Source organism: Spea bombifrons, chromosome 12, assembly GCF_027358695.1.
Source record: "Spea bombifrons isolate aSpeBom1 chromosome 12, aSpeBom1.2.pri, whole genome shotgun sequence".
Taxonomy (NCBI): domain Eukaryota; kingdom Metazoa; phylum Chordata; class Amphibia; order Anura; family Pelobatidae; genus Spea; species Spea bombifrons.
This window is the reverse complement of record NC_071098.1, coordinates 3,825,267-3,926,343: the sequence shown is the minus strand read 5'-3', so window position 1 is coordinate 3,926,343 and position 101,077 is coordinate 3,825,267. Positions and strand designations below refer to the sequence as shown.

Genomic DNA, 101,077 nt, shown 5'->3' with positions numbered 1-101,077 from the left:
AGGTACTAGGTCTTGGTAGATTCGACCTGCTTGGAGATGACGGTTCTTGAACCTTTGCAGAGCACGATAGTGGAGAGGCGCTGGGAAAATAGCTTGAATCGAAGCTGACAGCATTCCTATAATTCTTGCAATTTTTCTCAATGAGACTAAACCCTTTGATAGAACTGATCGAATTTCCTTCTTTATGAGGCTGAGTTTGGAGGTCGGAAGACTTAACGAAGCATGTATGGAGTTTACGGAAAACCTGAGAAACTCCAATTGGTGCTGAGGAATCAACACCGACTTCTCTTGGTTTATGACGAAACCCAAGCTGGTAAGAGTTTTGATGGTCCATTGAGTGTGAATTCGTCCCTGATGCTCGCTTTGAGACATGATGAGAATGTCGTCTAGGTAGATAATCAGCCGAATTCCTCTGCTTCTTAACAGGGAGATCACTGGTTTCATTAACTTTGTGAAACACCAAGGGGCTGATGTTAGGCCGAATGGTAGACATGTGAATTGGTATTTGACGTTCTTCCATTGAAACTGTAGGAATCTTTGGTGCGGCACATGTATAGGAACCGTCAGGTATGCATCCTGTAAGTCTATCTTCGTTAACCAATCTTCTGGAAGGATAAGGTCTCTTAGATTGTGAATACCTTCCATCTTGAAATGTTGATAGGTAACCCATCTGTTCAGATCTTTGAGGTTTATGACTGGACGGTAACCTGCATCTTTCTTTTTTACTAGAAAGAGATTGCTGAGAAAACCTGGGGAAGAAAACTGAACAGGAACAACAGCCGCTTTGTGCAATAAATTTTGAATTTCTAAGTCTATAGCTAGAATGTCTGATTTTTGGAAAGAAATAGGGGGAGGTGGGTAGGGTTGTACAGGAATTTCTATGAAATCTATAACATACCCCTTGACCGTCTGAAGTATCCAAGGATCCTGAGAAATCATAGACCATTGATGGAAAAAATGGAGTAGTCTGCCCCCCACTCTCTGAGGAAATAGAGAAAATTGAGGTCTTACCTGAAAAAGATCTAGGCTTTTGCCACCGTCTACCACCTCTCTGTCTCCAGGAAATCCCTCTAGATTGGAGAAATGTATTTCTCTCCCGTGGTTCTTGTTGATGTTGGGATTGCCTTTGAAACAGATTCCTCCATAATGTGATGTAATTGAGTGTCAGATAAATTAATCTCCTTATCACTGTTAGGTGAAAGGGGACAGGCATCCACATATGAGGAAACGGATTTTGAAGAATCCATTTAGAAAAGAATAGCTGTGCTGTCTGAAAAGCTACCTGCTAGAGGAAAAATCGCCGTCTAAAACAAATCTATACCACGCTGCTACGATATGAATTACCGCGTCAGAGCTGTGGGCGGGGAATTGCTAGTTGAGGTACTGAGCATGTGCGAAAAACTTCAGTCAGATAGACAAAACGGAAGAAAAATGGCGGTTTCCGAAGGAGAACAACCAGAGATAACGTACACATAAAGTGGAAAGTAAAAGGGGGTTAACGCAGTGAGTAAGCAAACAGACATTTAATAAAATGGAAACTAAAACAGAAATTATGAAGTAAATAACGTAGAATAATGAAAGAAACAATATATACCATAAATGGAATACATGAAATTCAGCATATATAGGTCGAAAAACAACCAAAATATGTATAATAGAAAATCACAGGTACTTATCTTTCTAGGGAGCAGCAAAGAAAGAGCATTTGGCAGTTACTCAGGGTCCTTATATATACTCTGCTGTTGTGCTATTGGTGTTTTCTGTTTTCTGTTAACTGTTTCAGTGCTGTAATATTTTCTTTGCTGCTATTTGGGAGTAGTAAAAAGAGATTTGCATAATATGAAGCCTCCTGTCTTGACATAAAATCTGCTTTTCTTTCAAAAACAAAACCCTAAGTGACCCCAAACCTTTGAACGGCCGTGTGTATATATATATATAAATATATAGCATGTTTCTTCCCCCTCTAAATATGTGCTACTAAATATATCTTGTTTTTGTCGTGGGAAATTTTGGGGCTTCTTATATTAATTCTCTCATGGTCAATCTCCCGTTTGGTCTCATCCAGTGGCGTACCTACCGGGGTCGCAGGGGTCGCGACTGCGACCGGGCCCCGGCGGCAGGGGGGCCCAAGCCAAGGGGCCGCACGAAATCGGGCCCCGGCGGCAGGGGGGCCCAAGCCAAGGGGCCGCCCGAAATCGGGACCCGGTGGAAGGGGGGCCCAAGCCAAGGGGCCGCCCGAAACCTTTTTACGTTTTTTTTTTTTTTTTTTTAATAAGGCAAGCCGTGCCACGGAGCTGGCAACGGCCACCTAGTGATTAGAGCAGTGTGAGGGGTGAAAGCTCCGCCCCCTCATGCTCAGACTGCAGGAGCACCGTAATGAGAGCAGCATGAGGGGTGAAAGCTCCGCCCCCTCACACAGACTGCTGGAGCTGGAGCACCAGATGTTGTCACTCACTGACATTCTGTTTAAAAATAATACAGCAGTCTACATCTATCAGGGCCCCAAAGTAGAAGTAGGTAGGTCAGTAAAATAATGTATTTAAAAAAAATAAAAAATTGTATGTGTGTATATGTCATTAAATTATTATTCAATTATTAATTAAATTATAAATATAAAAAGAAATCTATCTGTGTGTCTGTGGAGGGGGACAAACTGCATAAAGTTTTTTTTTAATTATTTTAAAAAATGGAGATTACTAGACTTCTTTTTATATAGATATATTTGTCTAGACACATATATAAACACTTATATATAGACACACGAGTTCAGCTCCCCAGTGTCACCTTTGTCCCCATCCAGCCAGGCACAGGATGGGCTGTTTGGGGACAAAGATGGCAAACCCTACGTGTGTTATCTGGGTGCTGGTCAGGTTCTATGTGGACAGTGTGGAGGCCAGGGCTGGTTTTGGGGTGTGCAACCTGTGATCTATGCCTGTAATTTAGTGGGTTTTATCTATACCTTTTAATGCAGAGTTTTTATGTGAATTCTAATTAATCTATACCTGCAATGCTGGGTTTGTGTGTTATTCTGTAGATCCATATCCGCTATGCTATGCTTCCATACATTATTTATGTATTCAAAGAAAAAGAGGCGCATGTACAAAAGGGGCCCTATGTACATGCGCCCCTTTTTCTTTGATTACGCCCTATGTACATGCGCCCCTTTTTCTTTGATTATGCCCTATGTACATGCGCTCCTTTTTCTTTGATTATGCCCTATGTACATGCGCTCCTTTTTCTTTGATTATGCCCTATGTATATGCGTCCCTTTTTCTTTGATTACGTCTGGTCTTGAACATCCTGAGGAGTGTTTTGTCGGGTTGCTGCAGTGCATTGCTAGGGGAGTCTTGTTTATTATTTTTAATTTTCACTTTTTAATTTGAACACATATCACGTGATAGGGTGATCTATATTTGTTTTTAAGCCTTATTTATGTATACCTGTAAATACAGGGTTTTTATGTCTTATTCAGTTGATCTATACATGAACGTACTGTTTACATGTGTTGTTTATTTGATCTATACACGAACTACAGGGAGTAAGAGGTATGGTTTAGTGAATGAGGGACAAGGGGACTCTGGGGATGATTAAGGGGGAGAGTACCATGGTCAGGGTCAGAAGGAGGAAAGACTGCACCCTAATGTTAGGCAATTTTTTTTACCCAGAGATAAAACGCCCTTTCTGAATTTGTAGTCACTTCAGTGGACAAAATATTCAATCTGCATATTTTATTAAAAATGATTAGTGGCACTAAATTGTGGCTTCAGATGTGACATGACTTTTTTAGTGTATCGATGTACTTCCAATCCCGTCACAAAAGATTCTATCTCATACATCTGCCGAGCTCTGATGTAATCTTTATCTAGCATACATGGATGGTGAGGAGTTAATATTCTGTCCATTCCCTGCTACTTATTTTGGCCTTTTAACACTTTTGGTTCCTGGGATTGTAATGTGGTATTCTGTTATTGTAAAAAGTTGAAAAATTTGACAAATATGATTCAATATGTAATTTGTTGGAAAAAAAATTGTTGTGTAAAAATCATGTTTTTTGGGGGGTGGGGGGGGCCCATAACAGATTCTCGCACCCGGGCCCTGAGGCTTCTAGTTACGCCCCTGGTCTCATCTCTTACATGCCATATAATGGGAACCCTGTGCTGGGTGGGATGGGGTAAGGGATGGGGGGTCTCTGGAGAAGCCCCACGGCTTGTAGTAGTGGGGCAATAAGGAAGAGCAACAGCCAGCTTGGTAATAGGGGGTTCTGAACACCACCATTAGTTGTTTTTTTTTATTGAGTATTTAATAATAATTTGTTGAAGCAGGTATAGTATGCTGGACACCAAATGGGTAATTTACACATAATTAATAAATATCATTTTTATAGATGATTAATATTTATATTTATTAACTGCGAATATTGTGCATCTTTATTGTTATTTCTAACTCCTCCTCATGGCAGCCAATACCAGGCCGGAAAGTTCAATTTGTTAACCAGCACACACAGTCCTATCGAGATACCTTCATGAAATTTGGTGTAAAAGTGTCTCCCCAATGTAGATTGTAATAAAATTTATAAAAAACTAATATTAACAGATACGAGAAATGAAACAAAGACACATTCAGCGATTCGTTTGTATTTTGTTTATTGAATTCCAAATGATTATCGATGATTTAATATTCAGTGTGATAGAAGAGGTTTGCATGAAGAGAGGAAGCTCAAAAAAGTAGCAAAACTTTTTGGATAATAGGAGCGAAAAATGAAAATGGCGGAATCACAAGACAGAAATGGTGGGGGTGAGACCCCCCCCCGAGATTTGATATTTAAACCCTTGTTTTCGGCAGAGACGTATAGATCTCCATAACGCCGTGGAGGCTGGACTTCCCATAAACCACACCGCGTATGTGAATAGATTGTTCGCAGGAGGCGAGGGGTCCAGATTAACCCCATCCAAATTCTCACACCGGCACTCAAGATATTAACCCCGCGTTTATCTTTACATTTAAGTATTAATGCAAACATTGCCTCTGTTCTATTTGTTTGTTTGTTTGTTTATGGTCTTGGAAGTGACAGTTCTCCTTTAATAGAAGCTCCTCCCACATTGGAACTAACCACACCCACTTCCTGCCTAAGGGGCCAATTAGAAGTAGAGCTGTGAAAACTTTAATGATTAATAGTCAGAATTAAGCGCGTGGAATGATAGAATTAACCTGAAATTTGTATCCCTGTGATTTGTCGTTACCGCAGAAAATTCCGTGCGTCTAGGGATATTTGATAAGCCTGACTTTCATGGCCGTGATGAACGCGTAGCTTTGTACATCTGTCTGCGGTTTGGGGACACTCAGCTTAGACTCAAACATCGTAACAGAAAAACCGGCTTCGGCTAAAGCGGTTTTCAGAACCGGTTCGGTCAGCAGGAAAATGTTAAACCTCTGCCCCCCGATATCGAGGAATGTTCCGTTGAGACCGGTGAAGAGTATCAGCTGACCGCCGAGTTTGATGAGCGCAGACATTTTTTTGAGATGCCGGATGAACCCCTCTCTGTCTGTGCTGGCCACCTCGTTCAGCCACATGCTGATCATACAGTCCGCCTTCGGCACCACGGACGGGTCCACGATGGTTTGCTTTCCGCGCTCGTATTTCAGGACCTTTTTTACGGCAGCCTTCACTTTCTTTTCTTTTTCCTCCCATTTATCCCTTAAAAAATACAGAAACGTGTTTTTTATCGGTACAATTAAAAAAAAAAAAAACACTTTTCTATCGCTGCCAAAAATTCCAGGGAATAAATTCATTTATCACAAATATTTGTAACTTTTCATTTTTTTCATCAGTGTAACCCATTGTACAGCTCTACGGAATATGATGGCGCTATATAAAATAATAATAATATATTCTAATAATTAGAATAATAACAATATTAATATCAACAACAATATAATAATAATAAAATTAATAATAAAAATAATAATAAAATTAATAATTGTAATAGAGATCTGTGGCAAAAGTTGGACGTTTTGTTGTCCTGAAGTTTTCCCAATCCTTGCACCTTTACAAAGGCTGACTGAACCAATCAGCAACAATCAGCAAATTAACTCTAGGGGAGAGATAACCCAATGGGGAGGAATAATCATATAGTCCTGAGAACAGAAATAAAACAAATCACATAAAACACATTCATTTGAATCGTTTTGATCGTTCTTTCTGTGCCTCTAGAGATATTAGCGGCTAGTTTTGCGGCTTAGAAATGTATGATCTATACAGGTTACCTGCTTCCTTCCAAATCTGCAATGTATTTTGACACCGAAGACCAATCAAAAGCCCCGCTGTCTCCTTTGAGCCACGCATTCACCTCCGCGACACATTGGTCAGTGGCTTTTAAAACAGAGATATCTGAGAACTGCTCGCCTATCGCCAAAATTTGGTAAACAACGGGTCCAAACGAGATGTCAACCAGACTGGTTCCAGTAATTTTACCTGCGGGGGGGGGGGGAAACACCTTAATTACAAAAAAAAAAATTTAAGATTACAGCAATAATTTACCAATATGTTCAAAACTGAATTTGAAGCTTTTTGCGGGGCTTTCATTTGATGATACTTTGTTACTAAACACATCGTTCCAGGTACTACCGAGTCCTCTAACCCTTCCCAGAAACAAGTATTTCATCGCTTCAAATGTGCTTCATTCAGGATACAGAAGCAAACGCTGATTGGTGGTTGTCGTATAAAACAAGAAAACTTCATAAAAGTGTTGTTTTATGAGATGAAACTTTCCGGAGGAAACAATAAAATGGAAGATCTGCTCAGGGTTATTTGCGCAACATACTAAAAAAGCGCAATTAATGTTTTTTGTCTAATTGGAACAGCACCTTTAATCCACTCTAAAAATTACAGAAAATGGATACACATTCTTTATTTTATTTATATCCTGAGGCATTTTGGGATATAGTGTGTGTGTGTGTATATATATATATATGTGTGTATATATATATGTGTGTATATATATATGTATGTATGTATATATATGTATGTATGTATGTATATATGTATGTATGTATATATATATATATGTATATGCACAGTGTGTGTGTGTGTGTTTATATATATATATATATATATATATATATATATATATATATATATATAGGGACCTGTTGCCAACTTTTACTTATCATATCCAAGAGTCACATTTTATTAATTATTTATAATTATTGATTATTGCTCAATATAATGCATTCACTTATACAGCATTTGCCCAAGCCCCCCCCATGTCTCTGGATTTTGCCCCAATGCCAGGGTCACGGGGCGAAAGGGCAGATTTTCAAAGTCATACACTCAGGAGCTGCCTCTTACATCGAATGATATCTGAGCATTCCCTATTGGTGCTGTTATCTCCGCTATAGCCACAGCTGAATTCCATGCTTGAATACAGGTGACTTCAGGGTACTGGTCTTAAGGACCCTAAGCGAAAAGATTTAGGAGTCCCCATCTGTAATGCTAGTGATAAAAATAACTATACATAGACGATATAAATCATAGCGATATATATATATATATATAGTATCCCTATCACTGCTCCCATATTCTATGAGCAGACCCCTTGGGCCATAGGCGGCTGCCTAATCAGTTTATATGATAAGTGCCACTTCTTTACCTCTAGGCATTCAAATATTCTATATAATAGGGGGATATAAAGAACCCTTCATGTTATTACCTCTTAAGACCCCCGCAGCCATGATGATCAACGTAAGATGTTATTTAGATAAGAAATAAGGTACAGTACCTGAGGCCACGGCATTGTGAAGTTTGTTGATTGGAAAGTACAAGAGGTCTTCTTTTATCGCTTGATCCGCGGAGGGAGAATAGAGGGTCTGCAGCAGCTGTTTAGCATTGAAGCCCTGATCGTAAATCGACATTGTGCCGGTTGGTCTGCTCTACCTTTCACACAAACTCCCGGTGAATGGGATGCGATTTATACGTCCGTGCATGTTTGACGACCTGGAGAATTTGAATTTCTTAACGTCAACATTCGCAGCATCACATGCCGATTTCTCACATTAACGAGTTAGACCTAAGGGCCCGGGTGGAATTTACCGGGATATACAAATGAAAAGTCAATTATGAAGGGATTTACCAAAAAGTCCCTATTTAATGAATAAAAATTAAATTTTTCTATATTTATTGACGTTGTCAGTAGGTTACCTACAATATACGCTAAGTAGGTTTTTTGATGAGAGGAATGGCTGTCGGGACCCCGCTGGTGTCTCTGATCGCCCCCCCCACTGGCTGATCGCTTGCATTGCAAGCAGCCATGCAATTCTATGGAGCCCTGCTTGCTGATCACAGTGTGATCAGCGCAGGGGAGATGGAAGAGGAGACGGTGAGATCCGATGTATCTTCCTCTGCCTAAAAAGGGAAAAAATTTCATATTTTTGAATGAAATAGAAACAGAACGATCTCTATCCATACTGCACGGATCACAGCGCAGCAAACAAAAAAAGCCCTGACATCCCATAGTCAAAAATTATTTTACTGAATCTGTTGTAACAACGCTACGGAGTCTGATGGCGCCATATAACTAAATATAACAGATCATTAATAATGGCGCGTCTGAATTCTATTACACGGGTTTAATACAACATTTTGAATGTTGAGGAAGCCTGATTAAGGCGAAACGCGTCTGCGTGCCGTTTTCATTATTATTTTGCTATACTTGGAAGTTGTCCGCTTGGAGAGAGAGACCCGAGAAAGAGACCTTAAATGAAGGAGTTTCGGAAGCCTATATAATTTCTTTGGCGGGTGGAACCTCTCAGTTTACGCCCAGAAAGTCAGAGCAAACTATAACGCTCTCATCAATGTGAGTGGGATACCGCATTCGAAATATCTGATACAAATTTATTGCCTTTACGGAAAACACTATGTTATTTTTTTTTTTTTTCTTGTATACATTGAAACACTGGGAGAAAAACCACAATTGAGAAATTGAAAAAAAGACAGAACACAGAAACGAAAAATATAAGTATTGTTTCTTTAATATATATTTTTTATAAAAGACTCGATTTTTTAGTGAGGGCTGGCCTTTTGGCTAGTGGGAGCCAAACGAGTCACATATCCCTTGGGGACTCAGTGATCCACTGTGGCCTTACATGGCCCGGTCACTTTCCTCATCTTCATTATTAGTGGAAAAGCATGATATCCAGCGATGTATTTAGGCCTAATTTATCAATCACTTTCTGCTGGGCGGCGCTTGGGATTTTTGTGGCAAAAAGGCTTCTGTGGAAAGGACGAGCGGGGCTCCAGCTCTAACTCCTGATCATGGACTCTGAGACATAATATCCCAGCGCTCTATTTCACTCACAGAGAGATCATGTGAGGAAGAGCGGGAAGCAGCGGCACTGCGGGGCCCTCCTATGTGCAGGGCCCGGGGTGGAAGCCCCACTTACCCCTGTCTAAGGGCAGCCCTGCTGTTTCTATACATATTATTGGGGCATTTAGGGCTGTAGAACCCTGCGATACCCTCATCCTCAGCAAACATTCTGGCCTCCTAGAAAAGAGAGGAGGGAAGAGGGGCAGATTTGAGGTAATCAAAGGGACTGACCAAACTAATCAGTGATACTTGGCATGTACGCTACACCTTTTCCAGTGGTTCTGTTGCAGGGACAACCAGTTAAAGCTTGGCGCTGATGCCAAATAATTGCACCCTGGCCCATGTTTATTATTAATAACACCGCGGGCTGTCATGCCTCAGAATGGTTTCGCCTCCGAGGTTTGGGGTAATTACCTTTTCTAAGTTAGCTCAGCGATGTTTGTCTAAACCTAGTTTGTTCTTCCATTGCTAATAAACTAAAGCAGAATAAATAGAAATGGTACACGAGCTGCGAAAAGGGCCCACCAGAAGTATCAGAGACGCATATACATATATATATATATATATATATATATATATATATATATATATACGGTATATAGTTAACTTTATCAACAATTCATTGTATATAACCCCGAAAAGGCATATTAAACGGTGAATTAAAGAAAAAAAGGAGCAATACAAATGCCCTAAGCTACACTACATTAACTCTTTTAGTGCTGCAGGGGTGATCAAGCATCAAAATCATAAAAGCAGTTCTATGGGGTCTTATGAATGCCTCAAACCCCCCCCGGGGTTAAATGTGCCATCAAAATCACAACTACCCCCTTAACTCAAATATTTAGGGCAAGGATGTGTAGGGGCCGTTATCACAGGACGGTGATCTATCCATTTCAGTGTCAGTGGATGGCGCAGATATTCCCTTTTGTTACTTTTGCATCAATCTTTTGTTACATATATATAATAATCACAGACGGATTATTTGATTCAATCTTTCTCAAAGTGACCTCATACCCTACAGTCTCACAGTCAGTACTTATGTCTGACCAGCAGGTGGAGCCAAAAATGCAGAAAACCTAATGCAACAAAATCAGTATAAAAAATAAAAAAATTAACTACCAAATGCCGAAAGGAACAAAAAAGAAAAAAATATAGCATAAAGGATTCCCTTTTGTTCTTCAGAGTTTATGCATCCTACATACTGCAGGGCAGGTCAGCAACATTTAAAATAGATTTTCCCTCCATTCCCCAAAAATATTACTGTGAAAATAAGTGTGCAATCTCAAAAATCAGGTAAAAATGTGGCGATTATTTGCTAATTTGCTACCATTTTCACAATTAAAATGAATGAGAGCACATATTGCGCATGAGCACCATGACCTTGTAGGACCCCTGCTCCGCTACACTCACTGCACCAACACTGGAGCTGACCAGAGGTAAGTATATCATCTGTCTGCAGATATGCATAGACTACGTAGTTAAAGGAAATGTGACCTTTAACAAGCAGCATCCCACTTATCGTATTAATCATTACATCTGCAGGGGTCTGCGCCAAAAGATCAGGAGCCAATGTCCAAACTCCATCGATACTTATATTGTGTCGCTTAATCCTGCGCGGTATATCACACAAAATGTCTTTCACAGACGGGGAGATTTATCAGTCCAATTTTGACCCGGCTGCGTACCTTGCTTCTTTTTGCAGTTTTGGGACAGGGAGAGACAGCATATTAAAGTTCCGGCTTCAGAAATGCTTTGAGACGTTTGGACCTGGTAGGTAAACGGGGCAGAGCCGGACTTAAAAGATAAAAAATACAGTTTAATGTATCGAAGTTTTAATTTATTGAGAGGGTGGTAGATAAGGGGAACAGTCTACCAGCAGAAGTTAATACAGTGTGGGAATGTAAACATGGGATTAGGAATACGGCTCTTGAATCTAAAACTAGGCCAACGACCGATTAAGGTTTAAATTTTTATACAGCAGGAAAAATGGGCAGACTAGACGGGCGCCGATCTGCCGGCAGATTCTAGGTTTATATGTTTTGTACTAAAAAATAATAATAAAAAAAAACTTTAAGGTGTAAAACTTTTGTGGAGACTGAAGGACACATCTTTTGTCTTCATACAAATGAGGGCTCTACCTGGGGAAGAAGGTGCGTGAATTGTTTGTCACTGGCAGGGCAGGGTTGTTTATTGTGACTGATAATACAAGAACAATAGGGTTTTGGGTTACAAAAAACTTTTCAGGGTAACTGTGAAGCTAATCTGAAATTATAGGTCATGATTACTTATTTCCTATTAATAATAATAATCTGTATATATTTATACATATATTATATATATTTTTTTTTAACCCAGGGGGGATAGGCGGTGACGTCCTGATTGACATTGGAACAGGACCCTCCATCTACCAGCTTCTGTCTGCCTGCGAAGCCTTTAGATCTATCATTGCAACAGATTTCACCGACAAGAACCGTCAGGAACTTGAAAAATGGTTACGAAAAGATCCCGGAGCATATGATTGGTCGGAGTTTTCTAAGGCTGTTTGCGAGCTAGAAGGCGACAAGTGAATGGAATATATATGTTATTATTCACTAGTTTGATAAGAATCCATCCAACCTTTAGAAATTCTAAATTGTAAACTAATACTTTCTTTCTTTTTTTGTATTATGTTAACAACCAGAAAAGCATGGAATGAAAAAGAGGAGAAGCTAAGAGCAGCCATTAAGAAAGTCCTCAAATGCGATGTGACCAAGAGTAATCCACTGGATCCAGCATCGATCCCTCCTGCCGACGGGGTGATTTCCGCGTTATGCCTGGAAACAGCTTGCCAAGATCTCAGCTCTTATCAAACCGCGCTGAGGAACATCGGCTCCTTATTGAGGCCAGGAGGACATCTGGTGCTGATCGGGGTCCTGGGGGATTCGTTCTACAAGGTTGGTCAACAGAGGTTCTCCTGCCTGCCCCTCGATGAGCAGAAAGTCCAGAACGCCGTTGTGGATGCTGGTTTCACCGTTAAAAAAATGGAAGTCTTCATTATACCCGATGCGGCTTCACATGCCGACATTACGGATAGCTACGGGAATTTTTTTTTGGTGGCGAAAAAAGAAGCAGATAAATAAACGTGCTACAATGTAATTTCAGGCATAATCAGGTAACTTCTGGTTTTGCTCTAGAATGTTCTAGAATCTTCACAAGGATACTTTTCTATCTCAAATCAGGGCCGGCCCCATAATATAAAGAGAATTTCGATTTTGGGAGAAAAAGTATTGAGATCAGTATTATTAATCACTAATGAAACACCAACACGATCTGCTGTCATGAAGTGATATCCCTGAGCTAATATTTACTCACGCTGACACCTGATAATCTTGTGACTATGAAGATGTCTTTTTTTCATTAAATGGAACCTATTCATTGTCATTCTGATTAAATTTCTAAGCAAACTCACAACACTTTTAGACAGGGGTGTCCAACCTGCAGCCCTCCAGCTGCTGTAGGACTGCATCTCCCACAATGCTCTTTCAGCTAAGGGGCTGGCTGAGGAGTATGGGAGATGTAGTCCTGCAGCAGCTGGAGGGCCGCCCAACATTCAAGAAACATCTCAAAACTCACTTCTCCAGAGAAGCCGCACCATCTTAGCTGCTAGAACTTTCCTGTCACTGATACGACCACCACACTACCTCTCACCCTTTCTCTGTGCCTTATGTTTGTCACCCCATTCCCTCAAGATTGTAAGCTTCTGAGCCGAGTCTCTCCACCTAATGTATCGGTTTGTCTTAGTCTGTCAATTCTCGTCTTGTCATACCCCTTGAATATATGTATTGTATTAAGCGGTGCGTAAATTGTTGGCACTATATAAATAAAAGATAATAATCAATAATAATAATAATAATTATAATCAGATCAAAATCAAAGTTTCTTGATTAAGAAATATTTCTCTCCTTCAGCATAACCCCCAGTGTTGTATACAGTAATATAACCCCCAGTGCTGTATACAGTAATATAACCCCCCAGCGCTGTATACAGTAATATAACCCCCAGTGCTGTATACAGTAATATAACCCCCAGCGCTGTATACAGTAATAGCCCCCCCAGCGCTGTATACAGTAATATAACCCCCAGCGCTGTATACAGTAATATAACCCCCAGTGTTGTATACAGTAATATAACCCCCAGTGCTGTATACAGTAATATAACCCCCCAGCGCTGTATACAGTAATATAACCCCCAGTGCTGTATACAGTAATATAACCCCCAGTGCTGTATACAGTAATATAACCCCCCAGCGCTGTATACAGTAATATAACCCCCAGCGCTGTATACAGTAATATAACCCCCAGCACTGTATACAGTAATAACCCCCAGCGCTGTATATAGTAATAACCCCAGCACTGTATACAGTAATAACCCCCCAGCGCTGTATACAGTAATAACCCCCAGCACTTTATCCAGTAATATAACCCCAGAGATGTATACAGTAATATAACCCCCAGCAAGGTATACAGTAATATAACCCCCAGAGATGTATTCAGTAATAACCCCCAGAGATGTATACAGTAATATAACCCCCCAGCGCTGTATACAGTAATATAACCCCCAGCGCTGTATACAGTAATATAACCCCCAGCGCTGTATACAGTAATATAACCCCCAGTGTTGTATACAGTAATATAACCCCCAGTGCTGTATACAGTAATATAACCCCCCAGCGCTGTATACAGTAATATAACCCCCAGTGCTGTATACAGTAATATAACCCCCAGTGCTGTATACAGTAATATAACCCCCCAGCGCTGTATACAGTAATATAACCCCCAGCGCTGTATACAGTAATATAACCCCCAGCACTGTATACAGTAATAACCCCCAGCGCTGTATATAGTAATAACCCCAGCACTGTATACAGTAATAACCCCCCAGCGCTGTATACAGTAATAACCCCCAGCACTTTATCCAGTAATATAACCCCAGAGATGTATACAGTAATATAACCCCCAGCAAGGTATACAGTAATATAACCCCCAGAGATGTATTCAGTAATAACCCCCAGAGATGTATACAGTAATATAACCCCCCAGCGCTGTATACAGTAATATAACCCCCAGCGCTGTATTGTTAATGTGTTGGTCTACCTTAAGTCCTGTCATGTAACCTGGAACAGGATGTAGTTGCTGGACAGAAAAAGGGGGTGGTTGAGAAAAAGACTCTGGTTTAGCTCCTTAATGGCTTCTCAGTATTTTATGTCAAGTCAACACATGGACCCAGAAATGGGACGCACAGAATAATGGCAAACAGCAGCAGCACAAAAACATTTCTCCTGTGGATTCACGACAGAAGCCTTGGGTGGGCTGGATCTTCTAGGGTCTGCCCGAGGGGAGGCCCACTGAAGTCTTTAGGCCCCATACACCTCTTAAAGTGCCATGGTCACTATAACAACCTTGGGCTCTCTGACGCTGTTCCCAGCCCTAAGGCCAGAGGACCAAGCTTTCCCTCTCTCACAGGAACTCACTTAATCTTAGCCAAAAGGCTGAGAAGCGATGAAACACAAGGCCTACCAAAGCTGAGGGGGTATATATACATGTATGTATACATGCATCAAGGACGGAGAGGTTAGGAGTGATGAAAAGGGCCACAAACCATCTGAATGGGTCAGGTCTATGGTGGTGGTAGAAAAGAAAAACACAGGAACATCAGAATATGCATTGACCCACATGATGTAAACAAGGTAATAATGAGAGAACGCTACAGATTACCTACTCTAGATGACACAAACTTGTTGGGGCATCCGTGTTCAGTTTACTAGACGCCCAGTGTGGGTATTGGCAACTGTGTGTAGACGAGATTAGCAGTCACCTCACTTCAGAGATGTCATGAGAAAAATCTGAAACTAAACCCAGTTCAGATTGACATTGGGGAGATAAACTACATTTACAAGAAGGTTTGAAACCTGATCCCGACAAAATACAAGCAATAACTGAAATGGAAACACCAACCTCCAGAAACAGCATCAGGTATTTATCACAGGGCTTAGCTCAGCAAGCAGCACTCCTACGAGCTCTGCTACAGAAGACTGCATGCTGGTCTTGGGACACAAATACGCAAAAGAGAAAATAAAGGCAACAAATAGTACGCAGCCTGTGCCAAGGTTGACATTTTTGTGGTTTTGAAACAAATTCACCAAGGACACCTGGGCATTGCTCTGTGCCAAGGACGGGCACCTGAATAGGTGTACTGGCCTAACATAGACTCCGAGAGGTTTGTGAAAGTTTGTGATACCGGCAGTGACAGAACACAAAAAGAACCACTCGTCCCTTGGAGTATCCCTTCTCGTGCATGACAGTCTAGCCACGGATACTTTCCATAATGAAGAGAATATCAAGCATAAACATTTCTGCAAAGAAACTTCTGCCGTAGTGTTTTACATATGAGCGCGTAGCAGCTCAACGAGACAAAACATTTCTAAACAAAAGCAATATTACGACAAAACAGCCAAACCTCTCACATCACTTACCTTAGGACAAGTCGTGAGACACAGGATCAATGGAAAGACATGGGACCCTCCACGTATCTTATGAGTATCTGAATCCCCAAGGTCGTATTTTATGGAGAATCAAACAGATGTCATCTACGCCCTGACTTTTCAAGTTCTACTACGCATAATTCAAATGAAACTCCCAGCACACCTGCCCTCAAAGGCAAGCTTGACCCACATGCTCCCTGCAACACCGAACCAAATAATGCTGACAGCACCATGGACGTCTCACGTGTATATGCTGTGGTTCCAATTGGAGAGGGTTCTCCCAATAAGCCTTTTTGCCTGAAGGCACACCTAATCCAGTTATAGCTGTAATGGCCTAACACAGGGCTTGACAAATTTGTTGTGAATCTAGGCGGCAGCTAAAAAAGTTAGGAGCCAGGATTTTTTTTTAAAACCAACAGTTGGTCAGGAGTGATCTGATCATCATCAGCCCACTTACTAAACTCACAGCGTTTGACCTGGAAGCACCCTGAACTTTTTTTTTTTAAACTCTTTCAATGCTGATGTTCCATTGGAGCACAGCATTGACTGATATTTAGTCCCCACAAGCTTGTGGGGACAAATGTTAACCCCTGCAATGCCACGAATGTGTCATACACAATTGTGGCATTGAAGGGGTTAACGCTGCACTGTCGCTCTCATGGAGCGATCAGGCAGCAGGGGAGGGTTGGGGCTGGTGTCCACACTCATGGGGAGACCAAAGAACCCTCTCCCCCTGTCCTTGAAGCTGCCTCTGGCAGCTGGGACGCAATTGCTGGTCTATAGACCAGCCATTGCAGGGGGGAGTCTCTGATGACTGCTGTAGGCTTCCATGCCTACAGGAATCATCAAAGGGCTTATGGGGGCTCGTTTTTGCTGTTGCTGGCCTGCCTGGGCTTCCAGGCAGACCACCAGCAGCAGAGCCCCTTACAAAATGGGAATTAACCCCTAAATGCAGCGATCGCAGCACTGAAGGGGTTAACGCTGCACTTTCACTCTCATGGAGCGATCAGGCAGCAGGGAGATGTTGTGTCAGGTCCCCACACTTGTGTGGGGACCCAATCAACATTCAACCACCTTCCCTGAAGCTGCCTGTGGCAGCTGAAAACGCGATTGCTGGTTTTCCTGCAATCGCGTTTTCAGCCTACAGGATCACTCCGTGGGAGTGATTTCAGGCTCGAGGGCGGGCTCTGAGTGGCTGTGCTGTCTGCCCAGACTCCTGGGCAGACAGCAGCAGCAGAACCCCCACGTGGCAATTTTTTGTGCCTGTAACAGGCTGACAAACACCTAGGCGCCAGGACAAAATTCTCTTTCGCCATGGCGACCTGGCGTCTGGGATTTGTCGAGCCCTGGCCTAACATAGACTCTGACATTGAGAGGTTCGTGAAAGTTTATGATACCGGCAGTGAATTTTAAAGACAGGACACAAAAGAACCACTCGTCCCTTGGAGTATCCCTTCTTGAGCATGGCAAAGACTAGCCACGGATATTTTCCATAATGAACGAGAACAACTACCTGATCATTCTTGACTATTAAAGGAAATACATTGAAATAGTACAACTAAACGATCTGAAATCATCCACTATCATACTCGCCTTCAAATCAATACTCGCCAGGCATGTGAAGAACCCCTCTCAGACAATGGTCCACAATATTCAAGCACTGAGTTTCAATCCTTCCCGTGGAAATGTTGCATCAAGCATAAACCCGTTAGTCCATATCTCCAAGAGACTAATGGCCTGGCTGAAAAATATGTAGGCATAGCCAACTCCATTCTAATGAAAGCACACTCACCTGGGCAAGATGAGCATTTGGGTCTTGGGTCTATTATGCCCCACGACTTGAAGGTTTTGTGTTCTCCTGCACAGCTACTTATGGGCAGAGCACTGAGAACCACAGTGCCCATTTCTCCAAAGAAACTTCTGCCGTAGTGTTTTACATATGAGCGCGTAGCAGCTCAACGAGACAAAACATTTCTAAACATAAGCAATATTACGACAAAACAGCCAAACCTCTCACATCACTTATCTTAGGACAAGTTGTGAGACACAGGATCAATGGAAAGACATGGGACCCTCCACGTATCTTATGAGTATCTGAATCCCCAAGGTCGTATTTTATGGAGAATCAAACAGATGTCATCTACGCCCTGACTTTTCAAGTTCTACTACGCATAATTCAAATGAAACTCCCAGCACACCTGCCCTCAAAGGCAAGCTTGACCCACATGCTCCCTGCAACACCGAACCAAATAATGCTGACAGCACCATGGACGTCTCACGTGTATATGCTGTGGTTCCAATTGGAGAGGGTTCTCCCAATAAGCCTTTTTGCCTGAAGGCACACCTAATCCAGTTATAGCTGTAATGGCCTAACACAGGGCTTGACAAATTTGTTGTGAATCTAGGCGGCAGCTAAAAAAGTTAGGAGCCAGGATTTTTTTTTAAAACCAACAGTTGGTCAGGAGTGATCTGATCATCATCAGCCCACTTACTAAACTCACAGCGTTTGACCTGGAAGCACCCTGAACTTTTTTTTTTAAACTCTTTCAATGCTGATGTTCCATTGGAGCACAGCATTGACTGATATTTAGTCCCCACAAGCTTGTGGGGACAAATGTTAACCCCTGCAATGCCACGAATGTGTCATACACAATTGTGGCATTGAAGGGGTTAACGCTGCACTGTCGCTCTCATGGAGCGATCAGGCAGCAGGGGAGGGTTGGGGCTGGTGTCCACACTCATGGGGAGACCAAAGAACCCTCTCCCCCTGTCCTTGAAGCTGCCTCTGGCAGCTGGGACGCAATTGCTGGTCTATAGACCAGCCATTGCAGGGGGGAGTCTCTGATGACTGCTGTAGGCTTCCATGCCTACAGGAATCATCAAAGGGCTTATGGGGGCTCGTTTTTGCTGTTGCTGGCCTGCCTGGGCTTCCAGGCAGACCACCAGCAGCAGAGCCCCTTACAAAATGGGAATTAACCCCTAAATGCAGCGATCGCAGCACTGAAGGGGTTAACGCTGCACTTTCACTCTCATGGAGCGATCAGGCAGCAGGGAGATGTTGTGTCAGGTCCCCACACTTGTGTGGGGACCCAATCAACATTCAACCACCTTCCCTGAAGCTGCCTGTGGCAGCTGAAAACGCGATTGCTGGTTTTCCTGCAATCGCGTTTTCAGCCTACAGGATCACTCCGTGGGAGTGATTTCAGGCTCGAGGGCGGGCTCTGAGTGGCTGTGCTGTCTGCCCAGACTCCTGGGCAGACAGCAGCAGCAGAACCCCCACGTGGCAATTTTTTGTGCCTATAACAGGCTGACAAACACCTAGGCGCCAGGACAAAATTCTCTTTCGCCATGGCGACCTGGCGTCTGGGATTTGTCGAGCCCTGGCCTAACATAGACTCTGACATTGAGAGGTTCGTGAAAGTTTATGATACCGGCAGTGAATTTTAAAGACAGGACACAAAAGAACCACTCGTCCCTTGGAGTATCCCTTCTTGAGCATGGCAAAGACTAGCCACGGATATTTTCCATAATGAACGAGAACAACTACCTGATCATTCTTGACTATTAAAGGAAATACATTGAAATAGTACAACTAAACGATCTGAAATCATCCACTATCATACTCGCCTTCAAATCAATACTCGCCAGGCATGTGAAGAACCCCTCTCAGACAATGGTCCACAATATTCAAGCACTGAGTTTCAATCCTTCCCGTGGAAATGTTGCATCAAGCATAAACCCGTTAGTCCATATCTCCAAGAGACTAATGGCCTGGCTGAAAAATATGTAGGCATAGCCAACTCCATTCTAATGAAAGCACACTCACCTGGGCAAGATGAGCATTTGGGTCTTGGGTCTATTATGCCCCACGACTTGAAGGTTTTGTGTTCTCCTGCACAGCTACTTATGGGCAGAGCACTGAGAACCACAGTGCCCATTTCTCCAAAGAAACTTCTGCCGTAGTGTTTTACATATGAGCGCGTAGCAGCTCAACGAGACAAAACATTTCTAAACATAAGCAATATTACGACAAAACAGCCAAACCTCTCACATCACTTATCTTAGGACAAGTTGTGAGACACAGGATCAATGGAAAGACATGGGACCCTCCACGTATCTTATGAGTATCTGAATCCCCAAGGTCGTATTTTATGGAGAATCAAACAGATGTCATCTACGCCCTGACTTTTCAAGTTCTACTACGCATAATTCAAATGAAACTCCCAGCACACCTGCCCTCAAAGGCAAGCTCGACCCACATGCTCCCTGCAACACCGAACCAAATAATGCTGACAGCACCATGGACGTCTCACGTGTACGTGCTGTGGTTCCAACTGGAGAGGGTTCTCCCAATAATCCTTTTTGACTGAAGGGACACCTAATCCAGTTATGGTCTTAAACTGTAACCAAAAATATGGGACGACTTTGTTTCACATTAAATGTGTAAATGCACCAGTATCAGATCTGAGGCTGGAAAAAATACAAGACAAACAACTAGAAAAACGATGTTGAGTCATGCGCAATGGCTGACCAGGGATACACAAGAAACAACCACCAGAACTACAGGCATTCTGGCCTGTGAGAAACAAGTTGTCAAATAACAACGGCGTTATCTTTGTGGCTGAACGTATCCTCATTCCTAAAAGTCAACAGAAAATTGTCTTATATTCGTCTTATATTCAGGCTTTTTCTTTTTTTTCTAAATTAATATTCAGATTTTGGGGGTCGTCTTATAATTTAACAAATAATACGGTATTTAAATTATATTCCAGAATTTGCTGGTCTTTACAGAAAGTCTCATAAGTCTTTCATAAAGGTCTTCATATAATAAAGTTTAAATGCCATGTCATAAACATACTATTCATCATTGTGTAAGAAATTTCGACCTTCTTACAGCGTTATTCTTTTAGGGAATGCGTGACGAATAAAGCACAAATACAAGCGTATAGAAAAATGTATATTGATATTGCATTAGGTTACTGTTACAGGTTGTAAAACATATAACATACATAAAACATTTGATAAAAAAACAAAAGGGATACTCAAGCACATTCTTGGGAAACCTCTCTCAGCTCACGGGCTTCTTCCGAACGGCATTTTGCGCAGCTTCGTTCTGAGTCTCCTGACCCAGCACTTCTGTTCACTGCGCTCTCTTTTGGGTTTTGGAAAAAATGCGAAAAAACAACATTTTTTCCCCCAATTCTTCCATGTTTTTCCAGACTTTGCTATCTCTAGTTTTTAACGCAGGAGAAACAGGCAAACCAGACAGGCAGATTTTATGTTTCTTAAAAGTCACCTAGATGGCCCCATCTTGTGGACATTCTTTTATTAATTTGTATTCCTTAACTTAATGCTCTCATTTTATTATTATTATTGCTTATTGTTTTATATAGCGCCATCAAATTCCGTAGCGCTGTACAATGGGTGGACAGAACAAAACAAGTAGTATGTAACCTAACAATTTGACTTACAGAGACAACAGGTGAGGAGGGCCCGGCTCAAAGGAGCTTATAGTCTAGAGGGATTTAGGGTGTATTACACAATAGGTAAAAGTAAATATTTTTGAAGGAATAAAGGCACGAAGAAAGATGGATAGGCGGGGGGAGTTTTGTTTTTAAGTTAATGTTTGCATCTTGTTAAATATCGGTGGTGTATGAAGTTCAAAGGCTAAGAAAAAGTTGTCGTTTCTCCATGCAGTTCACATTGTAAAGCAGCCATGGCTTCCGCTATCACATTTTACAAGAGGTTAAGAAAAACTATAAATAAAGAATAGCCGCTGAAGCTCGCTGGGAGCGTAACAGTGGTCATGTACAGAGATTAGGCCAAGAGCAGTGTAGACATTTATAAGAGTCGTGTTACGCATCTGTCTTTATACGAGTGATAAAGATACAGAGGTAGAGTGAAGGCGATACTTTGGGGCGTTTTGTGATAGTTTAGAAAATGCTTAGTTTTAACTCCTTAATGTCCCTCTATGCACATACTATAAGAACAAAATTGTGTCAATGAACACTGAGGAGAAGAGTAGAGACCCAGGGGGATCTGTCCAAACCCTGAGGCTTATTTATATCTGTCAGGTTTTTCTGCACAGAGATCCCTACGTTAGGGGACAATGTATGGTGGTCTTTTTTGTTCACTATGATGAAAGATTGTCTAAAAGACCCCAGACTAGGACTTCATGTGGTGGTTATGCATGCAGGGAGCGCTCGTGGCCGACCATGGCTCTCCAGCCCATAGAAAGAAGAAACGGACCAGGAGACTCAGGAAAGCAGGAGCGCTAAACAGGTACCAAAGCATCTCAATGAGAAATCTGGCTCCGGGGACGAAAATGGACCTCGGGGTCATAAAGGGTATCTGAAGTATGGCTAACAAATTCACAACACCCTTTGATCAATCATCTAAGTGGAGAAAGGGTTAATGATGAAGACTGAGATGGTATCTTAAAGTTTCAAAAACAAAACTCACTGAAAGATTGTGAAAACTTTCTTAGGCGTTCTGGAAGCTCAAAACAAAGCACTAGTTAACTTTTAACTCGGTACGAAAATAGGACTTGGAATGTTGCTGTTTTTGTTGAGATGTCCGCTCTCCGGTTAGTTCTGGTTGGTGGTGGGAAAGAGTTCACTGGACGAGTCTCCGGGATTCGGGCGACTTTATAAGCGACAGTAAAAAGCTAATGGCCAGGAGAAGTTCCTTCAACGTGAGATCTTTAGATTAGGTGGGGTTGGTCACTAACCGGATTTCTTAACAAGACGGGGAACATTGTATCAGTCCGATCTTGTACACAATAACTTTACGCCGGAGAAGTCCTTCAGCAATCATTTTTATATAGAAAAATAACTTTACATCTGAATACAAATATATAACATTAACCCAAAACGGCTGGAACTTCTCAACGTCAAAATACATTTTTTTGCATGATTGTTCTTTACATTCTAAATAGAAAAACCCAAGAGAAGGAGGAGGAACTCTTTCAGTAGGACAACAACTCGGATTTCAGTTGAAACAAAAAGAGTTAAAAAAAAAATAACCAATAAGAGGAACAAAGAAAAAATAATGTTAGATTCCCGTTGCCGGGTTTGAGACTTCGATCGCGGATTAGAATTTGGTGATCAGTTTTTTGGGGGGTCGCTCTTTTCCGCCGCCGGGTCTTTGTCTCTGATGCATTCTAAGGGTTTTCTGGGGAATTCTGTTTTTTCCAGGTCGATGGCGGTGTTTTCGTCACGGGAATTTGTCGGTGGAATGGCAGCTTTGCTTAGTTTCTTCTTGCTCTGCCAGCGGTAGGCGACGATGGTCAACATGACCGCGGCATCGAAAACCAACTCGGCCATCTCGGCTACGGAAAGTACGGAAGAACCAAACCACAGACTCCATTGGCTTCCCATGTTGGCCAGCAGCAAAGTCACCTAAGACGAAAACAAAGAAAGTTTACACAAATCCCTAAATTCCTGTTATAGTCTCATGATTCAATGCATCCAGGGGTTTACGTATGATGTCATACCCTGGCGCTTTTTTGTCTACGGAGTCTAAAGCAGTCTATGGAGGCTGTGCTGATCCATAGCATAAATGAAATCATCTTTAAATCTGGTCATGAGCCGATCACTGTGGCGACGCGAAGCTCGTAATTTTATGCTTATATTTTAATATTCTATATTAGCAGACATTTTTTTGGGTGGAAGTAAGACGTTAAAAACCCCTTTTTAGTTTCTTTTCTGTTTATGTCACTCCGGTCCGATGAAACTTACAGGCATAGCTGGGACTTCGTCAAAAGATCGATGAATTGGACCTTGGAAATACAGGTTAATTTTTGAGACATCACTTCTGCAAATAAAAGCGATAAAATAGAACATTTTCATAAAAATAGAATATATTTCTTTAAAATGACTCCCTGCCCACTTCCCCTCCGACCATGGACCACCCAACTGGCCCTGCCACTCACTAATAACCTCTACCACATCTGCTGGGAGGCTGTGCCATTTTTCTACCACCCTCTCAGTAAAGTAAAAAAAAGGAATATTTCACAAATAGACGAAACCAGCTTAATTTAATCTCTTTTATTATTGTTTTCTCACTTTTTGTAGACTTTTCTTGTAAAATATTTACGTGATAATTTAGTATTTAGTATGTATTATAGCGAATACCATTCACACCAAAAGATTGTGTTAGGAGTTAATTTCACAAACCAGCTACAAAAGATGTTTGCGCTGAAGGAAACGGTGTGAAAAAAAGGATAATTGGCACTATTCAGGCTACCGGATGACGGCTCACCGGCTGCTGGTGCTGTTATATCCATTTTGCCACGATAATAACGGGATGACCCAGTTCTGTGATAAAAAAGAATAAATAAAATGGTTTTATAACCCGGTTGTTGACGATAAGGTCACCATTCAAACTTTTTATACAGAATCTCCAATTAAGGGAAAAAAAAACAAAAATAACTACAAGTTTGGAACGTCTAGATATTCTATATTCTGAGGATATACTTTTCATTTCTCATTGAATAAAATTCCATGGTATTGGTTCCCCTAATGCTAGAAAAGAGAAAAATATTATAAAATCGTTAAAAAAAAATGAACAATTAATTAATAATTTTTTATCATGTGTATTTGTAATATTTTAAATAAAATTTGCACCTACTCTGGAATTGGATGCCGGCCACTTCGCAGTCCCTGCTGTCAGCTGGTATATCGTCTCTCTGTCGGGGTAGAAAGTTATTACGGATTATGATGACATAATAACTCAGGTTACTATTAGTATCACCTATTCTGTATGGCACTCAATACTCATGTTATTTAACCCATTAACACCTGGAATGATTGTATTACAAATGATTTGGCGTAAAAGATTCTGCAGATCAGGGCTGCAGAATCAGACCAAATCAGAAATTTATCCCTATGCCGGGTAAACACGTGTAGGAAAAGCACCAGCTTCCTTTTTAGGGCTGTGCATGGAAACGTTACATTATTATATGAGAATATTGTGATTATTAGTAAATGATCCTATAATGATCAGATACTCTGCACTTACCTGCATGGCTTTGGGCACTTGGAGAAACAGCTGAGCCTGTGATCTACGAACTTATCATACAGTCTGTAGAAGCAGTGCCCTGGAACATAAAAAGCACACGTAGTTATAAAAGGTTTCGGGCGATTATTACGTTCTATTCCAGAATAAGTCATTTTTAATACATTCTTCTCACGCATTTTTTGGGGGTCCTTTCTATTGATTAGTTATGAAAGTATTTGATTGTTTGCTGACATAATCAATCTAAAATCAATAATATGATTTTTTTGTTAGATCCATGCAAAGAATTAGAATGTTCATGTTTTGAAGAGATGATAGATTTTATGGAAAGTATTTTTTTTATGTTTCTTACCCCAGCCTGGGTACTTGTTATAGTTGCAGTATTCTGCGCCGGGAGGAAGGGGATACAAATAATAGCCGCATCCGCATAAGTCAATCATTTTGTATTGAAAGCAGGAATGTAAGCAGGACTGGAACAGAAGACACATATGGGGTATTTATAAAAGATGGGAATTTAATAAAATCTTACGTCTGCTGGTCGCAATTGTCACTAAACCTCTTTGATGTGGCTTAGTCACTCTCTCCCAGCCCGAGAACCATTGAAGTTCTGCCCAGCTGATCTCAGTTCCATCCGAACACTGAATCGATAAAGCTAAGCTTTCCATACCCTGCGACTTTCTGCCGGAACTTGGCAAACAAAGCCATTACTGGATCAATGTTTTTTTGTGCACACAGAACACAGATCTTCAGGTTTTAATCCATCAAGACCTCATCAATTATTATTATCTAACTGGCTTTGGATTATATCTAAAACCTATAACCTCTTAGATGTCCCTGGTCTAGTACCTCTTTGAGACCCAGATCCCTGATTCCCTCTTTCCTCCCCTGATGCCCCTCTTTCCTCCCCTGATGCCCCTCTTTCCTCCCCTGATGCCCCTCTTTTCCAAGAGGTCAGAATGTTTGCTGGGTATGAGAGTATCGCAGGGTTCTACAGCCCTAAAAGCCCCGATAATGTGTATAGAAACAGCAGGAAACGGCTTTATGCATTAAATTGTGTAAATAAATTATTTTATTCTGACATTTGTTATCCAAGTCCCTAGATTGCCTCGTGTTTTGTCCTAGGTGGCCTCACCTGCAGCGTGTAAGAAGTGTTGTAGAGGAGATTGAAGCCCACGGTACTTCCATCAGTTGTACAATCGCTATACACACCATCCAACCGATTCACCTGATCCTGTGAAAAAATAAAGGCTTTGATAAAATGTATAAAGCGGCCCAAAAATGTAAATGGGTTACATGGACCACGAAATGCAAAAAACAACATGGGGCTTCCACATAGCTCTATCCAGACTGAGTCAAAAATGACATCATAGGGTCGAGTCCATAGATGAATGGTGACCGAGTCCCAAATACCAAGGAGGCTCGGCAACGGAGCAACAAGCGTGTCCGAGATAATAGATACTTGCCCCCTTGAGAATGATATTCAGACATACCTGTTTAATATTAATGGAGGTCTCTTTTCCTGGCCAGATATCAAACCCTTCGTGTTCCACCAGCGGAGGCTGATGAGGGTTATGTATCATAATTCTGGCTCCCGCCGAGGTCGACAGGAGAGGCATGTTATCATTCTGATCGGTTTTCACGGTCAAGGTTAGCCCTGGAAATAAAGAATTTTAAAATGAAAAACAAAATAACGCAACCCAGCCATTTTTTGCCAGTATTAAAGGTTGAATAAATAAAGTGAGATGTTACTTCTTATAAGGTTCTCATGGATATTGGTTTTCAAATCAGCCAAATAACTTTAAAAATATTGTTTAATTATTTTTGTTAAATATATTTTTACTTTTTTTTCAGCCATGTCATGTCTAAATACTAGTGATTAAAGTGGATCTTAATAAAACCCCTTCTATTGATTATTGCTTTTAGAGGGACCTTCATGGTTGGGTGAATAGTCAACGAGAGGCCATCAGCTGTACGCTGTATCTTCCCCGTTACCGACCTGTTGAGCCCACCAAGAATGAGGCAAAGAGTCCAAATTTCCATAAGAACATCACTTTTAATCATAATTCTTGTGGCGCCTAAAAACCTCATAAGCTTCCTCAAAACGAGTCCCATTTTTGACCTCCGGTGGTTCTTTAAGCCCGGAGTCACTTCCTCGTCTCCTGATTACAGAAGCCGAGGAAACCCTGAATTTGTGAAATCTCATCTTACCGGACTGCTTGCCGGCCTGGGATTCTCTCGAAACGTTACCCGCTCCCAGGTTACTGATGGTGAAACAGTTTCCGTAGATCGGGTGATGGAAGTGAGTGTGGTTTCTGCAGGGAAGAATGTAATGGTAATTAGGGTTTGTAACAAATTAATCACGTGTGTGCGTCTCAGCGCTGTCCCATCTCTACATACAAAGCGGGTCGTACACATTTATATGTTATACTGAGTGAGTGATTGGGCTGAGGCTCAGTTGAGTGGAAGCCAACAACTCAAGTCAAATTCACATGAACATGGGGTAGACATACGGCTCCTGAATCTAAGACGAGACCAACAACTGATTAAGGTTTGAGTCGTTACAGCAGGAGAAACGGGCGACTATACGGGGGCCAGATGGGGCCGATCTGCCGGCAGAGTCTATGTTTCTAAGTAACAGACAAGGCTTTTTTTGGCAACTCTCTATAACGATCACCAGCAATTGAGTTGACCTTAGTGAATAGACGAGTTTCTCTTTTTCAGGCAGTTCAGATAACTCGGTCGATGTCACGCAACTCAACGGCCAAGACCCCAACTAAGCGAGATATTGAACTTAACTGGACGGAATATCTTATATCTATGTATATATTATATAGAAGTAAGATAGTAGATATTGGATAAAACCATAGAGCAGATCAGTAGATCGCTTTGCTTTTACAAGATACTCTATTACCTGCTGCCAGCGGATTGCTCCGTATCAACCTCATCAACGATGCAGACGTATCTGGCTTTATTTTTAGCCGTGGGTTAGTAATTGGCTATTACACATGATGAGTATTTGGCTCGGTAATACGGCCGGTATCTCCTGCCGCGGATACAGTTTCCTGATCTATATTTTATATTTAATGTGAGTCATTGAGATTGAGATTTATGAGCCCTTGCTATTTCTGCTCTGGATTTGCATATGTTTTACATGGACTTCTCCTTGTGTCATTGTAACATGTCATAAAAGCATGCCGAAGCCCAAATCATGCCTCATAAACCCATTACACGCTGCAAACCTGTTCATGGGGGTTAGGACCAGAATATGAAGAACGCCGGCTGTATTTTGAACGATGATCTTTTCAGAACGTTGGGGACATATTTGTTCCTGTCTATAACTCACGGCAAAAGGAAGCATCTGATCTGAGTTTCCCAGCTGTGACGTCGCTTGTAAACCACAAGGGTTTTAATCGACTCTCAAAATAAAAATATACGCTGATAACGTAATGCACTTTACTGAGAGGGTAGTGGATAAGTAGAACAGTCTCCCAGCAGAGGTGGTAGAGGCTAATACAGTGAGGGGATTTAAACATGCATGGGATAGACATACGGCTCCTGAATCTAAGACGAGCCCGGCTCACAGGAGCTTACGATCTATGATTTCTCTTTTTTAGAAGTACAATAGCGAAAGCAGAAGCCGTCGGAGAGACTCGTCTAATGGATTCTGCAATCGCTCCGAAGGACTCTTTGTTCGTGTTTAATTGGGTCACAGGTCGGCTCATGAATATTTGATTCCTCGCAGTTGTCTTCAAACTTTAACCCCTTCAGGACTGATGGTTTTTAGTACCCTTAAGGACCAGAGCTTTTTCTTTTTTTTGGCCTTTTTATTAATCGTTGGTATGATGGGTGCTAGTATGTAAAAAAAGTCTACTAAAAAAAAAATAAAAAAAATTGGAATTTTTTTTTTACATAGTAGGTGCCACTGATGAACAATGACCCGTTTATCTTGGGTGGCATTCCCTGATTATAGACATATCCTATATATATATTTATGTTCCAGAGGGCTATATCCATCCCTTACTTAGTACCCTATAGAATACCTGCCAACAGTGCCGAATTTCCCAAGAGCAATCATGTATTCTTTATGTAACACTGAGCGCCGTTACACACAGTTGGTTGGCAAGAAGCCGGTGATGCTGACGGGCTGATTCCATAGACACCGGTGCATCCTACAGAGCTTAATTGTGAAACGCCTAATTGTGTCTTCAATTTTTATTATTTTTTTTTTATTTTTTTTATTAAAAATGCTCAAAATTTGTCAACAGTTTGCTGCGTCTTATGAATTTGATGGCTGGTATATTGGTGAATCATACCTTTCATCGCAGGGCATCCCGCCGTGATCACACGCTAAGATAAAATTCTTCATAATTTCTTCTTTCTTGATCGGTAACAGAAGTGGAATTCTGGACATAATGTTCATAAAATGGAATTTATACCACTCGTGGAAAGCATCAACTCCCGACCAGAACGATCTGTAGTAACAATCTCCACCAGAGGAATTACACTGAAACACAGAATTACACGCTCACTAGTCTGGAAAACAACGCTTTCTTAACTATAGAATGGCTCAGTCTTAATCACCCACTCAGACTCTCTGGCTAATGAAAGTCTATGGGGGAGGGACTTCAATAGCACTGCCATAAAGCATCAGCTCAGTGTGGTATTTGAGCAGGAAAGTCACCCAAAATATCACATGACTGATAAGTAATTTGGTATTATTTTAAGAGCAGCGGATAAATAGGTTTGAATCAGCTGAGCTGCGTGGAGAAGAGATTAGGATGTATCGTTCCTCCTCTGACACAGATTTCTCAGCACCGCTCCCTCCTGTCGGATATCACACAAAGCCATGGTCTCACCCATCTAATCCCTACTTAGTAGAAGGGAGCAGTCCCATAGAAATCCATCTAGAACATTCTGCAACCTCTGATAGAGACAGAATGTTACTTTTACGGAACGGAACCCTTGGGGGTTCTTAGGAATCTTCATGTGCTTTGGAACTGCCGATGATCAGAAAGTCTTCCGTCTACTATCGCTATGGCATCGCGAGCTCCATATTATCCATAATATTAAATAATGTACAAAAACATTAACCCCGTGTCTACTTACCAGCTGAAATCCCACTCTGGATTTACTCTGTCCCGAGACCCCTGGGTCCTGACCATTTTCCTGGAGCTTCACCAGTCTGATCCCGGAGTTTAACTGGAAGCTTCCATCGCTTTGGTTTTCCATATTTTCCAAAAGCTCTTCAAGGTCCACGGTCTCCTGGTCGCGCTCTTTTGCCGCGGATGCGTTATACCCGTACAGAGAATAAAGCGTCCTTTCTGCCATGCGATCCAACTGCTTGATGTATTTATTAACCTGATCAAACCTGAAAAAAACAGATAGATGCTTTTATCGGCCTCTTCCACATCTACAAATACTTATGTTCCAGAACGTCTAATGTTTTTGCCGGCAGATCGGCCCCCATTCGGCCCCCGTCTTGTCGCCCGTTTCTCCTGCTGTAAAGACTCAAACCTTAATCAGTCGTTGGTCTCGTCTTAGATTCAGGAGCAGTATGTCTATCCCATGCATGTTTAATACCCTCACTGTATTACCCTCTAACACCTCTGCTGGGAGGCTGTTCCACTTATCTACCGCCCTCTCAGTAAAGTAAAACTTCCTTACAGTCCATCTATGAAATAACATTTTATTAACATGAATCACTTGAGCTTAAACAAAGAACCATATTTAAAAATATTATAATAATATTTGGATAGACTGCGTGGATCTTCCTTCAAATACTATATTTCTGTGTTTACGCAGACGCGCATTCAAGAGATTAATGGACCGTAAACGTAGTCGCTAAACTTATAATTAGATTTCATAATCAAGATTAAGGGGACTGATCATGTGAAACGCGGACAGCTTCTTGGTTAATACATTTTTTTCTGAATCAATTAAATCTATTCCAGAATTCTCCATTCCTTGCTTGTTGTTCCGGAACCCAAAGATTCTATTTTTAGGCTACTTTTAGGTATTATTCTTTTTTTTTGGGGGGTGGTGGGAATGTTCTTCATCTCCCGGGATAACGGGACTGGCTCGGTGCCTACCTGTAAGGGTTAAGATTGCAGATTGTCACAGCTGGGTATGTATTAATGGTCGAGTCCAAGTTAATGGTCATACTGGTGGGATAGGACCAGTACTGACCGGTCATCAATCCAAACTGCCAGTACATCATTCCAAAGGAGAAGAAGAAGAGGACAACCCAAAACGAGGTCTTCATCTTGTTCCGCTTGGAGCAGGTCAGTCTGATCGTGCCGTGGATGGTCGTGTTGTTACAAAAGAACTCGAACATCTCGTTAAACGAGTCGTAGAACTCGATCCAACCTTCTTCAGCCTCCTCTTTTCCTGAGGACTCCATAATAACCAGGATCTTACGACAAAAACACACAGAAGAGCGTCAATATTTTTGTGACTTCACAATCCCAAACTTTTTATCTCATTCATGATGTTGTTGACGATTTTGTTGTCGATTTTGTTGTTCTGGTTGCCTATATACCATTCATACCCATTGTGCAGCGCTACTGAATTTGATGGCGCTATCTAAAACAATAAATAATACCACACTGAGCTGATGCTTTATGGCAATGCTAATGAAGTCCGTTCCTCTATAGACATTTATTAGTTAGAGTGCCCAGTGATTAAGACTGAGCCATTCCATTGTTTACCACAGGCAGTATGATTAGGAGTCAGGGTGTTTATCTGCATAAGCTTCATTTTCAGTATCTTTCTCTCGGATTGTTCAATATTGGTGTTTCTTCACATAAAACAATTATTATTGGATTCTTGTATTTGGAGGACATTGATGTTAGGTGTCAGAGCACATTTTATGCGTTTCTAGCTGTTTTAATTAATCATAATATGCATTTCCATCGATTAACCTGTAAATGTATCTCTACGTCACTTTAGCTACAGAATATTACATTTTATATTTAATTGTACTTTGGTAATTAGGGTCAACTATTACAAATGGCACGATAAGTCAGCACCAATATTATTCACATACACATTAAAACTCGCACACATACTTACACACTAACATACCTCCGCACACACTAATATACCTCCACCCGCACTCACACTAACATACCTCCACACACATTCACTAACATATTATCCACACATTAACATACCTCCGCAGACACACACTAACATATTTCTGCACACACACACACACACACATACTGACACACACACACACATACTGACACACACACACACTTCCACACACACTTACATAATTATGTCTGTTCATTTCCAGTTTTCGCCTAATGAATTAGTCACACATATCATTGTCAGGTTAGTAAAACAACTATATAAAGCAATAACTATGTATAGATTAATTGCATGATGCCGTATAAAACTAATTAGAGTAACATTTAGAGAGATGGCGTAATTCTGTAACTCTAAAAAAAAAAAGGGAACTCCAACCGCTTTTGTTATTACATTTATCTGATTAAAAACACATTTTCAAAAATATTGCTCTCTTTTCTTTAACAGTTGTAGCTTTTGTCCCATAATATAATGTTTTCGGGCAGCTGCATATCAGCCGTTTGTATGATTCTCGCTCTGTTATCTGAGCCCCGATCTACTAAACAAACACCCCGACTTATCATACTGCCTGTGGGGAACAATAGAATGCCTCAGTCTTAATCACCCAACCGGACACTCTGACTAATGCAAGTCTATGGAGGAACGGACTTCATAAGCATTGCCATTAAAATCAGTTTGCTCTTTGAAATTAATTTTAGATATACAGTATTACTGAATAGTGTAGTTTTTCATATATACCAATGTATTATAATATATAATATATAATTTATATACCAATAAATTATAATAATGATCGAGTGGAATCAATGTACTATTTCTCAATTCTTCACATATACATCCGAATAACTAATGGGGTGTAGAGAAAAAATAGAGCTAAAAATATATGGGGAGGATGCCCTGTATTATTATTATTATTATTATTATTAATAAAGCGCCTACCAAAAAAGTACCAAAAAAGTAATGACAAAGTCATCTTTGATGACATTCTTTTCCCTCCTCTATATAAACTTTTAAGTTGCAATGAAGCATATTAATCAAAATTATATATTTAAGGGTTCTTAACCTGTGGCACAAGTGTAGTCCTTCTTTTAACATTTCAGGCTGCTGCTGCCCCTTTAATCACAATAAAAAAATATATTTGTGCAGCGCTAATGTGATAAATACCAGCAAAATGATCATATTCAATGAAAATAGGTGTTTCAGTAAGTGGTGGTTTATTTACAAACCAGATTAGTAAATTAGATCACAGATCGTAACAATAAAAAATAATGATATAAAAATAAATAAATAAATAATAATAATAATATAACCAATAGAAAAGAGAACATTTATTTTATATGAATAAAATGTATTTTAAGCTTTGTCTTGAATAAAATACATGGTAGTCTGATATAAGGAACGTCTAGTAAAAATAAAGGGCACTTAATAAAACTGTCATAAAAATGCTATAATTTTTAAATATGAAGTTACTTTCACATCTTTCTTTATTATGACAATAACGATCAATATAAGCATTTTTTTTAATAATAAATGAAAATAGGTGTCTTGTGGCGTTGGGTCTAAATTGGCATATTATATTAGAATAGAAGACATGACAATAAACAATAAAAACTAAGAATTTTAAATATAAAGATTTTTTTTTGCTTTGAGAGAAATCAAACAAATACAAAATATTAATATCTTAGAAATAAAAAATACAATCATTTTATAAATATGTAAAAAAATCAAAGAATCCTCGTAGCAGAATCTGTGTAATAAAATAGATAACAGATAAGGCAGAGTAACGTTCTCCTACCTCCGGCAGAGGCTGCAGAATGTCAGGCTGCTGCGATTATTCACCTTTATAAAGTCGGCCGGGTTGGAAAGCACTGAGAGAGCGGAGGAAGTGACTCCGGCGTGTGACCGCAGGCACAGATATATATATATACAGGGTGACCCGCCGCTGACAGGTGTAACCAAGATGTGACTTTTGCACCGATTACATCCCAGCGATAAGGATTTTTAACAACGTTAAGCAGAATGCGGATTTAGAATCTCCTACTGGGATCAATGATTTATAATTAAAAAAAACAATAATACTTTGCATGCGGCGTTTCCTATGCTAATATTTTAAAATTAAAGCTATTTGCGCAACATAATTACATCATTGCACATATATCATGTAGAGACAGTTTCTAGTAATGTGACCTAGATAGATAGATAGATAGATAGATAGATAGATAGATATAGATAGATAGATAGATAGATAGATAGATAGATAGATATAGATAGATAGATAGATAGATAGATAGATAGATATAGATATAGATAGATAGAGATAGATAGATAGATAGATAGATAGATAGATAGATGATAGAAAGATAGATAGATGATAGATAGATAGATAGATAGATAGATAGATAGATAGATAGATATAGATAGATAGATATAGATAGATAGATAGATAGATAGATAGATAGATAGATAGATAGATAGATAGATAGATGATAGAAAGATAGATAGATGATAGATAGATAGATAGATAGATAGATAGATAGATAGATATAGATAGATAGATAGATATAGATAGATAGATAGATAGATAGATATAGATAGATAGATAGATATAGATAGATAGATAGATAGATAGATGATAGATAGATAGATAGATAGATAGATAGATAGATAGATAGATAGATATAGATAGATAGATAGAGATAGATAGATAGAGATAGATAGATAGATGGATAGAGATAGATAGATAGATAGATAGATAGATAGATAGATAGATAGATAGATAGATAGATAGAGATAGATAGATAGAGATAGATAGATAGATGGATAGAGATAGATAGATAGATAGATAGATAGATAGATAGATAGAGATAGATAGATAGATAGATAGATAGATAGATAGATACACTATATGGACAAAAGTATTCCGACACCTGGCCATTATACCATTATACAGGGACTTTTATGACATCACACTGTAAATACATAGACATTAGACAGAGTCCTGACCTCAACCCCATCGAACACCTTTGGGATGAACCGGAACTGAGTTTGTGAGCCAGACCTTCTTGTCCAACATAGGCGTCATCATAATGTCTTTGTATCTAGATTGTGATGTCATCAAAGTCTGTGTTGGTGTAACATTCAGGTGTCCCAATACTTTTGTTCATATAGTGTATGTAGATGGATGAATAGATAGATAGATAGATAGATAGATAGATAGATAGATAAATGATAGATTTGCCTTATGAAGGGCCAACGCCAATGAGCTTCTCCTGCAAGAAAGACTGGCCCTGTGTAATATATAACTAACTGGTTTAACTGGGCATTACGCATGGTCAGCTATGATCTTCTTGCAGAAGATGCTCACTGATGCTCACCTGAGTGACCCTCATGACGTGTAATGTTTCAATTGACTCGGCCCTGGCCAAAACAGGCATTCCTCATCTGCTTGGTGCAAAAGAACAGTGAGACTCAGCGACCATCACCGGCAAAACTGCCTTTAGTGATATCGCACAATCACTGATACATTTATATCATCAAACCTTCATTGTATTTCAACAGATTAATATACTGCTCGATACATTAAACATGTAAATAGGATCAGATGCATGCAGAAATGGTCTAGTATGTTAATGAGATGTTGGTAGCTAAATAGAACAGCCTCCCAGCAGAAGTGGTAGAGGGTAATACAGTGAGGGTATTAAACATGCATGGGATAGACATACGGATCCTGAATCTAAGACGAGACCAACGACTGATTAAGGTTTGAGTCTTTACAGCAGGATAAACGGGCGACTAGATGGACAGAATGGGGCCGGCATGCTGTAGGTTTCTATGTATGATGCCAACACTATCATTGAATCCACCTACACACGCCTACACACGCCTACACACGCTAAGTCCACATATTTACTAAAATAATAAAACAGCGCTTACATATTGGCTCATACGAATATGAGTAATTATCACACACGTCATTAAGCATTCCTACGAAGAAGAGCTTACTGAAGTATTGCGATATATAAAGATGTCATATGCAAATCCATATTTCTCCGGAATTTGTGATTAATAACTCATTCAGTCTGCCTGATGAAGATTAAACTTCGCTCTAAGATGGGGTATGAGAAGGAAATCTGTCTTCCATGGGGTCACATCGAGAAAGCAGCGTGCAAATTCAAACGCGCCCGCTGCTTTCTCAGACTCTCAGATGCTCCTGAAAACATGAGCCTCTCGGAAAGAGCGTCTTACTGGAACGGCTCGAGGAACATAGCAGCCTTATTCGACTTATATAGCGCCATCATATTCCGCAGCGCTGTACAGATGTAAACCTTTAACTGATTCTGATGTAGGTAAGGCGTGAAAAGGTTTATGGGACTACAACGGAATAAATATATTACTAGCAATTAAAGCTAAATATTTGCATTCCTGTTATCTATAAAGGATATTTTGGTTTATTAGTCATTCTTTTCAAAGAATCCCTTTGTGTTCCAGCCGTAGGATCGTAGAAATAAATCCGTCGCCATTTTTAAAAAATATTTTTGATTGCAGGCAGAATGTTTCCCGCAAAGCGCTCTGTTTCCGTGGCGACGCTTAAACGCATGTACCTGCAACCATTTAAAAAGCACAAGCAACTTTTCTTGTCACGTTCAGCCTACTTTATGATATTTGTCGAAGCTTTTTTTATGTGGCGATGTTCTTGATGTCATAAAGGAATCCTCCGTCTGGATTCCAAACCGGCCCGTTGTGGTTTGAGGCGCAACCTTTCTCAATAAATCTTTCTCAATAATACCTGAAAGAGAAAAACAGGGAGCAATGCGATTAACCCCTTCACACACCCCAAAAAAATTAAAAAATGAGCCACTTTTGTCTACGCTTGGTCTCCTTTTATTATTTAATCCAAGCATTCAGATTAAACCTTTTTTTTAGAGAACAGAAATATAAAGACTGGGATATTTCACACCGAGGAGGATTTTTTTTTGATCACCCCTAACGAACGGTTCAAATCTAGACACATTAAAAATGGTTGTAATTTTTTGTGTTTTCCACTCACTGACCCACTAAATACATATTATACGCGTTTTACTTAAAAATTATTTTATTTACTTAATTTGACTTAATTTTGCTATGCTATTGTATGTTAGTATGGTGTGTTATTGTATGTTAGTGTGTATAAGTATGTTAGTATGGTGTGTTATTGTATGTTAGTGTGTGTAAGTATGTTAGTATGGTATGTTATTGTATGTTAGTGTGTGTAAGTATGTTAGCATGGTATGTTATTGTATGTTAGTGTGTATAAGTATGTTAGTATGCTGTGTTATTGTATGTTAGTGTGTATAAGTATGTTAGTATGCTGTGTTACTGTATGTTAGTGTGTAAGTATGTTAGTATGGTATGTTATTGTATGTTAGTGTGTGTAAGTGTGTTAGTATGGTATGTTATTGTATGTTAGTGTGTATAAGTATGTTAGTATGCTGTGTTACTGTATGTTAGTGTGTGTAAGTATGTTAGTATGGTGTGTTATTGTATGTTAGTGTGTATAAGTATGTTAGTATGCTGTCTTCCTGTATGTTAGTGTGTGTAAGTATGTTAGTATGCTGTGTTACTGTTTGTTAGTGTGTGTAAGTATGTTAGTATGGTATGTTATTGTATGTTAGTGTGTGTAAGTATGTTAGTATGGTATGTTATTGTATGTTAGTGTGTATAAGTATGTTAGTATGCTGTGTTACTGTTTGTTAGTGTGTGTAAGTATGTTAGTATGCTGTGTTACTGTATGTTAGTGTGTGTAAGTATGTTAGTATTGTGTGTTATTGTATGTTGGTGTGTGTAAGTATGTTAGTATGCTGTGTTACTGTATGTTAGTGTGTGTATGTTAGTATGGTATGTTACTGTTTGTTAGTGTGTGTAAGTATGTTAGTATGGTATGTTATTGTATGTTAGTGTGTGTGGATGTAAGTGTATGTTTTGCAGCATGCGTGTTAATGTATGGTGTAACAGTGTGTGTATACGGTGTAAGAGCGATTTTGCGTGAGATTGAGTTTTAGTTATGGGGGTAGGTGGGTTGCCAAAAAAAGTCCTACACTTAGAGACCAGTAACCCCGGGCCCATCTCTGGTTTTTATTGGTTTAACACAGGAAAAGACCTGTTATAACGTACGCTTTAGGATGTCTCCTCTCCCGGTGGAACGGGATTATGTGACATTAGCTGCCCAAACCTACCCCCGTATCTCAAAATGATCTACAAAGCACAACGTGTGCACGTCTACGCCGGGCAAGGAGTGAACGCACCGTATATATTCTGTACCGTATATATTACTAAGCAACCTGATCTGTGTGTCGCCTCGCCTACCCGCTTTACTTAAAAAAGGGTCAAGCCTACAGCTAGTGACATAAAACTGTAATGGAGAACACTTAATAAAGTCACACTTCGGAGTCACTTTAATGACTGTAATCAGCACGGTGAATGAGGACCATTTCAGGGAGCTGTGACCTCACTCCGGACGCTCAAACATCAAAAGACTTGATGATAATGTAGATTAATTACAGCAGAGGCAGTTTGTGCCCCACAGCAATCCGTAGCTTCCATGGTAACTGACGCTTTCCCCTCTCGTGCCTCAGCACAAGGAAACCGGAAGCGGAAGTCGCGGTGTCCGGGGCGGCCATATTGGAAGCGGGGGAGGAAGAGGCAAGCGAGGAGTGAGAAAGAAGGGCAGACCTAAGCCGGGCTAAGAGGTGAGGGGGCTGGCGGGAGGTGGCAGGCTGTGTCCTCGGAGGGTACGGGGGTGGACCGGCTGCCCTGCTGAATATGTCCGAAATATGCTGAGGAAGGAGGAGAGCCCGAGGCCGGTGAGCTGGGCCCACGCAGGATTCAGGCAATGGAGCCTGGGGCTTGGCTTCCGTGACATGCCAGTCTGGAGCGTGTGCCACGAAGCCGGTGGCCCCGGGGAGCCCCAGCGTAGGGGCGGCTTCTGTGACAGGAGCTTCAAACGTGTCTGTTTTCAGGAAGTGTATTCACGTCCACTGCTTCCTGTGTAACCCGGCCAGGGCGGAATGGGTTAATGGTCAGGTGATATAGTTTGACAGCAGATCTAGAACAGGGTTCCTGATCGCAAACCCGGTTCTAGAAGCGACTCCTGGGGTTTCCAAGACGTTTACTCTGTGATTGTGTGAATATATCTCACGTTTATCGCTCGAGCTTTTATTGTTTTAGGGCTGCGCTCGCTAACCGGTTATCCACACACACAACCTGTCACCGGGAAGATAATTACTATTCCACCCTCTGTCCTGATTCCTCGCCCACAGTCTGGGCGTCTTCTAAGACACATTTAAAAGCGAGCAGTCAGATGCCTGGCGTAATAATCTGACAGCAAAGTGCACTGAGAATCCAGGAAAACGCAAGCCCCCGAATGTTTCTCCACCGCCCTGACAATGTATATTTCATTAGGCCATCTGCTGACAGACCTCCAAGTAAGAGGGAATAAAGGTGGCCCTTATTAATAAACCAGGGGTCTTTCCTCGCAGGAAATGCGTCTGGCTTAACGCATCTCTCTGCACATGATATACTTTAATATGCATTTTTCTATAACGGGGGGTCCGAGACATTAAACTGTCCCCTTTAGCTTTATGTGAGCTACTGAATACCCCTCGGCAAGCACACGGTACCGTCCGCCGGGCCCTCCTCACCTGTTGGTTCTGTAAGGCTAATTATTATGTCCTGTTTACCCATTGTACATCGCTACAGAATATGATGGTGCTATATAAACCAATAAATAAGCCATCTCGCTTTACGACACTGGAGCTTGCGATCTAATCGGTCGTTAAACCGCACGAGTGTCAGGAAGACTTTGGTTTACGATTTCATTTTCTATTTCAGATGAGCGGCAACAGCAGTAAGAGAGCTCCGACGACGGCAACGCAGAGGCTGAAGCAGGACTACCTGCGGATCAAGAAAGACCCGGTGCCTTACATCTGCGCGGAGCCGCTGCCTTCCAACATCCTGGAATGGTGAGTGTCCGTGCCCGCGGGACGGTACGAGCCAACAGTCCTGTGTCCACAGGCTGGTACATGACAACAGTCCCGTGACTCACTCATACCAGAGCTGCGTGTCTCTATCTATCTGTCTGCGTTCCTTATCTGAATCCACATTTATTCCGTTCCGGTGTTTTTCTCTTCCCGTGTTCCTCTCTGTTTGACCCGGTGTTACTCTCCACACTACGAGTTAAATGAGGCCATGAATATGAATCGTACGAACGGACTAAAATTCTCCTTTTTCCTTCTGAAGCCGCGTTCTTTGGTGAGGTTTGTGCATTAATCAGAAATAAATGGCGTCTGTAATTGAGCTGAAACACTTTGAGTCTCAGCTTTTACTCCGCATTAGGAAGGTGCAAACTCGGCATGCTTCAGCTTCCTGCATCTCATCCAATAACTCGCTGTTTAGTGAATAAATCCCGGAATCGCTGACATGCAGTCATTCCCAACGCGTTTACCCCTGGCTCCCCCAGAATTAAACATGCATGGGATAGGCATACGGCTCCTGAATCTAAGACGAGACCAACGACTGATTAAGGTTTGAGTCTTTACAGCAGGAGAAACAGGAGACTAGATGGGGGCCGAATGGGGCCGATATCAGTGCAGAGGGTTACAGGCCCTTATCTACCATACGTGTCGGACTGTCTTGTAATAATGTCCCGTGTGCCACCTCTGTGCTCCGTGTACTTTTATGTTGTAACGGGACAGATGGTGAAGATTATTCCCCCTGGACGTTTTTTTCTCTATTGGTCTATTTTTACTATAAAACAACACTTTATTGCTTAATTGTTTCCAGCCGCCTGTAACGCTCACTTTTACTGCATAAAGGGCAGCGGATCATCACGTGCACGGAGCTCACACGTGGAGCAAACAAAGCAGAAGGCCGTGTGCGGAAGACGTGTTTACCCAGCGGCGAGAAGCCGTCCCATTGCTCTATTCATAGCGTCCCCGATCTGGCTCCGGCCGCTGTCGGTCTCTTCCAGTTTTTATTTATTTCTCTAGTAACTGCCAGCGTCTGCTCTTTGCCCCAATGTTTGGGAACAACTGTCTTGTTTTTCTTGTTCAGTCACTATACCTCATTCAGACCAGCCGAGCAGAACTCGAGCGAGAGAGCGCGCGCGGTCGGCGCATGTTCCGCATGGACGGGAATGCGTGACTTATAGGGATGTCATCGTAAATTGGATTAATTTATAATTAATAATGTGAATGTTGACCGTATGCAGGAAGAATTTTATAAAGCGTATTATAAGACATAATGGAACGGGGCGTGATTCCCAAACATGGGGCTTCTTGGATGAGTATTCAGCTCAGTCGGCGGAGGGTTTTGAATATATAATCTACGGACGATGATGTCAGCCGCGCGAGGTTATCGGACTTCTAGGCATGCCCTGTAATGGCTAACTTATACCTTTAATACAGAAAGGGGAGTGCACCCTGAAAACTGTATACATTCAGATTCAGGGGCACGTTCCAGATCAGCGCACACCCAGCTTAACTATCGGGGATTCCGCCCTAAACTTAGGGTCGAGCACCCCACCTACCACACAGGAGCCTCATTAACCCCCCTAAGGACAATGGGTTGTCCTTGGACCCATTAAAAATAATGCATGAAGGGGTTAATGGTGTCCCAAGAGGGCTTTAAATAGCTTGAGAGTCTCTTTTGGGTTAAAATGCGGTGCAGTCCCACTGATCCAGCTCCTTGGGAAGCAATAAAAACGTAGGGCTCGGCGGAACTTTGACGTCCTGGGGGGTGAAGCAATACATGGCCATATAGAGTGACGAAATCCCTATAGTTATGCCTCTGATGGGGGCTTTTAAGCGGAATTATTACTTTAAATATACTTTTGGCATTTAACCGCCTTCTATTTTTTTCTTTTATGACAAAGTCCCCTCTGGCCGTGCGATCGTCACGTTATTCCTCTAGGCCTCTGTTTGCCGTTCAAATCTTTGTTCATTTAATTAGGTTCATAAAATCCAGATTTTGCCCAATATCTTAATATAACGTTCACGATGATAAACGTTTTGTTTAGCGCTGGGCTTCCAGCCACCCATTTAAATATTAATAAAACAAGACACACGGCCTCTGGCAGAATGTAAATCTTGTCTTAAAGATGCAAACATTGAGTTTTTTCTCTCATTTTCTGTCTTTAAGTCGCACGTCGAGAAGGCAGCCGCGTTGCGTTGTCGGAAGCCGCCGTGTTTGAATGTATTTCCCTTAAATAGTTCATATTTTTGTGTTACGGAGCTGTTTGTTTCGTCGGCTATTAAAGTGCAATGATTGTAGAAAGAAAAGAAAAAAGATAATAATAAGAAAAGAAAAATAATTTAATGAAAACGAATAGAAGTCGGTCGTAGTTTGTCTGTAAATAATAAGGACTGGCTGGGTCACTATACAGCGAATTCATTTAGTTCACGTTAAATGTCTGGTTCGTCGGTTTCTTTATTACTCAATGACTTCTTGAGGAAATAGAGGCCGGTTTCTTGAAGCAATCGATTCGTTCTTATAGACCGAGCAAAACTACGCCACCCCTGAACACGCGTTACAGACCGCCAGTGAATATAACAATAAATAAAATAAAAAATATTGGCTCTGTTTTCCTTGTGAATGGGCAGTGCATTGAGTAATTTTGTTGCTGACATCAGAAAACTATTTATTTATTATTTTGTTTTTAATGTATTTTAGGCATTACGTGGTCCGAGGGCCCGAGATGACCCCTTATGAAGGTAAGCTGCTGATCTCAACCGGCTTCCTCCTCCTTCAAACTGTAAGTCCTGTACATTTTAAACGCATGTGAAGGGCTATCGACGCATCAGCCCTACGGACTACAACTCCTCTGCCGCACCGCGGATCACCGGAGTTGTAGTCCAGTCCAAAGGTGAAGTCGGTTGCTTTACAGTGATTTAAAAAAAAAACAAAAAAACATTTTTACACCTATATATTTATGTAGCACCAGCAGGTATACTCGGTGCCATACACATGATATTGTGAATTATACAGGATGCCATGAGTATATAAAACAGAGGGTGCAGGGGGTATTAGCGGTGACGCTGAAGAAAAGATTACAATCTAAATAACATTTATTTCTTATCTGACGTGTGTATCTGAGAGCTGCGATGTGAATTATACTGTGTGTGTGTGTGTGTATATATATATATATATATATATGTATATATGTATATATGTCTGTGTGTGTATATATATATATATATATATATATATATATATATATATATATATATATATATATGTATATGTATGTAATATATATTAGTGTTTTATGACGGGTAAACGTTCTGATTTGTTTTTGCTTTCTAGGTGGTTATTATCACGGAAAACTCATATTTCCCAGAGAATTCCCCTTCAAGCCGCCCAGTATTTATATGATCACCCCTAACGGACGGTTCAAGTGTAACACACGGTATGGAGTCCAGCGAAGGGGTTTTTGTGCTGCTAACTGTACCTTTTCAAATACTCATTCGGCGGGTTCTACATTACATTACCTGTCTGTTTACAATACTTTCTACTTACTAAAAGACGTAGTAGGGAAGCGCTGGGATGCCGCTAGTGTTCAGGTGGCCATCGGTGCCGGTGGACTGTATTTAGGGACTGGGTTTATGTTTCGTTAGTCTTTTCACTAATTACCTTTTTCATTACTAGATGAGACCCCATATCATTAGCTAGAGCCGGCAAGCTCCTGGTTACTGAACTTTTCATCCACTGTACCAGAAGTACAAGCTTTAGTGTTAGAAAGTGTCGTTTTTGAACGTAATAGCGGAGGGTTCATTAGTCTGCAGACCTCAGATTTAGTTGAGACCTCATACAATAACATTGAGATATCCAATTCTTAGTGAGTCTGCCCCAAATTGTAGATTTCAAAGTATACAATTACATTTTATTGAAGAAAAAAAACACAGGAAATCTAATTTATTTTTCCCTCCTCAAATACAGCCTCTGCCTCTCCATCACAGACTTCCACCCAGACACATGGAACCCAGCGTGGTCTGTCTCTACGATACTAACAGGTCTTCTTAGTTTTATGGTGGAAAAAGGACCAACACTGGGCAGTATAGAAACCTCAGACTTTACAGTAAGTGTCAATGCAAGCTATATACATTATATGTTACACGTTATACGCGTGTGTCCAGAGTGCATGCGTGTGAAGAACACACCGTAAAGGAAATTAGAACGTTGAGAGAACCCAGGAATCTAGCGTTGTAGTGAGTGATTTGTAAAGAACGTCTGTTTTTATGGTGATAATTTATTTGGGGAAAAGGGAAGCTTGGTTCATAGAGACTACTTCAATTCTTGGTGGCTGAGATCGTCGTGTCTTCATACCCTATTTAAATCAGACTCCCTTAATCAAGCCGTTTAATTGTGCAATAAATTAATCTTGCTATTAATGAGTAATAGGACTATATGTTCTGTAGGTTAAAACTATAAGTTAAGGTTTTTTTTGTCTGGGTCCACTTACTTTGGTTAGCAATGTGTGGCTTATCATTGGACGTCTGGGGGAAAAAAAAGTCATTTTTAAAATGTTTGTCTTTCTTATCATTATTATTATTTTTACCCATCACAGAAACGTCAGCTGGCAGCACAAAGTTTAGCGTTTAACCTGAAGGATAAGGTGTTCTGCGAGCTGTTTCCAGAGGTAGTAGAGGTAAGAATACTTTCCGATCTGCAAACTTTTTTTTTTGTTAGCCTTAACATTGATAAAAAGCCTAATAACGCGTAGAATAATTACATATTACAAACCCACCTTCTGTGTATACGATGGGAGCAGCCGTCGTAACTTCCTGTTCTAACCGGAAAATAACGTTTATTCACGTTTTGGTATTTTTTTATTGTAACAAAAATAAAACCTATCTTAAAACCACTTTTATTCTGTTTAAAATATTATTTAAAGTATATATTTAATCTTCCTCTACAATTTTTTCCCATTTCCAGGAAATCAAACAGAAACAGCGAGCGCAGGAAGAGCTCAGCTCCCGGCCTCCGACTCTCCCTCTCCCCGATGTGGTGCCGGACACAGACGCTCACCTCGGCCAGAACGGCGGCGCCCTGCTAAACGGTCACGTGCCGTTAGCAGCCGCCAATCACCCCGGCCTGCAGCAGCCGAACCGTAACCACGGACTTTTGGGGGGAGCGTTGGCCAACGTCTTCGTTATAGTAGGGTTTGCAGCCTTTGCCTACACAGTGAAGTATGTACTGAGAAGCATAGCTCAAGAATGAAACGTCATCTGGACCCCCCCCCCACCCCGAGAATCAGAGACCAAAACAGCGCTAATCGGGAATAATAATGGAACCGCTAGGAGACACTGGACTCATTCAGCGCCGTGTACTGGTTGTTACTATTTGTGCTACTCTCGTGCAGGTGAACTGTCAGTTGGCTCATGGGTTTATCGTTTTTTAGAACAGGAGACGATCGGTCGCGGGTTGTTTCGTGGCGGCAAACAATATAACAGAGACCCGTTCTGGGTTTACCGCGTTCTCTTTTGTTGTTCTCAGTGGCTGCCAGATGTCTACCATCTACTTTAGTATATAAAAAAAAAAGAAGCAAAACCCTCGATCTTATACAAAAACCACAGCTGACGGCGGCAGAGTCTGTCGATCGGATTTCCAAGAACACAGAAGGGGAAGTTGGAGTCGGTCCGGGTTCCACCGCCTGCTTTGAGACGACGATCGAGGAGGAGGCAGCTGCTCCGTGAACATGAAACCTCTGCTCGTGTTACCTCTCTTTACCGGCCACAAAGCAGAGCCCCGTTTTACGGCAGCCCGTTCAGTGATTATAAATCCTATTTAATAATGTACATGTGTTTTGTGTGTTTCTTTTTAAGACGAGATGTAAGTTTTAGGTATGATAGCGAAGGTGGCATCACTATATATATATATCTCACTTAATTTATATCCTAATAAAATTGGATATTAAACTATTATGGTGACTTGGAACGTGCGACAAACCGTGTTGAGATGACCTAGAAACGCAGAAGATTTGTTATCGGATGAGATCGCTGCAACAAAGGTCCTGACGCTTGTCTTTAGACGCTCGGGGGCCGGAATGTGCTGCGGTTGGTCTTTCCGTCTTTAGACGTTGGGGGCCGAATGTGCCGTGGTTGCTCTTGCCGTTACATGGCTGATGCTTTTCGCTTGGATGACGAGGTGCGGATACCGGCTGGAACGTATCTGCTAATCTATCAGACCTAAGGGAGGCTGGGTAACGTGTTTTACTCCGAAATATCGGACGCGGAGCGACTGCACGTTTTTAAATGTAATTGCTATTCATGTTTAGTTGTGTAATTTATAAATACGCCGCGTTTTCAGTCTGGCATAAATCTCAAACCATTCGCGTTATTTGCAGACACTCGAACGGCATGTACCTCTCAGCACTCACGCTTATAGAAGTGCACTCACACAACCGAACACTCGCATGCACTCACGCAGTGTCATTCGCCAGCCTCTTGTCTTCATTTCCTTTATCTCTCCGTTTCATGGTGGCGCCCGGCCCGGGGCTGAAATAATTTCCCCGAATCCCCCTGTTCTGTGCAGCCGTTGCGCTCCCGTCAAGGTGAAACAGACCTACAGGCAGGGTTGGGGGGCCGTTGCTCGGACAGCTGAGTGCATGGAGCCAGAGGAGGTGGGCTGCGGGGGGAGTGCTTTAGACAGTATAGGCTGTGTGTAAATCCCACCATTGTGATGAAACACTTTTTCGGTAAACTCAAAACTCAATGATGACTGAAGCCTCAAGCTGGTTGTAAAATTAACAATTTTATTATTTTGCAAAAAATCCTCAGAATCATGGGTGAGAATGAACCTGCGCAGGGTAACGAAGTAATAGACCGGACTGCGATGTATCAAGCTCACTCATCAGAGTGATTTCAGCCCCTACGCTCTCTCCTCTAACACGTCATCTGCTTTTCTTATTGCTATTCTCCCATGCGCAGGATCCCGCTGGTAAATATTTATTAAAGCTTCGATGGACAAGATCGAGTTCCTTGAACGTTGTTTCTAAACCACTTTACGTAGCGGATGGACCAGAAGGACTGGCGGCTGCAACGGATATTACCAAAAATTTAAATGGAAAAGAGAAAAAAAACTCCCCGTGTGCATTTGCCCCTCTCCCCATCCCCTGTTTCAGACAAACGTACCCTAAAATGTGACATTTACTCCCAGTCGGCTCCAGCAGAGCAGTAGCTTTGCTAACGTCACTACTTGTGCATGTGCAATAAGGGCTCCCATTAGCTTCAATAGGAGCCCTAGCCTGCCACTAATTGGCTGCTTCAAGCTAATCGGTGGTGATCATCTTTGGACCGCAGATGAGGGCTGCTTCAGCTCTGTAGCTGCAGCTTCTCCCTTATGTAAGTACCTGTTTTTTTATCCCAGAGATTGCATGGAATTCCTGTGTTTTAAGTTTAAGGTAAGGGTTGATTTTATATCACGTTCATACCTAGGACGTACATTATCTCAGTTTACCGCTATGTTTTATAATATGACCAAGCCGCACATTCATGGCGCGCCTATACTTTATTATGAAACAAAATTATAGAATTTTATTCAGCTTGTACTCTGCTTTCTGTCCACTGGGTGGCGCTAGAACACCAGAGAAATAAATCAGCGCAAAAGAGGTCTTTAGGAGGAAAAAAAAGAGAATTCCCAATTAATTTGATTAAAGTTTTATTTTTAGCAATTGTGTTCTTCACAGAGCTCAGTAACTGTAAATAGTTTATATCTGTGGCGCTGCACAAAGTACGATTAATCCATGCTAGAGGCCGGTGCGGGTGACACGTTATCACGCAGCGCTGTATTAAAGTAACGGGACGTCCAATATTCGTAAGCAGAAAAGGCTTAATGCGTGCTGGCAGGAACAGATAGTAACAATAATAACTGTCAGCGTATTCGATGGATCAAGGTCTTATGATAGAATGATCCTAAACTATGGTTCTGTAAGTCGAAATTGTTCTGTGATGCCCTCGTTGTGTCCTGTATGTCCATTGTGCAGCGCCGCCGAATATGGTGGTGCTATATGAATCGATGAGTAATATGAGACCATATGACTGCGGTATCACAGAGAAGATTTTTGTGTTCTAAACCGACTATTAAAAATTCACCGCTCATAATAACAAAGCGGAAGCCTTTAACACAATTACACGCGCTTTAAACACAATAACACTAGATAAGGAAGGGGCTAAAAGTCAGGAAACTTGACCCAAAAAATGATCATATGTTAAGAATTTAATAGCAACTTCCATCTGCTTTAAAATAGAGAAATTGAACTAAAAGAACCCGCGAGCTTCCTTCTATTTCGGTGAAAGCGTTCCGTTACTTTGTATCGGAATCACTTCTTTAACGTGGGATCCCAGGCATAACCGTCCTTCCCGTCATTAAGTTAGATATAAAGAATAAGAATCCCGATTCGGCGTATCCAGCCGCACACGCACATTCACATGCGCTGCGAAGGAAGGCGAGAGGAGACAGAAAGCCCGAGCTATAAGAATGTCAGTCTTTGCCATGGACTGCGGATCTGTCAGGACTGTTTAGCTGCCGTCTGACAGATTGTCCTATTTATGTGTCATCAACCGTACTTTTAACAAATTCGGGGCTTGTCTACAACTAACCTAGAAGGGGGGCTGAAGTGGCAGCAGGCGCCAAAGAAGGTTAAATATTATTAACAAATAAAGGCACATACTTTTAATGGAATGCGAGGAAGAGAGGGAGGTGGGGAGAGATGGAGGGGATCCCAACGCGGGCTCCTTAACTCTTTGAGTCTGTCCAGGGATGTGAGCCGAGGACTCCTAAACCCGATATCTTTCCATCAAGCGTTGTCTCCAGCCAAGATTTACGAGGAGACAGTTCCTGGACTGTCGTAAGATCCATCTTTGACAAGACCTGTTTTTTTTTTTCGGAGAAAGAGGTTTTTCTCTGGGGCCGGAATTTCTAGAGAGGGTTTAACGGGATCCTTGGAGCGCGGAGGCGCTGCTGGGTTCATACCGCGTGGCGTTCCTCTTATTACATCTCTTTAAAAGAAATAGCATTTTATGGAACAGAGAGATTATATTTAACATTTTTATAAAATAAATCCAAAAAAGGACAAAATGCACAGTTTTTAACCTGGACTTAACAATGAAAATCAGGAAATGTGAGATTTATGATATGCTAAGATAACAGTAGCAGGCAGGCCGCCTGATGTGCCGGGCGAGACGTTCCAAGTTCATTGGGTTCCGGAGTCATCGCAATCGGCCAGCGTGGCGTTCCGCCGGTGAGGGAAGTTGGCAAGACGCAAACTGCAGGAGCAGAATAAAGCAGAGAAAGAGAAAAGAATAATGTTTTTAAAAAATACGGTAATATTTTCACCGCTTACCCATCATGGGCTAAAACTTTGTAAGTTTAATATCTGTGGGGTTCTGGGTTCTGAGGGTGAGGAGACCCCGGAAGGCTTTCCTCTTTTCCATTGAAGAGGTGAAGAGATGCCCCTTGGTGATTTTTCTCCCCATAAATGATTATCTTGAGTCCAGCCGTTGGGAAAAAAAACCTCATATTGTAAGAAGCGGTGACAAACACTGTAAAGATCAAGAAGAACGGATATGGACGGGCAGGCAGAGTGTTAATATCATGATGTCATAGGCAGAGGAGAGTATGATGATATGGAGGATGACCGGAGTGATGTAGTGGAAAGGAATCTCACGATGACGACACCGGAGAGAGATACTGATGATAGAACACGGAAGTTATTAACAAATATTATATTATGGCATCTGGGATGAGAATAATGGGGAAAAATGATTTGGAGGAAAGAGGAAAATGTGTGAAATGAAATATTTAAGGGGAAAAAAATGAAATGATTTATTATTATTATTATTATTATTGTAATAGATTGTAAGCTCCTGTGAGCCGGGCCCTCCTTACCTGTTGTTCTGTAAGTCAAATTATTATGAAATATACTGCTTGATGTGTCCTGTGTACCCATTGTACAGCGCTACGGAATATGATGGCGCTATATAAAAACAATAAATAATAATATTATGTTGACACTATCAGTCCTAATAATACTACTACTAATAATAATAAGTCGCCCCATTTATCAGCGTTGTCTGGATTACGCTTGGCTTCTGCGATCACGTTTCTGTTTGAAGGCAGAATAGATTTACAAGCGTTTTTTAGTAATCAACTTTTTTTATGGAATATATAAAATTTACAGTTTTATTGGAGAAAAATAATTTCTTGCGCCTTCTTTTCCTTTGCTGAGAGGGTTGTAGATAAGTGGAACAGCTTCCCGGCAGAAGTGGTAGAGGGTAATACAGCGAGGGAATATAAACGTGTATGGGATAGGCATGTGGGCCAAATGTTTCTTATCTACTGTGAAATTCTGTTTCTATATTCACTGTGGAAGAAATTATGCTTTTTGCTCCCTTCTAGTCATAATGTGTGGGTTGTACGGGGTTAAAGGGGATAACCTGGCATTTTCTGCCACAGAGGAACCATTTCTGCTGCAAAAATAAAGAAAATTAACATCACAATATTCACAATGAAATAATCTGTTCATAATAAGATAATTCCTTCTTACATTTTTTGTTTAGATCAGAGAATTCCAAATAAGTAACAGGAGTCGTAACCGATAACGTCAATCAAAACATAATTACAAAAGGGTTTTCTAACGACCAATTAACCTTTTAAACACTGGAACACAGGAGTGATGGGAGTGATAAAGGGCCATTGGAACACAGGAGTGATGGGAGTGATAAAGGGCCATTGGAACACAAGAGTGATGGGAGTGATAAAGGGCCATTGGAACACAAGAGTGATGGGAGTGATAAAGGGCCATTGGAACACAGGAGTGATGGGAGTGATAAAGGGCCATTGGAACATAGGAGTGATGGGAGTGATAACGTTGTGATGGGAGTGATGGGAGTGATAAAGGGCCTCTGTACGCCTATGAAGATATTCAATTAAAAATCTACATAGTAATTTACAACCTTAACCCCGTCTGCGCTGGATTTCTGATCCATTCCATGTGACCCCAAACTTTTGAACCCTCCCGTATATATAGTTTCAAAAAGTTTTAATCCTGTGATTACAGATGAGTTTTGTTTTTTTTACTTGTCTTTTTCATATCACGTTACTTCCCTTAGGTTTTGGAAGAAAGAAAATATAAAGGGGCTTACGGGTCATTAAAAGCGATTAACATCTCTACGGGGAGGGCTGATCTGCTTATCAATTCTTCCTTAATGGGTCTGTTAAAAAAAAAAAAAAGAGGTTTGACAGATGAGCAAAAAGAGGCCCCTCCTTTCCCAAGACGACTTACTAAGGGCTGTTACAGCAAAGTATATATTTGGAGAAAAGAAGCAGCGTGGAAAGCAACAGCAGGAGAGACTTCAGGGAAAGGAAGAATAAACCGGAACAAAAAGAAACAAATATCACCAGACATGAATGAAATGACGGCACGTGAAGTCATTTAATTCAAAACATTACATCCGAGCGGATTATAAGACTTTGCTTCGCGTTCTTTTTTGGAATCTTCGGGATCATCTGAACATTCTATACTTTTAAAAAGTGATTTCTGTGATCTCTGTGACCTCGTTGAAGAACGGAATTGTTGCAGGTGCCATAGAACCCCCCCCAAGAAAAGAACAAATCACACGCTCAGAGATTTTATTCAGAAAAGAGGGGATTCCATTGTTTTTCGGCTTCTGAATTAATATTGATCTCTAATATGGAGCGGCCATCAAGTGGAATCTGAGATTGTAAAAGTAAGTGAAGACTGCAAGGAACTGGAGGACAACTCTGGATACAACCGGTTTGTTACCATAAAGAAAGATGTTGTGTACCGGACAGAATTATTGTTAGAATGCGTTCTTCGCATCAACGTGGACCGAGTTTTAATGATCTTCGCGGAGAGAGGTGCTGACCTGATGGATATGAGTGCTGGAAGATATGAGTGCTGGAAGATGTGAGCTGAGAAGCTCCTCTGATGCCTCAGACCCTACAGGTTGCATAGTCCAGTGAGTTTTAATTCATTTCACAAAGTCAATGGCAGACAATTTGCTTTCGACGTGTCTGCTTATGTGTAACAAGACCCGGTGGAATTAAGTAGATTTACGCTTTATTCTTGACCTCTCTTGTCTTGACAATCTCTTATCTACACTCAAGGATCAACTTCCACTTGTTTCCTCCGTGTTCAGCATCTTCCAGGAGCGCTTGGGGCTTTCGAAAGGATCTAAAGGATATATTCTCCCCCGGACACAATGAGGTGTTGCATATGGCTCCTGGTGGCCACAGTTCTGTGCCAGCAACTTACGGTCTTTCGAGTCCTGGCATCTAAGAAAGAACGCAAGAAGGCAAAGGAGTCTCAGCAGTTCACTGAGCCTTTTAACGTCACTTTGTCCAACAGCGAGGAGTTTGATGATTTTGAGAAGGTAAGTCCTCCCCAATCTATCCAACTTTTCTTACAGGATCAGCAGATGACCCAACGTTCTCATACCAAGTGTGGAGGGAGGTATAGTCCTCTACTACCAGACAGTACCCCTCATTGATGTTCCTTTCCTCGTTAAAAGTCCAGGAAACAATGTCAGATTACCTGTACGGTCCCGTCTGCCATCTCTCTATTACCTAAACCTCTTCCTAAATTCCCACCGACCTCTTTAGTACCAAAGGGGCCTCCAGAACACAAAATAAAGATGAATGAATACGTTTCGAAGAATGTTAGAGATTCCTATACCGGCCGCATGAGTCCTGACAGCCAGCCACGTAACCTCCATCAGAGATTCTAAAGTGGAACGAAGTGTTTGGCTGACGATCATTCATTATTATCCAATTTACGATTATTTTACAAACCTCAAGTATAACGAAGAGGTTTAACCAAAATGCCTTTGATTTAAACTATAAATCCCCACGTTTCCCCAAATCCGGTGAAAACAGTGAGTTATTTTGGGAATGAGATGTATGGGTCATGAATGTGTCACCTTTTATACAAAGTATCGCAGGTTGCGTGACTTGGCCCCCCGTTCAGTAGAGTTTTGGGGTCTATAAGGAATTGAATAAGGTTTAAGGGAGAAATGCTTCTAACCAAAGCAGGGGTTCGAGAACACGCGAGCCTCATTTGAAGTTGGTAGGGGAAAGATGGAGCCATAAAGGTGAAAGAACGCTTTGACAGAATGAGTAGTAGATGCTTGGAACGTCCTCCCATGGATGAGTGCTTGGGAAGTGTGTGGGGCTGAGCAGAATAACAAACACCTACGAGCTGCCCCGGGATTCTATGGGGAGTCACAACGTATCTTATTTTCATCAGAAAATGGGATGAATTGTAAGACAGGAACACAATAACTTCTAATGTTCTAATGAATGAATGAAGGAGTTAAAATGTTACAAATCTATGTGTCTTTCCTCTTATAACGACTACCTCCTTTGTTACTGTTTCCATACTTTTGTTCCAAATCATTTAAAACAACAATAATGGATTCACACTACACCATGCAGGCTTAGCGTTACATTCATACACACACACATTTCATATTATATCACATTATCTCCCTAACACTCTGCTCATAATAGTTTGAAAGCACTTCTGACTCGTCTCCGTCCCATCGATGGAAGTTTATCAGAGGGAGATGCAATTTGTCTTTTTCTTATTAATTTGAAAATTGAAATTGCTGAGATTTTCCTTTTTTGTTTATAAACAATAAAACGAATGTTTCGGGTCGGCTGTGGCTCGCACCGCATTATATGAGGGCTGGGAATGGATTTACCCCCCCTACTTAAAAAATGACCATCATTGACTGTTGGTAATGGTCTTTAGATGAGACAGTAAGATATAAAATTGATTGCAGTTATTGTAGGGTATCTATGGATTCCCGGTGTGCCATTAAGCAGATCTGTCACTATTCTACACTTTACGGTTTTATCCACTAAATAATCCCATCTCAGTGGGACCTTCTTCATTTAAACCCACTGTACATCGCTGTGGAATATGATGGTGCTATATCAATGAATATATAACAATAATAATAACGCTAACATGTTAGAACACGCAATATATATATAAAAAAACCTCATGTGTATACCTTGAGAGCAGCCAGGATCTGCATGATTATTCCTCCCCGTTAAGTTACCTCTTCCCTGTTGTTATTTTGCTGATTGTTGCTGATTGGTTCAGGCAGTCTTTGAAAATGTGGGGAGAAGGGAGTGAACTTTAGGATATTGATTGTACGATAGGACTTGTGAGGGTGACACAATAGGATTTGGCTAAACGGAATGATTATTGCCCCCCCTCTTCTATGTTCCTCAGAGGGCAGCAGAGGCCATCAAGTTCCCCAGGGGGGGTCGCGGAGCGCAGCGGGCAGATTTGGTGCTGGTCTCTCAACCCCCCCCCCACCATTAAGAAGAAACAGAAATAATGCGACACAAATCGTTGCGGATCCTCATTCAGTAAATACGCTCCCCGTTCATTCAGTAGCTTTTACCACAAAACTAATCTTAGCAGTTGCTGGAGGGCAACAAAAATTTCTCCATATGTTTGGGTTCTTTATTTTCAGCAGCGTTCAGAATGGATCATCGTAACCCTTTGTGTACCAGAGGGGCGTCCAACTGCAACAATGTCTGCTTTGATTTAATATAAAACCAAATCTAAATAATTTAACCCGCTTGGAAGTTCCCTTTTTGCAGAATGTTTAGTCTTTTTAGTGAAGTTGTCTGGAAATTTGAATGCTCCACGCGCTTAATGACTGAATAAATGTATATCACAGAAAACGGTCCGGATGCAGACGGTAAGACATCTCAGCTCTACCCGTATAGACTTTACCTGTCCTGATATCCACTACTTGCTAGGTAAGCCCATTAAGGTATAATGTGTGATAGATGTGAGGGAGTGAGGTGTCATGTGTGATAGATGTGAGGGAGTGAGGTGTCATGTGTGATAGGTGTGAGGGAGTGAGGTGTGATAGGTGTGAAGAGAATGAGGTGTGATGATAGAGGTCTGTCAGAATAGCGCTTCACAAACTTACAGAAAAGTCTTCATAAAGCCCCAGCCGTGCCTAAAACCCACCCCTAAAGCAAAAGTGCCCCTTATAACACTTTATATGTTGGGAGGCAGGGAACCCCGATCCATAGAGGAGCTCCTGCTGCGGGTCTGTTGTCTGCGGGTCTGTTGTCTGCGGGTCTGTTTGTAACTTTGTATCAACACGTTGTGGGAAAGAAGACAGTCAATTAGCACCAAAATCCGAGAAGATTTGTCCAAATCAAGACAAATCTTACAAAATAGTGTTTTTACCCGCAGGATGGATTAGAGCGTCGCAAACAAACACAAGCATTGGATTTGTAGAGCTTCCCCGTCATACAAATGCATTTAAGAATCCAGGTTACAGGGTTACATCGGGCCTTTGGGTACATCGCAGATATCCGGAATATGTTGCAGGGAATTACGTTGATGCGTTCGTTACAGAGAGTCACAGAAGCGCTAACCGCGCCGATTGACAGCAAGAAAAGGTTCTTTTTGGAATTCCCAGAGGGAATCCTGGGGGCCGCGTTGTAGGGATTAATAAACTGAGTGAAAATACGGTGATTTCCAGGAAAGGTCCTTATTGATGTTTTTGAGGGTCTGACACATGCGAGGTGTCCCCGGTGACCCGTATTCAGTCATTGTGTCAGCATCACCCCCCGGGTGCGGGACTTCGGGGCGCACGTCGCGGTTCCTCCTTCTTAATCGGCTCTGCAGTTAACCTGAGTTTCAATCTCCCGAAGCTCTGGCAGCCGCACAGCCCCCGAACTGGCAGCCCTGTCTTGATGCCTTGGCTCTGAGCTGCCAACAAAGTCCTGGGGCTGCTCCTGCATTCCGTAGTAATTAAATAGTAACCGAGCGGGGGAGCCGTGTCCAGCAGTCATTCCCAACGGCAACCGATCAGCCCCGGACACCACATAATTCATACCTTCTAAAAGATTCATATGGCTGTAATTACTGTATACAGTAATAACCCCCCAGCGCTGTATACAGTAATATAACCCCCAGCGCTGTATACAGTAATATAACCCCCCAGCGCTGTATACAGTAATCTAACCCCCCAGCGCTGTATACAGTAATATAACCCCCAGCGCTGTATACAGTAATATAACCCTCAGCGCTGTATACAGTAATATAACCCCCAGCGCTGTATACAGTAATATAACCCCCCAGCGCTGTATACAGTAATATAACCCCCCAGCGCTGTATACAGTAATATAACCCCCAGCACTGTATACAGTAATATAACCCCCAGCGCTGTATACAGTAATAACCCCCCAGCGCTGTATACAGTAATATAACCCCCCAGCGCTGTATACAGTAATATAACCCCCAGCGCTGTATACAGTAATATAACCCCCAGCGCTGTATACAGTAATATAACCCCCCAGCGCTGTATACAGTAATCTAACCCCCCCAGCGCTGTATACAGTAATATAACCCCCAGCGCTGTATACAGTAATATAACCCCCAGCGCTGTATACAGTAATATAACCCTCAGCGCTGTATACAGTAATATAACCCCCAGCGCTGTATACAGTAATATAACCCCCAGCGCTGTATACAGTAATATAACCCCCAGTGCTGTATACAGTAATATAACCCCCAGCGCTGTATACAGTAATATAACCCCCAGCACTGTATACAGTAATATAACCCCCAGCGCTGTATACAGTAATATAACCCCCCAGCGCTGTATACAGTAATATAACCCCCAGCGCTGTATACAGTAATATAACCCCCCAGCACTGTATACAGTAATATAACCCCCAGCGCTGTATACAGTAATATAACCCCCAGCGCTGTATACAGTAATATAACCCCAGCACTGTATACAGTAATATAACCCCCCAGCGCTGTATACAGTAATATAACTCCCCCAGCGCTGTACAGTAATATAACCCCCAGCACTGTATACAATAATATAACCCCAGCGCTGTATACAGTAATATAACCCCCCAGCGCGGTATACAGTAATATAACCCCCAGCACTGTATACAGTAATATAACCCCCCAGCACTGTATACAGTAATATAACCCCCAGCGCTGTATACAGTAATATAACCCCCAGCGCTGTATACAGTAATATAACCCCCCAGCACTGTATACAGTAATATAACCCCCAGCGCTGTATACAGTAATATAACCCCCAGCGCTGTATGGCGGTTCCATTTTAGAGGCGCTGTTACGTTTATAGCGAAGTAATCACTGAAACCTTTATGGTGTTTTTTTTTCCAGTTTGTACGACACCGACCTATAGGAGCTGGCCATTGTGTCACATGACTATTGAGCATCCCCTGAAAAATGATGAATGAGGCAAAATCCTAAATGATCAGTTATTATTCTTAATGAAGAATTTGAGCATCCAGCAGTCCTTGGAATGATGTCGCCGATGTTGCATTTAGTTAAAGTGTTAAATCTTCATACCAGTGATTGAAACATAAATATTGGGGAGATGGGGAGGCAGTCCCAGACCTGCAAGGTGCAGACGAAACAAAAGATCCTTATTACATGAGTTGCGTAAGCCTGGTCTTGGCCCTTCTATCTTTTATTGCTTTACTTAGAAGAAATTATTGTTCATTTCTTCATTATTAGAAATAAAATAGAGATTTTACAAGCATAGACGTCTTGCCCAAGAACCATTATCCTCGTTGCAGCGTTTTATTGCTTCCTGTTTGAAGTGTGGCCGACAAATTCCATACCACACCCTCGATTTACTAATGGCGAAAGCACACTCCGGCAGAAACCCGAGACTGCTAACCTCCCAACGCTTTAACCTCTCCAGGGCCACTCATACTCCTCTTCTGGACAGGGGCAACAATGAGCTGCTCTTCTTGGGTGGTCAGAGGAGCAGCTTCCTTGACTACCTCTTCTGGTCAAATAGGCATCTGTCCTGGGCCAATCAGATGATAAGTTCCTCTTCTGGTCCATATAATCAACTTTTCCTGGGCCAATGAGACAACTTCTTCTAAGGTGGTCAGATGGACGATGTTCATGGGCCAATAATCTAGTGACCACCTCTTCTGGACTTGCGCCTTCTCTGGGCTAGCCAGATAACGAGCTTCTCTTCCATAATGGTCATATCAGCATCTTTCCTTGGCCAATAAGATAATGGCGGTCTCTTCTGCACGCGTCAGATAAGCGCCTTTTCTGGGCCAATCAGATTATGAATTCATCTTCAATGCCAGCCAGATGGGTGCCTTTCCCGGGGCCAATCAGATAATGACCACCTCTTCTGCAAAGGTGAGATGTGAACCTTCTCCTGGGCCAATCAGATTCTAATCAGATCTTCTAAAATGGTCAGATGGGTGCCTTCTCTGGGCCAATCAGATAATGACCACCTCTTCTGGGCCAGTTGGATTTTTTATATGAATGCTTCACGTATGGGGTCTCCCATTGTATTAAATTCAACACCAACCTTGTGTTTGATAATTTTTTTAAGGTTCCGAAAGCATCTACACCCCATTTCAGAAGATATTCTCTTAATTAGAATCTAAAAAAAAGAGTGTTTTAGGATTATTCCCGCAGCTCTGGGGCTAGGTAACGCTCCATTCTCCAGCCATCTCCTCTCTATAAAAAAACCCCGGACTGTTCAAGTATTTCCTTTCTGGGTCTGTTTTCATTAACAGTTTTTTTTGGATTTTTTTTTTTTTTTACATCCAAGACCAAATTCATGATTTTAATTTCAGACACTTCATTTCTCCTTGGACCTCAGATAACTTCCCTCGCTCCGTCTACCACCTTGGCAGGTCTCGAGTGTCGCGCGATGTTAAGGAAAGCAAATTGGACAGGCAAGCATCTCTTGGATCACGGAAGTCAGGTGGAAGGGGAGCTAATGAATCGGCTAAATGGAACATGTATTTTTAACTTTTCATACTTTCAACTTTAATAAATATACAAATACATCTTGAGCGTTCTGCCAAGAGTTCCAGGCAGACTTTCCAGAGTCATATTATTTAACCTCTTAATGATATATATATATATAAATATTCTAACACACTACAACACAGCCAGATTCAACAGTGCATAGAATGATCTACATATACTATTACATATACATATACTATTACATATACATATACTATTACATATACATATATAACATATGTAATAATATATATATTATTATAGGAATATTAGGATCGTATATTTGTAACCAAGTGGATCATAGTTAGTTCCGCTTGCAGGCGATATGTTGATGGCGTGGTGACCCGGGGTCTAAGCCCCATATGTGTTAGGACATAGGTTGGTGGTATTTATTGTTTTATATAGCGCCATCAAATTCCGTAGCGCTGTACAATGGGGTTTGATAGGAAATGGGGTCTTGCGTTGACCTATAAGCAACTGCTTAGGACCCTGCGATCCACGAGCCCTCCATTGGAAGATGAAGAGAAGAAGTATCTACACAAACCTGTGAATTTGGGTTATATATGAAGCAATTGCATTTTTTAAAGATGGGACAGCTCTAGCCTTCTTTTGTCCTCTTCAAAGACAGCAAAGAGATTTATTGTAGACACCCCAGATACCCCTAAATACCACAGGCTTTGTTTTCTGGTTATGGGTAGGATGGGAGAAGAGCGTCAATCACCTTGGCCAGAGCACCTATAATAAGGTAACCAGCTGTGTTGGTCCCCAGTTTGTCCTCCGTCGTCTTCTTTGGAACCCTCTTAAGCCTTAAAGCTTCCAAGTATCTTTTTTTCTTATTTTAGACACTGTTAATGTATTCATTGTGTTTTAAGGGTTCTTTGATCACCGTTGGGAAGATTGTTGAAGGAAAGCAATCACATCGCTTGTTCTTCCCCCCGTTACAGATCTCTGAGACTCCCGATCCGGAAATTACAGATCCTCGTAAAACCTGGATCAGGTTTATACACCGGACCGAAGAAGGGGCGAACGCCAAAAAGAAATGCAAAGGGAAGGACAAAAAATTAGTAAGTGGAAAATATGATCTACCAATCCACCATAACGTTATATTATCTATCTATGATTGATGGAACTGGAGTGCGATCTAGGTCGGCGGCCCTCAATCTTATTGGAATATTAGATATTTTATAGAATGACGGGGAGCGGTCTTAAACATTTTATTAATAGTGGTCTTAGAATTATGTGTTATTATTATTAATGGGAGCAGTGTATGGTGGGCATTATCTCTTTTACCGCGTTCCGCTGTTAAAGTCGCCAAATCTTTGGACAGCAGTTTGGTCCCCAAGCGAAATGACATAAGAAGATATATAATATATTATAAATATATATATATATATAATATTATATATATAAAATAATATATATATATATATGATAAAAAGTGGAGACTTTTAAACATTGTATTTAAGCTACAAATTATGGATTCGTATAACTGGTCATGGTGATCCATGCCACTGCCCTAGAATCATTCTTGAGTATAGTAATTCAATTTTTTTGCAGAAAAATATTTTTCCCAGTAATTTATTTTTATTTTGCAAAAAATAATTTTGCCCAAGTACTCTGTTTTTATTTTGCAGATTTTTTTCCCAGTAATTATTTTTTATTTTGCAGAAAAATATTTTTTCCAGTATAGTTATTTATTTTGCAGAAAAAAAGTTTTTTTTCCATGATTATCTTCCTGCATTATTAATGCTCCATATTCCATAACTATAATATTCTGGGACGGCAAACTCCTGCTTTTCAAATTGTTTAACTCTTTAAGAGCAACCATTTTTTCTTAGCTACCTAGCAATTTCCCATGCTGGTGTGGGCTGGCTGGGAGTGATGGGTATAGACTGTCTGCCCGTCTTTTAGGGTAACGCGGGTCATTGGTCTCTGTGGCTGTCAGTATAATCGGGATGTGTATGGGCTGTCACTGCTCACCGAGCTGTCATTGTCTCGTTATTGTGACTGATCAGGCTTTATCTTTTCATCACTCCGCTGTAAATCATGCCCTTGGGCTTGACTGTTCACAGACGCCTAATGTATGTTATTCAGACTCTCCACTACGTCTGATTGTATCTGATTATCTTACTATCTTTGTTGCTTCTCAGCGTGGCCCCTTGGGGCTTCCAGGCCCACCGGGCCCTCAAGGGCCCCCAGGACCCCCTGGAATGCCAGGAGCTGAGGTTACCCATGAAGTCTTGCTGCAAGAGTTCAAACAAATGTTGAAAGGTATGTTCAGCGGCCATGGCGCCGTGACATAGGTAGCCTGTGCTAAACCGATAATGTTATACATTATAGTCTTATTACCATTTTTTTACGGCTTCCATAAGTAGATCACATTTCTCCAATGATAATAGTTTCACTAAACCAGGTTTTGATTGCGCACTGGCATCGGGAATGTCATTTTAACTTGTTTTAATTGTAGTGGTGAGCAGCCAATGGGAGATGCAATCTCTACAACGTCTGTCTCCCATTGGTTACAAAGTGTTCGAATCAGATCTTCAACATCCACAAAGATACTTTGTTTGCAAGCTGCCCTATGATACACCAGGGTCAGGCATAACTGCTATATTTTCCCCACAGAGGCTACAGAGCGTCGTTTAATGTCTGGGGACCTTCCAGAGCCCCCCAGTGATATCCCACCCATAGTACTACCCATCGAGGACCTCTCTCCGTACAAACGGGTGGATGAGGCGTTTCATTGCAGACTGAAGGGTCCAGTCATGGTGGACAAGAAGACTTTGGTGGAACTTCAGAACTTCCAGACGGTGAGAAAAAAGGAAGACATGACCTAACGCGAAAAAAGGGATGATTATTCTAGATTCAAAACATGTTTTCTAGGTTTTCCTCGATGAATAGTTTGCTGGAAAACCCAATGACTTTGTTCTGTCTTTCCTAACTACATCATGACTGATAATTGAAGGCGTTAGATAACCTACCACCTATTCTGTAATAAGAACTCAAGTGCTGTCCTAGCTAAGGTGTCAAAGAAATAGCCAAGGACAAGGACAATGTAATAAAGTATCAGTACTCTACAGAAGTTGTCGTACTTACAGCCTTCCAGTGGAAGTATAACAGTTAGTTGAAGAATGTATAGAACGTCATTGAGTCATCATCATCAACAAAAAAACATTAAATGTCTAATTCTGTTCTTTTTCAAATCCAGCCGGCATCCAAAGGCTCTTTCTTAAGAGGTTCTGGGCTGAATCTGGCGACCGGACGCTTCACGGCTTCCATTCCTGGGATTTATCAGTTTTCCGCTCACGTTCACATAGGTGAGTGATAGAAATCTCCACCTGGTCTATTTATCCCGGCTTCATATTTATAATTTAATTCTACGAGGGCTCGTACTTTACTTGTTTCTCCCTTTTTTCTTGCAGACCATAGTGAGATGAAAAGCAAGGGCCAGCTGCGTCCTCGAGACAACGTGCGAGTCCTGATATGCATCGAGTCCCTGTGTCACAGATACACGTGAGTCGCCACATGTCACCAAGGTTCCGTCGTCATGTAACAACAATCCCGGCACTTTATTTGTTGCCAAAAGAGATATATCCTTCTTTAGTTCCCAAAATGCAGACAGGTGCTACTATTAAGAGGTGCGGAAATACATCATGAGCTTGTCCCATCTACTACTGGGGTTATAACTGGTGGAGGAATCAGGACGAGGGGGCAAGATGTCTTTTCTGTGTTTTTCTCAAAAAAATAACCTTAACTTTTTAAAAATGACTTAAAAACTATTTAAAAATGCATTATTACACCACGTGGACTTACTCTAATGTTCTTACATTCTAATAATTATTATACATTTTTTATAAGCAACAGATCCTTTATATTTAGGTTTACCGCACATACATACTCGCTAAATTGTGGGGTTTTTTGTCACTATTGTAAAAAAAAGTAATTCCACTGTATTTTAAACTCATAAAGTCCTGGGCCATCTACACTGCCCAAAAAATGCTATCCTGGGAAGATCCCAACAGTTGCTTTTTGGTACAAAAGTGTTTTTACAGAAAATTTGGAACAAAGACTGACATTTTTATGAAAATACACCGATTTCCGTACAAGAGGCTCAATTATAGCGTTTGAGCTCGGGCTAAAAATGTGCATTGACATCTGGATAAGTTCTCTGCGTTCCCGCTTGGCAGTCAAGCGGTTAATGGCTATTGTAAGTAGCTATTTTTTCGTTTTTTTTTTTTTTGCTTTTTTACATTTTTTTTACATTTAAAATAATTATAACAGTGAATTTACAGGAAGAGCAAAAAAATGTGAAAAACAATAGCAAGTGCCAAATGTCTTTTCAACGTATCCTTGTGCTTACCTTCCCAAGATTACCCCCCCAGGCTTTGCCCCTCCTCGTGTTCCTTGGCAGGTACGCCGAGACGGAATCAGGTTTTTGCCCTAGTAGCGAGAGTCTCGCTGTCGTCAGTCTTATCTCATGCGTTAAAAATGTTCCATTCACGTACAACTCTGCCCACCAGCTCTGGCACCGAATATTTCCCAGCACAAGTTGCTCGCTGCATCGGTTTCCAGTAAACTTTTTTTTTTTTTTATTGTTCTGAAGGAACATAGTGATACTGAGTCTCAAGAGCTTTACAATTCCTAAGAACCTTGGTGAATTAAATAAACCTTCGCTGTCTGTTGGTAAAGAATGGGATACATTATTTGGATAGATATACTGGTTGGATTGGGTTTGCATGAGTTGACCCGACACGCTGATGTCCCATGGGCTGACTGTGGTTGACTGAGGTTGACTAGGTGGCGCGTTAAAGCAAGAGACCACCAAATGACGTTAGTGCGGCCACCTGCTGGATAAGTGGTGCCATCAGCTGGTTGGCCGTACAGTGCGGTACCCGATCTGCCACTTGAGGGGTAGATTGGGTGAGCATTGGGCGCTCTTGGCCAGCGGACCATTGGCCATTGGCCCAGTGTTCTAGATGACCAGTCTGGTTCTGGTTTCAAGATTTAGTTCAACTAGACAAAGAACATGAAACTTGGATTCTTAAAAACAAAATTTTCCCCTAAAATTGGTGACTTTTGGCGTGGCCGCTCTTTGACCTTCCACCTCTCGTTCCAAATCTCCCTTCATTAGTGGTGGTAGGACATGTTATTTTTTTTACGCCCTGAAAGCCAGAGCATGCGCAGAGTCTTGGTCACTTGCTGTACGTCTCTGTTATCCCGAGTAACATTAGTGGACTTTTTGGGATGATGATGATCATGATAACCCAAGCCAAACCAGCCTTCATTGGTCCCATTATCTTAATTTGCCAAATTTGCCATTATTCAGTGCTTTATTTATTTATTTATTTATTTATTTATTTAATCATAAATATCCATTTAATTATGAGGCAATACAATGTTCTTCAGGGCCATTAAGTGCAAAGTAATAATTATAAATAAAATAATTGCCCATCAGCGATCTTATTATACTCGTAAAGATGACTGATTCCAGGAGCTTTATGGGTTTGCCTTCCATAGCTGAGATTCCATGAAAATGTAAAAATGGCTTAGAAAGAATATTGTTGGCTTGATTGTTAATTGTTGATTGTTAACCATTTGCCAACGACGCTGGTCCTTAAAAGCCAACATCTAGGATGCTTCTCAGTTACACGCAAGCTACATTTGAGGAGGTCTTCTTATAAACTAACATAACTGAAGTCCTATGTCCCATATTCTCTGCCTATTGTGCTGATATGACGTATACAGGCAGCAGGGCTCGCGGGTCTGGAATTTCAGCTTTAAGAGAACAAATAGGAGGGGAATCCACGGGGATATCAGAAAGTAAGCAGAGAGTCACAGGATACCTTGTTTTTCTCCACCTGATGTTATCCAGTGCTATGGAAGAATGATATTATTCTTTGTAACGCGGTCGGAACGTGGAAGTGTGATTGGAACGCCTACCAAAGAATGTAATGATTTAAAACTACTGTCATAGGATCCGTGTCGTTCACAATGAATGTCCCCGGCAGGAGGCCGGGATCTTGGCAGCAATCTGCGGTATTTTGACTCCTTGAAAGAGCGCCGCGCTATGAGTCAAACAAAGTCTTATCAACATCTCTACTGTATGGGTAATGAAAAGCAGAGCACTATATAAACCGAGAGCAAAAAAAACCTATGACATCATTAAGATGGTTCTGATATATTAGAGACACAAATGGTTACTATAGGAACAGAGTCGGTTATTTATAGCAGGGTCATCCCAGGCTGAAAATCCGGTTTCTTTTATGGACAGGACGGCAATATTTCAAATTACGCCTGATATACAAGACTGGCTTGGTCATGGACTGGAACATTCAACATACATGTAAAAACTTTTCAGTGAATGGCCTATTTGTAGTTTATTTATAACGTGAAAGACACGTAGAATTCAAACCATTGGACCCATCAAGTCTGATGTTTGCAAACTGTGTGCGACCTTTAATCTTTGGTAAAAAGATATTTCTTCGGATGAGAAGCCTTTAAAACAACCACTAACTTCTCCAAACTCCACTCACACCAGATAATTAAAGTCAGAGTAGAACCTTGCTATCTTTTTAATGTTGAAAATGAAGTAAAGCCTTAATACTAGACGTCAATGACCATGAATGGTCCAGATATTCCCATAAAAAGTTTCCCATGAATCTTGGGCTGCTGGTGGCATCGGACAATGGGTTTGAGAACCAAAGAGAAAAGGTGGTTCTACCCCTTCGCCATTTAAAAGTTTTATAATATTATATTATAATATATATATATATTATTGGGATAAAACGTTAGCAGGGCCTGAAGGTCTCACTCAGCACCATCAAAAACGATAAACGATAAAGAACTTCACAGCGCATGATACATGTTAGTCGAGAGTGTTAAAGATGGAATGTTCCATCGTTTCATTGTAGCTATATTTGGTTTTCTGATTACATAACCTGTGTAAGAATCCGGCGATACCCCACACGCGCATGAGTTTATACATGTCAAAGAGGACATGTTTCTTATCGAAGGTATCCTATCTCTGGAATTTACATGGATGTGTTTCGCACGTGGTGAGTGTATTTCTGCAGGACTGCATTCTTTAATGACATCATTACTCCTCTTGTAGCTATCATCGTGCTGATCTCCATCTTCTTTGAGTTTCACAGTTGATAGGCAGCAGGGGTTGAGTGGTCACCGTGTCATCATCAGCAAAGAATCCGAGGTGGAAGGATTCAAGTCAGGGCTGGCTCTCCCCTGGCACAGAACGTTGCACGCTGCTAGCATGCTGGCTGTGCGATGAACGTCGTTTTAAAAGCCCCAGGGAGCTTATAGTGAATGATGTGAAATGATTAGAATTAACTCTTTCATCGGTGAAAATCTGTACGACAGTGCACCATTTTGTATGCCTTCCATTGAAAGCTCCAAGGACAAGAGTTCCGCTGTGACCTTTTGTGTTTTATATTTTTTATAGGTCCCTGGAAGTCATTGCTGGCTTGGAAAGTAACAGCAAAATATTCACCGTCCATGTCCAAGGCTTGTTACAGTTGCAGGTACGTTGCAGAATATTTTAGTCATTTATTTGTTTCCCAACAAAGATAATTCTAGAATTAATTTATAAAAATCAGCAACTGAGATGCCAGATTTATCTGTTTGGGTAGAAACATTAGATTGTTTTTCTGATTTAAATTTTTTTTTTTATTATTACTGATTAACACTCCCAACAGTATGGTAGCCAAGTAACAGACTAAATAATCCCCGCATCCTATCCCGCTTGGCTGTTGTAATCAGGGCCGGCCCAAGGCAAAATGCCGCCTGGGGCGAATTTTAAAATGCGCCCCCCCCCTTATCTACCCTTCCTCTCCCTCTGTCCCTGCCGCCCCCCCCATATTATCTACCCCCCCGTACTTACCTTTCAGCGCTCCTGCGGCGAGACTCCCTGTTCGGTCTCGGTGCCGGCTTGTAATGCTGAGCGCCGGAAATCTTCCGGCACTCAGCATTACAAGCCGGCACCGAGACCGAACAGGGAGACTCGCCGCAGAGGAGAGGGGCGCCGAGTGGGTACTGACAGCTTGGTAAGCGAAAACCACTCGGCGCCCCTTTCTCTCTCTTTCGCTTTAATGAAAAAAAAAAAGGGGCTTGGGGCGGCGAAGTGCCGCCCCTTCAAAAGTGCCGCCTGGAGCAGTTGCCCCACTCGGCTCCATTGTCGGGCCGGCCCTGGTTGTAATTCATCAATGGGCCCTTTTAACACAAGCTCGTAATTTTACTGGGTGCCGTCAAAAGAAATGTTGCTGGCTACAGCTTCAAGGTAGACCTGCCACTTTTTCGACAGGTCAGTAATATATGTGTTTGTGTCAGAAACCCACCTTTTGTGTGTATATCATCACAAGAGCAGTCATCCTAACTTCCCGTTCTAGGGATCTGCATGATTATTCCTCCCCATAAAGTTATGTCTCTCCCATTGTGAAGTTGCTGATTGTTGTTGATTGGTTCAGGCAGCCTTGTAAAGGTTCGGGGGAGGAGAAGGGAGAGAACATTAATGGAAGTTAAATCAAATCTAAGGCCATAAAGTTCCTTATGTTCAATTAAAAAATTCTCCGTGTTGTTTACATTAATTGAAAAACAAAAAGAAAAAAAAGGTAGTTTTGATGAATATGATCATTGCATGATATCTAATAATAGCTTTTTGGAAATTATAGCTATTTTCAAATGCGTTGAGCACATCTGACCTGGGCCTGAGGTCGATCTCACCTACTCCCTGGCATTCTATTCTTCTAAACGTTTTGATTTTTAGTTTTTCCCGAAACATTCTATTTTTTTTTTACTGAAATATGAAATATTTTTATTGTGCATGGAATATCATTTAAAATATTTCTGTTCTCTTCCGTTATTTTAACTTTATCTTGAACGACATTTTCCCAGAACCCACCCCAGTGGGGGTATTTCGTTATTGGCAGAACTCTGTACACGAGATCGAACGAGATGATTCCACCAGTGTCTGTTTCAAACCATTTTTTTTTTTTTTTTTTCTCTTTTCATTGAAAATCTTGGAATCATTAAAGCCCATAAAGCTTTGCTTTCCTCGGTTACTTTTCTGGAACATTAGCAGCTGTCTCGGTGAGACAGCTAAAAATTACTATTATTGTATTTGGACTGAACGCGCGTCGTTTTTCTTGCTTCTGCCGCGGCATTTTTCTTGTCGATGAGCAGCTTTTAAAATAGCCCTGATGGGTTTTGATTTGCTTCTTAAGCCTCAGTTCCAAGAATATTGCACCGGGAAATGTTATTGTAGCGACAGTTTATGAAAGCAATGAACCGTGTGCGTACGCCATATGCAAATACCATTTCAGACGTGTTCATTCAATACACGGGAGGTGCGTGCAATGAGTGATTTCATAAACCGAGGGTTTATCTCTTTATAATCCAAAGATTTTTTTTTCCTCTTTCTGTTTCAGTCTGGACAATACACATCTATATTTGTGGATAACAGCGCCGGGGCTCCCATCATGGTTCAGAATGGGTCGGACTTCATGGGAATTCTAATGGGAATTTAACCGAGCCTCTGGAGAGGACGAGATACTGTCTCCTCTAGAACACCGTTTAGCGGACCTGCCTTTGGGTGGAAGACGCTTGCCGTGTTGTTCATCTTCTAGGATCTGCTGTTTTTCTGACCCGCTTGCTGACGTGACCACGTGGAAAGACCCAACGCAGATGCCTTTCCTGCTACTGTCTCTGCCGCTTGTAAGCCACGGACTGCCAGAGGCCTGAGATGCATTTTAATTGTATTATTAAGCAATGAATTGCCGTTCCCCGTTAATTATGATATTTTAATATCTATATGAGAGACAATGTAAAGAAATTCTAATGCCTGGGATGAAGTGCCCTTATCCTATACCTTAATTAAAGTCCATGATTTGAGAAGAAGGAACAAGACTGAGGAACTCTTGGACAGCTTATTATGTCTTAATTTGAAAGACTGTATCAGTGCCTTAGCGTGCCACCTATGTCGGGCTCTATCTATAAGTGGGGACAGAATACACGCGGAGCCCGGCGTGTCTGCCCAATGGCCACTGAAGGACGCCACGTTGTCACGGGACGGAGACACGCATTACTGCTGAGTTCTCTAACGGACATTTTTCCTCCATTGATTGTAAACTCTCTTGGTTACCAGCCTTTGTCCTTTTATTTTTATCTTATAAAAGTCATGCATAAAATGGCTATATGTTAAATAAACAGTGTTTCCACATTCCTCCAGCACGGTGAAAGAGTCTTGGGTTTATGCATTCATTAGGTTTGATGGTACGCCTTGCAAAAAAAGATGTGATCCTTTCAACTTGCTTTTCCCTTTTTGACACCAGTGATTCCCAACGGTGAAGATTTCCGGCTGTCACAGAACTACAATTCCCATGATATCTTTAGACTTACAGCTCACATCTCTTCTACTATCGGGGCGGTTATTGTTCGTGGTACAGTTTGACTCAATAGTAGCCAGTACTCATTACACAAATAGCTACAAAATTATCTTATAAAATTTAAGTGGAAAATGTGGGACTTGTGTGTTTGATTAAATAGATTATGTTGAAACACATAAAAATAGTAACAATAAAGTGTTTACTGTTGTTTCTAATTTCTATTTCATTGTCCATAAATCACCTTTCGCATATTAATAAGGGCCGTGGTCATCAGAGCAGAAAAACATTCATGGCCGACATGTATTGTGGACGGGTCGGTGGGTATTGAACTCAACCTCAATGCCCTTATAAGGACTGACTTTTGTAAATGTTTAGACGTTCAACTTCCTGTTTATGCTCCTCCTACTTCCTCTAGCATTCTGTTTTTCAATCCACCATTAGCACCTCTGCTTGTTGGGGTCCTAATAATCAAAGAGTTTTGTTTCAAAAGCTACATAAAATATTGTTTTTGTGTCTTTTTTTATAGTTTCAATTTTCATCCTGGGAAATTTTAAGATGTTTTAGTCTTAATTTAGGAAATAAACTCACCAACCTCATTTCTAAACACATTTTAGACTGTAACAGTCTACGTATCGGCTTACGCCAGGAGATGGGAAGATTTTGAACATATATGGACAGTTTTTTGGAAGAGAGAGAGGCGTTTGCCAACATCTTTCTAGTAAAAATTCATTTTCAGGTCCAGCTCCTACTAACCTAACTCGAGGATAAGTAAACACAGACAATTATGCAAATTACGCTTAAGAACTTCCATACAAGCTGGCAATGGAAATATATAAGTGATTCTGATTTAATATAAATATTATATATTTATTAGCGACAGTAACACCCAAATCCTAAAAGGGGTTAAATAGATTATATATATATATATATATATATACATATATATACACTGTGTCTCCGCATTCAGCCGCGATAACATTTCTGCAGACTGAGGTGTGTTATTTGTAATGCAGTACGGGGTTAGCCATAAATGGCAACATGTCCAGAATTTGGTTACAGTAATTACTTTTTTTTTTCAAATAGAAACCTTTTGTTTCCTTTTTTTAGTTTAACTGCCTTTCATCTGCATTCCATTTTGGACAACTACAGTATTTCGATGATTTCTGTAAAAACTCAGATGAAGGAGAAAAGATATTTACAGGGTTTAACCCCCAGCGCTGTATACAGTAATATAACCCCTGGCGCTGTATACAGTAATATAACCCCCAGCGCTGTATACAGTAATATAACCCCCCAGCGCTGTATACAGTAATATAACCCCCAGTGCTGTATACAGTAATATAACCCCCCAGCGCTGTATACAGTAATATAACCCCCGGCGCTGTATACAGTAATAACCCCCAGCGCTGTCTACAGTAATATACCCCCAGCACTGTATACAGTAATATAACCCCCAGCGCTGTATACAGTAATATAACCCCAGCGCTGTATACAGTAATATAACACCAGCGCTGTATACAGTAATAACCCCCAGTACTGTATACAGTAATATACCCCCCAGCGCTGTATACAGTAATATAACCCCCAGCACTGTATACAGTAATATAACCCCCAGCGCTGTATACAGTAATATAACCCCCAGCACTGTATACAGTAATATAACCCCCAGCGCTGTATACAGTAATATAACCCCCAGCGCTGTATACAGTAATATAACCCCCAGCGCTGTATACAGTAATATAACCCCAGCGCTGTATACAGTAATAACCCCCAGTACTGTATACAGTAATATACCCCCCAGCGCTGTATACAGTAATATAACCCCCAGCGCTGTATACAGTAATATAACCCCCCCAGCGCTGTATACAGTAATATAACCCCCAGCGCTGTATACAGTAATATAACCCCCAGCGCTGTATACAGTAATATACCCCCCAGCGCTGTATACAGTAATATTGGTCGCCATTGACAGAAACCTAGTTTGCTCAATAAATTAAATAATGAGTTTATGTTTAACTCCGCAACAAATGGTAATAAAGCAAGAATTTTAGGCTCTGGATGATGGCCAGGGCTCCGTTCCCAAAATTAGGAGAGATAACCGCTGCTCACCATCACCTGCACAGGGAGGACAAAATCAGGTATCGGCGTCTGATAACCAGATAACCGGGCAATTTGTTGGTCTAACTCAATGAAAAATGGTACTTGCCTCTGGCTCAGTCGAGTTATAACGCTCTTTCCTTCCCCCCCCCCCAAATGTTAGGACGTTGTATGTTGAGAGCCAAGGGGCGATTGTGTTTTGTTAGCCTTAAATACATCACAGGTGCATAGAGTCTATGCTAATCAGTTTTAACGGGAAAACAGTCAAGATGGCATTTTTTAGGGCGACTCTAGATTTTATTCCGTATACAAGGCAGACCTGCCAACCATCAACCTGTAAGAAGGTTCTGTCCTCTTGCATTAAGGGCCAGCAGTGCAGAGAAGACAGAGCCACTCTTCACTGACCTTAAATTTTGTTTTTAGGTTGAGTAAATAGCGTTGGTGTCTCCAAGCAGACAGACACCAGGGGTATTTATATCAGATGACTTGCGCTACCTCCTGGCATTCATAGATGTTCTACTGGTGCTTAGAAAATGATTTTACTTTTATAAATAGGAAAATCTATTAATCAAGGTCTGGCGCTTGGGGGTCGAGGGACGGGGGACCTCTCGGAGACCAGTGATGACAGGGCGTTAAACACCAGAAATGTATTAGCAATTTGTGTTTCAGTTTAAAAAATGCAGGGAGAAAGCACATTCTGTGCATCAGGGTGGGATATTGTAGACAGAGATAATGTGTGTTCTCCAACAGCTTTGAAATGTGCTCCATTTCTTTGAATGGTCATTCTGGGGCTTATTCTATGACTTATGGGGGTTCTAATGTACCAAAAGCCCCCCAACAATCATATAATTTATAGAATGCTGCTGTATGTATGAGGATTATGGCTGCAGGGCTGCAAACTCTTTGCTACTGGCAGGGTGCTCAGAATCGGCACTAAGTTTTATAATGCCGGCTGAAGATTGGGAGTTGAAATCCAACACCAGTTGGCCAGCCAAAGACCAGCAGCCCTACCCTAGGAATGGACTCAATCTATTCCAACTGCCTTCAATCTCCTTCTTCCTCTCAATATGTATTTGATACAAAATACAAAAATATCCACGGCTTCTCCCCGCTATGTGCAGGCTCAGTCCTGCTTCAGATACTGTGAGGTATTTAAAGACCCATCAAAGCATGTTGTAATCCGGCATTAGTCTGCTTTCTTCACAGAGATCTAAACCAGGATTATTATTCTCAGGCAAGGAATGTATTTAACTTACCAGCTGCCAAAGAGAAGAGGAACGAATGGTGGATCTCAATAGGAACGCCGGTATCGAAATCCCAATACCAGCGAGTGAGCCGAGAGATTTAAGGCTTTGCTGCCAACCGATGCCGGATGTCTAAACCAAAGACTCTTAAAGGGAAATTAAATGTCTGTGATGCAAAGGAGGGCTTTAAAGGAAAGGTATATGAATAAAAAATGACTTTTTAGGAAGCTGTGAGCAGTCGTTTGTAGACAGGGTCAGAATGGCAATGATGGGATGGAGCTGGCACATAAATAGCTGTTAGCCGCACCAACATCACCAGGACTTAAAGTGCCAGGGCCGCTTGGGCATAGTCAGTCCCTAAAGGCGTTCTTTTACAGCAAAAGATGATATACTGAACTCTTGGGACACCTAAAGTTGGGCAACTATGGACAGATGTGCTGTGGGCTATAAAGCCTTTGTACGTTGGCATATGACGCCGTTCTTTTAATGGGCTAACGCATACTGATTTAGTACGTCAGGGTAACTTCCAGATATGAATTCTGCTCCCAGGAAGATCTTAGAAAGAGATATGGACGGGTATTATCATGAGCTGAGATCCTCACAACATAAAATGTTCCCAGCGACTCCTTTCTTGGGTTTGATCTGTGGGGTTCCAAACGTTAGTGTTGTTTCATCCTGTAACAAACATCTTCCTGATTCAATATGGCTGAGCGTCTGAATCAAATGTTCCAAACCAAACCATCCTTTTCTGAGAATTTGTCCACATCGCAACCAACCTCGAGCGTTAACAAAATAAACTCATAAGCGTTGTGCTTGCCTGGCTGAGAGCAAAACGTCTATGGATTTTTTATATAACTGGACAACTTTTCATCATGTCCCAGGACAAGACCCAACTGGCAGTGGATATGAAGAACAGCAGTAATGTTCCTGCTGGATCGCTTAAGGTTCCGTTTAAAAACAAAGTCTCAGATAAAGTGATATAGGTGATATAATTTTGGGAGTGTGTTCCCTTCTCTGGTTATAAAACACCTTGACTGTATCCATCAGGAGGTGTGATTCACGCCGCGCATAAATATTTCAAGTTATGTATCATACGGAAGCGTATCTAATCTACGTTGGCATGGCTTCCTCCAGCTTTGGGTAGAAAAAGGTTTATTCGGAAGGGGAGAAGCGTGCCAGAGAAGCAGGAGCGGCCGATTGTGTTTTCCAGTAACTCAATTAGTACGAACCATAAGAACTGAGTATTATTCAAGAAGCGAGGGAGAGAATAAAACATGTTTTTCTTAGTCCTGGCCTATGGCAGCTCAGAAAAACAGTGGAAGAAGTGAAAGTTCTGAAAAACACATTGTAACACTAGAACATTTATGATCATAAGCCGAATACCTTGAGCAGTAGGTGCGGGGTGATCCACCTCTTCAAACAATATTTTACGGCCAGGCCAAGTTGTTAAAAGCGTTTAAGAAAAGCTTCAACTAATTGTTAATGGCGAGCTGGTAAACTCATTTTGATTCGTGTTTTTTTCACTTTTTGGGATAATTTCAGGGCAACTGTTACCATCACAGCTATTAGCATTTCTGCATTTATTGATTTATAACTATCTATAGCGCATGCTTTGTGTTGGAGATATTTAGGTTCATTATCATGGAAGATGAGATCGGTGGCAGTCTATGGCAGAACCAGCATTATCTAATCATTTCCCTAACCTCAAGTCCTCTACCTTCTCCTCTTCCACCCTTTCAAAGGCTGCCTGAACCAATCAGCAACAATCAGTAACTTAATAATGGGGATTCTGACAATAGGAAAATTAAAAAAAAACTCTCCTTTTGGTTAGTCTTTTGCTTAATATTTTTATGGTTCACCATTTCATTGCATGGCAGCAGACAAGAATCCAGGAGAAATCGATCAGAGCACAGAATATTTTTCTCTAATGCTACTTTTATTTCAATGCTATAAAGAACGGTTTACCAGGTAACATTCTAAAATTGGGGCAATCACCATGGAAACCAAACAAATGTTCCTGCTGATGGTATCCATCCATCACTGTGTTCTAGAACTGGTTTTGATAAATATGGCCCAATTAATCTGTAAATGCTCAGGTTGCCCCAAGCTGCCTTTCCTGGTGCAAAGAACCTTTTTGGCTCTACGCTCTCCTGTCTAATAAGCTGGCATCTTCTCTCCCACTCATGAGCTCGTACTAGTTTGGACCTGCCATATTCCTCTATGATTTTTTTTTTTTAAAGTAATTAATGCGAAGTAAACAGAATCCGCAAAGAATGGGATTAGTTAACCCCTTAAGGACAATGGGCGGTTCCTAAACCCATTGAAAACAATGCATTTTGAGCCCGTACATGTACGGGCTTTGTCATTAAGGGGTTAATAAATGGTGTTTTGTTTTTTTTTAATCACATGGCAACACCCAAGATAGATTCAAGGAGATTGCATTCCTGCTAGAAGAAATCAAGTATTCTGTGTAATTTAAGCAAACCAAACTATATCTCAAATCTTAAAAAAAAAAATGGTTTACATTTCTAGTGCAAAAATTACTTTTTTATTCCAAAGTATTCAAATACTAACATAATTTTTTGTTGTTGTCTTACAGACATGGAACGGACTAGTAGACAATAACTAGAAAGTAGAATGAGTGTCCACTGAACAGGGCCAGACTGGGGATCTTATGCTCACGTAGCATGTGGCTGGAGTGCACGCTGCAGCACCTGATCACCTGAGCAGGTGAGTATGGAGTGCCCTCGGTCAGCGGACGACCGGTCATTTGCTAGTGTGCCAGATGGCCAGTCCACCCCTGCCATTGAATCACGAGGGCATCGGGCATTCCCTGTTTCCTTTGGAAAGAAGACAGGTAAAAGGTGTCCACAAGGCATCCACGTTACACAAAAGGTCCTTATTTTGGGGGATATTTCTGTTTCATTGGAAAGTTTATGTTTTTACGAATCTACCGGTGTGTTCCCTGTGTAGCCAAAACAGAAATGTCCTTTTCTGGCAGGAGACGAAATACAGAAAGTTAAATAACTTTAAATGTACGTTTTTGTGAAACAGGATCGTTGTCCAAACTTGAACCTGTACTAAGGGCTTCTTCTCCATCGTCAGCAGCACAGATTAACACCACTTAACCCGCCATTACCCTCCGCACGATCCAAAACAAAAACACAGCCGTGCACAGATACTGGCGCTCTGGCTAATTGTCCATGTATGATTATGACAGTATGGGTGATATATATTGCCTGTGTTGAAAGCCCCTTATTTTGAGGAGCGTTTAAGAAAAAAAGGATAGGGGGTTATTTTGGGAGATGAAAGTGTTGCCATTCTGTGTTAATCTGCATTTACAAACACGCGCCTTTTTCTTGGGTACGGAACACCTGACCTGCGGAAACCTTGATAATAAATGAGTGTTTAATTTTCATGGAAAAAGGAAAAGCAGATCTGTTGATGGACTAATTATTTATATATACACACGGTGGAGAGTCACGGTAGGGGTAACGAGCCCGGAATTAGTTGCATTGAGTTTAAGCCACCACCCATACTGAAATTATCACCCAGGTGCGTACTTTTTTGATACGGGTCATGGAGAGGAGATTTAATCTTTTGTGAGATTGATGATACTTTTTGTATGAGATACATTCAATATGAATAAACTGTGCAAAATCGAATACTAGAAGACACAGGCTTCCGCCCTACACCATAGTTGAGGACCCCACGCTCCCACCCCAACAAAATTGATTTTAGGACAAGACATTGGATGGAACTCGGTGAATCTTGTTTAAAAAATGGACTTCAACCACATTCCGTTTCAGAACGAGGGAGCGCGCAAGACAACCTAACTGCCAGAAAATTTCCCATTTAGAAATCTATGACGGTTTATGAGCAGTTTTATAGCACTGTAGTACTGAAGAGGTGTCCCGGTTAATAAAATTCTGTGTAAATATAAGTTTGAATGAATCTTCCATATGTCAACGAAGTCTTTTGACAGAATTACGCATTAGACAAATAGGGGCAGAAGGGGGCAGAATTGGTCACTGGAGAAATGCGTTGCTTTTTGGTAGCACAAAAGTCTGATTTTCACCAGGGTCAAACCAGGTTGATGGAATTTCCTTTAAGGTACAGGCTTCCAGGAGCAACATCTGAAGATCATCAATGTCTTCTTGTGAGCACAGAGCCCGAGCTTGGAATGCATAGGACATCGGTGTCATTACAAACCTTGTTTCATCAACCAAGTGGTTCATCGCTTCCTTCTTGGGATATTGTACCTTTTCTTTATCAAAATGGCTTCTGCTGATATGTTTTACTTTTAATTCAATACATTTTCATTGGACTTTCTCACATAAGACGGAGTGAGGGTCATATATGCCGTTAGCTAAAAACAGTTGGAAAAAAAAATCAGTGATTCATCCACTACATAAATCCATGTTCAATGGTCCAGGTAACTTGAATGTCCTCTGCCTGATGCGTGTCTCCACAATTATGACCATGAACAGATCATAAAACTTGTAGATACGGCTCCTCAATCTAGACCAAGGACTGATTAAGGTTTGAGTCTTTACAGCAGGAGACATGGGTGACTAAATGGGGCCGACAGATTCTATTTAATACCAGGGTTAAAAAATGTAGATATGGTTGCCTAGAGATGCTCTTCACTCTCGTCAAGTGTCTTGCGATGAATGTGCAAACCAGTTATCGAGCTGAAGCTCGGTTGATGCCACCAACTCAACTCAAACTCATGTGAGCATAGGATAGACATACGGCTCCTGAATCTAAGACGAGACCAACGACTGATTAATGTTTGAGTCTTTACAGCAGGAGAAACGGACGACTAGACGGGGGCCGAATGGGGCCGATCTGCCGGCAGGTTCTATATATTGCTATTTAATATCATTAATATATTAATGTGTTTATTCGAGTTCCTTTCTTTGGCCATTGCGGGTAAAACTGAAATATACCGCGGCTGCTGTTTAAATCATCGGGTGGGGTCAGTTGACATCACTGAGTTGGATTGACAGGTCATATTATTGTATCTCCTTCACAAAGCTGGAGGCGAAGGTTCCATCTTAAGAACATTGAAGTGTTTTGTTAGTTTTGACTCCATGTAAACACGTTTCTGACAAGTTAAGACAGAAGAGTTTTTCCTGGATTTCTCATCATTAAAACTACATGACAGCAGGAAATCTTTCACTTTTTCAACTCCAGTGAGTGTCAGGAATAAATGATATACGTGGTTATCCAAAGCTCAAGGTAGATCCGCTCCCACCCCTCTATCCATGTTACATTTTTAAATGAGAAAACAGTTTTTAGGTTATATATTTTATGTAACCCGATATATGATGTGCGTTTTGGAACCATAGTCAGCTTTTCTTCCTGTTCCCAGTGCCAATAAGTAAACAAGTTCGAATAATTTAAAAACCGAGGCGTAATATCAGTAACCGATCGGGGAGAAGACGTCTGGGAGATGTTTTGAACACTCCTGAAAACGCCTGTAAATTCCTTGGTTAATGAAGATATCTCACTGGCGAACAACAACATAATCTGTTAAGCAATTATGAAGAATGTTCAAGTGATCCAAAACGTGTGGATTTCATCAACATAATGGTTAGAACACACAGGAGTCCGGTTATGGTCACAGGTTTTCAAGGAAAATGGAGCTTTAGTGATTATTGACATGGAGAATACCCAGTGAATAACATAATCTGAATAATTTTCTAGGGTCGATGAGAATCTATACAAAAAGTGACGGAAGAATATGATATTCTAAATGTAAAATTAACCGTGCCGAAGGAAACATGTATCGGACAAGACAAAATGTCCATTGACGACTATAATATCATCAATTCACGGATTTGCAGATTAGAGCCAAATTTTGCTCGCCTAAGAAGGAAAAAAATGAAATGGAGTTTAGTGTTTTTTTAAAGAAAAGGACTTTTAACCAATTACCCCCTTTTTGCTATATTTCGCTCATGGGTTACTAAAGTCCATCAATTAGTTGATCAACTTCTTTGATGGCCTCCAGGCTGGTGGATAACATTTAATGATAAAATTTGTAACAAAATAATGAATTTTATATCATGAATGATGAACCCAACAAATTTAACGCTCAAAGAATGGCTGTAGGACACATACCCTGAAAGACACACCTGGACGAAAGATATTGTTACATTACAGGGCTTCAACGTGTTGTCGGCAAATTGTCCTACAGAGATCGTCCACTGAGCCTCAGCAGATGGTTCGAGAGCCACAGTCTCCGAGTACAGCATTTAATTACATTAATCTATATTGTATCATAACTTAAATACATCACATGTGTACAGGAGATGTGCACGCTACGTGGTATCCACGGTGAGCATGAGACTTGGGCGAGGCGGGAGCAATGAATTGGATCCCGTGGATATTTTACTTGGCTCCAAAAAAACACGAGCGCTCGGAATGTAAATTGTCTCCTCTATGGAATCTCGGCTTCGCTGCCAGAACTCACCTGATACCATCTCTGTCTGGCACCGAAGAAGCAGGTGGTTTATCAAGTGACCCGGGGCACGTAGGCACTCTATGTGTATACATATACCTGGCATGGGCAAGGATGCTGAGCTAATTGTCTCTCCTGTTATACGTGGATCTTAGTCCTGTTCTCTGATCGATTCCAAAGATTAGTAAATCCATGCCAGGTCCTCCAACATGGAACTTCATTAGTCAATCTATCCTTCCCAGGAGATTAAGACCCGCGCATTCTATTATTTTGTAGAATGTGGTCAGACAAGGACCCGATACCTTCATCTACCAGACGGAGATATAAAAACTGCGCGAATGCATGAATCACGACAAAAGCACCGAGTTCCGTGGAAATTTGTTCTGTTTTTAAGCTGCAAATCTCAATGAAAAAATAAAATAAAGTGGACGCACAGCTTTAAGCGACGATATATATCATTATATAATGTTGTTCTTCGCTCAAAGCTCCAAACGTCTATCCATTCTTCATCCGCGTTTATTTATCTCCATTGGATACAAACGAAATATTTTTAAAAGCTCTCCAGCCTCTACCATTACTCAGCAGCAGGCATGAGATGGCGGTGATGTCATCGCAGTAAAATGCGAACAATAATGGGATTTGGGGCAAAGATACCTGTGAAAGTATGTGTGCAGCACACACTAAACGCCGAGGGTCGCGAGCCAAGTACGTATGTGTAAAAACAAAAAAAAAACAGAAAAATGTTGGGTTTTTTTTTGCTGGCTTTGGCAACCGGAGTGATGAATGTGGTGACAGGCCAGCGGCGTAGCTTATACTCCGCTGTAAGTCCTTGGCCCCTTCCAGTTAACCCAGCCAGTTTTAAAAAAAAATCTCCAGTTTATTTTCTGATAATAATAATATTAAAAAGAAATTCTACGGTTGCATTATCTGAGTGTTACCGTGGCTACTGGTGTCAAGAGATGCATCCCGGCACGGAGCTCGGAAAGTGATTTAACACCATAGGAATGTTTTAATTAATCTAAAAGAAATACTTCTTCCTCCTGTTTTTACTCCGAGACAGTTTGGAAGCCTAATTAGAATTAGGTAGGAACCCATATGGAGATTGCAGTTTAGTTTATTACGACTGCGAGTTCCACTCGGGTTACTGGAATACGGTCCTGCGGAAATATACCCGCACCTTTACCTGCGCTGCAGAATAGGTCGCTCGATTAAAAAATAATATTATTATAATAAAGCACTAATGGGCACATGCTGCCATTTAAAGTGGATCTCCCACCAATTTGTTTTATTAATATTATCAAAAATGATTAAAAATAAGTTTTCAAAAATATTGCACTTGCTTATTTTTTTAAAACAGTTGTAGTTTTTGTTCCATAATATATTTTTTTTAGGCTGCTGCATATCAGCTCTGTTATCTGAACCTGATCTACTAGACAAACCCCCGACTCCTTATCATACCGCCTGTGGGAAACAGTAGAATGGCTCAGTCTTAATCATTCACTTGACATCCTGACTAATCAAGGTCTGCAGAGGAACGGACTTCATTAGCATTGCATAAAGCATCAGCGCAGTGTGGTGTTTGAGCCGGGAAAGTAACCCAATTGTGTCTCATTGTGTGCGTGAGCATGAATGTGTCATTGTATGTGTGCATGAATGTGTAATTGTGTGTGTGCATGGATGTGTAATTGTGTGTGTGCATGGATGTGTAATTGTGTGTGTATGAATGTATGTGTTACTGAGTATGAGTAATAATAATAAAATATTTTTTAATCAAAATCTGCCATGTTGAATTGGTGTTAAAGTTATCTTTTCACACCCACTCGTAGAAAATCAGCATGATGCTCAACTAGCCCCAACTTGCCAATTACAGCCATTAATTACGCTGAAGAACACAAAATACCAGCCACAGGCTCTGTGTATTCTGTCTGGAGGGTGTGCGCACCTATATTTTACATATATTAACATATTAATGCATATCTGCTCATTAATGCAGCCAGCCATTTCAGATCGTGGCCGCAGACCTTTTCAATTACTGGTTTAATGTGTCTTTCGGATGGCAGGCGTACGTGCGTATCCCACTCCATGCCTAATTTTGAAAGAGGTCACAAAAACGACTAACATTATTTCAGAAGAAAAGAGAACTAGTTTATGAGAACCTTCACGACGTCCGTGCCAAACACTCTTGCCACGAGCTACTTAAATAAAAAAAAACACGGTGATGTCAATTGCAAATTTAATGGCATGTTCCTCTGAAATTATTATAGGGATAAAAAAGAATTCCTCAGGGTTCCGGCACATGACAAATGCCCAGTCTCCGAGCATTAACGAGAGATGGATTGTGGGTCTGTTTCAGTACTTAGCTTTTGTGGTCCTTGTTGTTAACAAGAAAAAAAATGAACTATTAGCGTAGTTCAAAAATTACAAGTATTCAAAGAAACGTTCTCTGCTTAAAAGTATGGGGGTAACCATAAGATTGCTGCCGGCTGCTTTAGACACAATATTGCGGTGTCCATGTAGTATCCGCTCACGGGTAGATCACTTGGGGCATTCAATATTCCCTGTCTCCTAAGTTTTTTAAACCAGTTGTAGTTTTTGCCCCATAATATAATGTTTTCAGGCAGCTGCCTATTAGACATTTGTATGAGTTCTCGCTGTTCCCTGAACACCCCGACTTCTTATCATACTGATTGTGGGAAACAATAGAATGGCTGAGTCTTAATCACACAGCCAGACACTCTGACTAATGAAAGTCAATGGAGTAACGGACTTCATTAGCATTGCCATAAAGCATCAGCTCAGTGTGGTGTCTGAGAAGGAAAAGTAACCCAAAAGATCACTTTCCTCCTGGCAGTGTTTGACCCCTCCCTCTTACTCTCAGCCTATTTAAAGGTGTCTGGGACTAGCCCCTCCCATATGCACATCTAGTCACACCCCATGTGCTGCTAGCCCTGCCCCCTCATAATTCCTCTCCCCAGAGAGGGTGACTATGGAGGCTGTGCTCTCCCTTTTAACCTCCCCATTGAACAGTAGCGGCCAGACTCCCTGGTACGCAGCTGCTGCCCTTTTGGATCATCTACTGTATGCTTAGGGCTAGTAGCCCAGTCATTGCGACTACCACCCCCGGCCCTTTCCCCCTCCAGGATTTGCCTGTGGGGGGGGCAGTTATCTCTGTTATCTATTAACTCACAAACTAACTGTCAGGGTGAAAGGTTGTTACATCATAACTCCCACTCTAGGTTTCTATTTTAGTTGCTTTGTTTAGCGCTTCCATGGAATGGTAAGAAAAATATTAACTTAATTCAATATTCTAATTGATTCAAGGCTCCTTTGTTCCCGCAGTAATACGCGGACTGCGAGATAAATGGGTTTGAGGTAAACTGGGATTGGCATTTTTAGTGCAAGAATAAAAAGAATTAGACCATGAAATTTCGAAACCATAAAAGGTTTGTCTTGTGATATTTGAGATGGTCTCCCAAATGTCTGGCCGATGTCTGTCTCTTCTCTAATGTAGTTTTGCTGTAATAATACACAACTCTTACCCAAGAACAAAATCAACACTGTAACTAAATATACAAAAAATGCAAATTAACATTTTTTAAAATCCACAACCGCAGTATATTTCCCAACGTGGGGGGAGAATAGTTTGTCTGCGAACCGTCACGGGTCACTCGCTACCAGCAATTGGGAATATTATACCTTCCTACCAAAAAAAATGAGTTACATCACGATAAACAATATCAAATAGAAGACTTTTTTGCTCAATCTAACCTGTCCTAGATCTTCAAGTAAATCGTAGATTTCTATCTTAGAAGGAAATCCGCCCGAACCGATCTAATCACATATTTATTAAGAAATATTAACAATCGCAAGTATGTGTGCTGGCATTTAGCTGTATTCCGTAATGATTATTGGGAATATAAATGTATTTTTCAAATAATCTTAGGTTTATAACAATTTCGGCTCGTAGAATATTCAGCAATTCTTACTTTTTGTAATGACGTTCTCCAACGTCCATCCAATGCGGGGAAAATAAGCATTAAAGTGAAGAAATAAGACCCTTGGAGAACAATAGGGTTATGTGAAAAGAGCCATTGCGGTGGAGCCTGGTGAATTACGCAATCGTTAGGAACATTCCATGTGTTACCATGGTGATTACACCACTTTCACCACTGGATTGCTGACCCCAATAGATAGAGAATTATATGAACTATCTGCCCAAGTTCACCTTGCTGTACAGGTGGCTCAGGTTTTCTGACATCCAGGACCGGACTGGTGAAGACGGGCGGCCAGGTCCTCTATACCTAACGCATCGGTTCATCTTAGTCTGTAATTTCTAGTTCTGTGAGATCCTTTGAATGTAGGGACTGTAAGAAGCGCTGCGGGAATTGTTGGCGCTATAGAAATAAAAGTAATAATAATAATGCTTCAGCAGTTAGAGTTTTGTGTTATTTTGCTATTTTTGCAACAATATGTGGATTGTGTAAGAACTTTCATGGCGTTCGCGGGTATTTATCTATACTTTGTACGGTATTTGCATTATTACATCACACACTGCATCACACGTGATGCAATCAATGCTATGTTCCAGAGAGCTTTCCAAGTTGCGGAAAGAAGCTTCGCCAATAAGCACGGGTCGATCGGTTCTCACGTGACACATAGAATTACATTTTAAAGTTACTATTTGTGCAACATTTTGCAACAAACATTAACCACCAGGACAATAACCAACATATTAAAATATGGCCGAGGGTTCTTAAGGACTAAGTGCAGATTTAGGACTCCCCTCTATTGTGCTTTCCTTCTCTAGACTAAAAGTAGATTGGCGGCCAGCTGACTCTTTTGTCACCGCCCGTCTGCCACGCATGTCCAGGTCCCCGTGTCCCTTTAAGGTCCCCGGCGAGAACGCTGAGCCAAGTCTGTTGCATCCTCTCAATGCTCCGCAGGCGCCAGGCTTGACAGTGTTGTGACGGGTCTAGGGAGTGAATGCTGACAGCGAGACGGTCGGTGGCTGAGTGACAGCTCTGGCCGGAGGCCAGGAACACGTAGCCCTTTTCAGAGGCTGCGAATGACAAAACTCGCGTTTGGAGAGCACCAAAGGGGGAAGCGTTCCAGGCGCAGCGACTGCCCTGAGAATCCGAGTGGGGTCTGATTACTCCTGCTTCTCTCACGCTGCTTGCATATTCATTTTCCATCAGATGTCAAACCAGAGAGCTCAGCGCTCTTTTTGTGTATCTTTTACGTATAAATACCGGGCACGGGGCTTTTGGGGAGACGTACAACACAAAATCACAGCTGTTAAGATGCAGCGAGCCGAAGCGTTTTGGTGAATTAGTTAAAACATTCCTTGATTTGATTTAGGAGTTGGGATTTTGGCAAATCAAAAAAAAACAAAAAATAAATAAAAATTGACATTGGATTGCGTCTCTATCTATACTGTGCTATACGTATGCCATGGGATCACGACATTCCCCAAAACACATAGGGAATATTCCTATCATGCCCAGTTGGCCCTCATGGACCCATCATGTTTTATGTATTAATTATTATCCATTGTATGATATGACATGGAATTACATTGTACGCACCTGTCATGTATGTATATATATATATATATATATATATATACACATTAGCCTCTACCATTTCTGGGAGGCTGTTCCACTTATCTACCACCCTCCGAATAAATGACAACTTCCTTATATTCATTACTGACAGCACTGATAATATCAAGTGTGACAGAGATTTCGAGGAGGATTCCAGTACCTTTTAACAAGAAAGGTAAATGAATGGCTTTAAACGTATTGTAAACTGAGGTATGTTGTTGATCCGAGATTTTTCTTGCATTAAGGTTTTGTATTTTTTCCCCCTTTTCGAAGCAAACTGAGTGATTCTGCGTTGAGGTCTTTTGCCCTCTTTTCAGCAGGATTTTGTGGGATAGGACCTTTTAAATCCCAGATACAATATAACTACCTCTACGTTAATTGAAGACCCTTACATTTGAACCTGTAACCGATGAAAGCGTTTGACCCACCGTAGGTTTCCGTGTCACGGGGGGGAGGGGAGACAAATGAATCTATGAATGCTTGGAGAAGCAGCGTTTTAAGCTGCCCATTCTCCATTGTATACAGGCAGAGTTGGCATCATTTACTTGTAATTTATGATTTAATTTATATTTTTGCAGAAATGTTGGGCTTTGGCACCAAGACGCATGTTGAGTGCATCCATTTCTCAACACGTCGCTTGGCTGAGTGCTTTCCTGGCAGACTCATAAATCCATATAACTAGTTCCCAATCTAACTGGTATTGTAAATATAAACCTTTTTTTAAGTGTATACTAAAAAGGGTAACTAGTGCCTGAATTTGGTTAACCCTTTTAATAGCAAACCGGGAATGGGTTATCGTACTTGTACTAGCAAATACTAGGGGGATTCACCTTTTTCTCGAACCCCCTTATCCTTGATACCCTGAACCCCACGGACCCCTCCAAACCCGTCCGGTAGGTGAAATGCTAATTGTAACCTTCTAAGAGGATAACACTATTCATTCACTCAGTCCATTTACCCAAATGTAATCGTTAATTACATCTAACTCGGGAAGTAACCCACCCATCATGTCAAAGATTCATTTAGGGCAACAGAGACATTTAAATGTTTGGACAGATGTGACGTCCAATGCAACTGTTGAGCTGCTTTTTGAGTGGTAGATAAGTGGAACAGCCTCCCAGCAGAGGTGGTAGAGGGTAATACAGTGAGGTATTAAACATGCATGGGATAGACATACGGCTCCGGACTCTAAGACGAGACCGACGACTGATTAAGGTTTGAGTCTTTACAGCAGAATAGAGGGGCGACTTGACGGGGGCCGAATGGGGCCGATGGATTCTATGTTTCTGCGTACGGTTGGTTCCGTGTTTAATCTTCTTTTATGATAACTCCACTTTCCTGGTTGTGTTACAAAGATTGTTTTCATACGACACAGCATGGGACCCTCCTGCTCTCCAACGTTTTTTTTACGAGACCTTAATGATGAATTGCTCCAAAAATACTCAAAGAATGAATGAACGAGGCTAAAAAAGAAAGATGACATCAATGGAGTGGAGGAAAAGCAACGTTTCTCTCCCGGCCACGGCCCCCCTTTCTCTGCCGCGAATCTCCCGGAGTCTGCGAAGCGGCTTTCATACACTCAAGGCGCCAAATCATTTGACCCAGGTTATCCTGAGAAGCAGGGGTCTTTTCTGCTTGACTGAGCTGGCTGGAGCCAAAGGCTCCCCTCCCATTCTCCGGCTGTCATTCCAGGTAATAATCAAAAGGTCTTATCTGTAACCTATTACGGAATTATTCTAGTTGTCTGGGCTCCGGGGTCACACTGCCGGGGCACTCATGCAGTTAACCCGCGAAGAGCGAAGAGACAATGTCTGTTAACACCCCTACAACTATTACTTTCCAGACAATGGTCACAGGCATTTCGTGGGGCCGGCAGCTCGGACGTATTTCAACACGCTGCGCGGGTATCACCGAGACGGCAGACATGTATGTGCGCCTCGCGGACTTCATAATCACGAGCGAGTTTCCAAACGTTAAAGGCGGATTTAGGTGATTTCCACCTCCTTTTGCAGCGAGAACGTTCATGCGCTACAATAGACAATGGGAATATCTTGTGAAGCAATAAAAAACCCACCGAACGTTAAATCACAAAAGACATCGGAATATTTATTGGATTTTAATGGGAAACAGAACAGGGAGGCTACTTCCCCAAAAGTGATATTATTATTAATGGCCGATAAATATCAACATTCCTCGTCGGTTACCAAATAAACAGCAGGAGTTGTACGGTTTCAGCAAGTTTTGGTTATTTCAGATGACAAATATTTAATCGCTTTAGTTTTTCAAAATTATCAACAAGAAAAAATGTCGGAAATGACATCAAAATAAGGAAATAGCCTCCATTTACAGTGAAACGTTCCACCTGATGTAGCTACATCGGTCTGTGCCGAGCGAGACCGCAATATCATTTAAGATTCTTAAAGCTTATTTCTGTTTGTTGAATTATTTGAAGGACTCAAAGTACAAAAAATTAAACAAATTAAAAAAAAAATACACACATTGATCCAAAATCCCATAATTCCTGAATCTCATTGTTATTTTTTTCATGAATGTGTGTATATTTACATTTACGACATTCTGCAAAATAACTGTGTTGAGTATTGTATATTATTGTATAAATATTGTACGAACTGTAATTTAAAATAAAAAAGAGAGAGAGAAAGAGAAAAGTGCAGTGAAAGAGGAATCCCAGCACGTTCGGTCAGAGTTACCAAATCAAAACTGGTTAGTAAAGCGAAGGAGATGGAACTTCTTACCCTTCGACCCCTGATTCTGCCAATTGGACCCACAAACAATTGAAACAGATTCATAGTACAGAGTACAACATGCTAAGAAATTAGGATGAGTGGATTGCTCTTTGGTAATATTTTCTGATTTGTTTCTACATTTGTCATAGCACTGCTAGATTATTATTATTATTAGATTATTAGATTGTAAGTTCCTGTGGGAACAGAGCCCTTCATTCCTCTTGTATCTGTATGTCAATCGCTGTATTGTACTTGTCGTTATCTGTATCATTTTCTTCTTTGTCGGCGCTTTATAAATAAAGTATAATAATAATATTACTATTACTATTATTATTGTTATTATTATATATATTTTATTGTTATTGTCTTGTAAAGTTGTATCGCTATACCTTTTTTTTTATTTTTTTTTGAGAAACCCGCTACATATGTGTATGCCACAGTGTAGCCATCTTAACGTTGGATCTGGATAATTATCCAGATAATAATCTTATATTTAAATTAAATGCCTCCGATTAATTGATTACGAAACAAAAGTACAGGTTATCAGCTCCAAATCCTTCAGCCTGTTATGAAAGCAATAAGAACCATTATCACCAACCATTAAAAATCACATTCTGTTACTTATAAGCCATTAAAACATAATTATTGCTTACGGCGCCACCTATTGCCAGGTTGGGGTAGTGCATCTCAGTTCTGGAAATAACAATTCGGTGACACCAAATGACCCTTAGCAGAGAAGGAATTTACGTGATTGTGACACACAGACTGTGTTTAGAGCTAAGGTCTTTTCTGTGTTGTGCTTGGCACTGGCGTCATCTGATTAATGAGGCTTTTTTTTTAAGGGGTCTCCAAAAAGAGCAAATATGTTTGTTTATTCTTTTGATTGTTGTGCGTACGGTAAAGAGTTAAAGGCATAACATTTAAATAAATAGCCATGAAATTTATGCAGATATAAAATGTAAGCGTATTCATTACAGTAAAATTACGGGGTCTGGCATAGCTTTAAAAACACATTTATTGGTTCATTAAATTGCCAGAAGTATATTACCCTTGCCTGCCAGAGTCATAGTAGACTATAAGGATCCGTCTGTCAGAGACAGAGGTGAATGTTTAAAAAACTCTCTTCGTTTGCGGAAAATCAGAAATGGGTCTGAATTAGCTGAACTCTCTATTTCCTGCATAATCCAGTTTCATTTTTTCCAAAGGCAAAATGTATTTGTGGTGCTGATTTCAAATCAAGCCCGTGAAAAGGTTCATGCTTTACTGCGGAGGACAAATGAAATAATGTATAGCTAACGTACATATTTTTTAAAATAAAAGACAAAAATACGGTAGCGACATTACTTATATTTTGGTGTTTCTTGTGATATTTTTCTTATTAATCATTTAATGTAGGATCAAAGAAAGGCTGATAAGCACAAGATAAGTCTATGCTTGAGCTAAGCTCATATATAAAAGAGAAAATGTTAAATAAAAATAAATATATATATATATATATATATATATACTATATTATTGGGATAATACATTTACTGTTATGAATCTACAAGTCTCTGCATTTGCATGACTATTTGTACATTAGATGTATTAGAACAGCCAGAATAAAAGTGTTTATTTCCCAGTAATAATAATAATAATAATAATAATAATGTCACATGCACAAGGACAAGAGTGTCTAGGCATTTATGGCTTTATAAAAATGGTGTCTCATACTATAGGGCATCCATATGCGGGTGGCACACAAAAATGGGACATTGAGGATCTCCGTTGGTGATTAATTCCTACATTATTTATAGTTATTATTTGCTATGGAATGAAAGAGAAAGTACATTTGCCCACTGGGCACGGAAGCTGGTGCATGCTGGGTAATGGACCTACTTGCACCAAGGGCCAAAAGAATACATTCACGGTAATAATGATATCCATTAAAAAGAACCAGCCACTTCGCCAAGCACTCACTTTAAATGTCAGTTGATACAAACAACGTAAGACAATAAATATACCCAGAAGTAAAGGAAGAAACTGTGAGAAGTGATGGTTTAATGGGCACACGGATAATTATATGTAAAGAGGGTATGTCAGAACTTACTTAACCCTTTAAATATTGTATTGGCAGACCTAAAGCCAAAGTCAAGATTACACAGTTCAGGTTTGGAAGGTTGGTGACCGACAACTACATTTAATTACCCCCCCCCTTTGGCAGTAACCCTGCGTCTTATGTTGGCTTTCCATAAAGGTTCATTAACGAAAACATCTACAAATCAACAATGATACACGAACAATACGCCTACGCCGGCCCGGTTTAAACAGGAGTTAATTACAATTCTCTGTAGGAATGGTGCAATAACAGTAAATAATTTGACGAAGCTCTTTAATTATTGTTGTTTCAGCCGAAAAAGTCCAATCATTTGCTAAATAAAAAAATTCAGCGGAAAAGAAAATGTGCATATCATCGTCCATCAGACTGTACGCTCCTATCATATATTTTTTAGGTTTTATGATTATTATATATTGTATAGCCAACGTGTGATAAGGAGATGTTGGATGGGTGTTATGGACGTCATTGTGTTAGGTGGGGGTTTTGCTAAATCCGATTGCTTCGCCATCTCCCATGTATGTCAAAGATCAAAGCTCTTGCAACAAAATAAGTCTTCTTACATTTGTTTATTCTTAGACCCACACTAACTTTCTACCCCCTTGTCCCTCTTCCAAACCCTTCTGTCCCTCACCCTACTGATCTGTCTCTGTGGTCTTTCCTGACCCTGTCTTTATCCCTCTCCTGGATCCTTATTGTCCTTGTCTATAACTCTCTGTATCTCAAGGTCCCCATCTATAACTTCTCCATTCCTCACCATTCCTGAGCACAACTCTCGGCTCCTCACCATCCCTGCCTATAACTCCCTGACATTATTTTCGTCCCAGAGCCTTGTGTCCCCCATTGATGTCCCTCTCCCCGTCTCTATCTCTGTTCTCTTCATTATTATTATTTATTGTTTTATATAGCGCCATCATATTCCGTAGCTCTGGTTAAGTCTTTTAAGCAGGAGTTGAATGTAGAGCGCTTATGGTGGTCTTCTGTGCAGAGAACTGGAAGAGGCTTCCGAAAAGCTTATCTACCTTCACATCTTTTTCTATCAATTTCAATTAAAGAATCTACTGTATTTACCTAAAATTATAGTAACAGCGCTTCTCCACGCATTTAGTTTATTGAGTTTACAGAAAAACAAAAGACTCTGTACAAAAGTCTGGCATGGGATCCTATGCCCCGTTCCTGTCTGTACTAGATCATGATGTACAGCACAGTACATACCGGCACTAGTCAAGACAACAACAGTGACGGGGGGGGGGGTGCGAATGTATTCACTATGTACGTTAGAAACTGGGGAATTCCATGATGCCTTTCTTCACCTGCCCTAATTATGTCATTAAGTTGAAATTAGTGAAAGTACCTAGTAGGGGATGGAAGGGAGGCGCCTGCGAGCCTTCATGCCAGAAGATTACAGGGGAAACGCAGACAGTGCTCTCTGTGCCTCTCCAAAAGTAGCGATCCTAATCAGAGGGGGGTCATTAAGTCCTTCTAGTTAATCCCTTCAGAATCTGCTCGTCCCGCCGACCTCCTCTGTCCTTCTCACTATTCTAATGAATCCAAAGGATAAGAGGGACGGTATATTTCAGATGAGTCTGTATTTGCTTGCGATGTAGACGTTGGGTGTACGGTCTCCGAGGAACCATTGCTGCCTCCAGGTAAACAGCTTTCCACTCAACCTCCCATGGGGATTTCCAAAAATCCATTTAACCCCCACTAAGGAGGAAAAAGGGGCCAATCGAAAGACACCTTTAGCCGTCGGATGCAAACCTAACCCGTGCAAACAGATAGGGTTGTATTATGGTAACAAGCACTTTTTTTTTCTTGGCTAAACAAGCAGCCGCTGACACTAAACGAAAGTTTCCTAGGATTCGGAAAGTTAACGAAGAGCAAAATCTAAGCGTGGATAATTAGCTGATTTAGGCTGATTCAGGACCCCGGGGCTTTTTGGCGTAGCTTTCTAATAGCTGAGCAACCTCAACTGTTATCGAATTATGGTAGATGGTAGCCAAGCTTGAAATATTTCACCCCGAGAACCCTGTGGTTTATTCACTGGTTTGATAATAAATATTGAGACCTTCCTTGTCCCGTGGCACAAAGTGGATCACATAACAGCTCCCCTTTGATATGACCCAACTCCACTCAACTAACGGACCTTATAAATATTCATGGTCCTCGTTCTTTACACCAAGGGACAAAAAAACCCTGCGCAAATATCCAATTTCATTATTTCTGGGCTTTATTTATGTAAAATAAGCTTTGTTTTTAGGGCATGTGATCCATTTTACGTATCAGCACCTGGTGGGAGAGCTGAAAATGTTTGTTTTTCTAATTTTTTCTAAATTCAAATATTTGACTCGGAATGGTATACAGAGATTTTTTGGTGCGATAAACTGTTTTGTCTAAGATCAAAAGGAGTGACCATGTCGGAAACTTACAACGAGCATGTTTATTTCTAAAGAGCTTAAGCATAACCAACTAGCGATATATATATATATATATATATATATAAGAGAGGTGTTATACATCTAAAAAATGCAAGCCTTAAATGTAGTTAAATAAAAAACAGTAAAATAGGCACAATAAAAAAATGGGCTGATAAAAAGCCCATAATAATAAAACATAGTTTAATTACAATAAATGTAACCTTCACAATTCGATATTATTCTATTAGTATACTATTCTAATAGTATTGTAATATTAAATAACACCTTTTTTATTGGGCTAACATTCCATTTTAAGGACGAGCTGTCGAGAGTATAAACCTCCCTGTATTGCTTCTGACTTGATAAAAAAGATTGAGTAAGTGGAACAACATCTTTATTGATCCATTAAGTATTTACACAGCATGGAATTTGACACCTAGAGTGATGTCACCGCTTTAATTGTGACACAAGAATTTTGTTGTTGGAAACAGATTCTATGGGTAGCGTGGCCGAGCGGTCTAAGGCGCTGGATTTAGGCTCCAGTCTCTCTGGAGGCGTGGGTTCGAATCCCACCGCTGCCATTAATTTTATAATTTTGCTTTATTGCAAAAGTGGTAGATAAATGGAGCAGCCTCCCTTCAGAAGTAGCAGTTGATCTAGTGAGGGAGATTAGGATGAGATTTAGGTCTGCGTCTACATCAAGAACAACAGGCAGCCTAGATGGACCGAATGGGTCTGATCTGCTAGCAAATTCTAGGTTTCTATAAAACACGGGGAATAAATTAAGTACACATCTTAAAATCTATAGAACATGAATACCCTAAAAGGTAAATGATTATTTATTGTTTTATAGCGCCATCATATTCCATAGCGCTGTACAATGGGTAGACCGGAAATAACAGGTGAGGATAATAATAATAATAATAATAATTAATAATGTGTCTGGTAATGAAAAGCAAAAATGGTAGTTATCTCGGCGTCTGTTTCATCAGCAGAGAATGCCCAAGACAAGTAGTTCAAAGACTGGCACTGGCAGCCATTGATAATACTCTGGGGTATTGACTGACCCTGATCCCGCAGACAGTTACAATGCAGCAAGTGACAGATGAATTGGTCTGTAGCAAGTAAGAGATGAGAGAAGGACGCAAGTAATGAGACGAACAGAAGGAACTAGGCAGAGAGAAGGGGAGCGAGAGAGAGAGATAGTGCGCTCAGGGCCGTAAATCTTGCAGGGGATTAGGGATTTACTTCAGATAGAGGAATGTATACGTTTCTGGCTCCACGGTGGCTGGAAATGCTCTTTCACAGCCAGAGCTTGGTTTGTACTTGGCCGGGGACTCCGCTTTGTATGCCCTCCTAAATTGGAAGGCTGGAAAACCAGAAATCTTGTCTCTGTGTCTCCAGCAAAATATAGCCGTGCAATGAGCCGCGAAGAAATTATTACTATTATTAGTTTGTTTATGATGGTATAATAATAACTTTAGAGCTGCCAACGTATACTGCAGGGCCGTACAACGGACAGACGCAAATTACAAGTATTTAAAGACAGAAATGTGTTCCTGCACCGATTAATATATATGATCTAATACTTAGAGTAGCTCTCGGTGCTGGAATCCCGCAGTCCGGAAGAAAATGCTTAGAATTACATTTTGTATACTGGCTTGGCTGTGTTTTGGGGCATTTATGTCCAGTATAGGCCAGAGAGGGTGGTAGATAAACGGAGGAGCCTCAAAGCAGAGGTGGTAGAGGCTAATAAACTGAGGGAATTCGAACATGAATGGGATAGCCATATGGCTCCTGAATCTAAGACAGAGGACTGGTTAAATTGCAGGAACATGTGAGAGACATAAATGAACAACTTGTCACAATTCAGCTGCTGTTCAACTGCAACTCCCATGGTGCTTAGCCAGCCACTGGAGATGGGCATCGTCAGTGCCGGTGCCGTCTTCCAAGTTGGTTTGCCTGCTCAGAAATTAAAGAAATTGAAAGGGGCAGACAGGTTGGTGACTACAGACGGAAGTAAATGATTTCAGTCAATTCCATCTAAATCCTGTGTCTTGGTGTTGATGCTGATCCACTTTATGCTCCGGATTAGTGGGGTTTTTTTGTGCGTCTCCAGGCTGATTTAATCTGCGAAGTTTGTTTTGGTATTCTCGTTGGCACAGATATTAAAGCACCTCAGCGGGAATAATTCTGCCAAACCGATCCAGATGTGTGCCTCTCGGTAGCGTTCCATTATAGAGACAGCATGCAAGTCAAAATTCTTTCTGCCCCCTTCTTCCACCTCCTATGACTCTTCTTAACATTGGCTCATTTAACCCCCCCTCAACTGCCCTTCCTTTCGCATACAGTATGAAGAAAATGTGAATTACCGTAAATTTCCTAAAAATACTAATTTATTGGCCGAGAAAGAGGAAAATCACAAAAAGCAATCACACGTTTCCAGATTTGTTTCGAATAAATAATAATGCGCCTTCTCGGGACAAAACCGATTTTTTTTCAGCTTTATCCATTCGATCATTTCAGATAGAAATCCATTCAGCCTCCTTTCGAAAGGATTGATTTAAATCTACCAGAATTGTAATCTCTGGCAATCAATTCCACATCTTTACTGCCCTTACTGGAGAAAAGTCCTTCCCGAAGGACCATTGGACACAGTCGGACATTGACCCGTACATTTCTTCTATGAGAATGCAGAGGTGGTGATGACTTCTGCTAATAAGTTACCACTTTATCAGTTACCAAATTACCAAGTTACCAAATTAACAGTAGTAACTCTCTCCGCCGTCGTAGTCCAAAGCTTTGACCCGCTGGGTATTTTTTCATGGCTGCCTCCTGTCTCGTCATTACTTCGATTTACAGCAATGAACCTCATCAAAGACAGAATAACAAAGCCTTGTGTAAGCGTGAGCTGCCACAACGCCTTCAAAGAAAGAAGATGACGGTCGTTAATCTACGAGTTGGTCTTCCATAAAAGAGAAGGTAGTTCAGCAAAGCGAAAGTGTTGATTTGGTAATTGGGGAACCTGGTCCCGCTTGTTCCCCCCTTGGGTATTTGAAGATACATACCACCAACGTTATAGGTGTCCATGGCCACCCCTACGCCTTACCTGGTGAGCCACGTTGAGGTGCTCAGCTTGAGCGTCTTGCAAGAAGGACACTTGGAAGGGGCAATAGAGGGATTTACTCCAACAGCCCAGACCTCCATTGAATTTACAGAAGATCAGAGGATCTTCTCAACTGGCCAATGGTCCAGACCTCCTGCAAAAGCAGGACAGTAGGGCAGCTACCCAAGACAGTAGGAGAGCGTCCGAAATCCAGGACTGTTGGGAAGTATGGTATTAATTCCCAGTCTTGGAATCACCTATCTTGGAGTAAGAGTTACCAAACTCTGCACTGATATTTCTTGATATTTCTTGTAACTTGCGTTGTAAGACACGAGAAGACATGATGGCCCCACTGCTAAGCTGCTAGGTTAGGTAATAAGAATTATTTCTAGATTTCCTTACCAGCGCACGAGAGTCTGGAAACTTTTACGCAGAAGACTGACATCTCTGAGTTTTAAAAATAGTGTTTTAAATAGCAGTATAACATTCAATATTCTGGGAAAACCACTCACTTTTACTAAATTGCGTCTCCCCAAGTATGACAAGCATAAATTATTCCACGTCTTTGTGTCTGCGTACAGTCATCAGTTTTAGATGATATAGCAAAAAAAACAATACATTTTATATTATACGTTAAATGCATAAACATCGCACACCCTATCTCTTACAATGCAACACAATAATAATAATAATAATAATAATAATAATAATATAGTATAAATGCTATTTTTTAGATGTTAATATATGGCTGTTAAATGTCATTGAAGACCAAACACTAAAAACAAATACTAGTCCTAGTCTTCACGCTCCTCTATTATTTTTACCCATACTGGTGCCAGCTTCCACCAAAGGGGCAGCACAATAATGGGGAGGGATAAGCGAGATAAGCGTGTCAATCTGGTCAGGGTGAATGTAGGAGGCTGAGGATTTGTAAGTTACTGCTCCACTTCAAAAGTAGAACCACCATCAAGCAGCAAACACTTCTGATTTAAAATCCTGTAAGTCTCCATTCAGTATGAAATCTGTGTTAAGGGCGCTAGCAGTGACCTCCGCCATTACTCCAGCCCGGAGCACAGATCCTGCATGAGGTGCAAAAAGCACCTTAAAAACTGAATTCTTAACAAAAGATGAGCAGGAAGCACAACCCATTAAACAATTCTGTATCTCAATACATGCTATCCTGCTTTGATTTACCTACAACAAATAGAAAGGGTTAACGAGACACCAGTGATCATTTAACGTCCCAGGAGGGTTAAATGCCCCGTTACGCATTGGATGACATCATTAGCAGCCTATATTTGTTCAGCAAAGCTAGGATGATGCCATAAAGGTGGGGAGACATGTCCCTGGCCTGACGTGATTATTTTAATGAGCGCTGCTGACATTTCCTCGCACAAACACACTTACAAACACAAACTATTCCCCTAAACCCACCGACAGCCTTCCCGTTGCATGTGGCTGACGGCAAATCGGGGCTGTCAACAAAATATTGAGTTTTATAAAAAAAAAAATTATTACAATTTTTAGTATTTTTTTTTTATTACAATTGTTGGATTCAGGGCCAAATTAACTCATTCACTGCTAAGCGCTGCAGGACAGGTAGCTCTGAGCTATGGGCAGTGTTTAAAGCGGACGGCGTTCTTTTAATACAATGTAACCGGAGGTGGGAAGGTTACTAAGCTTGAAAGCTCCATTGCATGGCCTTAGAAGTCATCTCTCAGGGGTATTATAATTTAATTACAAAGACAAATGGGATACGCTCAAGGAGAAACATTAGAGCATGTCAAAAGAATGAGAGCGGGGTACGGAGAGGATATACTATTTCAAAGTATACATGAAAAATGGGGCTATGTCAGCTAAGCGGCCCATATCAAGTCTCCACAAGGACCGCCTCGATTTAAAACTATGACATCTTAAGAGTCTATAAATTTGGTTGGTTTTAAAAAAAAAATCTCATTTAAATTTATGTTGTAATATCACAGGACGTTCACCAAAATCATAAGGAAGGGGGAAAAAATAAGAAAAATATTTGAAACAGACGTTTTCCAATAATATCCTCACATTGTCCTAAGCAGTTGGCATAATCACGTAATTTAAGCTTTTAGTGAAAAAATGGGGGGTCTTTATCATTAAGTGAAGTGATGAAAACAATAATTATATATAAACTAAGGAAAGCAAAATGTACGATCGCGAGTGTATCCCGTACATCAAAACGTGAGACATTTGTCATTATTTAATCATTTTTATATATTAATCGACCGTCATACGGTCTTTCTCAATGCTTAAATCTCATTTAATATTTTGAAAGATTCCAAATCCTATGGCAGCTCAGGAAGAGCTGAGAAAACGAATTGTCCGTTCTGCCCAATCCAACTACCCAATTTCCACATTTTCAATGAATTTCAAACAAAGGTCCGTCTTTTGGAAAACAACTTCATATGATAATCGCAAAAACATAAAGAAAATGTTAAAAGTGACGTTTGCGTTGAAATCAAGTCAGTCTTGCTACTTTGCCTTCATCGTTCATGAGATGTCACAGAAGTCCAAATCCCAATATGTCTGCCTAACACCTGGTTCCTGGCCCTCTGGCTTTCCGCTTGCACCCAAGACCCCCGGATTGTGTCGGATCAGCCCCCCGATCCCGTTCTATTCATGGTTATTCCTATCCCTGCCCTTCTACCTGTTCCTCTTTCGAGCCCATCTAATTCTCCCTGTCTGTCCTCGCCGTCTGCAGGACTCCAGCTCCCTTGCTCTCGTTTTGGGTTTGTTTATACAGTTTTATGTTAATCCCGGCTCCCTTCTCATGTCTCAGGCACGAGGCAGAGATTAATGAGGGAGGCAAAGAAATATCAAACAATATCTGCCCCCAGACTTCAGGTCTCTTGGTGTGTGTTTAAAGTGTGGGGGGGATCAAACTCTTGTGTTGACAAAGTCTTGTTCTATCTCTTGATGATTAATGTATTTCTATCTTTGGCCTGCCAGTTCTAATTTAACCCAATAAACTCTGGGGAGTATAATAAAAAACCACAAAGGAAAACACCAGCCCGGCCAAAATGAAGCTAGAACTACGTTCGTTACAAGTATTACCGTATTCCAATAATAATACTTTCAGGGATGGAACCCAGGATTCAAAATTTAAAGGGATGGTGGAGCTTTGGGACGATTAAGGAGAATTTTAGTACGTTTCGATCTCAGTAAGGATGCCTGTTAGGTCAAAAGCACTTATTATCATAGATTACAATATTGCTAATAACGAAAGCCCTTATTCTCACGATGATTTGCTACCCATTGGATAGATGTATTCTATGTCCCGATGCCCCAGTTACCCCTGCAGTAACTTTTGGGGTAACGGTTCGTTCTCCAAAGAATTGGGGACTATATCAGAGAAGAAGACTTACAAACATGAACCCATCTGGTAACAGAACAGCCTGAAATTTCTTGGGCTCACATTTTACTAATCACTGTTTTACTTCCCCTCCCAAATGATTCACTTTAAGACCCTAAAAGCTTAGCCCCCCCCCCTGGTGTAATACATGATTATGTCACCTTCTTGTTGTTCATAAAAATGTTATCATTACTTTCAATTCCTTCTTACATTCAAAAAAATCTTATTTCAGCTCTTACAAGTTTGCGTAACAATTCATTCTGCAAGCTAAATCTAAACGAGATGGATTCTGAAACGGTCCAGAAATGATCAATTAAGTCTAACCGGTACATTAGGTAATAACATACTTCCTAGAACTCCTGGATGCCCAAAAATAACTTTAATTATGTGAAATTGTGCATCGTATTGAAACTGGAAAGGCTTCTTACATGTTTCTGGATTCATTGTATGTAAATAAACCTTTAGGGGAAATAAAATGACAGATCTGTTACGATGTATTTACTAAACATACTAGAGAGGGATCAGGAGTGTAGATGACCTGAAGATTCCCCCTGTTTTCATGTAGAGGGTGACCTCCTCTCTTCTAGGAACAATTGGAACTTCATCTGGAAAGGCTTCAAAAATGAATGAATGCATTATTTACAGAGTCGGGGAGACTGGGTATAAGGACACCAGCAAGCCACATCCTCACCACTAAGCAAGGGAGTGGGAAAAGGTCCTTGGTAAGAGGAGATCCGTGTGTGTTTCTGGGATTTGAGACAATGAGTTGCGTTGTGTTTTCCTTGGAGGGTTTAATGTGTGGGCTGATCTGGAGGGGACAGCCAGAAAACGCTGTATTTACTGAAGATGGTTGTATTATTATGGAAGTTTTGTTTTATTTGTAACTTCTCCCAGTGGGCGCTGGTCTTCTGGGCAGGGTACTGCCTGGTAATAGTGCCACCTGAGGTCACTTGTCCCATTAACGTACGTGAACATGGGCAATAGTAGGGGAAATGCTATAGTCAGTACCTTTCTATGGCAGCAAGGATCAAGCGTCCAGGCTGCTTCTTTATTTATTATCTTTTTGGTGGGGGTTATCATCATTATGCTATTGACTTGCTATTAAAGTCGAACTGGACCACAATGTTAATAGTGATCAACCTTTATCATGGCTGGGTCGACCACACTCATGTAGCGTGAGTGGTGCACCTAAAGGAGGACCATCCATAACCCAACGCAAGCCAATCCATCCTAGTCCGGTGTAGCAGATACTAGATGTGTCCCACAAGGACCCCAAAGACGGGGGTTGCTGCATATGAAGAATCTGGTTCCGACTTGGCTTTGGCTTTTGGTTCATTTCTACCACAGAGTCATCAGGAATTGAAAAACGTGGTTTCCAAATGACTCAAACCTTTGGTCTCGTCTTAGATTCAGGAGCCGTATGTCTAGCCTACAATACTCTCACTGTATTATAAATGATACATTGTTTCTTATTGCCACTCCAAGCTTTAGTGTCATCAGTGTCCAGTATTTTAGACACCAAGGAGTTAACCTATGACATCACTCATAAAAGTGACAAGGACATTCCAAGAGTAGACATGACACACTAGTTCTCAGTTCCTTTCCCTGGGAGGGAATGGCAGTAAAGAGCCCATGGGAGGTAGACAGGTTAGGAGAAGACAGACTGTATAGAGTCTCCAAAACTCATAACAACATTGCGTGTTACACTATTCCTGTCTCTAGATCCAGACCCAGACAAGAACCTGTTTTGTTTGTGAGGCATTTTATTAAAGTAATTAACTCGCATGGGTTCCCCCCCCCCTCATTTAATGAACTCTATTTAAAACAACATAATTACATTCTTGGGTTATGATGTCAGTAGCTGCATTGATAGCTTTAACTCATACATCATACTCAAGTGGAACATAACTGGGTTTGTTTATTAAAGACGTATAGTACTTCTTTCTGCTGGAAACGGGGTAAATACCAGTTTTCATGCATATGGTGAAATTTACAGGAAAACAAGTGAATGTGAAAAAAGACTTTGGAAAAAAATATGAATCTGGCTGCTCCTATCAATTCACCTATGACATAGTAACTAGTGAACAGGGAAAGATTATGTGTGGAGTAAGGGTCTGATTGCTAAACAGTGAGCTCTTTTAATGGGATGAAAAACATCATTTCAATCCATTACCTAGGGGCCAGCTCAGCTCTTCTTGTGGAGTGGTTGCTGCTGCCCACCACATGGCGATTTGTGCATAATCCAGTGGCCCATTTAATTTGGTCGCTTCCCAAGGCCTGACCCAAAGAACTGCCCCAGCCGCGGCCACAGTCCTCAATGCAGAGGATTATGACATCATATCCTGACGCTTTGTGACTTAATGGTTTTAAAACATTTTAAGGAGGCTGTGCCATGCCGACCACGTCGCCCGGCCATCTAAACAGGCTGGCTGGAGAGATCAGAGCGCTCGCTTGTAACCATCTAATTGACCAGCAACACAGCGAGAAGCCTGATCACCCTAAAGGATGATCTACCCCTATTTTGCGCCAACCTAGACCTGCCACCCTCAGAATAAATTGCTGGCCTAATATATCATCCCCTAACTGAGAGGTTAGAGGGTCTCACTCAGAAAGAGCGCAGAAAAAGAGACAAAAAACCCACAACGCGTGATACGTATTGAAA

General features: G+C 41.1%; 5 protein-coding genes and 1 non-coding gene across 6 annotated transcripts; 4 read left to right on the top strand and 2 right to left on the bottom strand.

Annotated features, from left to right (window-relative positions):
• Nucleotides 1–5,259: 5,259 nt before the first annotated feature.
• On the bottom strand, nucleotides 5,260–8,090 carry LOC128470497 (indolethylamine N-methyltransferase-like). The gene is made up of 3 exons (XM_053452389.1): nucleotides 7,779–8,090; nucleotides 6,265–6,472; nucleotides 5,260–5,695 (listed from the first exon to the last, which is right to left on the bottom strand). Exons 1-3 carry the CDS (start codon nucleotides 7,909–7,911, stop codon nucleotides 5,260–5,262), a joined length of 777 nt encoding a protein of 258 aa, XP_053308364.1. The 5' UTR covers nucleotides 7,912–8,090.
• A 2,881-nt stretch (nucleotides 8,091–10,971) lies between these two features.
• Nucleotides 10,972–12,782, top strand: LOC128470228 (indolethylamine N-methyltransferase-like). Its single transcript, XM_053452082.1, has 3 exons — nucleotides 10,972–11,132; nucleotides 11,718–11,925; nucleotides 12,043–12,782. Exons 1-3 carry the CDS (start codon nucleotides 10,994–10,996, stop codon nucleotides 12,479–12,481), a joined length of 786 nt encoding a protein of 261 aa, XP_053308057.1. The 5' UTR covers nucleotides 10,972–10,993; the 3' UTR covers nucleotides 12,482–12,782.
• Nucleotides 12,783–22,945: 10,163 nt separating this feature from the next.
• Nucleotides 22,946–31,300, bottom strand: SCNN1D (sodium channel epithelial 1 subunit delta). The gene is made up of 12 exons (XM_053452075.1): nucleotides 30,990–31,300; nucleotides 30,007–30,268; nucleotides 29,214–29,404; nucleotides 27,109–27,212; nucleotides 26,391–26,554; nucleotides 26,033–26,131; nucleotides 25,253–25,370; nucleotides 24,904–24,982; nucleotides 24,514–24,571; nucleotides 24,145–24,200; nucleotides 23,622–23,697; nucleotides 22,946–23,282 (listed from the first exon to the last, which is right to left on the bottom strand). The coding sequence occupies exons 1-12, from the start codon at nucleotides 31,298–31,300 to the stop codon at nucleotides 22,989–22,991; spliced, it is 1,812 nt and encodes a 603-aa protein (XP_053308050.1). The 3' UTR covers nucleotides 22,946–22,988.
• A 7,328-nt stretch (nucleotides 31,301–38,628) lies between these two features.
• UBE2J2 (ubiquitin conjugating enzyme E2 J2) lies at nucleotides 38,629–45,567 on the top strand. The gene is made up of 7 exons (XM_053452083.1): nucleotides 38,629–38,717; nucleotides 39,859–39,989; nucleotides 42,697–42,737; nucleotides 43,330–43,432; nucleotides 43,963–44,101; nucleotides 44,591–44,671; nucleotides 44,959–45,567. The coding sequence occupies exons 2-7, from the start codon at nucleotides 39,859–39,861 to the stop codon at nucleotides 45,241–45,243; spliced, it is 780 nt and encodes a 259-aa protein (XP_053308058.1). The 5' UTR covers nucleotides 38,629–38,717; the 3' UTR covers nucleotides 45,244–45,567.
• Nucleotides 45,568–52,025: 6,458 nt separating this feature from the next.
• Nucleotides 52,026–68,848, top strand: C1QTNF12 (C1q and TNF related 12). The gene is made up of 8 exons (XM_053452078.1): nucleotides 52,026–52,418; nucleotides 59,806–59,925; nucleotides 61,012–61,132; nucleotides 61,487–61,671; nucleotides 62,070–62,178; nucleotides 62,284–62,374; nucleotides 66,318–66,396; nucleotides 68,299–68,848. The coding sequence occupies exons 1-8, from the start codon at nucleotides 52,248–52,250 to the stop codon at nucleotides 68,395–68,397; spliced, it is 975 nt and encodes a 324-aa protein (XP_053308053.1). The 5' UTR covers nucleotides 52,026–52,247; the 3' UTR covers nucleotides 68,398–68,848.
• A 23,575-nt stretch (nucleotides 68,849–92,423) lies between these two features.
• Nucleotides 92,424–92,505, top strand: TRNAL-UAG (transfer RNA leucine (anticodon UAG)). Its single transcript has one exon. It is a non-coding gene; the product is annotated as a tRNA-Leu (tRNA).
• Nucleotides 92,506–101,077: the final 8,572 nt, after the last annotated feature.

Coding starts and splice junctions, on each gene's coding strand:
- LOC128470497 (XM_053452389.1), bottom strand. CDS start 7,911: ATGTCGATTTACGATCAGGGCTTCAATGCTAAACAGCTGCTGCAGACC. Junction 6,473..7,778: donor TCACAATGCCGTGGCCTCAG/GTACTGTACCTT, acceptor CCCCCCCCGCAG/GTAAAATTACTGGAACCAGT. Junction 5,696..6,264: donor GCAGATTTGGAAGGAAGCAG/GTAACCTGTATA, acceptor GTATTTTTTAAG/GGATAAATGGGAGGAAAAAG.
- LOC128470228 (XM_053452082.1), top strand. CDS start 10,994: ATGTCTTTCACAGACGGGGAGATTTATCAGTCCAATTTTGACCCGGCT. Junction 11,133..11,717: donor CTTTGAGACGTTTGGACCTG/GTAGGTAAACGG, acceptor TTTTTAACCCAG/GGGGGATAGGCGGTGACGTC. Junction 11,926..12,042: donor TGCGAGCTAGAAGGCGACAA/GTGAATGGAATA, acceptor GTTAACAACCAG/AAAAGCATGGAATGAAAAAG.
- C1QTNF12 (XM_053452078.1), top strand. CDS start 52,248: ATGAGGTGTTGCATATGGCTCCTGGTGGCCACAGTTCTGTGCCAGCAA. Junction 52,419..59,805: donor AGTTTGATGATTTTGAGAAG/GTAAGTCCTCCC, acceptor CCCCCGTTACAG/ATCTCTGAGACTCCCGATCC. Junction 59,926..61,011: donor AAGGGAAGGACAAAAAATTA/GTAAGTGGAAAA, acceptor GTTGCTTCTCAG/CGTGGCCCCTTGGGGCTTCC.
- SCNN1D (XM_053452075.1), bottom strand. CDS start 31,300: ATGGAGTCCTCAGGAAAAGAGGAGGCTGAAGAAGGTTGGATCGAGTTC. Junction 23,698..24,144: donor TATAACAGCACCAGCAGCCG/GTGAGCCGTCAT, acceptor TTTTATTTGCAG/AAGTGATGTCTCAAAAATTA. Junction 23,283..23,621: donor ACGAAGTCCCAGCTATGCCT/GTAAGTTTCATC, acceptor TTTTCGTCTTAG/GTGACTTTGCTGCTGGCCAA.
- UBE2J2 (XM_053452083.1), top strand. CDS start 39,859: ATGAGCGGCAACAGCAGTAAGAGAGCTCCGACGACGGCAACGCAGAGG. Junction 42,738..43,329: donor CGAGATGACCCCTTATGAAG/GTAAGCTGCTGA, acceptor TTTGCTTTCTAG/GTGGTTATTATCACGGAAAA. Junction 44,672..44,958: donor TGTTTCCAGAGGTAGTAGAG/GTAAGAATACTT, acceptor TCCCATTTCCAG/GAAATCAAACAGAAACAGCG.